The 141119-nt window shown below is 43.1% G+C and overlaps 11 protein-coding genes across 16 annotated transcripts in view; 7 read left to right on the top strand and 4 right to left on the bottom strand.

The window, feature by feature from the left end:
• The window catches only part of LOC133975110 (uncharacterized protein KIAA2026), a 10776-nt gene extending 10116 nt beyond the window's left edge, over window positions 1-660 (top strand). Inside the window, exon 10 of the mRNA XM_062412994.1 lies at window positions 1-660. This exon is cut by the window's left edge and continues 1880 nt beyond it. Within this exon, the coding sequence (XP_062268978.1) occupies window positions 1-33 (33 nt within the window). The 3' untranslated portion in view covers window positions 34-660.
• Window positions 661-694: 34 nt separating this feature from the next.
• mlana (melan-A) lies at window positions 695-3369 on the bottom strand. The gene is made up of 5 exons (XM_062412995.1): window positions 3188-3369; window positions 2258-2358; window positions 2002-2098; window positions 1612-1719; window positions 695-985 (listed from the first exon to the last, which is right to left on the bottom strand). The coding sequence occupies exons 2-5, from the start codon at window positions 2344-2346 to the stop codon at window positions 917-919; spliced, it is 363 nt and encodes a 120-aa protein (XP_062268979.1). The 5' UTR covers window positions 2347-2358; window positions 3188-3369; the 3' UTR covers window positions 695-916.
• A 2994-nt stretch (window positions 3370-6363) lies between these two features.
• LOC133974873 (nipped-B-like protein) lies at window positions 6364-24924 on the top strand. 4 transcript variants are annotated; one of them, XM_062412672.1, is made up of 47 exons: window positions 6364-6539; window positions 8084-8232; window positions 8639-8804; window positions 9044-9144; window positions 9437-9545; window positions 9638-9786; window positions 10665-10792; window positions 10878-10968; window positions 11106-11579; window positions 11689-13071; window positions 13241-13369; window positions 13616-13798; window positions 14034-14105; window positions 14192-14281; window positions 14364-14464; window positions 14557-14643; window positions 14775-15006; window positions 15290-15441; window positions 15530-15610; window positions 15745-15845; window positions 16262-16391; window positions 16476-16558; window positions 16724-16856; window positions 16952-17095; window positions 17193-17279; window positions 17541-17755; window positions 17859-17955; window positions 18042-18140; window positions 18267-18413; window positions 18582-18716; window positions 18808-18906; window positions 19012-19065; window positions 19161-19269; window positions 19384-19520; window positions 19665-19805; window positions 19919-20012; window positions 20221-20375; window positions 20459-20549; window positions 20704-20877; window positions 20969-21159; window positions 21286-21393; window positions 21867-22067; window positions 22290-22436; window positions 22550-22914; window positions 23005-23179; window positions 23333-23518; window positions 23942-24924. In XM_062412672.1, the coding sequence occupies exons 2-47, from the start codon at window positions 8169-8171 to the stop codon at window positions 24293-24295; spliced, it is 7944 nt and encodes a 2647-aa protein (XP_062268656.1). In that variant the 5' UTR covers window positions 6364-6539; window positions 8084-8168; the 3' UTR covers window positions 24296-24924. The 4 variants fall into 4 exon arrangements, with proteins under 4 accessions (XP_062268656.1, XP_062268657.1, XP_062268654.1 ...); XM_062412673.1 differs by having other exon boundaries at window positions 6364-6790; window positions 11109-11579; XM_062412670.1 differs by having other exon boundaries at window positions 6364-6790.
• Window positions 24925-26030: 1106 nt separating this feature from the next.
• On the top strand, window positions 26031-37844 carry nup155 (nucleoporin 155). Its single transcript, XM_062413111.1, has 34 exons — window positions 26031-26171; window positions 26416-26581; window positions 27071-27208; window positions 27345-27441; window positions 27590-27660; window positions 27741-27833; window positions 28312-28575; window positions 28662-28735; window positions 28851-28942; window positions 29040-29137; window positions 29242-29409; window positions 29528-29628; window positions 29760-29930; window positions 30042-30152; window positions 30337-30431; window positions 30522-30607; window positions 30795-30930; window positions 31060-31126; window positions 31212-31327; window positions 32065-32168; window positions 32362-32495; window positions 32682-32873; window positions 33146-33284; window positions 33375-33510; window positions 33594-33747; window positions 33840-33944; window positions 34065-34219; window positions 34375-34504; window positions 34601-34714; window positions 34864-34984; window positions 35082-35192; window positions 35696-35832; window positions 35935-36041; window positions 36918-37844. The coding sequence occupies exons 2-34, from the start codon at window positions 26440-26442 to the stop codon at window positions 37054-37056; spliced, it is 4098 nt and encodes a 1365-aa protein (XP_062269095.1). The 5' UTR covers window positions 26031-26171; window positions 26416-26439; the 3' UTR covers window positions 37057-37844.
• A 1280-nt stretch (window positions 37845-39124) lies between these two features.
• LOC133974601 (rhodopsin) lies at window positions 39125-40266 on the bottom strand. The gene has a single exon (XM_062412230.1). The coding sequence runs from the start codon at window positions 40264-40266 to the stop codon at window positions 39163-39165; it is 1104 nt and encodes a 367-aa protein (XP_062268214.1). The 3' UTR covers window positions 39125-39162.
• Window positions 40267-41579: 1313 nt separating this feature from the next.
• On the top strand, window positions 41580-53547 carry zdhhc8a (zinc finger DHHC-type palmitoyltransferase 8a). The gene is made up of 10 exons (XM_062412228.1): window positions 41580-42017; window positions 49502-49623; window positions 49751-49908; window positions 50490-50662; window positions 50785-50887; window positions 51016-51107; window positions 51210-51333; window positions 51437-51554; window positions 51691-51797; window positions 51912-53547. The coding sequence occupies exons 1-10, from the start codon at window positions 41911-41913 to the stop codon at window positions 53190-53192; spliced, it is 2385 nt and encodes a 794-aa protein (XP_062268212.1). The 5' UTR covers window positions 41580-41910; the 3' UTR covers window positions 53193-53547.
• Window positions 53548-63096: 9549 nt separating this feature from the next.
• Window positions 63097-78881, top strand: arvcfa (ARVCF delta catenin family member a). Of its 2 annotated transcripts, XM_062412198.1 has the most exons (16): window positions 63097-63205; window positions 67468-67641; window positions 68298-68908; window positions 71303-71781; window positions 71867-72050; window positions 72134-72251; window positions 72389-72554; window positions 73254-73271; window positions 73406-73477; window positions 74341-74468; window positions 75253-75403; window positions 75485-75677; window positions 75960-76071; window positions 76384-76471; window positions 77675-77751; window positions 77993-78881. In XM_062412198.1, exons 1-16 carry the CDS (start codon window positions 63185-63187, stop codon window positions 78083-78085), a joined length of 2685 nt encoding a protein of 894 aa, XP_062268182.1. In that variant the 5' UTR covers window positions 63097-63184; the 3' UTR covers window positions 78086-78881. The 2 variants fall into 2 exon arrangements, with proteins under 2 accessions (XP_062268182.1, XP_062268183.1); XM_062412199.1 differs by lacking the exon at window positions 73406-73477.
• A 1368-nt stretch (window positions 78882-80249) lies between these two features.
• Window positions 80250-83490, top strand: LOC133975136 (bone morphogenetic protein 10-like). The gene is made up of 2 exons (XM_062413024.1): window positions 80250-80835; window positions 81176-83490. Exons 1-2 carry the CDS (start codon window positions 80514-80516, stop codon window positions 82222-82224), a joined length of 1371 nt encoding a protein of 456 aa, XP_062269008.1. The 5' UTR covers window positions 80250-80513; the 3' UTR covers window positions 82225-83490.
• Window positions 83491-85228: 1738 nt separating this feature from the next.
• smad4a (SMAD family member 4a) lies at window positions 85229-91679 on the top strand. The gene is made up of 11 exons (XM_062412583.1): window positions 85229-85599; window positions 86178-86499; window positions 86608-86782; window positions 87018-87047; window positions 87136-87336; window positions 87537-87644; window positions 87790-87840; window positions 87945-88128; window positions 88249-88417; window positions 88760-88898; window positions 89632-91679. Exons 2-11 carry the CDS (start codon window positions 86260-86262, stop codon window positions 89841-89843), a joined length of 1509 nt encoding a protein of 502 aa, XP_062268567.1. The 5' UTR covers window positions 85229-85599; window positions 86178-86259; the 3' UTR covers window positions 89844-91679.
• Window positions 91680-91854: 175 nt separating this feature from the next.
• rfx3 (regulatory factor X, 3 (influences HLA class II expression)) lies at window positions 91855-108478 on the bottom strand. Its single transcript, XM_062412582.1, has 17 exons — window positions 108347-108478; window positions 103689-103801; window positions 103442-103530; window positions 102346-102604; window positions 101038-101112; window positions 100566-100747; window positions 100330-100449; window positions 100121-100245; window positions 99887-100002; window positions 99065-99180; window positions 98792-98946; window positions 98592-98689; window positions 98304-98453; window positions 97926-98134; window positions 97682-97835; window positions 97436-97478; window positions 91855-97270 (listed from the first exon to the last, which is right to left on the bottom strand). Exons 2-17 carry the CDS (start codon window positions 103794-103796, stop codon window positions 96990-96992), a joined length of 2280 nt encoding a protein of 759 aa, XP_062268566.1. The 5' UTR covers window positions 103797-103801; window positions 108347-108478; the 3' UTR covers window positions 91855-96989.
• Window positions 108479-111472: 2994 nt separating this feature from the next.
• On the bottom strand, window positions 111473-127609 carry glis3 (GLIS family zinc finger 3). Of its 2 annotated transcripts, XM_062412183.1 has the most exons (11): window positions 127316-127598; window positions 125965-126414; window positions 125282-125411; window positions 124082-125195; window positions 118929-119090; window positions 118688-118798; window positions 116379-116517; window positions 116124-116196; window positions 113475-113632; window positions 112764-112937; window positions 111473-112619 (listed from the first exon to the last, which is right to left on the bottom strand). In XM_062412183.1, exons 2-11 carry the CDS (start codon window positions 126329-126331, stop codon window positions 112498-112500), a joined length of 2550 nt encoding a protein of 849 aa, XP_062268167.1. In that variant the 5' UTR covers window positions 126332-126414; window positions 127316-127598; the 3' UTR covers window positions 111473-112497. The 2 variants fall into 2 exon arrangements, with proteins under 2 accessions (XP_062268167.1, XP_062268168.1); XM_062412184.1 differs by lacking the exon at window positions 111473-112619 and having other exon boundaries at window positions 112784-112937; window positions 113475-113607; window positions 127316-127609.
• Between the last annotated feature and the right edge of the window lie 13510 nt (window positions 127610-141119).

The following is a 141119-nucleotide window of genomic DNA, read 5'->3' as shown; positions in this document are numbered from 1 at the left end:
TCTTTTCTGCCTCCGCAGGCAGACACAAAGTGAATCAGTCATATCCATCGCTTGTATTAATCCTGGGATTAGTTAAATAACTGTTTTCCAGCTGTAGTTTGATTCATAATTTACATTTAGGACACAGTAGGTCTTACTCTGGTTAGATCATCTTCTAGGTAAACTGTATACTCAATTGAACTTACTGGAAATGTATACTGTGATGGTTTGCTTAAGTGGAAAAAGTTGATGTTGCCCTGATGAATGTTATAGACTATTGACTTTCCTCTTTTTCACCTCATGGCCAGTAATGACAACTGTTATAACAAAATGGGTAGAAAATGGGATGTTCACTAATTTCAACTCAAGTTTTTTAAAATACTTTTCGATGCAATTGGATACTGCTTCAGTAAGTCATATTTGGGATACTCTTCATTGGTTCATTCATTGGTATCCAGTCACGTTGTCCTTTTTTCAACTAGTTACAGTTCGAGAACTACATTTTACTTTTTAGAAATATAAATAAACTGATAGAGGACTTTGTACAACTTGTCTGCGCCCATATAAAGTCACATTTATTTATTTTTACCATATAGATTTTTCAAAAGACATTTACTAGATACACTTTCATTGAAAATTGTGGACGTTATTGCATGAAAATAAACAATGCGGTTGTCCCCAGCAAGTGTGTTGTATGGCTTCTTTACACAAAGACTTCTTCTTTTATTGTTTATTGAAAGCACCTTGACTATATTTACATTGTGTCTTCATACACAGGAGTGATTTTACAAAGTGAGAGATTGTTTTACCAATGGATATTTAACTATAAAGCATTAGGAACTATATTGACAGTGACATCAGGTTATACAGGAGAAATTATCAAACAACAGATGAAGTGTTCTCCGTTATTTTCCGTTCTTCATCAGACGTCTGTCCTTCAGGGGGAATAGGGAGGAGGCATTGGGCCCGTGGAAATCTTTTCATAGGCTGGAGGAGCATTAGGGACCTGGAGACGAGAAGGACGAGCACACTCAAATATAATGCGTGCAAGTTTAGAAAGAAGATCGTAACACTGTCTGGGTCGTGTTTTTCTACTTGATCGTGTTTTTCTACTTGATCTCCTGTTGTCTTCAGTAGCAGATCAGATACAAAATCTACAATTTTAAACTGTGAATTAAGTATCTCTGTATAACGGAGACACTATTTAAACAGTCTTGAACTTTCTATTGGTAGACTCTTATGACCCTGCTGCAGTGGAAAAAGAAAATAAAGGATGATCAGCACCATCTCATATGATCCCTCCACCCCACCCTCTTTCTTTTCTTGTGCACAGAACCGCATACCTCCCTTGGGAATGAAACATTTTAATACCTAACCCACGTCTGGTGACACAATAATCTCTCCTTCAGGCCTCCATTCCGTCAGCCTCACGTGCTGTACACTGTGTTCAGAGCCCCGAGGCTTTGTGTTGAACAAGTAACCTCAGTCATGGACTTTGGGTTGCACCCCCCCCCCCCCCCCCTTCCTTGAAGTCCATCGCTCTATTTATTATTCTACATAAATGTTTCCCCCTTGGCATTCAAAATACTTGTGTCACTTAAAAGGAGGATGTAACGGAGTAAAGTTCCTCACCGCAGGTCGGAGGCTGCCAAAGTCGGTGAGAGCCATCTTGTTATCTGCGGAAGGTCCTGCCTCGGAGTACTGGCCCCTTGTGACACCTGGTGACCTCGATCTGGGGCTCTGCAGGGGAGAGAAGGATGTGTTAAGAGTTTAGGGGAAAGAGGAGAAATTAACAGAGTGATTAAATAACAGAGAGAAAGTCAAAGTAACATTTTATACCAATCTGAGCAAAGATCAGATAAAGACATTTGACGAGTCAGTTAATTGTGTGTATCTGATTTAGTGTGGAAGTGTGGAAATCACTTTATAACATGTATGTCTGATTTTAATTTGTTAGAATGACAGAAAAGTCATCATTTGAAGCCTAAAATCTGAAGGACAATGTTTGTGTGATGGTCTCACCCTGATTAATCTGTAGCCGCTCCTCTTCTTAAAGTACCAGCAGCCCAGGATGAGCAGAGATGCCAGGATGACCACCAGCAGAGCTATTCCCACTGCCCTGGATTACCAAAAACACACAGAGTTTAAATTCATGGCTTAACCTCTATTACAATAACAACATCAATATAGTTATGACCAGAATTATCAGAATATAAAAATCTCTGGTTTCAATCAAAGCATTCTTCCTGATTTCAAGAAACAAAAACGAAGCACATACTCCTCAGCTCTCACAAATCCTCCTCTGCTGCTGGCAAAATAGATGTTGAAGTCTCCGCGAGGCATTCCGTCTGTACGATTGCAACGCATCAAGCTAGAAATCTGCAGAAAATCACATCACACATCTAATCAAATACAATGCAATAACACTGTGACAATTTCAAAGCCTTCGTATTCCTCCGGTGGGTCACATCATAATCATTTTCATTATGTAAATGGATATTCATATATAATCTGTTGTGTCGGGGGTGTGAAAACAGCCTGCTGTACTGGAGAATAAATAGGCATTTGTTAGGAACAGCGCTGTTAATTATTCCAACACCAGAAAGCATACACTGTACATCAGAAACCATCACACCTTACCACCATGGAGCTCTTAAAAGTATTTGTAATTGTTTTAATATAATGGAAAAATGCCAATTGATAAACAAAACATCATATATATCCATAGCCTATATAAAAAATGTATCTGTTATTGTATTTCTTTAAGATTGAAAAAGGAAAACCCACATATGAAAAAGTGGCAAATCAATTCATACCTATTGTGACAAATGAATGTTTTTTCATGTCTAAATAAGGTTCCTCGTGGGGTTTTTCATTGGTTAACATTGTGAAAACAGTAAATCTTCATTGTCAAGATTGCAAATCAACAGTTTGTGACAGAGACATAAAATACCAATCGGAACATAAGCCTTATCAATATTTCACTTGTGTCGTCTTGCGGCAGCAGATGTAAAATAAGTGATTCCTGCTGCAGACAAAATATATAACAGCATCAGTTTGTCCCATCTGGTCAGATAATATCAAGCTACTCAGAGCTCAGCTGACAATAATGTTTTTACAAGTGGGTTAATTCATTGCACAGTGCAAAAATATTCTAACCCCCCTGATTAAGTCCACTGCAGAAGAGAAAAGAAAAACAACATCTTACCAAATTGGATAATTAGATTGCAGAGAATAGTTCCTCTGATTGGGATGGCTTCTCCAGAACAACAAAAAGAAAGACTGCCTCCACCGAGCTCCGAGTTGTTTCAATCCTCAAATATGCTGCCTCGGTGTGCCGGAGAGCAGAGAGGGGCAGAAACCCCTCATGACCGTCACGGGTTAGAGGCTCATGGTTAAACCCATTGAAGCGCAGTAATTACCGTGAAACCCTGCGGTCCTGAAATGCAACAGCTCCTGACACAGACGTCAGCTGCTTGCTGGTCATATAAAAAAACAGTGTGTGTGTGTGTGTGACATTGTTATTCATGAACTACAGTAAAGGGCCAATATTACTTTAATTCAGTAAGCAAAGCATAAACTTTTTGTTAATTTTAAGAGCAAACACAAGCTACAAGGACATTTTATGGTTGTTTATTTATAATAGAGAAAAATAACATCAAATAATGTTTTATTCTCTTCTGATAGATACATTTCTTTTTAGTATTCTCCATATAGGAAAACAGAAATGTGCCATCTTTGCAAAGTATACATTATACTTTACAAAAGAAATAATCACCTTCAAAACCAATTTAATCTATTTAGATGGTCAGTAAGAATGTACTCCTCTGTGTAACATATGGAATAAAAGGTTTAAGAGAAATAAAAATTATATTTTTGTTGAGATTTTGACGAATGAATAAACATTACAAAGTAAATTTATAAATAAGGAGATACTTCAAAAACACGAATGAAGAAAGAGACATTGTTTGATTGTTAGTGTCACCAGTCAGGAAAATATAAAGACAAGATTTCTCTATGGAGCAGTTCAAGTTAAAGCTGCAGAACGTGAGAGCTGCTCTACTCCTCATTCAGCCCTTTTAACTTGGTAGGGATTAAAAATTGAGGTGCAAATGGGGATGTAAACTGTTACTTCATTTTCAGTAGAGGCTGGTGACGGCATCTTAATTGGCTCACGTGGGATTCACACTCTCCAATGCGGCCTTTGCTTCTGAATTAAGTCCAGCATTGGTTGATGTTGAGGTATTTCTATTTTTAAATAAACTTGACATCAACAAACGTCACTGGATAAACCTGTATTTTCCAAAAAGCGACTTATTCTCAGTTATACACGGTTGGTTCTTACTGTTCTGTTTCGGATATCATCACTGCTCCTGGGGCCAAACTGTTCATATTTTCCTAATATGATCAAAGTTTCAGCAGGACAAGATGGCAGTCAGACAAAAAATTGAAAAAGAGGCAAGATACAGCAAAACGTTTGTTTTCACCGCTACTAGGAATGTTTCACTTTTCTCCACTAGAGGGGGGCGAAGGCCTGCCCATGTAACTGATTTAACTTGTCCCTAGCTGATTCTTTGCACTTTTAAAGACTAAAGATGAAAGGTGAAGGTTTTTCATTGGTCTACCTACATGTGCACAGACTCCTACCTTCCTGAGTAACCTGGATCATGTGAGAAGGCCTAGGAGGAGGGTGACTTGCAGCCTCTGGCAACATTTGGTTTTGTAGGTCAGCTGATGTGATGGTGTGATGTCAGGACTCCAAGCACACCTCACATTAATGATACTTGACATGAAAAAAACTTTTTTGGAAGCTTAGGGGTTGCTGGTTAGAGCTTAAAGCACCAGATCTAAACACCACAGACACCTTAAGAGGAGATGATTTTTATTATTTGATTTGTTCATTTTCCCTTTTATTAGTAACTTTCCATTATCTATTTTCAACAAACACAAACAGAAGGAAAATTGACAGGCACTGACAGACAGTGAGGCCCTTTTGAAATTGTAATGATTATAATTATTATTTTGCAGGCGAATTAATTGGCTTTTCGAGGGCTTTAACAGGCACAAATTCTTACAAAAAGTTGCAGAAAAGTAGAAAGTGGTGAAAATGTATGTATTCTGGAGGAATAACCCAGTAGTTTCCAACTTTGGCTTCTGACGCCTTACAAGAATCACAGTGTGGGACATTTAATTTAATATAATTCAGAGAATTCATTCAAAACCCTCTAGTTTATATTCGGTGATCAAATAAATTACATATTGTTCCCATCAACTAGCATAAGGAGTAAGGGTCACTCATTACTCATTAATCAAATCAAACCTCAGGCCTCCTAAACTTTTACTTTGAAGGTGAGCTGTCTCTTTGTCCCCCTCTGGATGTCCTCATTCAAGTTTAGCTTCTCAGGTTGACTTCCAGTTCATGCACAGACCAGGTGAGGCCTCACTACTGCACGAATCTACAACAACAACGTATCCCTGGATCTTTGCTGCTTAATTTCCATGCAGTCTGCTGCTGCTTGTTTCCATGTGATGTCCATATGCTGCCCCCTGCTGGCTGCTCTTGCTTGGTTCGTGCAGCTTGTGATTAACTTAAATTGTCCATAAAAGATCATCTTTATTATCCTTCAGGGGTACAACCAGCAATCAGTGCACGAAAAAAATAAAGCAATGTAAATAAAACACAATATAAAAACCCTATAGACAAAGTAGCAGGGGGAAATTAGCTTTTATTTTTTGTTTTATAGTTCCTCTTGTTCGGTTCAACTCAACTCATATTTTTCAGTATGATGCCAAATCACGACATACGGTATCTCAAGGCACTTTGCATAGTGGGATCGAACTGCTCACCTTCTGGCTGAAGGATGACCGCTCTACCCCACAGCCACAAACATGAAAGAAAACCTGTGGAACCTACAGTTGTCATACAAACTCAAAAGGTGTTTAGTGTAAAACTGTAGAGATAAGACCCACTCCTGATGTAAATATAAAGTTTATAAATATAAAGGGTCCACTCTAGAGTAAAGAAAACAATTTAGATGAAACGCACTGTTATTATTTAATTTAATTTGATCTCAGATCTTACACACTGAACCTTTAAACGGGAGGAACCATGGGCAGAGCCAGACTGGATGTGTGCAGCCATGTGCCTCAACCGGTTGGTGTGAGTGGGGAGGGGGAAGACCCTCTTGATACTGGAGGTGGATAGTTTGTGTGGTGCCACCCCCTCCACCTCTCTCACATGTTTCCCTCAAAAAAGAATAAACCAGCACCGACTCCTTGGTGTGATGAGGCCGCTCCGGGGCAGCTGTGTCCGCCTGTGTGTGAGCCAGAGGAGCCCCCCTGCCTCCGGTCCTCCACACAGACAGGGATCACTCACTGACGCTGCCTGCTCCGAGGAGCTGTTTGGGCGCTGGGACGGAGAGGGAGCTAGAGGCTCTTCTCCAGCTGCCATCCTGCTCCTCCCCCTCCTCCACCTCCACCTCCACCAGAGCCACTTCTCTTTCTCATCACATCCCGAGAGGTAAATAAGCCGGATTCAACGACACCGACCGCTCATCTGGGTAATCACGCCACCGTCCCGGGGTGTTACCGATCGACCGGACACACCAGTCGGCCGCCGGCAGCCCGTACCCGGGATCAGACAAGGAGAAAAAAGGAGGGAGGGGGGGGTGGATCATTCTCATTTGTGATGGGGTCTTTGCTTTGTACCCTGCCTCCCTGGCGTCGGGTCGGGGTTACGCTTCCTTAGGCAAGTCCGAGGTCCACTTTGAGAGCCGGGGATGTATTCGAGGAAGGCCGTAGCAAGTGGGAGGTGAATATCCGAGTCCGTGCGCGACACATAACACCGAGGAAAGAGCCGCACAGAGTCGGCAGCTCACGGCTAAAACGGACTGGATGCTCTCCCGGTGGTGATGCTAGCTCGGGCAAGTTGCTGCACATATACCTAGCCAGCTAGCATACGTTAGCCGCATCTCCAGTTGTTGCTAGCCGGCTAACAACCCCGAGTTGACTGGAGTCACTCTCGCAAACGTCGTTTTCCCAGCTCGGCTTCTCAAATAAGTGTTTTCCAGGGCGGAAATAAGAGTAATTACCGAGTAATAACAGTCACTTCTGGTGTCAGGACGAGCTAACGTCGCTGTTGTGCTTGGGAGCAGCCACGCAAACCTGAATTGAAAACAAAAGGAAGAGTATAAGTAGATCTAAGTAGCTACACGGGTTTATCAATACCTTTGTGTGTTTACGTTTTTCTCTCTTTCAGTCGCTAGCATGAATTTCAACAAACCGAAAACAAGCTAACGTCACACACACACACACACGCAGAATTGTTTTAACTTTTTTCTTTTTTTTGCTCTTTTCTTTCATCGTTGATTATAACAAATATTCGTCCACCACCTGAATTACATTGTGATTCGCATCTGGAACCAGGAGCTAAACCTGCTAACTTCGTGCTTATGTAGCTATTTTGCATGTTCACCTTCAAGCAGCTTGCAAAATATCTCACAGATACAAACATTGTGCACACATTTGGAAGGTGTGTGTATTTACGGGCCCCGGGTGATCCGGATGGGGGGGGGGGGGGGGGGGGGGGGTCGGGCACCAGAAGCTGCAGCTCTGGCATCAGAAACTGCAACAGATCGATCATTTGTAAAGACATGTCCGGGCCTGCTATCTGGGACAAGATCTGCCCACATCAGAGGGGCAGTTACGTTGGCACTGTAATAATGCACACTCAAGAGATGACACAGGTTTAGCACTCACTGGTTACATGTAAAATATAGACCGGGGCAATGAAACTGTGTCAGTAATTGTCACAATTTACTGTGTTTTTTTTAATCATACGCAATATAACAAAGGTTAATTTTATCAATATTGTGCAAACATTGTGAGGAGGTTTACCACATCTGTGATTTACCTCAAACTGCAACCGTCATTCAGCAGGAAAACGTTAAAACTAAAAGAAATAACATTTATCGACCAATAAGGTCTTTTTCTATACTGATGCAATTTTACAATTTTCCCGGTTATAGATGCTAAGCGGTCTAATGGGAACAATACTTAACGTGATTGACGGGATTGATTGTTTAACATTTCTGTCTCTCTGCAGCGTGTCGGAGATGTGAGGAATAGGAAGAGTTCGGTGATATCGAGCAGCCCGTGCATTGACACGACCTCTTGACCTCATCTTCAGCATGAATGGTGATATGCCTCATGTCCCCATCACTACTCTCGCTGGAATTGCTAGCCTGACAGACTGTAAGTGCAAACCCCGTCTCTAATGCCGCTCACTGTAGCCTAAACACTAACATTAGAAACCGAGATGTGGCAAGACTTAAGGAATGCTGGACTTGGCTGTGGAGTTGTACCAGACATAACTGTAGCTGTGTGATTGAAAATGCTGTTGTTTCTTAATCCGGGTGATCTCAGGGCAGACAGAGGTGAAAGGGCTTGTGTTTCAGGACCCAAACTGTTAAAACAGCATAATACTGAACATTTCCCTAAGATAACATTCATTGCTGAAGTTAGGGATTGGCTCCTATTAGGTTATAAAAGTGTACCCAACAATGGGGAGACTTGTTAAATGTACAAACTGATGAGCCTTTCTTTGTGCTGACGTTACCATATATGAAAGTTCTCACCTGTCCTTCAATCTTCCTTTTAGTGTTGAACCAGCTGCCCTTGCCTTCTCCTCTCCCGGCCACCACTGCTAAGAGTCTGCTCTACAATGGAAGGATCTCTGAAGAGGTCAGCAGCCTCCTGGTGTGCCGGGACGAAAATCTGGTGACTCAGCTGGCACATAGCCTCACCCAGGTCTCCACTGAACACATGTAAGTACCAGGTCAACAGAGGAAAACTTGCCGGTAGCAGCAGAAATCTTTGTTACGCCAGTATAGTTGTCAGCAGTGGTAATGAAAGGGCCACAGCGAAGTCATCAACGCTTCAATTTCAGTGATAAGATTACCGAATAACAGACCGGTCAGCTCATGCTCACCCGGTTGTCAGAATCATGCTCTGAAATTGGATGTGGAATCATAATGCCATAATCATTTTTTTCTTGGCTTTGCAGAGAGTTGAAGGACAACTTGGGGAATGATGAACCCGAGGGTGACATGCCAATACTTCTACAAACGTTGCTTTCCAGGAACCCCAAAGTCTTTGGGGACAAAAGTATGTTATCCCAGTGTAAGGTTTGGGCTGGGAAGAGGATGAGGGACTGAGTGACTGCATTCTCTCTGTTCACTTTCACCACATTGCTAAACAGACTTTTTAGTCATTTTTGCTGCTGCATGAAGCCTTGGTGCTGTGTTGAGCAGCATTATGTAAAAAATCGCTTCTGATGTTTACAATTTAGAAACAGAGGAAGGAACATAGGTGAGGTTTGGTGCTGCAGACATGTGTATATCCGACTTCCTGTTTTATGTAACACTGATTATAGATCTTTTTAATCCTTATCTTTTAGGTGTGATGCAGCAGCCGATGATGCAACAGTACAAGATAGCCCAGAATCAAATGCATGGGAGTCCAGGATCGAATTATCAGCAGGCCGCTGTTCCTCAAAGCCCCCCTGGGTAAGATGGTGACATCACACTGTTTGATTACTATATATTTAGATGCATTTGTACTTCTACTAAGACAATTTTTTACCTTCCTCCTTTTGCAGATGTTTTGCGTCCCCGCAGTCTGGGTCAGGTTCTCGGTTTGTTACCCAGCAGAACAGCCCCATACCCAGTCCCTATACCCCCCAAAGTCCTGCAGACTACATGCAGTACAATCCACCCAGTTATTCCCAGCACCATCAGACTCAGCAAGGTGAGTACAAAGTGAAGTTTGGAGAAATGCGTGGGAGCATTGGCTGCACTATGACTTGCAGATCCCTCCTGATAAGTTCAGATAAACTCAGTTGGACACAATCAAATTAATTATCAACTCACCACTATGCCGACGGAGAGGTGGGTGAAGTGTTTGAGGCCACAACACTTTTGGAGTCTCAGGAGTTAACAGTGTTGCAGCCAAATCCAATTGATGTCAATAGTGACCAATTCTAAAGACAAAAAAACAAAGCATAACATACCTTCATACTGCTCCTGTGGTGTCATAAAAGTGTCCACTTCCACTTTCGTTCATATTCAAATTAAAAGGCTTCTTTTGCAGCATTTTCTTTACATAAACTTCCACTCACATACACGTGGTTCTCACGGACAAACCGGAAAATCATGCACACTCTGGCCCAAGGGCACATGCTGGTGTAACTTAGTATCGCTACATCCGTGAGCATCGCTACATCAAGTAGTGGACATGGTGTAAATTAAGTTGAATATGAATGTCTGGGCTTGCAGACACTTGGATGACACCACACAAGCAGTATGGAGGCATGTTATTTTTTTTATGTTGTTTAATTACATCTGAAGAAGGGGTCGCCTTGGCTGCAACACTGTTTACCCATTAGACTCATGACTCAAACACTTTCCCTACCCCTCCATCGGCATAGTAGTGAGTTGATGAATTAATTTTAATTTTCAGTGAACTATCCCTTTAAGCTAATCCTTTAACTTATTATAACGTAACCCTAACTCAATAAAACTACAACTATCCATAAAGATGGGAAGAGTATCTATCTCACACATAGATATGTTACACTGTCCATCACAAATAATCTAACAAGATGTTTCTTTTGCTTTCTGTTTCAGTTACTGGTGGTGTAAGAAATAGCCATGACAACAAGGTTTCTGGTCTCTCGAGTAGTTCTTCTAATCACAACGCAAGACTGGTCACCGATGAAGAATACATGAACATGGCTCACAGACTGGGAAATGAGGTAATGCAGAGATTCACGATATCCCGAGCTGGGAACCTGACATCAGCTTTTAAAAGTAAATGATAATTGTGTGGTGTTCCAACAGGACAACGACCCCTCTGTGAGGGCTGCTGCATATCGAGTCAAATCACCGCTGTCTGTGTGTTCCTCTGCTGGAAGTGAAGAAATGGCAAAAAGTAGGCTGCCTTGGCAACAAGTGGATTCTTCTACATTTTTTTTGTAGAATCAAAAATAAAACGCTACCATACAGTTTGTTATTTACCCAGACTTATTCCCTGGTGCTCACTTTTCTTTGAATTTATTTGTGTTTCAGCAGGATCCAGGCCCGACCTGCTCCTCACCTCTGCCAACCGCAAAAAGAAGCAGAGAGAGAGAAGTAAAGAGGAAACTGAGCAGATGGATAAAAATAGCTTGTACGACATTGTTGGTTCCCCAGAAAAAGACTCTGCCAAGCTGACGTTAAAGCTGTCCCGAGTGAAGAGTCCAGATGTCGATGAATCCAGAGAGTTTCCTCCGCGGGCACATATGGACTCAGACCATGCTATTGATTTGATGAATAATAATCAGTTGTCAAGGGACGCTCAGGACTTTTCACACAAGTTTGGTGCTGCGGAGCAGGTGAACTGTCAGCCGCCTCCTGTTCGGCCAAACACCAAGGAGATTGCAGTCGTCAGCAGCGGCCCCCCGTATGATGATGCAGAGATGGATGCAATTGCAGAAATTGAGAGAATAGAAAGTGAGACAGCCAATGAGAGAGAACGATGGTCTAAAGAAGTCCAGGATAAAGGTACGTTTCTGTCTCTTCCCTGTGCCTTCTTGTTTTTTTTTCTCCGACCCTGTATTTGCTATATTTTTTTTTAAGGGTAACTAAAATGATAAAGTGTTCTTTCTTGCAGACAAGCCACTGAAGAAACGAAAGCAAGACTCATATCCTCAGGAATCTGGAGCAGAGGCAGTTGACGGACCTGTTGTACAAGGGGGGAACACTGTCAGCAAGGTGACACCCAAGAAGACAAATCCTGCAAGTAACTGTGCCACTCGGCCGGCTTTGATGGTCAGTATTGACCTGCAGCAAGCTGGCAGAGTGATCGGACAACCTGTCGTGGTGTTGGAAGCAAATCCGTTGTGTGATGACCATCTGAAACACCTAAATTCAAAGGCTGATGGGAGGGTAGACAAAGTTGTTGAGAACAAACCTGTGATCAACAAAAAGCATTCTGACAATCCCAAAGAAAGAATTCAAAAAAAGTCGGCCTCAGATGGGCAACCAGAGAAGCAGGAAGCATCTCTGGTTGTTAAACAGAAGCAGGAACACCAGCGGGAACCCAAACACAAACATGATGGCAAGACGGAGAGTGGTAACGGACGCTCCGATGAAAGACGGACAGACACACCACGGCAAAAACATGACAAGCATTCAGAGTCGCGCAACAAAGAGGAAAAGAACCACAACAGTCACAGATCCCATGTAAACCAAGCAGAGACTCCAAAAAACATTAGTAAGATGGAGCGTAACTCCAAACATGGAGAGGACAAAGCCAAGGATAAAGAAAAGGATAAAGAAAAGGAAAAGGATAAAGACAAAGACAAAGACAAAGACAAAGATGGAACTAAAGAAAGAGAAAAAGATAGAGAGAAGGACAGGGCCAAACACAGAGAAAGGGATAAAGATAGAGATAAATGTAAAGATAGAAATAGCGATAGAGATAGGGACAGAGAGAAAGACAGGGAAAGGAAACACAAGACACAGTCAACAGAAAACAGCAACAGACCCTCTCCTGAACGTAATGTGAAATCCGACAGCCCGAGAGTGAAGCAAGACGGTAGCAGAAAGTCCGCTGACTTTAATGGTCGTCAGAAGACAGACACCTCCGGCCTTCAGAGCCCCCAAAATAAAAAAGAAGAAAGAGGCGGGGACGGCAGCGCCAGAGGCCAAACTGGAAACAAACAGCAGCCGTTGGAGACAAAACCGAGCGAGTTCCCCTCATTCCTGCTCGGTGGCAAGACGGGGAGTCTGAAGAACTTCGTCATTCCAAAATTGAAACGAGACGGGAAAGAAAAAGAGCCACTACCTCCAAACAAATTGAAAGAGGTCTGGAGCGAACCCGTCATCCGACTGGAGAGAATGTCTTTGGTAGAGAACCTAAACAAAGGAGCTAAGCCCGTTGTTGTGGTTCAGAAACTCAGTGTTGACGAGGTGAAAAAGATCATCAAGGAAAGCAGGAACGCACACGGCTCCAAATCCAGGAACTCGTCCTCCTTCGATAAATCAGGGAAAGGTATGAATTTGTTTATTAAATATACAAAGTGAACTGGGGGGGATCTTTGTTTCTGTGTTGTTTATTTACTTTACAACCACTGTCTCCGGAGTCACTCTTACCACAGTGTCTTCTCTTTAATTGTACATTTTGAATCTGCTGAAAGCTCACTCAGCTCTTGTGCTTACAGAGAAGTCACTTAGTGAGAAGACAAACAAGCGAAGGCACAGTGTCGTCAGCAAGAGATTAAAGTACGCCGAGTTGGACTCCAGTGATGAAGACAAAGATGATGATGAAGACGATGACTCTGAAATTAAGTGTAAGTATTCAATCTAAAAAAATCACAATGTCTGTACATGTGACAAAATCTGTCAAGATCACTCTCCCCTCCACTGAACATTTTAGCTATCTGTAATCCGTGAGATTAAACATTTGTGCCAACAAATATTTTCCAACTTTCCTTTCCTAAAATTCTGTAAATATTTCATAATTTTAGCTTAAACATCTTAAGAAACTTTCTTTCTCACTAATCCTAATCTTTATTCTCTCTTGTTTCTTATTCCAGCTGCAAAGAAACGGCACAAGAAAGACCATGACAAGACCTCGAAGCAGGAAGAGAGGAAAGGCTCTGGAGAGCACCGTCAAAGCGGAGGTGCTCAAAAAGTTCGCCGGGGTTCCGGTAACCGTCCTCGCGATAGGAGCCCGGCTGAATCGGATGAAGATTCTCCACCACCAATCCTAAGTGATGGTGAGTCTTTTTCACAGAAAAGTGAACGGAGAAGACTATCTCCGCGAAGACAATATATATATATATAAATATAATTGGATTTAGTTTATTCTTTGTCATTCAAATTATCACTATTTCAAATCTTAAATCAGGCTATCTCCCTACACAGTTGGATCCCTGCCCCCAAGTCTCTCTCTGTTAAATAGTTCCTATTTGCTGCTGTTGAGGATTTGACTAATGTTTTCCTTTTGTTCAGTTGCCAAAAAATTGAAGAAAAAAGAGAAACATAAAAACAAGAAGGCGTACGATCCCAAGATGACACTGGAGGGTACTGTTCCACCACTTTAAATTTGAACCTTTGTAATACGAACCAGTTTTATATCTTTATGAATTAACCCATCCTTTGTTAAACAGAAGTCATGGACTCCTCCACATTTAAGAGATTCGCAGCCAGTATGGATAGCATCCTCGAGAACCTTGATGACGTGGATCTTACTGCTGAAGGTAAACATCAAGCACTGCACCCTTTACATGGCGCTTGACATTTGTGGAATTGGCAAAGTTAAAATGTTGTACCCTCACACAGATGATGATGAAATACCTCAGGAGCTCTTGCTTGGAAAGCAGCAGTTGAACCAGCTCGGAAACGATTCTGCTAAGATTAAAGCTATGGGCATTTTTAACAAGGTAAGAGAAGTGTGTCCGGGCTCTGTCACATGGTTTCAACGTCATAGCTGCATTTCTGTGAGAGTATTGATCATCGTTTGTTTGATTTACAGTTCTCTTCGAGCAAACTGATGAAAATACTAAATGTCCTGGAGAAGAACATCCAGGACAGTGTCAAACTTTCCACGCTATTGGGTCATGTAAGTTCTCAGCAAAGAAAATATTTATTTTAACTGTAGAATGATGAGGATTCTCTCAAATACATTTTACTTATTTGTAGAGCTTCCGAGTTTTTTCATTATTCTTTACTTATTGTTTTTGGAATATGTAGGATAATGATTCCATGGACGAGGAGCGGTTGTGGCGCGACCTCATCATGGAGCGGGTGATCAAGTCTGCCGATGCCTGTCTGACTGCGCTCAACATCATGACGTCTCCACACATGCCCAAGGTTGTGTTCATGGAGGATGTGATCGAGAGGGTGTTGCAGTTCACCAAGTTCCATCTGCAGAGCTCTCTGTACCCTCAGTACGACCCGGCCTACAGGGGGGATCCCCACGGAGGTCAGCACTGTTTTCCTCTCTTCTCATAAATTGCAATCGTCTCCTAAAATAGTTTGCAGGAGTTATTTTTTATGTTGGAGAATGTACATATTAACAAGCTGATAAGGATAATCCATGTTGTTCTCTTTTTAGACCTGATTGTGCTCAAGTAACTCTGTAATTGAATATTGAAATGTCATTCTTGTGTCTGACACATTCAAACGCAAAGTTGTTGAGAACATTTTTAAAACAACCTGCTTCACATATCGTTGTTTTATTATCGTTGTTATCTTCTTCATTTAAGGTGGGATGAACACACCAAAGTCCAAGCGAGGAAAAGGCTCCAGCCATAAACAGAAGGTGGTGGTCGTGCTCTACAGCAAAGTGTGTGAAATCGTCAGCAGCGTCTCAGAGCTCCTGGAGTTACAGCTGCAAACTGATACCACGATTCTCCAGGTGAGACTCAAAATCTGATCGGATGTCATTCAAGTTCATGAACTCCAGAGCTCTAATGTACCTGATTGCTTCTGTGCCCGACATTTAGGTGTCCAATCTGGGTATTACTCCGTTTTTCGTGGAGAACGTCAACGAGCTGCAGTTATGCGCCATCACGCTGGTGACAGCAGTAAGTCTCTCATGGCATATTGTATTGCTTTAGCAGTTCATCTTGCTTAAGATTCTCAGTTTCTGATGATATTGCACAGCAACTTCTCTAATCTAATAGTTTGATTCAATCCTTTGCATCTTCCTCTCACTCAGGTCTTCTCTCGCTACGAGAAACACAGGCAGCTCATTCTTGAAGAGATCTTCACCTCCCTTGCCAGACTGCCTACTAATAAACGCAGCCTCAGGAACTTCAGGTAAGAACTTGTAAAAGTATATATTTGTTCACCGAAAAAAACAATAAAATAACATGTCTCCAGTGCTGCTCAGTAAACAATTCTAGTGATGAGCCAAATTCCCTCTTGACCACTATTAGATAACAAAATAAGACAAATGTATTATCTATCTTCCATTAGATTCCTTTCTAAAACATTTATTTTCGTTGAAGCTTTACAAATCAATGACATTGGCTCTTATTAACACTGACCAATCGCATTTATACATTTATGTAATGTTATCTAACTCATTATCTATTTTCTCTGCTGGTGTTCTGGTCATGTTCATTTTATCTGTTGTCTCTTCACTGTACAGCACTTTGTACCGTTGTTAAGAAAAGTGCTATAGAAATCAAGTTTATCATTATTATTATTATTAATGTTTCCTTCTTCCTCAGGCTGAACAACGGGGATTCGGATGGAGAGACCGTGTGCATCCAGATGGTCTCAGCTCTGGTTCTTCAGCTTATCCAGTGTGTGGTTCACCTTCCCTCTGTGAGAGAAGCAGAGGATGAACCTCACAAAAAGGTAAAGACGATGGATTTAAATTCTATTTAAATGAACCTGAAACACAATTTGATTCATTAATTAATTTACATATTGTGTGCCCAGGTGGATAAAGATGTTCTTATCACAAACACGTTTGAAACTGCCATGAGGACAGCGCAGAACTTCCTCTCAGTGTTTCTCAAGAAGTGAGTCTTTGCTCTGTCTCTAAATATTCATCATGGCGTAAGCCACTTAACTCTGAGTATCCTAAACACGTTGTACCTGCTCCTGCTGTGGAATACACTCTAATATTAATTGACTTAATGTTGAACAATATTTTCTAATAAAAGCTTGTATTCTCTGTGTGTCAGGTGTGGCAATAAGCAGGGAGAGGAGGACTACAGGCCCCTGTTTGAGAACTTTGTTCACGACCTCCTGTCCACGGTCAACAAGCCTGAGTGGCCTGCATCTGAACTGCTGCTCAGTTTACTGGGCCGGCTGTTGGTGAGTCACACTATTCACATCTGCCCAGTGGAAACTGCAGCTTGTGCGTTTTCCTTGTTGTTGAAACATGTCTCCTTCACCTCTTGTGCTCTCAGGTGCATCAGTTCAGTAACAAGCAGACAGAAATGGCTCTCAGGGTGGCGTCTCTGGACTACCTCGGCACTGTAGCTTCCCGACTGCGTAAAGATGCTATAGCCAGCAACATGGACCAAAAGGTTATTGACCGCATTCTCAGAGAGGTGGGCAAGATAATTACTGAATCCTTTGATCACCTATATATATCCAGTGCTGTTGAGCTACTGCTGAACTGACCCTTGTTTGTTTTTGTGCTTACAGTCGCCAGGATGTGATGAGATCCAGCAACTTCAGAAGGATTTATTAGATTACCTAGACGAGAGCAGTGACAAAGATTCATCTCTATTGGTGAGCGTTAAATACAATTATTAGGGTCACATTTAAAATTTCCCTAAGGAGTGGATGCTCATGGTTGGTGTAATATCTTGTGCACTTTAGTTACATGAAGCTCCTGTGTGGTTTGATACAGGTAAATTGCGGGTTGTTACGATTAGCATAAAAGACGTATGGATTAAAAGTGTTCCTTGGTCAGTGTTGGGTTTTTGTACTGTATAGTATGCCTTAGAATAATCAGTATTTTTAATATCACTTCTCATTTGTCTTATCCAGTTTGCCAGGAAATTTTATATTGCCCAGTGGTTCAGGGATGCAACAAGCGAGGCAGAGAAAGCAATGAAGTCTCAAAATGAGGACGAGAACTGGAAAGGTCACAGTCATTCCAAGGATGTCGACTCGACTGAGGAGATTATGCAGAAAGCCGATGCACGAAAAAAATTCCTACGCAAGGTCATGAAGACTTCACAATCACATTCCAGTGCTCTGAGGTAAATACTACTAATTCACTGTGGATCACTGGATTTATTTGCTGTGCTGTTGCACTTGGTCACCCGTCCTGGTAATGAACTATCCTCTTGACTTTCTTTTCAGGATGAACGCAATAGACTACAATGATTCGTGTGTAATCGTCAGATATCTGGCCTCTATGAGGCCTTTTGCCCAGAGCTTTGACATTTATTTATCACAGGTGAGAGATTCAATTTAATATGAAGAATGGGGGAGATTGGGTTAGGTTGTCTGTGCCTAACTATTCTTCTTTTGTGTCATATATAGATTCTGAGAGTTTTGGGTGAGAGTGCTATAGCAGTCAGAACTAAAGCCATGAAGTGTCTGTCTGAAGTAGTGGCTGTGGATCCAAGTATTCTGGCACGGGTAAGTCATCCTTCACAACTCTGATACTACTGGGTCTATGGGGTTATTTTATACACTTTAACACTATCAAACTTGCATCCATCATGTATATTCTTAACTGTTTATGCCAATGTGTTTATATTTCAGTTGGATATGCAGCGTGGGGTTCATTGTCGCCTCATGGACAACTCAACCAGTGTGCGAGAGGCAGCTGTGGAACTCCTGGGCCGTTTTGTGCTAAGTCGGCCTCAGCTCATTGAGCAGTACTACGACATGCTCATTGAGAGGATATTGGTAAATTCAATGTCACTCTTTGTACATCATCCATACATTTATTTTGCACAGTTCCACATTTTTTTTCCACAGTTATTTGCTGTAAATTGCAAATAAATCCAAGCAAATTCACAACTTTACATTAAGCTTCCACTGAGATGTCCTTGTACCCATTTTGTCTTCTTATAGGACACCGGTATCAGTGTAAGGAAGAGGGTCATTAAGATCCTGAGGGATATCTGCCTGGAGCAACCAGACTTCCACAAGATTACGGAGATGTGTGTGAAGATGATCCGAAGAGTCAATGACGAGGAGGGGATCAAGGTTTGTATTTAGCTACATGTTAAAGCTTGACAGTTGTTTTGATATATACAAAATATACTTTTAGATAACCCTCCTATCTCCGCCCATGCAGAAATTGGTGAATGAGACCTTCCAGAAACTCTGGTTCACGCCCACACCCGGCCACGACAAGGAGGCCATGACCAGAAAGATCTTGAACATCACAGATGTGGTGCGTACTATCTAGCATGTGACAAAAACATCTCTTGCACACTTTCAAATAAGAAACATTTGTATGTTTGACATTGTCACAATCTGGGTCTTGATTTCATCACAGGTATTGGCATGTAAAGACACAGGCTACGATTGGTTTGAGCAACTTCTGCAGAACGTGAGTTTTTTCACTGGTTAAACTGTTTCCATATCTCAACAGCAGCTTCTTTGTCTGTATCATAGTTGTTTAATTTGATCTGAACTCTGTTGCAGCTGCTGAAGTCGGAGAAGGACGCCTCGTACAAACCTGCCAGGAAGGCCTGTGTTCAGCTGGTGGACAATCTCGTGGAACACATACTGAAATATGAGGAGTCCCTTGCAGGTAACGGAAAGCAATTCAATACTTTGTTTGCTTACAGAATTCATATTTTTTAGTTTTATTTTGGTATACTTGTAGAAACAGTGTGGTGACAGATGTTTTCTGTTTGTTTTTCAGACTGTGAGGACAAAGGGGTCAACTCAGGTCGTCTTGTAGCATGCATCACCACTCTCTACCTGTTCAGCAAAATCAAAGCAGAGTTAATGGTCAAACATGCTATGACTATGCAGCCCTACCTGACCACAAAGTGCAATGTAATTATAACTTATTTTAATATATATAACATCATATGATAATGTCCTCTTCTATTTAGGCTTTAAGTCTAGTTACAAAAAAACAAATACCAAATTTTTAAACCTTTACCGTGGCTTTCATGTGTCTTCATCCTGACATTTTAGACTCAGAATGACTTCATGGTGATCTGCAACGTGGCCAAGATCTTGGAGCTGGTCATACCACTGATGGAACAACCGAGTGAGACTTTCCTCAATACCCTCGAAGAAGACCTGATGAAGCTCATCATGAAATACGGCATGACGGTCAGTCGCGTTTGCTTCTTGCAGCTTTGACAGAAAAAAACTAACTGAACCAAACTGTTGTGAAGCAACTATTCCAAAACATCGTGATATCATTTGTTGTGTTTGCTTCTCAGGTTGTACAACACAGTGTGAGCTGTCTCGGTGCGGTTGTGAACAAGGTCACACACAACTACAAGTTTGTTTGGGCTTGTTTTAATCGTTACTACGGTAAGAACTATGCACTTGTAGCACAATTCTAATAGAGCTTAAAATGGAAAAATCTCAAATAGACCACAAATTAAATTATTTACCTGTTCACCTTCTAAAAGTTACATTTATACGCTTCTGCTCATCATCTCACATCCAAGTAAATAAAGCATTGAATGCTCACTTGTTTTTCTTAAGTGTTTCACTGTCTGTTCGTATGATTTTACAGGAGCTCTGGCAAAACTGAAGACCCAGCACCAGGAGGACCCCAGCAGCTCCACTCTGGTAGCGAACAAACCGACTCTCCTGCGGTCTCTGTTCACAGTGGGGGCTCTCTGCCGACACTTTGATTATGACCAGGAGGATTTCAAGGGTGCCAGCAAGGTTAACATCAGCACTCTACTTTAACGTTGTATTGTTGTTCGCAGAATTGCTAAATAAATAAAATTAATCCTTGTGTCACTCAGATTATCATCAAGGACAAAGTGTTGGAGCTTCTGCTGTACTTCACCACGCATGAAGAGGAGGAAGTCCAGATCAAGGCCATCATTGGTCTAGGTATGGTGCACTTCATCACTGTTTAACATCAGATCCATTCACTGTACTCACAGTCATTTATTGTTGAAAGCTCTAATCTTCTACTTGAATGTATTTGTGACATTAGTTTCCTTAATAATGACATCTGTATTTACATTCTTTCCATGATCTAAAGGCTTCCAGTTCATAATGCACCCAGAGCTGATGTTTGTGCAGGATGTGAAGGTTCTTTACAACACTATCCTCTCAGATGAGACCACTGTGGTTAGTCGGAAGATCCAGGTTTTAAAAAACCTGCAGACTTACCTGCAGGAGGAGGACTCCCGCATGCAGGAGGCCGATCGCGGATGTGAGTTTTTAAAATCCACCTAGTGTGTCCTGTTCCTCCATCTGCCGACAACATCCCAGAGCTAATCAGGCTGATCGTGTTGTGTATTCAGGGAAGAGTCAAGCCAAGGAGGAGGACCTGAAGGAAATGGGGGACATCTCATCGGGCATGAGCAGCTCCATAATGCAGATTTACCTGAAGCAGGTGCTGGACTCCTTCTTCCACTCACAGTCCACTGTTCGACACTTTGCCCTGAGCGTCATCACACTGACTCTAAACCAGGGCCTCGTCCATCCGGTGCAGGTATGTTGACATTTTCACTGCAGCATATTGCTCTGTGGAAATTTATTTGAATCACAGAGAGACACTGTTATCTTAAATGAATCATGAGTTGTTCACAGATTTAGAAACTATGCTTCTTTTTTTTAGTGTGTGCCCTACTTGATTGCCATGGGAACCGACCCAGAGCCAACCATGAAGAACAAGGCCGATCAACAGCTGGTGGATATTGACAAGAAATATACAGGGTTCATCCATGTGAGTGACTTGCTGGTTTATAATGACCAGAAAAGGTGTGAAAGTGTAAATGATATTTTGCTTTAGATATTGATCACAAGATCTATAAAATGGGGGTAAAAAACTTTTCACTTCACCTGCATATTCACAGATTTACTAAGTTATGGTTAAAATGTTGACTTCACAACTACGGTTTATGGAGGTGGAAAATGTATAGATCTTTGTTGCGAAATGTTGCCTGGTGTCGTTACACATTTTTGTTTCAAAACTTTGATAAGTTACTCTACCATTGAGCAACAAAAGCTTTTCTAAAATGTTTAAAGAGACATAGGGCAATGTTACACATTATAGAAAGGTTAATGAGAGCAGAAACCACAAACAGAAATCTCAATTTAAACTTTAACTATTTTATCTGTAATTCAGCTTTTCGTCCCAGACTTTGTAGATCAAGTAAGAATGAAATACAGGCATCACAACAATTACTTCATCCACAGATGAAGGCCGTCGCAGGATTGAAGATGTCTTACCAGGTGCAACAGGCCATAAATGGACAAAAGAAAGCCCTGATCCGAGGTGTTCGTCCTGATGAGCCAGACACTGCCCTCTGCTCACATCTCTACACCTTGGTCCGTGGGAACAGGCAATATCGCCGGGCTTTCCTCATTTCCCTGCTCAACCTGTTTGATGACAGCTCTGTAAGTTCCCCTCTATCCCTTAGATTGCCAGTGTGTGTTTTTGAATGTGTGTGTATCTCCAACCACACATGCATGCATCTGCTAGTGCCACTGCATTTTCTATGGAATAAATGAATTGCAAAAAAAGAGGTTTTGCCTCTGGGATATATAAAATATTCTTGTGTGGTAAAGGGCTAATCATCAATAGGTCATTTTGTATGTTTCATTTTTTGTCCCCTTCAGAAAACAGAGCCGAACATGCTGCTTTTCATAGCAGACAACTTTGCCTGCTTCCCCTACCAGACCCAGGAGGAGCCTCTTTTCATCATGCACCACATAGATATCACTCTTTCTGTCTCTGGTAGCAACCTTCTTCAGTCTTTCAAGGAGGTGAGAAGCTTTTTTAGATCTTGTAAATAACTTATTGCTTTTAGTTGTTGAACGTGTGGCACATTCTCACTTTATATCAGGTTAGTGTTTGAGTGATTTTGTTGTCTTCGCAGTCGTTACGGAAAGAGCCCATACAGCGGGAAAAGAAGATGAAAAAGAAGAAGAAAAAGAAGAAGAAGAAGAAGAAGAAGCAGCACCGGAGGATGGAAAATAGCTCTGATGAAGATGAGGATGAAAAGCAGAGCAGCAGCAGCTCCAGCAGCAGTAGCTCTAGCAGCAGCGAGGAGGAGGAAGAGGTGGTCCATAAGAGTAAGAAATCAGCGGGTTCTGACTCTGACATGGAGGACGAGGAGGCAGTGATGGACCGTCTACCTGAGAACTCCAGCCCTCTGCTGGACTTCGCCAACGCTTCCCAGGGTATTCTGCTGCTGCTGGTGCTCAAACAACATCTGAAGAATCTGTATGGCTTCTCAGACAGGTAGGTCACACTAAAGACACTATCCTTGGACGAATCTTTAAGGTGTTTACAAGACACAAGCGCGGCTTAACGTGTTTGTTTGTGTTGCAGCAAAATCCAGAAGTATTCTCCGACTGAGTCTGCGAAAGTGTACGAAAAGGCAGTGAACAGGAAATCCAAAGTCCACTTCAACCCTCGCCAGACACTAGAGTACCTGAAGAGTGATCTTGCCATCACAGATCTCAGTCATGAGACCAAGAGGAACATTGTGAAACAGTATTTGGATGTAAGCATTCAGCACTATGTATTTTGTCACTCAGATTTTTTTGAATTGATTAATTAGTCATTTTAATCTCGACAATATGTAGCAGACAAAACGAGTGTCATGTATCAAGTTGTCAAGTAAACTAAAAGGCTCTGCTTTGCTGTTGTGCCCCAGTTCAAGGTACTCATGGAGCACTTGGATCGTGACGAAGAGGAGGAGGGGGAGGCCAGTGCAAACGCCAGAAACAAAGTCATTACTTCACTGTTGAAGGGCCCGAAACTCCAGAACCACAATCACAATAATCACACTGCCCCGGTGGACACAGAAGAAGAGGAGAGTGACGATGAAGATCAGCCTGGAGTAAGAATTTAAAACTCCCGAAATATGGGATAGAGAATTAGTGAGGTCACAACAAAAGCTACCTGATGCTCTGGGGAAATGGGAAAATCAGCACATTGCAAAGGGTATTTTTTGGAATGAAAACAAGAAATTAAAGAATAATTATAGGTGTCACAAAGCTGCACATTAAACTTTGGTTAGAAAACATTTAAACCTGTTTTAACGTGGTCATGGACAGAATGTCGATATTAAATGGCCTTCCGATGCCTCTCACCTCCAGGGATTTTCAATGAATTTGTATTTTCTCCTCATTGTTGCTGAGAGCAATCATGGCGCACATTTCTTCCTGTCCCCACTTTACCCCAATGTTAAAACATCTGTATAAGATTTCTGTATAAAAAGTTTCATGGTGGTCACTAACATTCTGCTATTTGTTATCCACAGAGGAAACCAAGGAAAGGCAAGGATGGCGTCGAGGATTCGGGTCACACGAATGAGGGGGTGGAGGCCATGGACGTCATCGCCATCTGCCGTCCCAAATACAAAGACCGACCACAGATTGCCAGGGTCATCCAGAAGACCAAAGCTGGCTACAGTATACATTGGATGACTGGGACTTACTCTGGGCCATGGGCTGTGGCCAAGAAACGGGACGGTCGCAAAAAGGTGCCTTGGGTCGACACTATCAAGGAGTCGGATATTATTTATAAGAAAATCTCTTTAACAAGTGGACACAAGCTCTCAAACAAAGTGGCACAGACGTTACGTGCGCTGTACGCTGCCAAGGAGGGCAACTGAAGTCTCTCAGACAGAGAACCCCTTCACAGTCCAAGTCTTTGTGGATCCAATATGTTACTCGCAGAAAGGAAGACGAAAACCTCTTGAGATTTAAGGACCCGTTGGAAGTGTTGTAAACACTGATCTGTTTTTGAGTACAGACATGTTTAAGTTAATCACAAGAAGGAAATGTTGGGAAAACATTGTGTGGGAGTTCCTTCGCTGTTGTGCAGCAACTCGGTTGTTTGATTTTTACTCCCACTGTATCATAGTTTAACTAAACACATGTTTATATCTGAACATACTTCTGTAAAAAAAAAAGTTAAGTGAATGTTGGAAATTAGTGTAGTGATGATGTTCTTAATAAAGTGTTTTTGGAGTTTAAACTAGCACCAGATGGATTTATTCACAACTTTAAGCTGCGTTCAGTTTTTTCTTGTTCCAGACATTTTATTGTTTACCCACACTGTGTACATATCTTTGATATGATTTATTTATGTTAAGATCAGTGCAGTATCTGTGCCTAAATGCGGGGAGAGGTTATTTTGTTTTTAATATAGATTTTGATGTAATAGAGCCCAAAAAAAAAAGGTGACCCCCTGCTCTTCCGGTGAAACAAATACTGCAATAAAATTTTCTTATGTCCTTGGTACTTGTTTGGGTTTGTTTTTGTGACTAGGTGACACTGAGTCTGTGGAATCAGGACTTGGTGTAACAGGAACACCACTCTGCTTCTACAACACTTGTATACCTGCTTTTCTTTTCTGTCCTGGTACCATATATTATGGACAGTGTTGTGCATGAACGAAGGCAAAAGAAAGCGTTCATTGAACACGTTCACTTTTATGAGAACAATGAACTGAACGCAACTCAATGACAAATAATGAATATGAACGGTGAACACGGCTTCTGCGCAGGATCACTTCTCGTTATACACACACTTTTAGCGTCTTTTCCCACAATACCTAGGTGCACTACGTCACACACTACAAACTTTCCTTAAAGGGACAGGCCATACCTGCAACACAACAGCTCTCGGTCTCATACACGGATGGCAAGAGAAAGCAGAGAGAGAGGTGTGAACTTGCTCAACACTGATGATGGACAACAAACCTTGAAGAGAAACAGAAATTTGAATATTTGTTAATATAGCACATTTAATAAATCTGTAGTCGACCAAAGTGCTACAATAAGACAACAATGTGAAATATTAGAAAATGGTCAAATCAAACATAGACTTGTATAAGATCTAATAAAGTGATATATAAAAGGAACTGAAGAAGCGCTATCATACATTTAAAATGAGGAAACATCAAAGGCCGCGGTGCAGGGAGATTACATTTCGGATTAAAAGATAGTGAAAGACATGATAATATGACAAAGATTAAATAGCAACACGCTGAACGAGATGATTCTCTAATATGTTCTCCAGAGATTCTACACGACTCAATCTCTTTTAAATTCAGCAACTGTTTTAAAATAAGGAGCAAAATACAAAGTAATAATCTCAGAACATTGACAAAGGCATGTAAAACCAATAAAACACCATATTCAATATTGATGTAGTAAAAACGTTTGAATGATAATTACCATGCTGCTAAAAGGTAATATTTGTAATATACTATTATAATACAAGTGTACACATATAATAAGCTGAAAAAAGTTGACCGATAGGTGACAGCACTGTGCTTCATGCGGCCCAGGAAAGTTGAGGAGACGAAGAAGAAAATGAATTGACCGGAAGAAAACCTAGCGCCAGCTCCTCCTGTGTTGTGCATGAGGTTGGCGGGTTAATGTCTCTGGTTGCTGGGTGTGTTATTTTAAATCCTGCTGCTGAGCTGGTGAATTAAACATCGCAGCTAAATAACCCGGCACCACGCGGAGCCTTCTCATTCGGGTAAATAACCGGGTTCGCTCCGAAACACCTTTAATTTCACTGTTAGCTAGCACTTAGCTTGTAGCTAGACATGTCGGCTGCAATGCTAGCAGTCGGCTAACTCGCCGGTGTTCCTCTACCTGGCACCGCTCGAGGACGTCAGCTAACCCACAGCGGAGTTCATTACGCTGGTGTCTCTGTCCGTGTCACACGCTCGACACCTCGGCTAACGTGGCTAACTCGAGCTCTGCGTTCCCATCTGCAGATCCGGTAGCAGCTCAGCGCAGTCATGCCGTCCGGCGCTGGACCCAGCAGCCCCGCAGCTGCGCTCGCCGAGGCGCTGGAGAACTCCTCCCGGCTGATCGATAGACACCTGCAGGAGGACCGCTGCTTCCCGGACCTGTCGGAGCTGCTCAGCGTCCCCTCACACAGTAAGTCCCATCGGGGAAGGGATGGAGGAGCAGAGGAGGAAGGGAATACCCCCAAAATGAGACCGCCTGACTCAAGTGGTTCTGTTTACCATTGGGCTGCGATGCTAAGATACCGGACGAAGCACATATCACAATGGATAGATATATACCTTATCGATCCCGTGGGAAATTTAGGCCTCCAGTTATAACACAACACAACAGTCAAGTACAAGACAAAAGGTCAGAATAGGTAAAGAGTGAGTTCACTGCAGTGAGATGAAAGTCCAGCCCCCAGATCTACTTCAAAGCTGTCACTGGAAAGAAGTATGTGCTAATGATATTGACAATGCAGTATGTTAAGTTTAAGGTGATTGAAAGACAAAAGTAAGGCAGAGGATTGTAGCCAAATATTAATATAATATGATTTGCATGTTTTGTTTTGAATGCATCACAGTGCTGAGTCCATGGACTGTCCCTGATCAGTCTTGTTTTTGTTGATTGTGTTAATAGATATGCCCTCCCTCTCTGGAGTGTCCGACATGGACTACCCCCTTCAAGGTCCGGGTTTAGTGACTGTGCCCAACCTCCCGGAGCTCAGCGCAGTCCGCCGGATCCCTCTGCCGCCGGAGCTGGTGGAGCAGTTCAGCCGTATCCTTTTGGTGCTTCAGCAAAAACTATTCCGGTGATCTCAGTTGCACCCAGAGGTTTCCATCAGATGAAGAAATGTAATGTTGTTTGATCCTTTGTCAAGACCTTTTGAGTTTCAACTTAACCGTTTTCATAGATATGCAATGCAACTGCATGATGGGAGTATTTCCGGAAATTTGTCGAGCGTGGCTTACTATTGATAATGATATCTTCATGTGGAACTATGAGGATGGGTGAGTAGCTTGATTTAAGATTGAAAAAGCTACATGATTTTATAAAAAAGATCATGTTAGCACAGGGTGTTAATAGATGCACTGCTCCAAATTTTACTGAATATGTTGAACTTCAGTTATTTATATTTTTCTGTTGTGCTCCTTGCAGAGGAGACGTGGCCTACTTTGATGGCCTTATTGAAACGATTCTCGCTGTGGGTCTTGTAAAACCAAAACAAGGTACGTATAGATGCATGAAGTCACCGTTTTCATTTGCTTTTTATGTGAGTAATGTTAATGATTTGTGTCTTTCTTCTCAGGGATTTTGCAGCCACACATTCACTACCTCCTTGTATTGGCCACTTCTGTTGATGTAGTAATCCTCGGGCTGAGTTTCCCAAAGGGCCAAGCTGGTGAGTCAACACAGTGACATTGCATTTCAGTCGCTCCCTTTAGCTTGAGATTTTGTAGATGTCAGAAGAGTCTGCTGAAGATTCTCAGTTATTAGATTAATGCCCATTTATTGATTAAGAATTTAACGTCTTTTCATGAGTCCTCAAGGGAATCTGGTTCTAGCCATGCAAAATATGGCAGCTTTTGGTTAATTAAATACATTGCCGCTTAGATACCTGCAAACAAGTGGCATATATTCATTGCCGTAAAAAGTTTGCATGATGAGGACATCTGCTGTATTCCAACTGTCCTATTGTAACTGTATTACACTCCTTATACACACAGTACTTAGATAAATGCTGTGCCTCTGTGTGCGGTACATGCTGAGACAACAGGGTAGCATACGGAGGGAACTGGGGTGTGGGCGTATAGCACATTCATCATATTATGTAACTAACGGTTTATCTGGGTCATGCTTGTGTCTCTGTTCTATTGTAGGTTTGAACGACAGCATGGCTGGTGGGATGCAGCTGCTCCCAGACCCCCTCTTCTCCATCCCCACAGACAACACCTACATCCTCTCCATCACCTCCACGGACCTGGGACGTATTTTTATGGCAGGAAAGGATGGGTGTCTGTATGAGATAGCTTACCAGGCCGAGGCCGGCTGGCTCAGCCAGCGCTGCAGAAAAATCAACCACTCCAAAAGCTCTCTGTCCTTCCTCGTCCCCTCTCTGCTCCAGTTCTCATTCTCTGAAGATGGTGAGAAAGAGACATTTCAATGTTGAGCTAAAAGATGATATAAATAAACTTTGCTTTTAACTTTTTGCTGCCCTATTGCTCAACAGACCCCATTGTGCAGATTGCTATCGACAACTCCCGGAACACATTATTCACACGGTCTGAGAAAGGTGTCCTGCAGGTATGTTTATTTACTGGTTAGCATAGCAGTTTTATCACATGTGAGGCTGTATGTGATTGGCAGGGAAGCTGGTGATTGTCAGTGGTCTACATAAATAACAATTCCACTTATTTAGGTGTACGACCTGGGTGCTGACGGGCAGGGGATGTGTCGTGTGGCCACCTTGTCACAAAACTCCATTGTTGGAGCTGCTGGAAACATAGCAAGGTATGTCTGGGTTGGATAAACCTAATTTTTTTTCTTTTACAACAGTTATTAAATCTGCTCAGAGGAAAGTCTCTTTAAAACTCTCTTTCCGTTGCAGGACAATTGATCGCTCTGTCTTCAAACCTATTGTCCAGATCTCTGTGATTGATAGATCTGAGTCCTCAGACTGTCACTTGCTCGCTGTCACTCATGCAGGTAAAAATTACAGAACACTAGTAAAGCTAAACTAGGAATAGTGGGCTAAGCATATGGTGTTGTGATAGTTTGTTTTTAACGTCTGCACACATTGTGTTTTATAGGTGTGCGCCTTTACTTCAGCACCGCACCGTTTGCCCATCCTCTCCAGAAGCATGTGGCGGATCGACCGAGCCTGCTTGCTTTGGTCCACGTCCGACTGCCGCCGGGGTTTTCTGCTTCTTCTACTCTGCAGAAACCTGCAAAGGTTCATAAGGCACTACACAGCAAAGGTCTGATATTTCTCAAGTTAAGATTTTTTCAAGTGCCATGTTCAGCACACTAGTATTCAGCGACATTGTGTGCAGGAATGTTATGATATAATTTTTTCGGTTTGTTTAAATATTGCAGGGGTTCTGCTAATGGCTGCTTCTGAGTCAGAGGACAATGACGTGCTTTGGTGCATCAATCATGACTCCTTTCCCTTCAAGAAACCCTTGATGGAAACCCAGGTTGGTACATGAGAAAGATACAGTAAATGGATTATACCCGTATTCCCTTAGTAGAGATGGCATCATTTTTTTTAGCTCATTGATTAATTTGTTTGGCTTTTAAAAACATACATCCTATTCTTCTCTTGCAGATGACGTCTAATGTGGATGGCCACTCCTGGGCTCTTTGTGCCCTTAACGAGGAGAAGCCAACCAAGATATTCACTCCTCTGAACAAGGATCAGATCCCCATCACTGATTCACCGGTGGTGGTCCAGCAGCACAATATCCCCCCGCAGAAGTTTGTCCTCCTCTCTGCAAAGGTGAAAATTCCTGTCATGACACGTCCTGTACTATATATTGTGCTCCATGTTGTTAAGGTGCGATAAAACTTGATCTTGCGTATTTAATGTCCGCTCTTTGCTGTTCTGCAGGGGAGTCATATCTTCCAAAAACTGCGGCCAGTAGATCAGCTCCGTCATCTTCTGGTGGGCTGCGCTGGAGGAGAAAGTGACGAGATCGAGCGCTTCTTCAAGCTGCACAGGGTACAAACCACAATGACTGTTTAATGTTTTTATAATCCCTTTATCAAGGATGTAAGCCTTCTTCAACATGTAAATGATCTGATTTCACACCAATGCCTGCATATGGATGTAGTCTTAGTTCAATATACAGGTGTATTTCTCATACACACACAAAATACTTAAATGGGTTGTATGTTTTTTGCAGGAGGAACAGGCTTGTGCCACAGCACTGATCCTGGCTTGTTCCATTTCTGCGTGTGACAGAGAGGTTTCACAATGGGCCACCAGATCTTTCTTTAGGTCAGATAACACTTTCTATACACAGATATATTTACATTTACTCACACTGAACAAAACAAAAAATGATAGCTCTTCTTTTGTCGTGATCAGATATGGAGGAGAAGCCCAGATGAGATTCCCAGCACCCATGACGTCTCCCAGCACTGTTGGACCTGTGATGAGTTCTCCAGCTCCTGGTAAACATATATGATGAGTAAATACTGTCAACTGGGCCTGATGGGGTTGTTTTAAATAAAGAAAAAGGATTTGTCTTATTGGGTGGGCAGGGCTGAATGCCATACAAAGACATTTCACTTGTGACGTTTGAGAAAACTCAATAAATCCATGTTTGAAGTGTTAAGATTTCTGTTACTCCCCATTCAGGAATCATTCCTCCACCTCTGGCCACACCTTTCGGACCGATGCACTCTGCCCCGATCACGCCCATGTCAGCTAGCCCAGAGGCGATTTTCTCAGGGAAGCACAATGGCATCTGCATCTATTTTGCTCGTATTCTTGGGTACGTAATACCTCTCTTCTGAGTGTGAGCTTAAGTTTATGGACTCATCTTAAACGAGAGTTGTGAATGCAGTGATTGTGTCCTCACTGAACGACACATCTTTCTCTTCTGTTCCTTCTAACCTCACAGAAACATTTGGGACGGGAGCCTTGCTTATGAGAAAGCCGTGAGCAAAGGAACCCAGACTGTCACTATTGTAAGTTGTATAATTACTTCAAGCATTAGATTTCATTGTTGTTATACTAGTTGTGTTTAGTAAACAGTTACCGTCGTCTGCACAGTTGGAAAGCAGCGTTGGACCATTCGATCTGGAGTCGGTCCTGCTGGAGCTCTGTGGTTTACGGGAGTTTCTTGATAAAAACTCTCAGTTCAGTCCGTCATCTCTCAATGCTGCAAGGTAAGAGCTCCTTCGCTGCCTGCTCAGTCTTGTTTAAAACAATTTGGTTGGTTGAAGTTAAAAAACATTTAATCATCTCGAGATACAGATGAAAGTTATTCAGAGTTAGAGAACAGACACCACTGAATTCAAAAGATCAGAGATTGCTGATCCAGTCAAATATGTCCAATTACCACACACTGGTCAGTTTTGACTTTAAGCCCAGTAAGTATATATGTCTTTTTTTTATAAATGTTAAAATACCTGAAAGACAATTGCTGTACATCATTCTTCCTTCTTGGCACCCCCTATTGGACAAGAATGGAACAACCAGTTGGCTGAGAAATTTTTGTGCATTAATACACCAAAATGTCTTCAGACATTACACACATCATTATGTTGTCTAAACATAAAAACTCTTAAGAGCTGTTTGCGCAAATGGCGTTTCTTAACGTTCTGTGCTTTGATCCAGTTTTAATATCTTTAGGTTCTCAAATTTGTGTCCCATTGACAGTGAAACTTTAAATTTCCTATAATTCTTACATGTTATTGAATCTGTCTATTTTGTGCTGCACTGAGAAATAAATCAAAACTGTATTTATATAAAGAAACCAAAGAGTATAAAAATGTTGACTCTTGTTTTATCGTATTCTTATTTGTACAAATGAAAGAGGACACAGATATGCTAAAACAAGGCTGTAACTGGGTGTCGTTATTTCCCATCCCTCTTGAATAACATCTGTTCTTCTGTCTGTCAGTTTTAGCTCCCCTGCCAACCTGCAGCAAAGGCTGCTGGGATTTATGCGTCCTGATGGAGCCAGCACTCAGCAGGTCCAGCAGGAGCTGCAGAGGAAATATCACAGTGAGTGCAGCTTCTTCCGAATATCTTTTGTGGACTTTATTTTATCAGTTATATTAGTGATATAAAAATACTCTATTGTCGTGAACTTGAAACACAGAAAACATAATTGCTTTCATCAATCCAGTGTTATGCCTGATGTTTTCATATCTTCATACCTCGTCTTGTCTCTCTGTGTTTCCCCCTCTGTATCCAGCAAAGGCACAGGTTTATGAGAAAGTGTCCCTGCAGAGCATTCAGCAGTTAGTGCATCGCTCCTATCAGACTCTGGCCCTCTGGAAACTTCTCTGTGATCATCAGTTCAGCCTCATTATGTCTGAGCTGCCAAAGGTAAATGTGTGCGCAAACCCTTCTGCTGCATTACAAGCAGATGCTCATGCATCATCACTATAGTGTTCACCCACATGCTTCCATGAATATGATGCTTTTTGTTTTCTGGTGCACAATTAACTCTTCATCATTTGTCCCCCCGGGGGCTATTTCTCTCTCCACTCTTATCTTTTTCTATGTTTGCAGGAGTTTCAAGAGCAGATGAAGGGAGCAAGTTTTAAGGACATAGTGATCCGGGGCAAAGAGTTGTCTGGAGCGCTCGTCACAGCTCTCATTAATGTCTACATCAAAGATAATGCCCCTGTGGATGCCATCAGCACTCACCTGCGGGACATCTGTCCACTGCTGTACAGCAGCGATGACAGCGTTTGCTCCAAGGTACACACACACACACACATCGTTTTTTTCTTTTTTTTGAAAGTTCTTACAATATAAAATTATTAAAAACCTTAAAAAGGTGATGATGTGGTCAAATTTGTCACATTTTATAGCAGCCTTGATTTTGTATTTATGTCTTGGCTTCCTGCATTCACATTTCCTGCAATGCTTGGGATAATTCTAAGAGCATCCGTGGGCATTTAGAGATATTGATTAATTCTCACTGATTCATTGTCTCAGTGTTTAAATTGTTGCTTTTGTCTCCCAATCAGGCTAATGAGTTGCTGCAGAGCTCCAAACAGGTCCAGAACAAAGTGGAAAAAGAGAGAACACTGAGAGAGTCCCTGCGTCTCTATCAGCAAATCAGCCAACACACAGACCTTCCGCTTGTTTGCTCCCAGTACAGACATGGTACAGACACAAAAACCCTCCCAGTGTTTGTTAAATGTTTTATTTATAGACCAGTGCCTCCAATATTAACTCTATTAACCTGTCTCCCAGTGCGTTTCTATGAGGGAGTCCTTGAGTTGTGCCTCACAGCAGCAGACAAGAAGGATCCACAGAGATTGGGACCCCACTTCTACAAGAACGGAGAGCCGGAGGACGACAGAGTGGGACAACAGGCCTTCCAGGAGAGGTAAGATTGGGAAAAAGTCAGTGTCATCAATTGCTGTTGTAGCTGTCACCAACATTTCTCTCCCATCCTCCCTCTCCCTCCAGACTTGGCTGTTATAAGTGCATCACAGACACAATGCAGGAGCTGGTGAACCAGAGCAAGGCTGCCCCTCAGTCCCCCAGTGTACCAAAGCAGCCCGGGCCACCGGTCATGACCTCTGACCCCAACATGCTCAGCAATGAAGAAGCCACAGCTCATGTGAGTAAGAAGGGGACATTTGATGCTCAGGTCTTGTCACGGCCTTGCACAGGATCTGGATTTCTAATGAAAATCATGTCTTTCCCTTGAAGTTCGAGCAGATGCTTGGTCTGGCCCAAAGGTCCCAGGACGAGCTGTTCCACATCGCTCTGTACAACTGGCTGATTCAGGCTGACCTGACTGACAAGCTGCTTGAGGTAGTGTGATCAAGCTGTAATTCTGTTTTCAATTGAGACTTGCATCTAAATGTTATTTCTGTTCATCACATATTTCTGTCTTTCTAAAAGCTGCCTTTTCCTTTTCCGTCTGTTGTCCAGGTGAACTCTCCATACCTGGAGGAACACCTATTGCATATGATCAAACAGGAGCAGAATAAAGTGCACAACATGGACCTGCTGTGGCGCTACTACGAGAAGAACCGAAACTTCAGCAAGGCAGCTAATGTGTTGTCCCGCCTCGCTGACATGCACAGGTTAGGATACACAACAACAGAATAACAACGAAGTCCAGAATTTTACCTGCAACACGTGTATATATATATATATATATATATATACACCGTTCATGCCCTTTTGAACTGTTACATGATTAAAAAGGTCCCTATTCTTCTATTCTCTGGTCGTGCAGCACTGAGATCTCTCTAAAGCAGCGTCTGGAGTACATCGCCCGAGCCATTCTGTCGGCCAAGAGCTCCTCCTGCATCTCAGCTCAGGCCTCCGACGGAGAATTCCTTCACGGGCTGGAAGAAAAGATGGAGGTACGTGTGTGGCGATTGTTTGTGAGAGGAGAATTAAACTTATTGCATTTATAAGTTAACACTATCAAATGTTTTGTTTTTGTTGTCTCTTCTTAGCTGGTGCGTATCCAAGTCCAAATTCAGGATACCCTGATCAGACAGTACTCTCATCATCCCTTAGTGAAAAATGTCATCTCTCAGTTGGACTCGGAGCTCATGGACATCACAAAGGTAACTTGCAGCATCAGAAGAATGGTGATCAGGAGTCAGGGATTTTAAATGGCTGCTTAGGGATGATTTATTAATATTAGTATACATCTATATATGTGTTGTTTTTGTTTACAATGAATGCAAATGTCTGTAATCCTTTTATTTTGCAGCTTTACGGGGAGTTTGCTGACCATTTCAAATTATCTGAGTGCAAACTGGCCATCATTCACTGCGCGGGACACTCTGATCCCATCCTGGTCACCTCACTGTGGCAGGAGATCATGGACAAAGGTACGTGTAACGTCCATGCAAACATTTACCATGTGCCCTACCTGTGCCATAGTGTGCATTAAATGTAAATTACAAATGTTTGAAACATGTCTTTCAGAGCTGGGAGACACCCTGGCCATGAGTCCAGCAGACAGGATGAGGTCTCTTAGTTTGAAACTGGTTTCTCTGGGAAAGATTTATGCTGGAACACCAAGATATTTTCCTCTGGGTGAGTCAATCATACTAACTCCTGCAATTATGTTCAGTTTTCCACTAGTTGGAATTTTCCAGCTTGCTCGTCGCTATTGAGCTAACGGTAATTGAATTAGACATCTACCCCTGCGTCATGTATGTCAGTATGTCTCTGTGGTACAAGTCTGTAGGGTTGTACAGGTGATTGGTTAATTATCCTCCCATTACATCAGACCTGTTCAAACATGTCTCCTCTGTGGAGACTGATTCATTTTATATTTATCCCCATCTACTTGAACGCATGCTCAGAATCAATTATGTCAGAGGCCAAACGCATTTTCTCCAGTAATGATATTGCTGAGTATGCAGCCCTGTGACAGACTGGCGACCTGTGCACGGTGCACCACGTGTCCTGCCTAATCTCAGCAGGGATTGGCCTCGGAAACCCTTTTACCGTTAAACGATGAGCAGTGTGGTGTATGAATAGATGAAATCTGAGTATGCAGTCGTAATATTAATGGATGTGGCCTCCGATTGTAGACTTCCTGGTTAAGTTTCTGGAGCAGGAGGTGTGTCGATTTCACTGGGACGTGGGATTTGTCGCCGCCACCATGCAGGAGATCGGAGTCCAGTTACCACGTCTTTTAGAGGTCTATGACCAACTCTTCAAAACACGGGTACATGCTCATGATTACATATTATTTCTCACAGTATCACCTCTCCACTCATGTTAACATTTTATTCTACATCATCCTCTCTCATTGTATTTTCACCTGTAGGATCCCTGCTGGCAGCGGCTGAAGAAACCTCTCCACTTGGTCGAGTGCATCCATGTGCTGCTCTCGGGATACGTGGATGATCCCAGCAGAGTGCCGACATACGACAGGTAATCATTGTCTGAGTGGGCGTTCTGCTGCTGGCCTGTAGTGGGCGTTGCAGTGCTGGCTTTGTTTTTAGATGGGCCCTTGATCAAAGAATAGACTCACAAAATGTACTCTGGAATATTGGAAGCTATAATGCTTCTCTTGTTCTTACCAGCTGGGATGAATTTCCCTTATAAATGTAGGTTATCAAGGACGAAATGCAAAATTTCCCTAAGTGTTAATGTCCCTCCACCTCAGCTCAGCCGGCCACTAGCTGGTGCTGCAGCGTGAGAGTCAGTGATTCCTGGATCCTTATAATAACCACTGTACAGTTACTCCTGAAATTATATGATATTATATATAATAAATATTATAATTATATTTAATTATGTTTACTTATTTCACCCTCACTGGATAATTGTAATACGCACACCTGCACTTCTTTTCTTAGACCGTCGCACTGTTCGGACTGTTTGTATTGTTTTGTTTTGTTGTTTGTTTTGTGATGTGTATTCTGTGTAATCAATTGAGAGCCACTTTAACGAGTCAAATTCCCTGTTTGTGCAAACTTACTTGGCCAATAAACCTGATTCTGATGAGGACAATGACCAGGCAAGAATAAGAAAAGAGATTCTATTATCTTACTTTCAGATTAGTCTACCTATTGAGATTTAAAATGTCTATTTAATTGATGTCATTCAGAACATCCTTGCACTGGTTTGTACATCATTTATACTGGGGTGGCTTTAGGAAGAGATCTCTTCACAGCCAATATAGAAACAGCAATCGATAGATTATCAATGAATACATTTAATTCACTGACGCTTGTGAACCCAGAACAAAGTGACTCTCTCAAAACCTGCAGTGAAGTTAAACACTTTGTTCTCCACTTCTTTCAGACGCCGATTCACTAACGTGTGTCTGGACAACATCTGTGGCTACCTGGTCGAGCTGCAGTCGCTGAGCCCGAACTCGCCTCTTCAACAAACCATCGGCAACTTCAAGTCGCTGCAGGCAAAGCTAGAGAAACTTCACTGACGTTACTATTAACCTCCTTCATCAGGACACGGGACAGGTGACCTCTGGATCGCACACTGTCGGCCTCAATCTAACACCTGATTTAAAGAAAACTAAAAAAGAAAGTGTGATCACATCATCGACACACAGAACGTGAAGATGTTTGTATTCCACTGTGGAGCTTCCTTCAGTCTGATGTGTTTGTCAACGGACAGTGGAGGCGGGTGGAGAACTGAGGAGACACATTTTATAACTTATTTAATGCATTTTGTTATACGGCTAAACATTAGGCTGAAATGCAAAAAAGGAGAGGGGCTTTGCATTGTGTGCAAATAGCTCGGGCAGATATTTCAGTTTTCCTTTGTTTATAGAACAAGAAATAATCATTCAGAATTTTATAGGTTCGTTTTCGTATATTGAGAATGCACTTAATGACAATTTGGGATATTTTCATATGAATACACAATATACCAGAGTAAAGCCTTTTCCCCACAGGGGTAAAATGTTGTTCTGCGTCAGCCTCCAAACAGTTCTGAATGTAATTATGTACATAACTCGGCCATAATCTTCTGCCAAAGGTCCTTCACCCCCACATTATTTCCAATGTGTATTATTTCCAGCGAGCGGTTTGTCTACTTGACTTGATACATTTACCAGTGCTGTTGTGTGCGAGTGGTTTTGTAATGAATGCAGAACGTTTTTTAACACAGTGCAGTTCACGGTGCCACACTGAAACCTGTTGGTCTGCGTTGAGAAACAAAATTGATAAAAACTTTTTTTTTTATGAAGAAATAAAACTTGTAATGGATTTTGTGTATGAGGTTGTTTGGGGGGGGGGGGGATGACACATCAACTACCTGTTACTTAGTTTAAACCAACAAACCCCTGTTCTCTGTTGTTTTGTGTTCAGCAGGAAGGAAGATGTATTTGCTGAGTGTTGATAATGTGACACTGGAGAGGGAGTCAAGTAGTGCACCTGTCACTGTTCATTTACATGATTACCTTTAATCTGAAAACAACACTCAGGGTTTTCTCAGTCATTACAACAATGCAGTAATTACTAAATATCCCTTTCACCAATTAGCTGTGCACTGTATTTTACAATTATGTTAAACTTTTAGCCTCGTTAAAAATAAAATAATTTTGACGTAATCCTGGGTGAATTTCTCTTTAATTTGAATACAGTGAGCTCATGGTTTAGTATGAGCCTCTGAACACATAGTCCTTCCTTATTTCCTATCATGAAATGCATTAAAATTCATGAAGCACGTCAATTAAAATGTGACTTAAGGCATCTTTGTAGAAAGAAAGAAAATGTAAGTGGAATAAATTTAGCGTTGGCACTGTTGTAATCCACAGTGAGAGCAGCAACATGACATTGCACCAGGCTCATAATCATCGTACCCTTTGTGCTTCATAAATTATAATGACCTTTATTTCACACTGACCCTCTCAATGTTTGGTTCAGGGGCTTTAATAGTGAACTCCTCCAAGGAGGTTCCGTTTGTTTGGGAATTAGCTGATTGCTCAAAAAAATACAGAACCGATATCAATGCAATTTTATGGAGGGATGGGACACGGCCAAAGCAAGAAGCCATTTCTTTTCCACAAAGATTTTATTTAATCTATGGCGGGTATAGCGAGGTTTCAGATGTACATGTTCGAAGGTCGTTATCAACCGCAACAGATTCAGATTTACGATTACAGACTAGAGAGTGAAGTTCTCGCGTAAGAGAAAACTGCATACCAGCTCACGGTCTGCCTGGACGGTAAAAACTTTATGAACTTTGGTTTAGTATGAAACTGTAGCAGGACACAGAAAAATATGGCACAAACTACATCATGTATGGAAAAAAGCCGTCCGAGGGTCGTTCTAGTTGAGAAGTTAAATACTGTGGAAAGGATAAAGACGACCATCTATTCTAAAATAACCCCAGATGACAATGTTTTCTGAGGATTAACAGATGATAGAAGAAAGCCCATTTCCAAGCTCTGACACGTTTAGTTTTCTTTTAGAACTTTGAGTGGATATCAGAGACGAACCGTAGAAGTTTTGAGAGCACTTTAATCATCGGATGAGGAGAAACATCACAGTGCGTTCATCGTGCAGAAGCCTGTCACACAGGTTTACCTTTTACATGAGCAACAAAGCTTCTTCACACCGTGCAGGAAGATATAGGGGATGATGCAGGTGTAGGAGGCTGCTATGTAGCTGGCCACCTCCACCACCATCGAGGACGTGTAGATGGTGTTGGTGATGCGCAGGAGCAGATGAGTCAGCCAGCAGACCAGGAACACGCTGGCAACCGCCACCACGCTCTTGGCTGCCCTCACCTGAGTGCCTGAGCTCGCAGCGGGCTTAGCCGGCTGGTTGGGCCTGGGAACATCCTTGTTCACAGGAGGGCTGTGGGAACTGTGGGAACTGGGACCAGGCGGTGCTCCATCTGGACAGGAAGTGGCAGGGACGCCGTTGTAAATGTTTACTGAATCCGAATCGTGTAGATCTTTTGAGGTTCCTGGTCCAGAGTCGGTTCCGTCACATCTCTCATCCTTTCGGTTTTCTGTACTCCTCTTTTCGTCTTTGGCGGCGTCAGAGTTATGACCCTGTATGCGTCGCCGGTTTTGAAGCAGAGTGATGACAATTCGGACGCTGGCAAATACCATCCCGGCCACAGGGAGAGCATTGGCCAGGGTCAGATAAAAGATCTCGTAGGTCTGCTGGGCGAGTGCACTAGGGAAGACCTCTACACAGTCATCATGGCTCCCGTTTGCTCCCTCGACTGCGACAAAGAAGAAATGTGGGATGCTGAAGATCATGGCCACCGTCCAGCTCCCGGCCAGCAGACTTCCCACCAGACACAGGCTGTCCAGCTGCACCGGCGCTCCTCCGCGTTTCAGGGACCCGACCAGCTTCTGGTACCAGTAGGCGCTGATGAAGAAGGTCGTGTAGATGCTGCTGGTTTGGGAGAGGTCGGCACAAAAAAGGAAAACGCTGCAGAAGGTTCCTCCGAGGAACCAGCGGCCGGCAAAATCTGCGATGGTGTCGGGCAGGTCCACCAGGTAGTTGGTGATGAGGTTGGACACGGCCAGGTTGATGAAAAGAAGCTCGTTGGTGCGGATGCTGGATTTCTGACCAGGCAGGGAGCGTATCGCCAGCCAGTTGTTTCCCAGGATCCCTGCTAGAAACATGAAAGCTCTGATGATGGACTCGATCAAGTGTTCTGCGTCCATGATATCACCCGCTTTCCCCAGCTCGCAATGTGGGATGCTTGGATCCTCTGACATTTATAGAGGAGGGTAAGAGGAAGCCCAACCCCGGTCCCAGTCATTGTCTTGTCATTTTCTTTTCCAGTGCAGCCTCAATTAGGTGATCCCACTGAGATGGAGCTGGTTTCTTCTCATCACAGCCCCAACAGCTGACCAAAGTGAGAGGCTTCATTCATTCTCCATTCAACAGCATTTGATTTTACATCTCGGCAGTAAACACAAACATCGTGATCGTCTTTCAGATCTAAGTCTTGTGGAAACTGGAGCGTATCTGACATCAGCAGAAGTTTTGGTGCTTCTTTCAGCAGTTTGATTTTTAAAAGTAATTGATAAGTGGATTTAGACCCAGATGCTGTGCAAACCTCCTGCAGGTGGTAAGTGGGCTAATAAAGCGTTGGTTTGTGATGAAGCAAAAGTGCATTTAAGAAAAAGAAAATGTCAACATGATGCTGCAGAATATTTTCTCCACAACCTTGCCACCTAATCTGTTCTTAGTAATATAACTGTGCAATAAATTATTTAGCTCATTAGAGGATCGGAGAGACCGGCCACAGTTGCAATAGGGGACAGAAGGGGGCAAATATAAACATAAACACAATGTGAAGTACAATTAGTTTTCTAAGTTGTAGTTTTATACAATAAATACTTAAAAGTTTAATGTGTTGCATATCCTTCCATTCTTCCTGTCTCAGACGATTGAATAGCATCTGTAACATCTGCACGTGACTCAAGGTAGTATAACGTATAAAGGAACAAACCTCCACCAATAACTGATATATATATATTGAAAAATAATACTATAATATATATTATCATAGTAATACTAGACACATTTTGAATTGATTGTGCTTATTGAGACAAAGTTTGTTGCAGTTAAATGTTTTTTTTTTACCACTCACATGCATATTGTGCATTAGTGACATGTCACGTGATCATCTGTGTGTGTTATTGACGGACAGATGTCAGTTGAATATATGAAAAGCTGGGTTGCTCTCATCCAAGCAGTCTTTAAGAAACAGTGAGAAACAGAAAATAAACCTCTCTTCTACTTAACAAGTGCAAAACACGTGACCAGATTGAAAAAAATATTACAGTTCATTAGACAGATAAAACAGATTCGATTTTTTCAGATTTGTGCACATTATTTAAAACCTCTTACTAACTTGGATCAATACTAATGGTGGAGGACCAAGCCTTTTTGAATCTATATATTTGAATGTAAATACGAACAGCGTGTGTTGTGTGGGGGCTCAGCAGGATCCCAGTCAGTCAGTGGAGCCCTGTGCTGGTGCCTCACGTCATTCCTGAGTCAAAGCTCCACCTTTGGGATAAACCAGAGGCGGCATCTGTGCGCTGCAGCCGCCCGGGACTCACAGGGACGAGCTGCGGGACCGCGCGCACACGGCTCCGGGCTTTTCTTTTGGCTCTTCAAATCCTCCCCTCCTCTACAGGACTATGGTTTTTCCTCTCCCGGCTCTCGGTGCTCTCTCTCGGCGACACTTCCCCGGTGTGTGTGCGGTGGCCCTCGTTGGAATGAGCCGGTGCTGCCGCTGCTGCTGCTGCTGGTGCCGCTGGTGGTGAGCGTGTGGAGGCAGAGGAGAGGTCAGGATGCCCGCCGGCGCCGCCGCCGACTCGCTGAAGCCCAGCGCCTTCATCCCGGTGTGCACGGCCGCCTGCCTCCTGGTCGGCTCCAGCTCCCTGTTCTTCGTCTTCACGTAAGTGGCGGGGGGAAAGGGAAAAGTTGATGTCGCTGCACTGTTGCTTGTTGTAGAATCCACAGCCAGCCATCGGGTCCTTGCAGACTCTCCATCACTCTCCCTCCATCAGCCTCCCTCCATGCAGATACAGGCTGTGCTTGGGATGTGTTGCATTTTACAGACTTCCATTTGTCTTTTGCATCATCTTCTATGAATTCAATAATACCCTAAAGTTGTATTCTCATTTTATAAATAGTTTTACTTCATCTCCCTTTGATCAATTTCAAGAAGTTGCACGTAAGAGCGGCCTTAAAGGGACAGTTCACCTCAAACTGAAAATTCTCATCTACTCACCACTATGCCGATGGCTGAGGGGATGAAGTGTCCACAAAATACTATGGGAGTTTCTGGGGTAAAACGTGTTGCAGCCAAATCCAATACAATTATTAAAACAGAAAAAAATATATAAAATGCCTCCATACTGCTCCAGTGTCTGTAAGAGCTGGCATCGAAACAATGTCATATACACAATGTTGTTAGCCTGGATGTCTGCTGTTGTCCTCTGGAGCCATGTTCTGGATCACAGCGGAGAATTAGGCTACACACGATGTGTAAATGACCTTGTTTCGAGTGAATTTTCATTTTTGGGTGAACTATCACTTTAAAACCTTTGGGCACCATTTCTTCTTCCTCCTCACCCACTGTTGAAGCCACCACAACTCACATCTGACCTGGTTGAGCCCTGCTCGGGCTGGTCCCAGTGCACTGCACCCTGAGGACTCGCACACACAGTCCCGGGGATAATCGGCGTGTACGAGCGCATCGCATTGACCTACATGTGTCACAAATTTAGCAGGAAATGAAATACACACTCTAAAAAAGGGTTTTTAAACTAGTTGCAAGATCTGAAAGAAATTGAGGTTACGATGGTACGTCCTGGTGAGGGGGTGTCCTTATTCTGACCTGTTCGTGGGGTTAATAAGTAAATACAACTACTTGTAATGCCTCGGAATCCAATTTAAACGATGAATATAGGTTTGTTTGATTGATTTATATACATCATTTTAAAGCCTTTACTTAAGAGCTGTAAAGAGATGGGGGGGGGGGGGGGGGGGACAAGCCATCCAGTGTCAGATATTATAGCAGCCTAATTTCTTCATGAAAACCCCCAACTATGGACTTACCGATTGAAGGCTCCCACCTCATCAGCTCTATTCCAGTCTGCTGACCCTTGACCCCGGCAGCCATATCTGTCCTAGTTTCTCCCCGTATCCTCCAGCCGTGCACCGTTTGCACTGGAACCTGACACCAGATTGGGACTATGGGATTAGGATCCTCTGGCTGATGCCATGTGATCCCCCCCATCTGCATGGGAAATGTACCATCAGCGGATATTTAACGTAACCTCCTTGGAGTGACTTTCACAGTGAAGCACACATTGATCTAATCGTTTTAGATGCTGGTGTGGAGTTTATATATCTAGCTCAGATTAAAGTTACTATATTAACACGTTTTATGACTGTTAGAGTTTCTCTTATGTCTACATGTGCTTGTGGGAAGCTGATGTATGAACATATGCATCATGAATTATACATATGTTATATATATATATATATATATATATATGCATATGTTATATTGCTTCATGAATTCTACATATATTCAATCTAGTAGCTTTTTTTTTAACCTTAACATGACGATGTATCAGGATAAAATCCATTTGACTACCTGCTGCAGTGGTGAAAAGGGGGTTAGCAATCAGAGAAATTCCCACAGGCCGGAAAAAAGGTTGACCAATCTCGATGAACTCCTCCTACACTCTGTATCAAATCAATGGCCTGCTGACGCGATGCATTGAAGAGAGATGACTTGATTGGAGCCGCAGTGCTAAACCAGCAAAATCAGGACGCTGCGCCTGATTGAAGGAACGATTCTGCGTTTTACGGGACGAGGGGTTGCTGGAATATGTCCGACCTCGTGGCTCTAAATGCACCTGGACCATTGTCCATTGATCTTTAAATAGTATATCTGAAAACCTCCCTGTCAAACCTCCAAGCAGTAGAATACTTTTCTCCAACATCCACAGGTTAACTTGTCTTGAATGTTCCTCAAACACACAACCCCTTTTAAGTTGGAAATGTTTCCTTCCAGAGGAAACTCTGTGACTGGTCGGCCGCCTGAGAATAAAACCCGTTTTCTGATACGAGTAATAATTAGTTTGATATCCTGCCGCTCTGCCAAGCCAGCAGCTGCAGCTGGAACGACCCCCTCCGCCCCCCCACCACCACCACCATGACCACCACCACGTGCATCGGCAAGAGATGGACAGGTGCCACGCTCGGCCACGTTCAGCCCCGCCTCGGTAACACTGAGTCAAGAGGACACCACTTGTCATCTGCCATAACATCACCCTCGCCTCCGCCCCGCTCGCTGTGAATCACTGGGAACACGCAGGGGTTGGAGGACGCCACCCAATGAGGCCCCTGCATACTCACGTGCATGCTGCTGCTGCTGTGTCAATATTAATGCTCCGAAAAGTGCACGTCTTCGTTTTTTTTTTTGTTGGTCTTTTTATATTCATGAACACTTTGATCCTTTATTTTTAACAAGGCCTCCTCTGCAGATTAAGTAAACCAGGGATTCTAAACCCTGAAGCCACATTTTATATTCAAAGTCTGAGCTTCTTTCATCTGGTAATGCAGTCATCAGTATTTGTGCATGTGGGCCCCGAGTGTGGGCATTAGCAGTGCGAGCGAGCACGTTTCCATTTCTGTTTCTGCTGCAGGTCGGGGAGAGTCAGAGAATGACCTTTAGAGCGGCGGAGGCTCTTTTGTCTTCCGCTGCCTGCGAAAATTCATCAGTTACCGGCTTCCTGCTTTTGTTCCCCCGACCGTGAACTTCTGTTTGGGTTGGTGCTTAAGATTTTTCGTGCATTGTTAAACTCAGACGCCCACACATACCACAGACTTCCGAGCCAGCACGAAATTTGTCCCTTGCTAATTCATATTTACTCAGGGAATCTTGCTTTTCTACCTAAGATACTGTGTGTTTAGAGGAATGGGATATAGAGATATTTACTGGAAATGAAATGTGCTCGCTTATGCTGCTCTCTAATCCTTATTGTGCGCTGGTGAATTTTAAGAGCATATTCCTCCACCGAGGCCCAGCAGTCCTCTATGAAAGCACATTTAAATTTACCAGATCCAGATTCTTATTTGGATCTGCAGCCAAATTCCAAACGCTCATAAATATCAGTCTCTTAAATAAGCTGGAGTCCATATCTATGAATTATTCTCTAAGAAGTCTTGTTATGTTAAAGATAGAGAAAAATTTGCCCCCTGACCCAGATCTGCAATTAAATCAAATGGGTCCTTCCTTTGGTCAGACCCCACCCATGAACAATACATCCTGGAAAGTGGTTTGCTAATTTTTGCAGAACACAAACAAACAGAGGAAAACATAAACCTCCTGAGGTAATTGTGGGAGTAGAAGCACAGATACTGTCATGTGAAGCAGTTTGAGCTGAACAAACTGTGTATTCACAAAACTAACATTTGAAATGTACAAACAATGTATATTTTCCAAAAATGTAAATAACTAGTTTAAATCTTAAATTCCTTGTCCTGCATGCATTGAAACATAATGTCCAGTTGAGGGCTAATCCCATTAATGAATTACCTCACCACACCTCTGTGGTTTTTGCTCGCTGACAGTTGAGCACATGTGCAGATGTCCTGTTCACCCAGTGGCTGTTCACTCACCACCAGTGTTTTCTGTGCTAATGTTGTGTCTAGAAATCGGACACATCACATGACAGTGATGTCACTTATGTAGCTGTGAGAATATTTCACTCGCACACACACACGGAAAGTGGAGCCCTGGCTTCCAGCCAGTAGTGAACTTGCTGCTTGAGCGACTGTGCGTTGTGTCTGCTGTGCCACTGACCCACTGTGGGACAGCAGAGTGCAGATTGGAGAGAGAGCAGCTTACTGCTGTGTGTGATTTAATACAGCTCTGCTCGGCCTGTTTCATTAGGTGGAAGCTTGTCCTGCCACGCTGCAGCGTAATGAACTGTCTCTGCCTGCACTCCAGATGGTCTCAGGCCAGTGAGGGTGACTCCCCATCCTCTATCTATCTGTCATTCTATCGTTCTATCGTTCTATCTATCCATCTATCCATCTATCCATCTATCCATCTCTCTATCTTTCCATCTGTCTATCTATCTAAGTCTCTATTTCTCCCACCATTTCTATCCATCTCTCATCTATCTCTCTATCTATCTTCTTTTCAATCTATCTATCTATCATGCATCTATCTATCTATCTCTCCATCTCTCCATGTCTCCATGTCTCCATCTCGCCATCTCTCCATTTCTCTATCTCTCTATCTATCTCTCCATCCATCTATCTCTCTGTCTATCTACTTCTCTCTCTCTCTCTCTCTCTCTCTCTCTCTCTCTCTCTCTCTGTCTCTCTCTCTCTCTCTCTCTCTAACATCCAATAATTTTGCATCAAATTTATTGATGAAAATCCCGTTGTTTCTCTCTCTCTCTCACTGTCGTGTGGTTCTCCTCTATGTCTTAGTATAATGAGAAGAGTATTTTTAACTGACCACCTCCAGGAGTTGAATGCGAGTGATCAGCTGTGACAGTTTAAGCACATGTCAAACACGACCATATCTAGTGAGAAGAATGGGGACACAAATCCTGAATAGGAGCCCTCAAGCAGAGAGGAGGGGGGGGGGGGGGAATCACGTTATGGTCCTTAATCTTTTTGTCACACATTCACGGCCTCTTAAAGGTTCTTATAATTTCATTGTGTCCAAGTTGTTGGGAGAAACTCTCGTACTGTTTCCAATTTTCTCCTCAACCCGCTGATCAGAGGGAGGCGTCGTGTGTTTTACGAGGGGGAGTGTTCAGCCGTTGCAGATGACCGGCGGCGAATCGATTGGATTTATCTCAGAATAAAACAGTGGCGTGCCGTGTTGCAGTGCACGGCGAGCCTCGGCTGCACGCTCTGTGTGTTTTCGCATCCAATGTGAGGAGTCCACAATGCCATCGGAGACGGGGCAGAGATGGTCTGTAATCCAGAGTTCATAATCCAAGGATTACTGGGTTTGCAGCTGGCACGGCATCAGCAGGCGTGCCTCTCTGGAGTGGGGTGGTGGCACCCCTCCCCCCCGCGGCCTAAAATCTCCCAGAGGGTTTTCCAGATTGGAGCTGATGTGGGATGAAGTGCATAACAGAGGCGGAGGCGTCTTGATTTGGTTTTCATCAAATTTGGTGTCTAATCACTTCTCGTGTGTCTTCATGGTTTGACGATGTTTCATCTGTGAAACATCGACAAACGTGCAAATCTGCATTTAAGGCCTCTGACACACAGAACACGTGATGTTTGATTATCCATTTTCCACCTGTGATAATAACAACTCACCAAACGTAACATTTGGTCGTTCACGTAGGAAAATTCCGATACAGTGAATATGTAGGTTAAACATGTGATGTTCAATCAAACACTGTTAATATAATCCAGTGAATCTTTTCCTCTCTGACTGCCACTGTAACCTGATTACACTGCCCCTCCCTCTAATCTCACACAGGAGAGATATAATCATACTCCCATTGAGTATAATTCATCACACACACACACACACACACACACACACACACACAAGGAAGACTGGAGCAGATAAGTGATGGTTCTCTAAGCTTTTACGGGATACAGAAGTTTGAACTGCTTCAAATCCTGACAGGAAGCAAAGATCGATACTGCATCAGTCATGTAACATTTTCTTTAACCGGTCAACTCCATTGTGGCAATTTCACTGATTATTATAGTCCTGCTCAAACCTTATTATTTGTATTTGTACATGAATCGTACGTGACATTTCTGGGCCAAAGTAAGCCGATAAATTCTCCCGGTTGATACTGTGTATTGGTATCTATGGTTTTATTATCATGCTATAATAAGTGATTGCATTAGAGAAACAAAAAACAAGGTCTGAGATGATTTAGAAACTGTGTCACCAACTTGCAGGAATTTACCCACCAGAGAGAAGGGAGACGTCCTTCAACATGGAAAATGTCCCAGTCACAATCCTTTAAAAACACTAAAATCCACAATACAGTTAATGTTATGTGCTTTTTGTGAGACTGAATTTACTTTCGCCTGAAATATACAAATCTCCTTAATAGTATCGGCCTAAAAACAGCATCATTCAAACTATAAATATTGATCACTCTATCAAAGGCTTTTTATTCGACATAACACAACAGTAATGTGTGACCACTGAACTAATGAGATCATATATAATCAATTTATAAAAATGAAGTTGAAAATGAATCCAATTAAAAAAAGTTATATATCGTTGCTCAGACACATATTCAAGTATCTAAACATATAAAATACACGTAATAATCATCGCATAATCTTTTTAATAACTGAACAAGAAATGTAAATATTTGCAGGTCCAAGGTTCTTGAATGTGATACTTTGCAGATTTTGTCTGTTTTATTTTGAAAATCTTAAGGTTTTTTAATTGTTAATTTGATAAAACACGATCTCAGGAACATGTGAAGGACATTTTCCACAGTTTTCTGACTGAATTCATAATCCATTGAATATTTAACAGATTAATGAACACTGAAACTACTCGTCCTTCAGGTGTCCTGCCCGGCTTCAGTGGGCAGGACACAGATACACTGAGTGTCTCCCTGCTGCTGCTGCAGAAACATTCAGCCAGGAGAAACCAGTCAAATAATCCCTTGTTGTGGGCACTGGTGAACACACACTAATACATGCTTATCCCTCACTGTAAACAATTACTTTTGGGATTCACCGCTCCCATCAGAATAAATGGGATGTAGATTATCCCTTAAAATCTCTGTTGTGGCACTGATTTGTGTTAACATTAACCTCTAAGGGATGGATACTTGCGAGGCTCAGAGACGCTGTTGAATCATTGTGAACTCTGCTTCGGATGAAAGTTTTTTTACTGCTGTACTATCCAGACTATAGTATATTCATATTTATATATTTTTATATATTTATCTTGCTCATACTTCTTATATCATACAATACCTGTTAATACTGTACTATTCCAAATATATTTCTTACTGCTCATAGGTATTATATCATACAATACCTGTTAATACTGTAATATTCCATATATATTTCTTTCTGTACATATCTATTTATTTACATTCCACTTTAAATATGCACAATACTCTGCACTTTACTGCCTTTTTTTGCACAAGTACTTGTACTGTGCAATGACAATACAGTTGAATTTAATCTAATCTAATCTAAAGTGCAGGAAACAGTTTTCCCATGTTTTCATTCTTTAATTTTTGCATGTGTGTGTGTGTGTGTGTGTGTGTGTGTGTGTGTGTGTGTGTGTGTGTGTGTGTGTGTGTGTGTGTGTGTGTGTGTGTGTGTGTGTGTGTGTGTGTGTGTGTGTGTGTGTGTGTGTGTGTGTGTGTGTGTGTGTGTGTGTGTGTTCAGATGCCCGTGGTTGGCTGTCGCCGTCAGCCCCGCTGTGCCGCCATGCTGCGCCATCCTCTTCCTCTTTGTGCTGGCCAACTTCACCATGGCAACCTTCATGGATGCTGGTGTCCTCCCAATGGGTCAGTAACCGAAGTGACATTATGCCTACAGCGGGGAAATATAACTACACATGACAAATTCAAACAAAGAGCAGAAGCCCACAGTTTGTGGACGTTGAACCTGACGTCTCCACACTCTGTTCCCCAGCTAACGAGGACGAGGACAAGGACGACGAGTTCCGCGCCCCGCTGTACAAGAACGTGGACGTGAGGGGCGTCCAGGTGCGGATGAAGTGGTGCGCCTCGTGCCACTTCTACAGACCTCCCCGCTGCTCGCACTGCAGCGTCTGCGACCACTGTGTGGAGGTGAGTGTGTGTGGAGAGATTTAAAGAAGCGAGGGGGAAGTGACAGGAGTTTTTTTTTTATTAAGTCGCACAGGACGCAGGGGGAGGGTGCTGACAAACATGGGGAGGGATTTAAACGAGAGAAACGAGTGGCGACGGTGATAAAAGATGAGGCATGGGAGGGAAGATCAGGGAGAAATGTGGCAGAGTGTGCGTGAGCTAGTGTGTGTGCGCGTGTGTGTGTGCGTGTGTGTGTGTGTGGACAGTCAATAAAGGGGGATTTCTGCAGTGAATGATGGACAGAGTGTGATGGAGGGGGAGAGAGTTCTCATTAATCAGGTTAATCCTTCTCTCCGATCCTTTGTAGTCGCTGCGGAAAATGCAATTTGAAAATCAGCTCAGGCAAACCTCTGTTAAACGAAATGTATTTAGAAAGCACAGGGGATATTCCAACGAACTCCCGAGCCAGCGATGAATCTGTGCAGCAAAACTGTTTCATTTATGAGTGAGTTATGTTTTATTTCCGGCTCTGGCTAATTACCTTTTTTTATTTTTATATTTTATCCCCCCCCCCCCCCCCCCCCCTCACCAACTCCTCCCAGGACTTTGATCATCACTGTCCCTGGGTGAACAACTGCATCGGGAGACGCAACTACCGCTACTTCTTCCTGTTTCTGTTGTCGCTGACAGTTCACATGATCTGCATCTTCACCTTTGGCCTCATATACGTCCTGCAACACATGGAGGAGTTATGGAAGCTGCACTGCACTGTCACGTATCCTTACTCACAGTATGGGCCTGTGTGTGTGTGTGTTTGTGTGCCTGTGTGTGTGTGTGTGCGCCTCCATATGTCAATGGTGAATAACACAAAGCAGTCTTCCTGATCTGTATCTCCAGTTTGGTCGTGATCAGTATATCAGGGCTGTTTCTGATCCCGGTCCTGGGTCTCTCCGGATTCCACCTGTACCTGGTTTCCAGAGGACGCACCACAAACGAACAAGTCCGTTTTTTACTATTAAGATTGTAAATTATATCAATAAAGTAGATATTTTGGACTGAACACTGAATACATTTTCATGGGCCGTAATAAAACTAACAGGTACATTTGACCTCTTAATGATCCCGCAGGTAACTGGGAAGTTTCAAGGTGGAGTAAATCCCTTCACCCGAGGTTGCTGTAACAACCTGGAGTATATGGTTTGCAGTCCTATCTCTCCAAAGTGAGGGCCATATTTTGATTTCTACATAATCTTCAGCGCTATATGAAACCATGAGGAACATGGTCTGACGCTCGGCTGTCTCTTTCCGCCCCCTGACACCAGGTACACAGCACGGCCTCGCATGAAAACAGTCGTCCACGTTCAGCCTCCGTTCCTGAGGCCGGGGGTCAACAGGCAGATGCCAGTGAAAGTCAGAGACAATGGGATACACAGTCTCCAAAATAAAGTATGGCTTGATCGTTTATATTTTCTCAGGCGTCATGTAAACTGATTTGTACCAGGACACAATGAGAGCTGTCCTGATTCCTCTGTTGTTTGTGTCCCGTCAGAAAACCTCAGAAGAAGCTGTTGAGCTATCAGACATCCAGCCCCAAGCATCAGGTCCACCACCGCTGCCCCCGAAACCAGAGCACGGCCTCCTGAAGAGCCAGCCAACCGCCATGGACGGTACAGTAGAACCTTAGCCTTATCTTCAAAATGTCTTCTTTATTGTGTCATTGCTGGATTGTTTTCGTGGATTTAAAAAAATAAATGTGTTGATTGCCTGTAATTAATCCCAATGTGACTTCTTTTGCCGATATAGGACATCACACCAAAACCATCATTCCTGTATCCATTCCCACAATCCCACAGCTACGGCCAGTCCTGGAGGCCATATCCAGAGGATCATCTCCCATTCCACCAGAGCAGGTGCTTCTCAGTCTGATATCACCTTGTGCGATTGTAGGATTCTTAATATACAGTTCATGGACTTTGATCCATATCTGACACATGTTGTTATCTGCTTCTTATTGTGTTGTTTAGCTGATGAAGACATCAGAGCAGCAGGAGAACAGCAGAAGTCCGGACCTCCGCTCTGCGTCCAGGGAAAGCCCAAGAGGCAGCCAAAGGGGGGGCGTCCCTGTCCACACCAGCGCCGCCTCCAGCTCGCTGCAGCTCAACTCGCTGACACTCAACTCCCGCTCTCTCACTCTCAGGCACAGCAGCCGCCACGGTGGCAAATCCCATCTACCTGACGGCTTGGGATCCAATCCTCCGCTGGGCCTCATCTCCTCCTCCAGCCTGCTGTCCGGCCACAGCAGCAGCAGCAACAGCAGCCTCTCCTATGATAACGTCATCAGCCCGGCGGACCCTCAGTTCCCGGCTCAGAGAGGGGCCCCTCCGGTTGGCTACCACGCTCACTTCATGACCCTGGGCGCAGACGGGACTGTGGTGCAGCGGCACTCTCCTCACGCCTACAGCCCCGTGTTTATGGGCGTCAACAGACAGTCTCCTCAGCCCCGAGACCCCTCACCTTCTCTGCAGGGTCTCGCCTCTCGGGACGCCTCCCCCTCCTTCCAGGGTTTCATACAGAGAGACCCCTCCCCTGGTTTTCAAGGGCTGATGCCAAGAGACCTTGCCTCCCAAAGCGTATCATCGCGAGACGTCCCCCCTCCAGGTCTGGCCATGCGAGATTTGACCTCTCACAGTCTTCGCGACAGCCTCCGTGACCTCGGCCCACAGGGCATGACACCTCAGAAGTCGGCTGCGCGCTATGACAGCTTCTCAAAAAGCATGATGGCGTCTATCCACGAGAGGCGGGAGATGGACGAGAGGGACAGGATGCTGCGCCTCCAAGCCAGATCTCAGGCGCTCTACGGCCAGGACATGGGGGTCTATGACATCCCCAGCCGGCGGAGTCTGCCACCTGAAAACATCCGGCCTCCAGGCTCCCGGGGGCCGACTCCTCCCGCTTACGGCTCCAGGGAGTTCCTGATGAGCACGGGCATTCTTGGCTACGGCATGAGGACCTCACCCCTCTCCAGCTCCTCCACGTCGTCTCTGACTCGAGGCCCCAAAACCTCCAGCTCTCCTCTGCAGAGCAGCAGCAGCAGCAGCCTGCAGAGCAAAGGCCGGTCGTCCTCTCCGGCCTACTGCCCCCATGACAGACAGACGCAAGGCCTCCCCTCCTCGACCGCCACCCTGCCCCGTCTACCCTCCTCCTCCGCCACCTCCTCCTACGCCTCGTATGCCACCGCAAAACGATCCTCGCTCACGTACTCCTCGGAGGGGAAGGACTCGGTCACCCTGGGAGCCCTGAAATAATAAAAAGAAACATGTGAATGAATCATCTATGCAGTCTCAGTGTTCACAGCTCCAGAATACTTTGTAAATAAGAGGCCAAGTGAGACGTTACTGTGTGGGAGGGCGTGTGAGAAGCAAGTGCACGGTGAAGGATAAACTTAGACTTGTAAGTTTGACCAAATGTGAAACATGGTGAATCTCAGGATAGTTGTGCCTCCTCTTACAAACAGAGCGAGCTCTATAAACCTCGGCAGCGGCAGAAGAGCTGTGCGAAGAATACAGATGAGCCTCATCTGTTTGTATGTGTTTTGATATCGCTTTTGTGAAATAATATAATACCACTTTATCAAATTGTCTCCTCCCCCCAAAAAACCTTATTTATTAGACTTTTGTAGTTGTTTATATGAATAAACCTATTTTGTAATTTTCATACCTGTTTTCATCTGTGTTTTCCTCTGTGTGTTTCTGTGTCTGTCAATTATTTTGAAAGATCACGCAAAAACTACTGGACGATTCTCAGGAAACTTAGATTATAATTTATGATTTAACATTGTGGGAAATTGGGTGTTTTTCAACATTTACGTTTATTTCTCCCAGCATAATTCATGGATCTCAATGAAAACAATCAGGCCTGTTTAGGGGATTGGTATGAGTGTCTGTAGTTCAGTGCAGATCCAAATCAAAATCCAGATCTACTGAATTAGAATGTGGTTTCATGAGGGGACTCGTCGGATGAGAGCACTAGATGAGTCCCCTTCTAGTTTCCTGATGTAAATGGCCGTCAATGAAAGCATCCACTCACAGCCGCCTAGGTGTAAATGACATATAACGTGTAAACAAGCTTAAACACATTGAAAGCACCTTCTGATCCGAGCTGCAAAAGACATGACACGTGCACTAAATGTTTTCTCCACTCACGACTCTCGTAAACAGATGCTTTATGGTGATAGAGACAGAATGTGTTTTACCATCCCTTCATTCATTTCCCCTTTAAAAACGCGCCGCATGCAATGAATGCACACATTTGCAGAGCAGTGGCAGCTGGGAAGAGGGAAATGATGGCTGTGGGTGTGATGGAGAGTTTAGTGGAATGCAGCCTTGCGGGGGGGGGGGGGGGGGGGGGGGGGGGGGGGGGGGGGGGGAATGATTTACCCTCTCCGCAGTGTCAGTGTCCATGTTGGATTTGTGTGTGGCACCCTCTAGTGAGGAGTGTGAGAAGTTGATGTGAGGCTGGTGAGGCCTTGACATCAATGTCAAGGGACAAAAGTGATGGAAAAGACCAGAGGAGGCTCTGAAGTGGGTTCTATATCTGAAAAGTTGTATTTTTACAAACACTCCATGTATTCCACGTTTGAAATACCGTTTAATAGTAAGGGGCCGCATGATAGGGCAGAATTGAGCACAGCAACAAGGATACACTTGGTGGTTGGTGCATAATATGTGCGATATGATTGGGTTAGCACGGTGATGCAGTTGTTGCATGTTGCATCCGGGTTATTTTTTGGATGTGAGAGTTAATGGTTGTTTGTCCCTGTGATACACTGGTGACCAGTACCACGCCTCTTGCCTAAAGTCAGCTGGGATTGCTGGGACTCTCGGGACATAAGTCATTCAGAAATATTTCTAACAAGAAATTATTAGTCTGAATCTTGATGAACCACTTATGCTTTTCTTTGGATGTTACCGTCGAATACAGGATTTGTATCTGAGGTGCAGAACTTTTCATGTGTGTTGTTATCGTTACGTTTGACCTTATAAAAGGTAGAAGTGCAGCCTTCACGACTGCGTTCTAAACCCAGACTGATTTAAAGTATTTGATGGAAATTTACTAAGTAGCTGAAAACTGACGGATCTCATACCAGTGCGGTAAGTACAGCGACGGGACGTAAGAACCCTTCACTCACTCCAGCTTATAGGCCAGAGACCTGACAACAGAAATACGATGTGGAGCATGAACACAAACAGCTTCTCTGTGTTAAATGTGAACAACTTTGTTCAGGAGTCATCTGAGCTGTTGTTCTTGTCAAAAGTGTCACAGATTATATTATTATCTTTCCACTGAAGACGACAGTGATTCAGAGGAAGGCGACGGAGCCTTTGAAACTTAATAAGGACCTAAGATTACATTTCTTCATTTGACTTTTAATCAATTTTTACAGAGAAATTGATTTAGCAATTACCAATAACCACAAACCACATCAATAGTAGCCAATGCTAGTTGTCATCACTGCTTCAGTTTACACACACGGCCCAACTCACAACCATAACCCATAAAAGATGTAGTGAGAGGAATCTGATCCATTTGAACTTGAATTTAAAACAATCCTATTTAGTAAATGATGCATCACACTTCTCCTGAAACTCAAAAGCCAACATGAGAACTGAAATGTTTCAACACAAAATCACATCACCCTCCTCGGCCATTTTCACCCCTAATCTGGACATTATTGGATTCAAAAACATGTTTTTCTCTCAGCCTCTGCATTTGTTCACACTTTCCTCCAGAATGAAGAAATCTTCAAAGCGTTGTCCTGCTGTTTTCCGCGGGTAAAAGAATCTGTACTGCTGTTTGTTGAATTTGCCCGACGATGTTGTGATCACAGAGTAATGATTCAATCTCAGCGGTGCAGCGGCTTGAGTTGGTCGCTATCTCACATCTGTTCTGTCTGAGAACAGAAACAGAAAAAAAGATGTGACTGAGAAAAACTGTATAGTGAACGTGGATTTGGAGCAGAGGGGGATGTAATGTTGGAGAACGAGGTAATCTCAGTGTTGTTTTGTCGACTTTTCCTACTGCAGGACATGCATTAGGATCATCTGATGATTTATATTCCATTACTCTTCCCTCTCTGTTGTTTTTATTTTTCTTCCCCCTAGTCTCCTTCTCTTCCATCCTAGTTTTTCTAACTGGGGTAAAATGATAATGATGGTAGAGACAAGGCTGCTGTGCAAAGAGGGATTGCAGGTTGTTGAGCAATATCCAAAGTATTCTGTGCATATATCCTGGTGTCTGAGATGCCCCCCTCCCCCACCCACCACCACCACCACCACTGAACATCATGCATTTTTAACAATGTGTCCTCGTGACAAATACGTCTCAGAGGAGACATCTGTCCTCTAAGCTGCAAGTTTGATGATATGACACCTTGAACCGCTGATTGATTAATTTGCCTTGTGAACATTAAATATTAGCTAAAGAGGAAAAACGTACTGTAATCATCGAAAATGTTAAGTCATATTCAGTCAAAAAACAAAACAAATTTGTGCGTCCATAGACAAAGTTTATTGTCTTTGATGCAGGGAGAGAAACACAAAGAAATGTCATATTGAAATACCCACTTAAATTTTTTTTTCTGAAACATATCCTTTATTTCTTTTGTGTGAAAAATAATTGTATTTAGACAGCCCTAAACAAACAAGGATACCAAAGCTATCAGCATGACACCACTGAGGGTAAAATGAGTATTAATATTTTTTTGGGTGACATGACCCTTTAATTCCACCTATGACATTACACAGAAGCCAAAATCATCCAAAACTAACCTTAACCCCCAATCCCTGCGTGTGTGTTCACTCATAATGAATCAAGGACAGCGGTGTTCCAATCCTCTTTAGTTGAGATGTGACTTCGCTAATGAACCCTAATAAAAAGTTAACAAACAGTCATTTCTGCTCACCGGCTCAGCAGCATTGTACCGAGGTTCCTCCAGAAGCCTGTGAGTCTTAATGTGAGGAATATGGATTCACGTTAACCTCTCGACATGAGCTGACTTTATTCTAATAAGTCTCCAAGTCACCCGAATCGTTTGTGATACATCTGACCTACATTAGTTGCTGCTCTGCTCTCACTTCAGCGGTGGTCTCTCTCTCTCTCTCTCTCTCTCCCCCCTCCCTCTCTCTCTCTCTCTCTCTCTGCCCCGGCCTCTTTCTCTCGCCCTCATTGATATGCTTGATCATCGGAGGCATCGCTGAACTGGCTGATTGTCATTTTCAGCTGCAGTGCCACTGATGCATTTCATTTCCTCTCCGGGCTCTCTCTCTCTCTCTCTCTCTCTCTCTCTCTCTCTCTCTCTTTCCTCTGTTGGCGTGATTAAGCACTTGCTGTAGAGACACTTGACAAAGACGAGTTGGATTAATAGCCGCCCCGGCTTTTTTCTGCCTCAAAAGGGGGGGTTATGTTTTATAATATTAACATTATCTATCACATCACTGTGAAGGGATGTGTTGCCGTGTTGTGGCAGCTTCCTACACGGGTGATCCGGCCCGACCGCTCTTCCCGCGGCTCGCCGAGCGGCTGCAGCAGCCAGTGTCGATGCGACGCTCAGTCGTTTAATAACCTGAGTGCAAACTCTCAGGTTCACCGAATGCAAATACAGCAACTCCCATGCACTTAAGTCAAATGTGTTTAAATGCTGGAATGTGAAAATGAGAGGTGACCTTTCTGCTCCGAGGCCGATTCGTTGACCTTCTCTGGCATTTCCAGTGTTTCTCTGCGCGGCCGCCTCCACAAGCAGCATCCAAAACCCTGCAGGCACCAGATTCCCATTCTTTAAAACGCTTCATAGATGTTTTGTCAATGCGATAAATTGAATTAGCCTCCGCTGCACTTGCCAGGGTGAGGAGGTGGGCAGTGCGTTTTTTTTTAATTGGGACAGAAATCTGCACTGACTGTGGCTCTGTGTGGCCACGGGAGAAAGCTGTGAGAAGAAATGTTCCCGCTGATCACCAAAAGACTATAATATTATAATGGGATGTGTCTGTGTGGCTTTGTGGGTCTGCCAACGCATCCTGTGTGTTACGCCGCACCGTGCAGACCCAGTTCGACCCCGGTGTGTGTAGATAATGGGCAGCGATAATGACATTCATCTCTGTCACATGGCAGAGGCAATTTACTGTCCAGTTACTGTGGTGATGACAAAGAGCTTCATCATCTGTACAGCAGCAACAAAACAAACCCCCCGTTTTTTTTGAAATACAGCTGAAGTGTGTGCATGCAGAAATGAGTGCCTGTGTTGCACAATCACATTCATCATACTCTCGGCAGAGCTGGGAATTATTATTTACGTGGTGAAATTGTGTGTGTGTGTGTGTGCGTATGTGCGTGAATGGTTTGAGGTCAGACGAGAGGAACAGGGAATAAATCACAGAGGGTGGCTTGTTTGTGCCCAAATGTTCGAGCTTCTGGTCTCTTACCTACAGTCGTGCTCTAATTCGAGCTGGAAAGCGTCTCTGTCATGTATGATTTACAGGTCACGTTGCCTCTGAGCAACAAAAGTACATTTGCTGTGTGACAAACCTTCAAATCTTCCATTTTCTTCATCATAAATATTCGTTCATTCGGGCACATGGAGACAAACAAAGGCAATAATGTACTGGAAGAGCGTCAGCGAGGTTATTTTTGAACATTACAGCGAGTGAACCAGGGGAAGGAGGGAGAGACGGCACATCCAAGGCTGCAGAAGGTTGCATGAGGTTATTTAAAAACAACATGGAGAATAAAATCATGCCTCTCTCTCTTAAGCTTAACTTATGGACCCAGTGATTCATATTTTGTGCCTGCATCCTCAATCAAAATCCTAAAAGTCCTTCAGGTTGTTTGTTAGGGAGTGAGACGTGTTCCGGTTCATGGTTTAAAGACCCTGTAGAGACAGGAGTGTATATATGGTTGGGGAATATATCGATTTTTTCCTATATGGTGATTCATTTTCTTTCCTGGTACAAGTGCAGTTCTCCTCCTTCATCCACCGACCTGAAGTGGTCCTTGAGCAGTTTGATTAGCATGTGGCTGTTTGTCCATTCAGCTGATCTGCATGAAACGATTTAAAATGCTTTGATTTGCAAAGAGAGAGAAAAAAGAAAGAGATGGAAAATAACGGAGTGCACCCTGAGCTATGGACCAATAGAATGAAGACAGGGTGTGATTTGGATGTAAACAAACATATTTCAGTCGTCTGCGGCTCGTTCATTATTCATAGCAGAAGTGCACTTGATTCGAAGGGATGGACAAGCAGCGATAAGGAAAGTATCAGACTATATGAGAATGGTAGGATTGTAAATCAACCGGAGATCACCATGGAAGCAGCAGGAACAGATCCACACAGTTATTTGAATCATAAACATCAGTCCCCTGAACACAAGTTCTCTGACTCTACACCGACAAAACTACAACAAAGCTGTTGCGGTGCGGCATGACAACACATGATGTGATTATTCTGTCTGTGTGCACAATGTGCTGCAGACACAGGGAGTGTGAGGTGGAGTCAGGTCATGTTAAGCAGCTCTGAAAGTCGGAAGGAGGCTCATAATGAATGAAACATTAATGGCGGCACACGGATCTATACAGCTGACATTTTAGAATATCAAGTGTAATAAAGTCAGAGTAATTGCTGTAAATTCAAGCCTTGGAACATGCCAATAAATCCGTTATAATTCATTTTTCGGGAATAGAAAGTTCTCATTAATTACCTGTAAAATTTTTAGCTCTTGCACTGAGGTGTGATCTCCTGAACTCACACTGACTCCAGAGCAGGTTTCTGTTTCCTTCGGCCCCACGTGTTGATTGTTAGGAGCCATGAAAAGATTGTGAGGAGAGGATGTGTAGATGTAAAAGTCTGGTCACCTCGGTTTATGGAACATTCCCAGCTCTCTCAGGCGATGAATCACTTTTCATGTTTTTTGGTTAAAAATCTGTGAGGATAAATCACATTTATTTGGTGATAATAATGTTTTATTCCGAGTAGAGATACTGCTTTTTACTGCTGGTGGTAAAAATATGAAAAAGACCAGAAATGTCTCTTTTTCATCGATGTTTGTGATTTCTACTTTAGATAGATTTTAGCACCTTTCCCTTTTACCTCTAAAGTAAAGTATATTCTGTCATCTAAATTAAGGTTATCTGCAAAAAAAAAACTACCCTCGATCAGAATATGAAACTTTGTAAAGTACCTTTTTCTCTCTCACTGACCCAACACCATTATGGCACTTGATGCCGGTGTTCTCCATTTGATGGAGCCAGAAATGTTTGGAGTGAGGCGCTGGAGCAGTGGGGGAGCAGCGAGCAGCCGAAATCTCCTCTGGAACAAATGGATCAGTTTCCGCGTGTCAGGAAATCTCTCTAATGTGAATACACGCTGATTCACTTTGATTTCACAATGGAAGCATCAAAGGTTTTTTTTCCCTTCTTTTTAATTAAAAGAGATGTCTCAAATGTTAACTCCACTGCGAGGGAGCTCCAACAGCTTCTTACTATGCAACTGATTCACTGATGAAATAGATTGTTTGATGTCCAGGACACAGAACTCAAGGTTCTCTGTTACTTCACCTGTATTGAAGGAGTTTCTTCTGAAATATATTGGCGCCAACACGGGATTCCATCAAATGAGAAAGAGTTTAATGAACCAGGCCTCACAAAAACGTCGATGTGTAACGTTAAAGATGACAAACTGCACCGCACTAACAAGCTGGAGACAAACTAATATGAAAGAAATACCACAGAGGCCAATAATGATTTTTAAATGTCTCAGGATCAATGATATTAAGAGCTGCCCCCTGAAATCGATAACACAGACAGCTGATCGAGCGCCCTGCTGTGAGGCTGATCGCAGAATCTTTTACTTTCAAATGGATTATTATTGTCTCTGTGCACAGAGGAGCATGTTTTAATGTTTGAGTCTTTTTTTTAAACAGAGAAAGTAAGTGAGAAGCCGGACTTCATGATGATCTGTGGATTTTGTCTCAGATCGACTGCGATTATCTCACCGACGCCTCGACCGATATTAGATGATGTAATCAAATGAGCCAAGACGTCTATGGGTTATTCATATATATTTTTATCCTATATTTGGAATCACACAGTAGCATTATTTGTCATTAGCTTATTTATTTTTAAATGGAAATTATAAAATATGTCCAAATAAAAATATGAACACGTGTGTTTTCCATTTGTGACTAAAAAGCATAAGGAAATAAGAAATAAAATAATTAAACAATACTACTGCTCCTACTAATTCTACTATTAACACTACTACTACTACAACTACTACTAATAATAGCTTTATCCAAAGAGAAATGTTAAGTGGTAAATGGTCTGTATTTACTTTGAGTATGTCTTGTCTTGATAATCACTCTAAGTGCTTTACAGTACAGTTTTGCCATTCATCCATTCACACAAACATACGTTGTGCATCTATGTGCAGCACTTCTTCTATGAGGGGCCATCAGGGGTTCAGTATCTTGCCCAAGGAAACTTCTGCATGCATATGGGGAAAATAGTTAAAATCGAGAAAGGAGTTAATATTAATAATGGTAATGGATGCACATTCATGAATATGTCTCCAGACAAAGTTTTAGCCGACACTTAAAAGAAGGCACTGTCTCAGGCAAACTTATTTCTTCAGGCAATTCATTCCTGAGCCTCAGGGCCCCCGATGGCAAACGGTCTGCCCCCCCACCTTGTTTCCACCCTAGATTTATATAAATAAACAAAATTAAACAAAAGAAGAATGTTTTAGGTAAATACACATTTTCCATTATGTCTAAAGTTGGAATTGCTAAAGTTTCATAGAAAAAGTGATTCATAGCAGGGGTTCGTCCTTGAGAGGTACCAGAGGGGTAGCCAGTAAAATGGGAAACTTTTATTTATGCTATAATTAAATTCATAAGTAACATACTGACACAATGTATCACTATTTTCATCCTTAATTTCCTACACCTCCTGTAAGAAAACATCTAAAAGCAAAACTCTTTTCCTAATGGGGGTCTGTGGTCTAGTTTGGGTCAGTTAAGGGTCCTTGAAGGACCAGAGTTTTAGATCCACTGCTCTATAGATTGGACATCTGGCTTAATGTCTGTGTCTGCCAATTTCCTCCTCAGCCATGCCCAGTATTCCAAATGGCTGTTTTGTTTTAACGCCTGTAGATGTTGAGCGTACAAGCCCCAGAATGAGTTTGTCCCAGTTAAATATAATGTCTGTCCAAATTACTTCACCAGTTCTGCACAAGTCCAACACCAGGAAGTATATTAACGTTGAAGTTACTCAAAATGTCCCGGTGATGACATCTATAAAAACAAGAGGAGCACTCACCAGACCTGCTTGCATGATCTTTTCAGCACCTTTGTATTTTTCGCACCTCAAACCAGTGACAACGTACTGGTGTCGTGTGGAGAAGACCTGTGTGCAGTCGGTGATGGGCGGTGGAGAAGCACTTTGATTGGTTTGGTACAGTTTGCAGAGGGTTGGTTCCAGCATGGAGTGTGTGGTGGTGCTGCTGCTGATGCTGCAGAGAGTGTGTATGCACCTTCCCTATCCCTCACCCCTTATTATGCTGCACATGGGTGACACAGGACTGAAGTAGAGTGGGCTGCTCTGTACTCCAGCTGCATCTGCTTGTGAGCCCACAGGGAATGGTGCATGTGTGTGTGCTAGTGTGTTTGTGTGCGTGTGTGTACCCTGCTTGCCTGCCTGCCTGCCTGCCAGAAAATATGGGTACAGAGCACAGGGATTGCAGGGCTCTGCACTTACCTAAGCCATTCACAGGCTCAGCATCACACAGTTGATTCAGCATCTTGCTTATAGCGCACACGCAGTGAACTGCAGCACACACCAGTGCAGAGGAAGAGGGCAGGGATGACAGAGAGCCCCTGCCCAGTGTTTGTAGGGGTGCATGAGGGTGTTTGTGGACGTGTTTGTGAGAACGTCTGTGTTGAGCAAACGTGTGCATAGGGTCTTTGTGGGAGAAAGAGAAATAGAAGCAGAGAGAGTGAGATAGAAAGAGAGAGAGAGAGATAGAGGGGAGGAGAGTGAGGGAGGGAGGCAGAGGGAGAGGGAGAGAGAGAGAGAGAGAGAGAGGGAGGGAGGGCTAGCGGACATGTGTTGGTGAGAGCTGGGAGGAAAGGATGGCTGCTCATGTTTGAACTGCCTCAAATGCTCAGAGGTAGAGTCAAGGCAAGAATTCATCCGAGGCAGGGGGACGCATCTTGTTCATCATTTGTGGGGAAGCAGAGAATATTTGGCAATGCCTGCTGAAGTGAAAGAGGTGAGTGTGTGGTGGAATGGCTCTATTTGCTCTGTACCCTCCCTCTTTTTCTTTTTTTTTCTTCTGCTATTGCCTATCAGTTTTTTTTTTCTTCCTGCGGAGAACTGAAGCCCACCACAGCTTTATGCATTCTGCCTCTGTCATGATGAAAGAAGGAGGTATCAGTCGCTTCACCTCCTTCCCTCTCACTGCTGTTCGGTGCAGTCTCCTTGTGTGCATGGGGGACATGATGCTAACATCTTCATTAAGTGTGTGTGTGTGTGTGTGTGTGTGTGTGTGTGCGTGTGTGTGTGTGTGTGCGTGCATGCACATGGCAGTGCGTGTGTGTGCAAATTGCATAGGCAAGCTTATAAAGGGGGATAATCTTTGATTGCATTATGAGGAGAGGTTGTCCCTCCAGGGGGAAAATGGTGCACACACTCTGGTAAGTGTATTGCCATGATGTATCAGAGACATATTAAATCTGACCATGCAGTATTTAACTATTTGAGGATCAGAGCATAATCAGGAGTAAAAGGAGGCTCCAAATGGAAACTTTGAGACTGAGTATCCTCCCTTCTTCTCCTCTGTGGCGTCATCTTGAACGAGTATTTACTAAATGGATCAGCCTGCTTAGAATAAGGGTGAACAGGATGTTATGCATGGCAGACAATGGTGTTTCTGCAGGAAACAAGCGTCAACTAAAAATGGTTTGAATGCATTTATGTCATTTCAGTGCCTTTTCCATTCACAATGCACAGCAACACATTCTGTATATTAACAGTGACCAGCACAAGCATCTCGGATTCAACAGATAGTGCACGGCAGATGAGTTGTGACAAAGTTGTGACTAATGTCTTCTGACATCAGTGGGCTGATGTCATGTTTTATTACCCCGTGGACGCGCCACTCTTTCAGCCCCACACACTGCAAAACTAACACACGCTCAAGTTTGATCCCCGCACACTCACTTCACCATCTTTGTGTCTCTCTGGCATGGATTTGTGACAAGTTGAATTTGTGGCTTGTGTCTGTCATGCCCTTGAGCTGGTCACCAACAAACCTGACCTCACTCAGCATTAGATCAGACTCGGTTGTCTCCCGAAATAATACCTTGGCTTCTGCTGGCCTCAATTCTGAGAGTTGACAGGCACAAGATGCTCATCATGTCATTCTGCCTCCTGCATCGCTGCACCATATACCATACCTCCACGTCTTTACAGCTGGGTCAGATTGAGCGTCATCGTCTTGACCTATTTGGCTCTGTGGGCACACTTAGTTAGTGATGGTGCAGTGAGTTATTTAAATGAGTTTTGACTCAGAGTGGCCTGGCCTTCCCTGGAGCTCGAATCAGACGGGGACAGCGTGCGGGCCCCTGTCCAGCCTATTATCGTCCTCCAAATCCTTAATCAAGCCGTCTGTGCTGGACAGTGGTACCCTGTCTGTCTCCGGGCCAGGCGTTCAGTTTGTGCCGCCGAACAATATCCAATCAACCTCCCCCAGAGATGTTCAAGCCGAGATCATCTCCTCGCTGCCAATTTCCCCTGGGTGACCCTTTCATCTCCGCGTCCCTCTGACACATTTTGTGCTCGGATATGAGGGCCACTTATGTTCGGTGGGGTGTCTGAAAAGCGAATCGAGCTCTCGCCCTGCACATTAGCTCCGCGGCTCGCTGCAGCCTGATTCAATGCAGTGGAGGTGAGTTCTCTGGAACTTGTTCGGTTTAATGTTAGGGCCTCAGATACACGAGAGCCAGGAGGTTTTAACAGTTTATTTGTTTTTGTCCTACACTTTCATTTCAGTGTATCATCCAGTGTATATATATATATCTATCCTGTGAGATCATGTACAATAATGTCCCAGTTCTGAATAGCCGAATGATTTTAGAGTGGATAAGCAATTCAGGTGGTAAAATGGCTCATAAATGATGCAGCAGAATTGATCTCCTCCATAATAGAAGCTTAATTAGACTCTGATGTTTTGATGGGGTTGTTTACATCAGTGTTTGTCCCAGATTTGAGTGAAATTCTCCCCCTGCGACCACCACGCCTTCAAAACTAAAACAGGTGTGTGAGATAATTCGATATTGACTAAAAACATGAGTGCTTTTGGAGACGCACACCGGAATGAATGAACATTTTGAAAGAAAATCTGCATAAAATGTGTTTACAGTAAAAAAAAAAAAAAAAAAGCCTCCGGTTTTCCCTCCGACCAAGATGCTGAATAATTAATCCGCTCTGGTTAATGAAGCACACTCGGCTGAAGAGAAAAGAGAGTTTAAGATCTGTTTGAGATAAGAAAGTGGAAATTACAGAGATATCAACACGTTGTATCAGAGCGGCAGCTGGATTATTGATTTAAGAGCCGCTGGTGGTAAATCAGGCCTCACAACAAAAACCTTGAATGACTGGATGCTCACATCCAGCCCCGTCACAGAGCTGCTGCACTTTGTCCAAGGGCCTTTTTTTTTTAAATCTCCACCCCACAAAAACACTGCTATCTGATCATACAGATGCAGCTACTTCTCGAAAACATTGCTTTGCTTGCTGGCTGTTAAATTATTACCAGGCCCTACACTGCTTGCTCTCGAGCAGACTAAAGCGAGCCACTTCAACTGAAATGCAGGAAACGTGTATCCTAGTACCCCTGCAAGATGTTTTTCTGTCAGTTTCTGTACATATCAAAGAAAAGGAAACTCTGCTCCCTGACATTATTATCAAAGTTTTAAGAAGTATGACGCAAGATAAGGGTAAACACTTTTTATTTTAAAGTGTATAAGTAGCAACATTGAGATCTTTAAATTTAAGGGATTTCCATAAAAATTGCACATGTAATTTGCAGATTTCAACTTATTCTCTTCCCAACAACTTAGACGAAAGTATTACATGATTGAAAAAGACAAATAATACATTTCACAGCTATAACCTCGTCTGTACACGAGGATATAAAACATAACACAAGAAAAACAACAGCATTAGCTAATTAAGTGTTAAATTGCGTCTATCACCCTATATTGTTTCCCCTCTATGTTTTTGCTGAGTAGCGTCTACACAATAATCACTGGCAGAATCCCTTCAGTTTGAAGTGACCATATTTCACACCTTTTTCCCCGTTTCAAATTCAAAGTTTTAATTTCCGTAAGAGGATACGGTGTATTTGTAAAACTAATCTCACTGCACTTCCACGTCTCCTCTCTGAGGCTGCTCTCCGGGGGCCTCGAGCGAGAGCGGGTTGGTCAGCCTCTGATGATTAACTGAGTGTTTTCTGAGTGACGCACAGCCAACCTCAGGTGACAGGCTGTAAGAGGCCAGTTTGCACGAAGGCCAGACAGGGGAGCGTGCACGGCTGCAGACTCAGGGAGGTGTGTGATCCGGCAAGTGGGACGACAATAGTGGAAGATTGCATTTACACAACACAATAGAATATGATTTGCCTGACCAGCAGCTATGGAGGCAAAGCTTATCAAGCAGCTTATCCCCTTTTTTGAGCTCTGAATACATCCCTTAACTGAGAGTAAGCAACTTTAGAATACACACGCATACACACTCACATAACACACACAAACACACACACACACACTCATACACACGCACGCACTTTAACAGCTTGTTCTCCCTCCAAGACCAAAACAAAACAATTGACGAAATGGGAATTGTAACAGAGGGTTGGAGGAAGATAACAGACTTAATACTAAACAGAATCCTTAATTGAAATCGAATGAAAAAGGAAAGTCAGATTTCAGAAGCCTGAGATCCTCAGAGACCAGAATGACTGGTCTGTTTGGGGACATAGTTGACGAGGAGGACTTTTTCTTTGTTGTTGTTGTCTTCGTGTTTTAAAGCACATTTTATTTCTTTTTAATATGGGCTGTGTACATTTCTCAGCATATAACTTATTTTCATACATCTATACATATATTCTCATATATTTTTGGGCACCTGACCCTGCTTTAGAATCAAAAACGACATGCTCATCTTATTATCTACAATATATGACTTTCCAGTTCATCTCTCTGATTTTCTATACACACTGTATATTAGTCTGATATAAATATACGTGTGCACATTATTCAGCGTGAACTCTGTAAGTCATGTGTGATGATTTGATAATGTTTCGACAGCCCTAACAACATGATGTGCCATCACCGTGTCGTCCATCCCATAATCTTCTCTCTATTTGTGTGTAATGCAGACGAGATTTCTCAATACCCACGATGGTGCATTTACACTGATTGCGTGCAGCATCCGTGTCCAACTCATTTGTGTGTGTGTTGTCTGGAGCAGAGTTCAGAGGGTCACCCTCCTCCTCTCTCTCTGGCCCAGGAGGGGAAAGAGCCCACTCTGGATAACCCGTCCGCCACCGACGAACTGGACACGCCCACCTCCGTCGCCTCCGTGATGACCTCGACCAATGAGAGCTCCTTGGAGACCGACACCCCGCACCAGACGGACACTGAGGTGTGCGACTCAATGTTCACTTTAGTTTTCAGAGTCAAAAACAATATTATTAGAAAAATCCATTAAAGCTGAGCTTCCTAAACTTGACACGACAACGACACCATGAAATTCAATGCGAATAAATGTTGTTGTTCGGTTTCTACAAATAGCAACGCAAAGCTTCACTCTCACTCTCCTGCGAAAGAGTTAAAATCAACAGACTCAACCAGGCGATTAAAGATCCGGCAATTTACTCGGCTTCTAAACAATGGCTGGACCTCAAGTTGTTTCATCAGAGTCCAATCTAAACTCATTTTCAACAAGGGGGATTCATTATTGTTTGGCTGGAAAGAAGAACTCATTATTCACTGATGGCCCACAAGGCCAGAGAAGCACTGCGATGATGATGATTGATCATCAGTATGAAAAAATGAGCTGTGATGGTGCGGAAGGGTTTTAAATGAGAAATAAACACACTGTAGGCAACGGAGACATGTTGGGTCTACTCCCGGCCGAATTAAGACCAAATAGTTCCTGCTCCGACTGTGAACAAACCAATTTGGTGGCGTTCAAAGGGGCAGAGGGAAATCTGTAGCTCTCACAAACCAATGGGATTTCATTGCCTTGTGATTAGACTGTTGTGGAGATATTTAGCTCTGATGCATTTATCCCTGCAGGAGTCCAAGGCTGTGGAACAAGAGGGTGAACAGGCCCTGAGTGAGAGCCAAGAATCATCAGACACACAACTGGAGAACTTCCAGACCTCACCTGATCTCACGTCGACCCCAGTGGTTAAAGAGAACGCTCCAGCTGAGCCACCCACTCCTGCAGCAAACACTGAACCCACTGAGTCCCTCACACCGATCGCAATGACCGGCGGCGCCGCCACAGCACCTCCACTGCCTCAGGCGGTCCTGCCACCCGGGGAGCCTCAGGCGGTGAATCCAGACAGCCAGAGCCGAGTGTACACCCTGCCTGATGCATACAGAGGCATCGGGGGCGACATGTGCGCAGGGTACGGCAGCCTATCCCGCGCCACCCTCCACGGATACTGGCCGGCCAAGAACTTCCAGCCTGGGGCCCACTACACCCTCCCCTTCCTCCGGGACAGCTACGCCCCTGCTGCACTCAGCGGCCAGGCAGAGGAGGAGGGCGGCGGCGAGCGGGGAGGGAATCCCCTGGACATGAAGAATGACCACCCGACCCACAGTTATCCGACACTGGGGGGGATGCCCCAGTTCAGGCCAATTACAACCATGGAGCTCCTCAGAGAGCCCTCGAGAACCAGGTACATAAGATCAAACTTTATTGATCCCACGGAGGGAAAGTGTGTGAATGGCTTTGGAGGACTCTTGTGGTTTTTATGGTGCAAATGATGTCGAGACAAATACCGATGAGTCTCTCTACAGACAGAAAATCTGTAATATTTCAGTCACTACTCCATAAACACATTAAAGAGAACATTTTAAATATGTATTTTCCAGTCACAATAATGACAGAGTTTGGAATGGAGTCCATTAACTTAAGGTCAATCTTTGATCCTATTATACGTTTGTGGTCAGACAACAGATGTGGGATCATTATTAATGTTGAATCTATGTTTAGTCAATATGGTCTTTTGAGTTTTCATCTCAACAAGGCTATTGAGACTGTTTCGAATGCATGGTGTAATGATGCATTAGTCTTTAAAGCTGTGGATGTTAAGGCTCATCAAGACAAACCAAAATGCTAAACAATCTAGATCACAGACTGTAAATAAAGATGGAAGACATGATAGCGCCCCCAAAATTGAAGTAAAATCAAATCAAATATACTTTGAATATCCCAGAGAGGAAAACAATTTTTGGGCCAAAGTGCTACAGCAGTTGCAGAACAGTACATACTACTACCGACAACAACAACAAACAGTACATAGGATATTGCACTTATTGCCCCTAAGCCAAAGCGTTTCGATCTCCCTCTAGTGGCTGGCTGCAGTATAGGTCATCAATAGTACCCTACCTAACTAAAAAGTGCAATTACAAGTTGAATACATTTTTCTTCACACTGATTCCAGTCATTGAAGGTAGGTCATTACACTGATGTGTGTTTGAGTGTTAATTTTGGTTTTGATTAGTAATTTGATGTTAAAAATGGGGTGATTGACAGCTGAGACTCACTTAGATTAGTGGAATGCTACTTGCTACTGTGGCTCAATCCTCTGATTGCTAATTTGCTCTCTGGCCAAAAATGCCCCCAAAATCCCAATTCTTCATACCTGGGATATTTTGTCATCCCTACTTGAAAGTGGGAGGAAGTGGAGATGCTCCATCGATCTTCATGTCTGGTCTATGATGTTTTCCCATGTGCCATTTTATGAGCAGCCATTTTGTTTAAAAATGTAGATGACATCGGAGATTCAGTTGCCACGACTGAGACTTCCTCGGGAAAAAAATTTGTAGCAGTAGTTAACATATCCAAACACAGTTCCAGTCAACGCTCAGTATAATTTTTATGGCAGTTGACTTGCTGTGATAATAACCCATATTAACCTGAGCAGTTGCACAGGCAGTGCAGTCGCCTTTATCCTGTTCCTGTGAGTGAGCTCGGACAACAGATAGACAGATGGACAGCAGTTAAGCAGCATCTGGTATCAATCAGGAAGCCGGCTGCAAAGTCAATAAATAAGGAGGTTTTACCTGTTATTCCCTGCCAGAAGCTTTTCCTTAGCCCATATAAAGTGACAGAGCTGTTTACTAAAGACACAACTCACTGTTGCCCGGTGTTAAACTCACCAAAGGTGCCTCTATTAGACCCTTTAATTCACCCTGTGGAAAATGAAATGAACAGGGTGACATTTTGGGGCGAGCATGCTCACTTTCTTGCTGAGGAAGAGACGAGAGGATCGATAGCTCTCTTAGTCGTCCGTTGAATCTAAGGCTGCAGCCAGGAGATGTTTGTATAGCTTAGCTTCTAATTAAATGCAGGAGAAAAAAGCTAGGCTGGCTCTGCCGAGAGAGCTCATAACGTTTGTGATATGAGTTTGCCAGATAACATGAAAAAAAATTGTCAAGAAATAGTCCTGTTAATAACCATCCTTCAAAATACATTTTCACATTTTTTAACTTTTTTGATTAAGTCCATTTCAAGTGTTGGATGGCCTATTTCTTTCTCTGAATAATTGGACAGAACCAGGGAAGTTTCCCCATGGTTTCAGTATTTATGCTAAGCTAGGGTAATCAACTACTAGGTCTCTGATTCAACTCCACGGAGAGACAACAAAAGACGAACCTGGATTGATCTGTCCAAAAATCCAAGAGTCTCCCTACCCTGTCTAGTGCCCCTTAGCAAGGCACCTTACTCCCCCAACACCTGCTCCCTGAGCGCCGTACATGGTCGCTCAATGCTCTGTGTGTCCTTCACCAGATGGGTCAAAAGCAGAAGTTAAATTTCCCTACCTGCATGAGTGTGCCTTTGCATGTCTGTGTATGGGTTTGGGACTAATAAATGCATCTTAATCTTAATGTTATAGCTTCATATTTAGTAGTATTGGTATCGACCCTCTCCTCTTATTCTCTGCAAGAAGATAAGCTAATTTCGTAAATTATTCAAAGTGATCCAAATTATTAAAATTGAATGATAAATTTGCATGTTTGTCCTCATCACAACATAAATGAATGCATGACTTCTTCTGTCCCCTCAGAGGTGGCTACGATGATGCCTTCATGGCCCAGCTAGAGGGGAACCTGAATCCCTTCTTCCAGGCCATGTGCCGAGCACAGACCCTGCAGTTCCCCCATAAGCGCAGCAGCATGGTCAGCCTGGACAGCATCCGTAGAGACCCACGCTGGAGGGACCCCAACCTGAACGAGGTCATCTCCATGCTCAGCCACCCGATGGACCCTGTCAAGTCCAACGCGGCCGCTTATTTGCAGCACCTGTGTTATGAGAACGACCTCATCAAGCAGGAAGTCCGCCAGCTGAACGGCGTGCCAATCCTGGTGGAACTACTGGACCACCCGAAACCTGAAGTTCACCGTAAGGCCTGCGGTGCTCTGCGCAACATTTCCTTTGGGAAGGACCATAATAACAAAATGGCCATCAAGAGCTGTGATGGCATACCAGCTTTGGTCAGACTGCTGAGGAAGACCAGCAGCATGGAGGTCAAAGAGCTGGTCACAGGTACTTTGAAAATCCTGAATTTTTCTCCAGCCATAACGAACCTTCATTTTATTTCTACAACTTTAGTATTTTTGTTACCCTGCAGGCACTTTGTGGAACCTCTCCTCACACGAGCCACTGAAGATGATGGTCATCAACCAAGGCCTTCAAACTCTGACTGACGAAATCATCATCCCACACTCGGGCTGGAGGAGAGACTCGGCCGATCCCCCCAAAATGCACAGCGCTGATTGGACCACAGTCTTCAAGAACACCTCTGGATGTCTGAGGTAATCTCTGCTGCTGCTGTCAAAGAGTGAAAGACAAATGTTCCTGCAAGCTGAGGTGTGATAGAGCCGAGTTGTTTCTGCAGGAACGTCAGCTCAGATGGGGCGGAGGCTCGACAGAGGTTGAGGGATTGTCAGGGGCTGGTGGACGCGCTCCTTCATGCCCTGCAGTCAGCTGTTGTCAACAAGGATACTGACAATAAGGTTGTTGGCGTCAACACAACTTATTAATATATGAATGAGTATACTTCAAATTTAGGTTAACAGCCTGTCTTTGACATTTCGTTAGTACCTTTATAGCATCTTTGATTGAATTCCTCTGTCATTGTTCGCTATTTTAGTCGGTGGAGAACTGCGTCTGTATTCTGCGCAACCTCTCGTATCACGTTCACAAAGAGATACCAGGAGCCGAGCGATTCCAGGAGCCCCACTCCAGTCTGATGAGGTCGGTCGGGCAGCAGAAGAAGAAGAACGAACCTGACTGTTTGGGTGGGAAAAGGCCCAAAGGTTAGTCGGCCATAACACATTACAGTTCATGAATGCCAACTAAGTCTATTCTTTGTTTTTCTTCTTTCCTCACCTAACTTTCCATTTTTAGGTTTTTAGTCCTTCATTATCCCTTAACAGTTGTAACATCTATTAGTATCTCCCCAAACCAACCCTTTTCTGTTTGAACAGCTTACCTTGAGCGTCTCCTGCCTTCGAGCAGGGCCTTCACATTCTTTGCCCCCTTGTATGCCAATGAGAGCCTGAATATTTCATCACCCTGTGCAGTAGCTGACAAGAGATTTCACTCAGTAAAAGTGCAAGGTCCCAAAAACATTTTTTTACAACTGATGCAACAATCAGAACGATTTTTACATAGTGAAAAACTCAGATAACACGTAACCTATGTAAGAAGCAGTTTCAATTATAACTGATCAACAGTAGTTAATGGACTGCAGCTGTTTGTGATGGAAGGGAATGACTTAATGGAGAAACAATAAAGTTGGAGTTAATTGTGATTTACAGTTTTATAGCATTTTACCAATGCTAACCTCCCGGAGCTAATTGCACAAAATTGACGAATGCAGCACTGAGTCAAACGTGACGCAGGATTGTCCTCCAGCACATTGAGGAGCTCTGTGCTTTGTCCCTTCTCCAGCATAATATATTCTTAGTCCCTGTTCTCTCTCTCTTCTTTTCCTTTCAAACCCTATTCACCAGAGGAGTGGTTCAATCAAGGTCAGTCCGCACGCCACTCCTGAATATTTCCGTGGCAGTATTATGGTGATTGGATATTTGCTGTCATTGTGTATCAGTGTACAATGAAAACCAGTGTTTGTGTTTGTGTGCATGTGTGTGTCTGTGGTGTACAGGTTGGAAAAACGGATTTATGGACAGAAAGTACGGTACATTGGATTTACCAAAACGTACAGATCAAATGAAAGGTATATGTTTTCTGAAAAGAGCATCTCAGATTTAACAAAATATTGATTGCAGTACGAAATATAGTAATGTTATAGGAGGCTGTAGATTAGAGGGTAAATATGTCATGTAGCGTTTTCATCATATGTCATCATCAAACTAATATGAAGCATTTGCATCTGCTCTCTGTGCTGTTATTTGTTTTGAAAGCATGATGCTGGCATGGCCTGAAAGGGAATTCATTTAAATTCAAAGCCACACATCAGCACCTGCACCACTTGATGAGAGTTTCATTACAAAAAACAAAAAAGACCCACCAACTGAAAGACATTTTTATCCGACAACACCTAGAAGAGTAACATTTACTCTGGTAGGAACAGGAATTTGCATTCACGTTTTTCTGCATGAGCTACAGCATGTGCGCATCTCAGAGATTTGTGCAGCTAAACTATCGTTAGGTTTTGTGTTTATAGCCTTGTGGCTGATTTTAATCATGGATTCATTCTGTGTGCAGAAAAACAATCCCTCAGTAGTAGTTTCGGACTGAACAGAGAGCAGAGCTACGCTGATGCCTCCCACGCCGCAGCCAGTGAATGCAAATCAGAATGACAAGCATGTAACGATCCTGGGTCAGCTTTATACCAATTGTCAGGTGTCCAGGTGCTGGCACACATGAAAAAAAACTCTGCAGGAGGCTGCTAGAGTAGTGATGTTCCTCCCTACATCTAAATGTTCTTATCTTATATTCTGACACAGAGATTCACTAACATATTTCCCATGTATACAACATGGAAACAAACACCATCCAACATGTAAACCCACTGATGCTGTTGAACTGCCCCTGCCTCCCAGTCCTTCCTGACTTTCTCTGCCTCTGCTGTTAAAGGGTTGGAGCTGCTGTACCAGCCGGAGGTGCTGAGGCTCTACCTCTCTCTTCTCACCTGCAGTCACAACAACAACACCCTGGAGGCGGCGGCGGGAGCAGTGCAGAACCTGGCAGCGGGACATTGGGCTGTGAGTGGTTGGAATAGTGACACTCGCTAGACCCATTCATAGTGGATTATTCTACCTTGAGGCTTAGACCTTGCATGAGTTTTATTTAAATCTATAACACTTACTGCTGAGAATCATTATATATCCAAAGAAGATACCATGGCTGCTCTCATTTTGTCCTGATGTTATACACTGTCCACTGATCATTTCCAGGGTTTGTCCGCGAAGCTGTATCAATATTAAAGTGTGAAATAAGACAAAGATTAGAATGGCACTCAATAGAGAGCATACCTCTGCCAAGGCCCAAAAGTCCCCTTATTAAACCACAATTAAACTTTCAATTATTTGGGGATCTGCACCACAATACAAACGCATCCGCACCAAAATCGTAAGGGTTCTTACTTGATCTTGGTTCGTGAAAATCAGGTTTATATGGCTTTGATTGTTTTAATCTAACTGGATTCTCTGGATTGACATTGTCACCATGATACATGATCAAAGAAATCTCTTTCACTGCGAGGAACTCCAGGTGGTTCCATCGCTGTGTCACTTTATTTTAGCATCAATGCTCTAGCACTGCTCAGATTAAAGCCTTAAAATACTGAGATTTTGACCCTGAATTGCATCACACACATCAAATAACTTGAGAGAATTGAACTTCTCATGGTTTAGTTTGTGCTTGGGATATTATGAGGGGTTTTGAAAAAAGGTGGAAAGATGACCAACCGAGCCCCTGAAGCAACTGTCACCAGATCCTTCCAAACAGGTTGCCATCACTCAGCTGTTATATCCGTTGTGTCTGCAGTGGTCCAGCTACATCCGGGCCACGGTGCGAAAAGAGAAAGGGCTGCCCATCCTGGTGGAGCTGCTGCGCTCCGATGTGGACAAAGTGGTGCGAGCGGTGGCCATTGCTCTCCGCAACCTGGCCATGGACAGGAGGAATAAAGACCTCATAGGTTCAGGCTTGTTACTCTCACTAGCACACCCCGGGCTCTGTGACATGTGCAAACTCACGCTAAGTTGGCCTGTCATTGCAGGGAACTACGCTCTGAGGGACCTTGTCGGCAATCTTCCTTGTGGGCAGCAGAACCCGGCGAAGAATCTGGAGGGAGATACGGTGGTCTCCATTCTGAATACTATCCATGAGATCATCACAGATAGCCCCGAGAACGCCAGAGCGCTCATACAGGGCCATGCTGTGCAGAAGCTGGTGGCAATCAACAAGTCCAGGTAGGTCATCTCTTTATAGAATAATAATAGAACAGCCAAAACCCCAAATTGAAAGTCTCAAACGTTATCCTTTTGTAAAAAATAAGGCAGAGAAACAAAGCAGAGTGCATTTGGTATTATTGGATTAGCTGCTGCATTTGCTTTGACATGTCCTTGATGCGATAGCTCATGATATTATGAGCATAGTATCCCAGGGCAACCAGAAAAGGATTTTAATCATCAGGACAGTATTGTCTCAGAGCTGTCCTCTGTTGTTTACCCTAATGTCTGGTGATCTGTCAGCCAATCAGCACGGGAGACCAAGGCAGCGTCCCACGTGCTGCAGACCATATGGGCCTACAAGGACCTGAGGAACACTTTAATCAAGGCCGGTTGGAACAAGAGTCACTTTAAGGTATTTGTTCCTATTAGCTTCTCATTTAAAACTCAGAATGCACAATGGAAGGAATTTGTTTGTGTTATTTAGGCCACATATTCACTGTTTAATAAAGGGGCCAATCGAGGTTCACATCTAGATGACACTTTGTCTATAGCACCTTATGTTTGCCAAAAAATTTCAAAGTATGTTTGTTTTAGGATATTGCTATTTTCACAAGTGGGCCACATGAAGGCCACAAGTGTTGCATCATCGCCTGAAGTGGCCCACATCCGTATGTTGTCTCTCTGCTGCCATCCTGTAACATAATTCATTTTGTCTTTTTCGAAGCCAACGACCACAGGAACGACTAAAAAGTCCAAGAGTGCAAAGCAAGGCGGCGATGACATCACTTTGCCTCTCATGGACAAAAACCAAGGTCAGTAAATCAGTGCATGAATTCCCTCAGCACAATGATATTAAAGCGTCATCTGAATGAGGATGTGTCCTCTAGCTCTGGGAACAGAAAGAGGTTTTTAAACATACTCTGAGTCTTGTCGTGTCAGGGACAAAGAAAATGTTCAGGCTCACACTATATTCTTCTGGAAAATAGCCCTGAACCAATGATGTGCTGCTGAGGTTATCAGTGCACAGACTTGGCTTATTAGCCTGAGCAGCTTCTCCCAGAGGCAGAGCAGGCTCACGCATCACCAGTCACATTTCATTTGAGCATTATTCCAAAAGGGCACTTTCTCACAGCGAGAGCGACCTCTAGCTTCCTGATAAAACAGATTTTTTTATGCACTACTTTCATTGTATTTGCCTGTTTCTCTTTTTGGTCTCTCGGCCTGAAATGAATAGATGAGCCCTTGCATTTCTTTAAAGGGCAATAGGTGCCCAGCTGGCTGGATCTGCAGTATTAACATTTAAAACAAGTGGGTCTATATCAAACCTTATTAACTTCTCAAAAGTCTCCCTCAGTTTCAAAGCCTGAAATTTATTTGACGTTAGAATTTTCATGAAGACAGACATAAGCGGTAGCAGCATAGATGGTGTTAAAGCTAACTGACATGAGCACATTGCTCTGGTAGTTGAAGAAACAAAGACTAAGATACACAGATGGACATTTGTTGACTGAAAACTTTGAGTTTTAAACAATTTAGTGTCACATTTTAATAACAACAGTTCATTTCACATTAATTTAAAAGAGGCAGAGTCAATGTAGCATTGGAGCTACTTTCTTGAAATAAAATAAATATATATATTTATATATATATATATAAAAAGAGAATTAGAGAAAGTATAATCATGTTGCTGCATTAATATACCATACACAGCTCTGTGACTCATCAAATTTATTTAATTCATGCATAAATACAGGGAACTTCAAATTTGACACTTAACTTTAGCTAAGTTACATATTTAGGCTAAATCGTTAAGCTAACTTGCATTTAACTGACTTCTAATTAACTGATATGCTATAATAATATATAATGTTGATTTAGGGGACAGAATCCTGAGGTTCCTTAATAAATCTTCTTTCAAGAGTGTATAATTTTCATTTTAAAGTGACTGAAGCTTCCTCGTTACAGGTGACCGTCACTTCTCAGTGTTCTATGTCTTTGTCTTTCTTTTCTTTCAGATGTATATTCCAGTTTGGAGCAAAACGACAGAGTTGGAGAGGGGAAAGGAGCTGTTGTGGAAAGAGATGCTCTACAGGTAATCTGCCGTTTGAACGCACTGAATGAAAACCTCAAAGACATCATGACAGAAGCACATACATAATCAAATTATACATAGTCTCATTTACTAATTACTGTATTTATCTATGCCTAGAAGGGAGGCTATGCTTTGAGGGATTTTATTTTCAAATTTATTCTTGTGACATGTGTTTGTAACTGTCAGGGGTTTTCAGGCCAATCCACTAACACCGGCCCTGTGCGTATTTCTCGACCTACAGGCCACAAGTGAAAGGAAACACTTCATCAGAGCTGGCAGACCTGCGGTGGGCCTCATGGATAACAAGCCTCCACCGCTGGACTCCTGGGTGTAAACATGACAACACGGCCGCTCGCGCCGGTAAAATCCTGCAGAGACACTTTCCAGTGGTGAGATACGGATTCGTGCCATTTGATTATTCGTGAGGGGACAGAGGAACAGATCCAGTTAGAAGTCATTTTCTTTGTTCATAGGAGATAATGTGCCAAACACTTACATGTATTTATTATGGAGATTATTTGGCAATCAGTTAGACGGATGATATGTTTGAAGCTCAAGATGGATCACTTGTGATATGTGAACTAGACTAAATATGCAAACTGGTGAATGGAGACTCCAAAGAATATGACATGTACAGTTTCAAGGTTTACTGCTACACGAGTATGAGATCATTTCTAGTATTTCGAGTTTGTCGAGCCACGGAGGCCTGAGGTGACACGTGGATCTGCTGTTGAGAAAGATTCTGATATGAAACGATTTTTAAAATACGTTTGGTCTGTGTTGGAGATCACTAGGGCTCTCGTCGGCGTAGTCATCAAAAACATGCAGATGATTTGGAATTCATTTTGATTCTTAACAGATAAATCATCGGACCAGACTGTGCAGTCATTCGCTAACTGTCTCCATTCCATTTGATTCACGATCGGCAAATAGAGATTGTAAATGTGTAACAAAGGACTGTTAATACTCCAAATGAAGGCATTTATATTGTAATATTTATTGTAATACCCATGTTATTAATTAAAGGTCATGTGTATTAGCTTATAGTAAGTAATCCTACATTCAATACAACTCTGCTTTGCAGTGGTCCTTTTTGCATTGCGATGTTGAATGAAAAAATAAAATAAATGACGTGCATAATTTTATATTTTGTTTTATACTCTTTTTTTCTTAATTATACACTGAGTGATACGTTTTTTTATCTTTTCCTCTGGGTGATTTTTTACTTTAAACATCACCGACTGACTGGCTCTGGTCAGACTGACACGAACAGATAAAAACCTTAGCTGGGTTTTTCGTACAGGCAGTGACTTTGAAAATTTTCATGCTACACAGGGTGAAAAATCATGAATATTATCTGTGTGAGGACTTCAAACACAGCCACAGAGGTGGGTTTAGGCTGGATGTCGATTGTCAAACTTAAAAGAGGTTTTCAAGTTTTCCAAACACAGCAGAGCTCCACAGAGGCCAGATGTGTGTCAATTATTCAAAGAGTCTGTGAAACCCCACATGTCCCTGCAGATACAAAATAAAGATAATAAATGTAAATATTCATACAGAAAGGCAGGTTTAACAAATGCGTAGTTATTTAGCTTGTGAGCCACTATAATACGACACAGCTCCTCAGCGGTTATTGCAATAATGTATTTTTCCAATTACTTCATCTACCCCGAACAAAGCCCTGTTCTTTGAAAAAACAACTAATATCACAATATATTGACATAAAAAGTGGATTCAATTGAACATTTGGATTTACTAACTGAATTTTTCATAACCTCTGCAAAATTATATAATCCAGAAAAATAATGCAATGGGATCTAGCAGTGACTCAGCAAGGGATTACCATGCATCAAGTTCCATATATAGCTACTAACAAAAAAAACAATGACGTTCTTGTGAACCTGGTTTATATTCACATTTTCTCCTCAAAAGTCACCTGGTGTCTTGGTGAAAATATCTTTATATTCAGTATACATATGTTCTCTAGCTAATTTTTAACAACCGGTTAGTATCTGTTTGCGAGCTTATATTCAGTTGATGGCAATGATCGCATGTGAGTTGTCAGAAGCAAAGTTTAAATCAACAATCTTCACCACCCAGTGAAAATGTTTAGTGCAGTCTTTTTTCCGAAGGCAGATGTACAGAGGTTAGATCGACACTGGCCTCTTGTGGAGATTGCGCTGCATGAATTATACAATATTATTAATTGATAACATAGCAAAGTTTTGAATCTTTACACATTTTAAAGGTACTGAAAATTAGATATCTTTATTTCTATCGTTTCTGCCTTTTATTCGGAAGGACACCATCGTTATTTTAATTATAGCATGGTGAAACATATATATTTATTGGGAGGCTGGAATAAAGGCGTTGCAATGGCAGGTTTACTCTTTGGTTTGTCAAGAGAAAGATGCAGATCCAAAATGAGCTAGAATATCAGTGGGAATTAATGTAATAAGTGAGTGGTGGGGAAAGAGAGAGAGGAGGGCCGAGTACACAGCCTTAGTGACATCTCGACACATGTCAGCGCAGCACATTGGACGGCACAGCCCTGCCCTCACGACCAGACCACAGGACCAACGAGGGCAAAGCTGTTTTCTCTTTGCCCCCAACACCAACCTGTTGTCCTATTTAACCAAGGTCAGCCCTCCCTCAAAAACCTACAACTGTTCGCAAAGGGTCCTCTCCCAGAAGGATCCCTCACATCTTCTCATCGGCTTCTCAGTCTCTGGATCTTAAACCCGTTCCTCCACTTCTCCACCATGGCCGCTGGCTTTATCCGCTCCCTGAATGTCCTCCTTCTGGCGTTGACTGGCCTGAGCTGGAGCAGTCCCATCAGGCCCCCCGAGACCCACCGCAGGCCGTCAGTTGGCAGGGACGTAGGTGATAATCCGCTCCTTGACGCGCAGGACTTCATGAGGCAGATTCTGTCCACACTGAACCTCACAGAGCTGAGGCCCCAGCCCAGGGCCCTCGCTGCCCGTAAGGAGCCGCCCGAGTACATGTTGGAGCTGTACAACCGCTTTGCCCACGACCGCACGTCTGTGCCCTCGGCCAACATCATGCGCAGCTTCAAGAATGAAGGTACAGACTTGTTTTGTTTAACACCACAAACAAACAAACGTGTAAAGATTGCTGCACTTTATGTTCATTAAAGAAACATACAAATAGGATGTCAACAAAACTGAAATGGTCAATGTAACCTTCTAAAAGGGATTGTGTGTTTAACTTAAAATAACAAAAACATTCCGCTTTTAACAATTTTTGAATTATGTGATTTAAACAAACTCAATACATTTGTTATGATAGCTGTGTTTTTTTTAAATAGGGGTACGTTCTAATATTTAACAGTGTAACGTGAGTTTTGACCATGTAAAAGCATGCAAAACGCATTGAGACACACTTATTGATATTTTAATTTCAGATTCCTCCCCCTACAGTTTAACGGCCGGGGGTGTGCGGATATTTCCCCTGATGTTCAACCTCTCCATGCCCCACCACGAGCACATAACCATAGCCGAGCTTCGCCTTTTCACCCTGGTCCGGCGGGCCCAACGACCACACTCTGGCCTTGACTGCAAGGTGACCATTTACAATATACACGAGGGCGTTGTTTGGACCAGAGAGGTGGGGAAAGAAGGCGGAAGGAGGGAGAAAGAAGAGGTGGTGGAGATGAAGGATCTGGAGGAACTGGTGACAAAGCATGTCCATGTCAGAGATAACAAGTGGGTGTCGTTTGACCTGACTCATGTGGTAACGCTCTGGCGGAAGTCGGGGTGTGCGGCTCACAGATTGGAGGTTCATATCACGACTCCAGAGGAGGACGGGGCCACGCGGGAGGTCACAGAGGAGGGTGAAGCCTCGATTGAGATTGATATCGACAGGAGCTCGGAGGGAAAACAAAACGCCGTGCTGATTGTGTTCTCAGATGATCAGAGCAGGGACCACAAACAGGATAAACAAGAGCTCAGTCAGATGATTGAGCACGAGAACGACCTCGCTGAGAGCACAGGCCGGAGCCAACAAGCTTTCCGGGGGCACGTCAATCACAACGCTGGCCTCGCAAACCAGGACGACCTGGACAAACAGTCTCTCCTGCAGCTGCAGTCCAACCTTATCTACGACACACCTCCCCGAATGCGTCGCAATGTTAAGAGCGAGCCGTGCAAGAGGACGCCGCTCTTTGTGGATTTTAAAGACATCGGCTGGGACGCGTGGATCATCCAGCCCCTGGGCTACGAGGCCTACGAGTGCAACGGGGTGTGCAACCCGCCGTTGACCTCCGAGGTCTCGCCCACCAAACACGCCATCGTGCAGAGCCTGCTGAGTCTGAAGAGTCCAGAGAGGGCCTCGCGTGCCTGCTGCGTGCCCACTAAACTGGAGCCCATATCGCTCCTTTATCACGATAACGGCGTGATCACTTTCAATCACAAGTACGAGGGGATGGTGGTGGCGGAGTGCGGATGCAGATAGTCCTGAAAACACAGAGAGATAGAGACTGCACGTTGCACACGTCTTCCCACATTTCAACTATATCTACTCGAGATCTCATACAGTGGCGTGTGACGAAACAAACAACACACAATTCTGGACTTAGTTGTACATTAGTGATGGACACAGATTTGTGCTGAATGTTGTAAATTTGCAATTGTATAAAGGAAAAGCAGTTATTATATTAGTGTAGAATATAAAGCTTTCAAAGCAGGTGTTATTCAGTCTGTCATGCTTTGTGACGATGTGGTGGGTTTTGTATATGAGAGTGTTTTTTGCATCATCAAGATAAAAAGTGGATTATCTTGATAAATCATTGCAACATCCCTGCGAAACATTTTTACGAATCTGAGGTTAATCATTTAGATCTTCTATTGATGAAAATGATATTGTGATAATTATAGATTTTTTCTTTTATTTTCCGTGCAGCCCTGGGCCACACATCAGACAAAATGATCATAAAAAGAATAAAGAAATTTCCAAACATCGTGGGAAAAATATCTGTTCAAGCTTTTTGGATCACTAGTCACTAGGTTAAATATTGCAGTAACACCATCTGATCAAGAAACAATGTGTATGTCAATAGATCAGTGTGTATGTAACCCTATGTGCAGTATTTCATGGTGCACAACCTGAATTTTGTAATATTTAAATGTGGATTCAGAAGCAGAATAGCCAATTTTAAACAGACTAAATTCATACTGCATCATTATGTGAAATGCCATCATGCATTTTCCTCAAAGGATTTCTCAGAGCTACATTTAGCTCAGGCAGAGATTCCTGACGCACAAGTTGAGCGGCTCCTGCTTATCCAAACTGAACTACTCTGTCATGACAAATACGTTATACCCACTATATCACAATGACTTGCACTACTGTTAGATTGCTATATGTTTGTTTTTTTTATATAAAAATTCAGTTGTGATTAAATGCCAAGATGCTTTATAAGTAGGAATATATATTGTTTCTGTGCCCTGTGGCATGTTTGAGCCATGGAGGTGATTTAAAAGCTGTGACATTTCTTCTTTTAATTCTGCTCTTCAGAAAATCTATCTATGGTGATGGCTTTTGATCACAGGAGGAGTCTCTGAGCTCTTTGTGACTTCTTGTCTGGATAAAATGTACAGTTTCTGTTCCCTAACGTCGCTGTCAGCTGCTGGAAATCTTGCTTCACACCAGCCATTCATATCCTGCTGTTTTGGTTCTCACGTCGAAAAACATTAATAAAATAAAATATCTGAAAGCAAATTTAGTGTACAACTCGTGTCATTGCCAGGTGATCGCAGCATTCCCCACCTAACAACCTTAATCCCCATCCCTCCCGCGTCACATGCCTGACGGGCCTCTCTCTACCCGCGTCCATGCCACGGCGATAAGGAGGTGTCAGAGCCTGGAGTCTCGTAGACCGTCACTCAGGATGAGACGCCACTCCAAGTGGGAGCATTTGTGAGAAGGTGGTGTCAGATTCCTGGTCTCCAACGCAGACTAGCTCTATTGACGATCCTGCCGGCAGGTCGCTCGCTGCCCTCTGAACCCTTCTCACTTCCTCTTTCTGACACGGGCATGCGGACACCCTTATCAAGGCCACGGCAACAGAACAATGGAAAAAAAAACATGTCACATCATCACCCAGCCTCTGCTGTTAACAGTTGGAAGCCGATAACAATAATGGCATAACACTGTGGAACTTTCTAAATGAACAGGATCCTCAAGTGCGCAGGGCAGGGATTTTAACCGACAGTGAACTTATTGATCTTCCAGCACAAAACAGAAATATAACTTCAATAAGTGGCCTTTTGCTGATTTAGTTTAAAGATGTATACCTATGTTAATCCAGTGACTTTAAGGATTCAATCACTCTTGATATTCGTCTTCACAAGTTTGCCATTAAGAACAACCCACTTAAATGACTCTGTGTGTTTTGATCCTCAGTTTGATTTGTTCTCCTGAGTAAATTCCTTTTTAATTTTTAAAATACTTAATTGGACAATTTGTTTTATGAACAACTACATGAACAAATTTAGCCTTAACTCAAAGTTCACATGAGGACATTTCCAAGTCATGTGTGCAAATGAAAGGATTCTCAATATTTTCATTGTACAAATGGCAGAGTCGTGGTGTCAGTTGATCAGATACCATAAAATGATTGATATTATATAGTTATACATTTTGACTGTGGAAGAGATCATTTCAGGATACTTCAAAGTACTGTAAAAACACTTTGCTTAATAAGTACAGAGAGAGACTGGTATGCCTGTGTTCAAGACCTCCCTGACTACCTACATATTGAATATCAAACATATTAACTGTTTAGATTAAGATATTTTTCAAAGTAAAATCCAACATTTTCACTGTGGAATAGATCATTTCAGGTAACTTCAAAGTACTGTTAAAACACTTTGCTCAATAAGTTCAGAGAGAGAGACTGATAAGCCTGTGTTCAGGACATCCCTGACTACCTACATACTGAATATCACAGATTTTTAATGTATATATTTGGAGATTTTTCAAAGTAAAATCCAACATTTTCACTGTTTACAATTTTTACAAAGTGAAGTCCAAAATTTTAACTGTGGAATAGATCATTCCAGGATACTTCAGAGTACTTTAAAAACACTTTGCTCAATAAGTTCAGAGACAGGCTGATGTGCTGTGTTCAAGAACTCTCTGACTACCTACATATATGAATATCAAACATATTTACTGTTTTTATTAAGATATTTTTACTGAATATCTTCTTCAAAGTAAAGTCCAACATGTGTACAATCAAATCAGTTCATTTCTGGATATTTCAAAGTACTATAAAACACTATAGTACTTGAAAAATCTCCAAATCTATACAGTAAAAATCTTATTATATATATAAGTTATATATAAATATAAGAACCATGTTTATATTCCAAGTGCATCGACGCAGATGTGTTGTGTATTTTGAAAAAAAGGAAAAACAAACAGCAGCGCCACGCCTGTCACATTTCACGCGTGCATGCGCAGTCGCAGCCGGGTGGGTGGAGATGCGTTTTTTTTGTTTATTTTCGTGGCCAGCTAACCAGCTAACCGGCTAAAGCTGTTTTCCAAGTTTCAGTTGAAGTATTACACAGATAAAGGCTGAACAAGTGTGCGTTTAGATAATATGATTCTGTAGCATTCCGCGTGGTAGCGAAATTGGGCCAGAAGAGCCAGCGTGCTAGCGAGGTGTTGAGGAACCTTAGCTGTTAGCTGCTAGCTGTTAGCTGTGGGTTATGTGCTAGCAAGCTAGTCGGGGCTGGGCAGCATATCGAAAACCAGGTCGCTGGAGCCACCCGCTTATAACCTGATAACATTTGGACTATCGCTGCTGCATCGACAAAAAACACAGTAAGTACAATAACCAGGGTGTGTCTGGTGTTCGCCATGTTATGAAACGACTTGGCTATAAATTAGCATTAGCCAGCTAACGCTACGATACCCAGCTGTATCTAAAGTCGACATTAGCAGGGCAATGTTAGCTAACTGCATGCTTTTTTTTTATTATACTGATAATAAATTTGTTTTACATTGGATATGTGATTTGTAGCAATCCATATATGTTTAATTGAGTTTAGTTTTGCACTACTGAAGCATTGCTCGGATTGGATAATGCTACATGTGTTTACTATCCTTCACACCCATCAAGGCTTGTTAGCTGCGAAAAGACTGTTTAAACCCTGACCCTTAACCCCCGTGGTCATTTAATCGTGAATACGTGATTCAGAAGTTACCATTGTTGTAAACACATGTATGAACATGGTTGTTAGATCGAAGATGCCCAGTCAACTAGTAAATCCCAGTATCCCAGGCTCGTGGCTGTTATTATCAAGCGTTATTTACCTGTCATCTAACCCTGAAGAGGCTTTAATTCATTGTACAGTGTGAACTTTTGTGTGAACAGGGCTGTACATCTCTCTCTGTCTTAGATCGCTGAAAAACATTGGATCGACAATCATTTCCCTCCATCCAACCGGACAGCCTCCCGTAGGTTGAAGCCTCAGGAGCAAGATGTCAATCACAAACACTCCCACGAGCAATGACGCCTGCCTGAGCATTGTGCACAGCCTGATGTGCCACAGGCAGGGAGGCGAGAGCGAGAGCTTCGCCAAACGGGCTATCGAGAGTCTCGTCAAGAAGCTGAAGGAGAAGAAAGATGAGCTGGATTCCCTCATCACAGCCATCACGACGAATGGAGCGCACCCGAGCAAGTGTGTAACCATACAGCGGACTTTGGATGGACGTCTACAGGTACAGTAGCAGATACACAGTACCCTGTTGATTTATATTCAGGTAAAATTGTGAGAGACACCACAGAACCACTGCCTTTCTCATTGGATGTCCATCTCTGTGCCCTAGGTTGCAGGACGCAAAGGTTTCCCCCATGTTGTCTATGCTCGACTGTGGCGGTGGCCTGATCTACACAAGAATGAACTGAAACATGTGAAATATTGCCAGTATGCCTTTGACCTGAAATGTGACAATGTTTGTGTCAACCCATACCACTACGAGAGGGTGGTCTCTCCAGGCATCGGTAAGTGAGAGTCACAGGTTTGTGACCAGAAAACATTATTGTAGGTTATGGACCAATATAAGATGATATCACAGGTAGACTGAAGGATTTTGAAGCTTGATACAAGTTATTATTAGAACCACACATGCAACTCTGCTACCGGATATTTTCATTGATAATGAAGTTATATGATTCAGTCATCTGTTTAAAGTGCAGTCCATGTTCTAATTCTGACTCTAATTATCATTTTCCACAGATTTATCAGGACTGACGCTTACAAGCTCAGGTCAGGAGTTGCCAGTCTTCCTGTGTACGTTGCTTCTAATTTTTGTAAATGTCCATCCGCCCTAATCATGTTTGTCATCCTGTGTTAGGTCCACTAATGGTAAAGGATGAATATGACTGTGATAACCAGCAATCTCACTCCAGCTCTGAGAGCCACCTGCAGACTATCCAGCATCCGCCGTCAAGGCCCGGTCTTCAGGAGACCTTCAGCAGCCCCGCTCTACTCCCCCCCGATTGCAGCGGCTCAGCCTCAACCTCTGCTTTCTCGACAATCAATGCTGGACCCTTACGTAAGACACCTGACAGGGAATACAGACATCAGCAAAATATAAAGAATAATCATGTTTTTACCAGTCAGAATTAAATAAATGAGATAAAGTCGACATAATTAAAAAAATGACAATAATTAAATTAAACAATATTTTTTAGTGTTAAGCTTTAAGATTAATTCTAAATCACAAACTCACTCTTTTGATTGTACGTTTGACAGATTCGACCCCCAACTGGGGCAGGAGCAGCAGCTTCCCCCCCGTGGTCCCTCCGCACCAGAATGGTCATCTACAGCATCACCAACCCATGCCTCACACAGGGCATTACTGTGAGTGGAAGGAGAACACGGACACATCTGCAATAGTCTCACATTATTTAGGACAACTGACAGAACATCTGTTAAGGTCACAGTCACACATCTTCTTTTTGTTACCTTATTCTGTTTATTAATTAAAATTGACATTATCTTGCAGGGCCTGTTACCAACGAAATAGCCTTCCAGCCCCCTATATCCAATCACCCTTGTGAGTATCAAGATGGAAAACAATTCACATATTTACTATTTACAAATCCTAAAACTGGAACTGTAAACAGTGTAAACCATTTTGTCTTTTTTTCTTTCTCCAAGCTCCAGAATACTGGTGCTCCATCGCTTACTTTGAGATGGATGTCCAGGTAGGGGAGACGTTTAAGGTGCCGTCCACTTGTCCAGTAGTGACTGTGGACGGCTATGTGGATCCATCGGGAGGGGATCGCTTCTGCTTGGGCCAACTGAGCAACGTTCACAGGACAGAGAACATAGAAAAAGCCAGGTACGCCCGGCTTCTATGTAATATTTATGATTCAAGCAGATAACAGGGATTATCCGTCTCTCGTGCGTGACGTAGTGTCTCTGTCCTCTCTGACTTACTTCTCCCCTCTTCTGACCACAGGCTCCACATTGGGAAAGGCGTGCAGCTGGAGTGCAAAGGGGAAGGAGATGTGTGGGTGCGCTGTTTGAGTGATCACGCAGTGTTTGTGCAGAGCTATTACCTGGATCGAGAGGCGGGTCGTGCCCCTGGAGATGCAGTTCACAAGATCTACCCAAGTGCTTACATCAAGGTGAGATTGCAGTGTCTTGCTTCTACAGTTAAGTAGTGTTATTAGAAAACACACTTGTAGTGTTCTTGGCAGCGGCTATTTTTGCATACACACCAGTAATTGAGCCACGGTGGAATGAAGGCTCTAATGTGAGTATGGTGGATTAACTGTTAATGCTGTAAAGCTTGAGGCTGTAGTGAAATATGTGGAGCATCCTCTTTCCTGTTGTTGTTTTCTCAAGGGACAGTTTATCAAAGTGGGAATCTGGCCCGTTCAGTTGACAGTCAAATGGTTGAGTGTTCATTTAATATCTTGGCTTGCTCTCAGTTGTGAATGTTTGTCTCGTTCTTCCCCCCCCACCAGGTGTTTGACTTGCGTCAGTGCCACAGGCAGATGCAGCAGCAGGCAGCGACAGCTCAAGCAGCAGCTTCAGCTCAGGCTGCGGCGGTGGCTGGAAACATTCCCGGACCCGGCTCAGTGGGAGGAATCGCTCCTGCCATCAGTGAGTGTTGTAACTGCTGCACTTTCCCCTCCAGCATGTGTATTACAATGATTGCTTCTCAGCATCGTCCTGTTTTAGGCGTTTTGCCTCCAGACTTTCATCAGGGACTCTTATGGCACTGCAGTGTGCTGTTAAAGTCTGTATTTTCTTAATGGATAACTTCTTTACTATACTAAACCAACTTGATTAATTTGTGTTTACCAAATATGCAGCTGGATTATGGAGGATAATATAAATATTTATTATTGTACCAACTTATTAGGTCTGAAAGGACTAAGCTAAAGTTACACTGCAAGATATGACTAAGGGGCTGAGTATTATCCCCAACAGACCCAGATGTGTACAAATTGGCCATTACACTGCATTTCTCTGTGGCATTAACGATTTTATTCCAGACATCTGTCAGATTTCATAATGAGTTGATGTTAAAATGTACATATTTACCCTTCAATGCCATGTAAGTGCAGATATACAGCTGAAGTGGGAGTGTTGTGACTATACTATGCAGGTTTTTGGATTTTCTCCTTTATCTTTGCATCAAGTAAAACTCGGTGGTCTGATCTGAGTGGGAGATGTGCTTCTAATAGCAGTCGTATGTTTTCTATTTAACATTGTGTCTGGTTTATGTTCCAACTTTTACTACAGCAGTCACTTCGCTGACATATCTCTCCGCTGTGTTTTGGCCTAGAGTGCCACATTGATCTGAAAGTTGCTGCTTGTACCTCCCCTGCAGGTCTGTCGGCTGCTGCAGGCATCGGGGTTGACGACCTGCGCAGGCTGTGCATCCTGCGGATGAGCTTTGTGAAAGGCTGGGGGCCCGACTACCCACGGCAGAGCATTAAAGAGACACCCTGCTGGATTGAAATCCATTTACACCGAGCGCTGCAGCTACTGGATGAAGTTCTGCACACCATGCCCATAGCTGACCCTCACCCGCTTGACTAAATTGAAAAGACATTAATTGTACAAAAGCAACACAAGAACAAAATCAGACTGTACTTTTAACAGACCACTCCACCTATAGGCCTGGAGCAGCGGCGGAGGGCCGCAACCACAGGGACAATGAGCAGGTTGTAGGAGTAAAGAACAAGGGCGGCAGTATACTCACACTGATTTCAAATGAAGTGCTGCGAGCAGTTGTCGGTTTACTGAGTTCCACTCCAGGCCTGTAAGTTCAGAGACTTCCTGGAGGAGCATGTGAGTCACATTGGGAGGAGTTGTAGTAGCACAGTGGAAACGAAGAGGATGAGCATGTTAAAGGTAGCCAGTATTCCGCCACTGTTCAACAATTGGAACTGCACACCAATACGAAGTGAACCCGTTTCTCAAATCACAAGTTTGATCATGATCATGTCCACACTGAGATTAAAAGATCCAAAAGCTCTTTGAATATTTAACAAACTGACAAAGACACTGTAAGAAACAGGGAACGATTCGTACTCTGGATTCTTCAGTCAGGACATTTTCTGTATTTTATTTTTTTAGATGTTTGGAGCCCCCAAATTCCTTTTTAATCTATTTATTAAAAAGAGCTAACTATTTAGCTCCCCACCATTTGAGCTGAGCACAATGTGGAGCCTTGTATTGGATGCAAACCTGTCGTATACCCTGTTTATGTAAATGTGATTTCAGCTGGTGGACACTGCCGGTCCAGTCCTCCCTCACTGGTCCTCCGGTGCTGATGTTGCTTCATGTAAGTGGAGATTTTTTCTTCCCAGTCGCAGATTAGTACATTTATGTGAGATCATGTTATTATTACTCATTTTCTTGTGAAATGTAATCTTGAATATTTTTCAAAGCTTTCAGCTTTGAAAAACATTCATACACCCCCTATTTGAATAGTTGTTTTTAATAAGGTAAAGAGCATTTAAAAAAAGGCCCATTTTAGTTGAGCTAGGCTTCTCTTTATTAAACTGTTCCATTATTCTAACAGCAATCGTGAGAAGTGATGGTTTTCTATTGAACTTTTGCAAACCACATTTTATTGAAACTATAAAAGAAAGGAGAGATTATTATACATCTATCTGCTTCATTTTATTTTTAACTTTAATTTTATTTTTTTTAACTAGATCCCCATATAGTGTCCATTAGCACTTTATTATTTTGCCTGCGTATGTTGTCTTGTTTCTTTTGTCGCCTGTGTGGTTACTTGTCGTATCCATATAATATCTTAGTATAGTATAAAATTAAATAATGTACACTGGGTTCCAAATGTCTGAGACTGTTTTTGGACCCCAAGGTAGTTCAAAGTGCTGCCTGCTCAAAATCTATGTTTTTAGTATCAAACATTCACTCTCAGCTGGTTTGAAAGAAACCATGATTATTAAAACTTACAGAGGTGTGGTTTTCCGAAATACGGAAAAAAAATTGAGCACCACCTTTCAAACCTGTGGGCAGCGAATCGTTTGTACTGAAGACACATTTGTTTGGGTGGAGCATCTCCTTGGATTATCTCACCTCCACCTGTTTTCATTTGAAAATAACACTTAACGTAGAAGACAGCTGAGAAAAGCAAGTTTGGACCGAACTGTGAGAGGAAGCGTAGCCATATTGAAGCCAAAAATAACCCTCTGGAAAGTGGAACCGGTTAATCAGCCTGCCGTCATTTCAGTGTTAACGTTGCTTCTGAAAGCTTTGTTTCATTTTCAACACTATTCGGGTATTTGGAGCTCTGTTTACAGCAGTTGCAGTATTTTGTACCTTTTTGCTACCGTTATAGTGACGAACCATTCTGGCCAAAATGGAAACGTTTAAAAAATAAACAAAAATAAAGTCAAAGAATGCTGTACAATTTTCAGGAAATGCAAGTTTGTGCTCATCGTAAACTGAGTTTGAATGACATTGGTGTTTACATGTATGAATATGGTTGAATAAAACGTAATGGGCTAATAACGCTACAATTTAGTCATTTGATTTCTGTGTGTTTGAGCCTTAAGTGAGAGAGAGGACGCTGAACTTTGAACAAGAGAACATTTATTACTGCAAAGACGTGTCACAAATTTTAAGAAAACAACACTAAGAAGCTAGCCTGAGCTGAGATCTGAAATATTCAGAAAACCAAACTACATGTGTCTTTAATAGTTTCTATATTCATCAATACGACACACTAAATGATAATATCTTTATAAATATAAAAGTTCCCCAATTGTCCTTGTTTTTTATGCAAAATACACAATACAAATCACCCTACACGCATTGGTTTTGCTCGCCAAATTTGAGAAGATATGAAGAAAACTTAACAGCGCACGAAAAGAAAGTCACATGAAATTTGTGTGTATATATTATATCAGATACTATACACTATCCCACCAAAAAAAGAGGGAAAAGAAATTATCACAAAAAAAGCACTTAAGCCAACATATCCGATAAAATGTTCACCAAAAGAACAAATCACATAAATATACCTTTTCAGTTTTTGATATATACATATTTTTGTCTAGGGTGAATCGAAAATAAAAACCTTCCCCAAATGCCACTGCCAAATGCTTGTGCTTGCATTAGAGCGTGCTACAGATGGCCACGACTCACTGGACTGTCAAATGGCACTTGAAAACATCCAGATACAAATCTCAAACAGGTCACAGCATTCAGAAAAGATCATTTGACAAGAAAAGAAAGAAGCCCCAACAGAAATCACGATCATGAGAAAAACAAGTCGTAAGAGGGAGCGTTTTTTTACTTTACAGCCGCTCTCCTTGTTCATTAACCAGTTCTATACAATTTTTAAAAAGCCGCGTGCGGGTCATCTACCACGTGTAAACCACTCGGTGCGCGTCACATCCAGTAAATAGACAGCCCCAAGTCTGAGGGCGGGTCTTTTTTTTTTCTTTTCGTCTTCCTCAGCTCCGGTGTCTTCTCAATGGCAGCACCTGTGCAAGGAAACGTCCGCTCTGATGAGCCTCTATCTGTAGCCCACCAGAGACCCAATAGTCACCCAGGCCATCTGCTCTGGCCGGGGCGAAAAGGAAAAGGCACTGGAGTCTGCTATGGGTCAGTGAAGCTGCCATGTTGTCCTGGTGAAGAGTCCGTTCTTAGCTAAAACTCCTATGACATAGCTTATGTTTTTCTTTTTTCTTTTTCTTTTTCCGTCTGGTCAAAAAACAGGCTCATTTGCACGCACACACTCACAAAAATAACAATTCTACTTCTCAAGTTCAAACACACTGAGAAATTAAGTACAATTGTGTTGGCAGCATTATCATCAGTCCAGTGTTTTACCAGGCAGGCTTTGAGATGCAGAAAAAGCACACAAAAAAAATCACTGTGGCACATCAGTCCATGTGTGAAAAGAAAACAATAGGGGGGGGGACATTGTGAAAGAAACAAAACCGGATTCTAGCAGCACATGGGAGCCGTGCAAGACCAGAAAGCACTTATGATCCTAAAGCACACAATTCAAGATTCAAAGAAAGAACATTTTTTAAGCCATTTCCACTTCAGGCACACAAAAAAAAAAATGCATCTACAGTGTTGTAGTTAATTCACATGATAACGGAGGTGAGACTCGTATATATTAAATAAAACTAATCATTCAATAAGAGGCAAGATAATATATCCTGCAGAACCTCCATTCCTAACCAGTACACACTACCCAGGTTTACAGCATACTTCAAAAGATTTCAGTCACAGAACGTCATTTTTTTTCTTTTTTTCTTTTACAATCGCATTTTTCAAATAAATTCAGCGAGTCATGTGGGGTTAGTTTATTACAGGAGCACAGATTTATGGTGAGTCTCCGGAGAAAGAGGAAGACGATCTAGGGGCTTTATGTCTATGTGTCTGTTCACCTTGTGTTTTCTCCTTGACTCAAATAGCAAGAGTCAGGGAGCCATCGCTCATACAAGGTCGCTGTAGCTGCAGTCGGATGTAAACAAAATACTCCGGGCCTCCAGCTCCCAGCTCCCTTAAGGTTCACTGACCTTTTCTTGCAGACTTTTCACAACTGTCCTTAAGGGGTGTGATGATAAAGCCTTTTTGTGTGTGTGTCCGCTCGGTTCCTGGATCTGGTGTGCCAGACATTTCAAGCCAATAGGATCAGGGTAAGCCACAGTATGAGATGTGTGGGCTTAATAAATATGGACTGTGTCTTTGTGGTGGGGGACAAAAAACGTTGTCGAATTTTTTTTTAAACAAAACTCAGATAAGAGAGTACAATAAGAGTATCAGGGCCATGCTGAAGACAGGAAAATCTGAGATTTTGAGAGTAAAGTTGCAATTTTACAAGAACAAAGCAGCAATGTAAGTTGATAAAGAAGATATTTTTAAGAAATAAGCTTCAAGGAGAACCTGTGCTGGATACAAAACCTCACACAAATATCATTGTTTCTTGAGAATCTGGAACACCTCTTTGAAAATCACATCACACGTACATCACATCAAAGATTTACAGTCGACCGCATTTCCATTATCAGGCAACAGACTGATCTTCTGATGTTTCCCCTAAATTCAGACTTTCTCCTGGTAAATTTATTAATTTACTCTCAATATCTCAGGTTTTTTCCCTGTAAGTGGCCCTGATACTCATTCATACTTTACAGAATAAGACCTAAATGACAACATTTGCACAACCCCGCCCTCTTTTACAGCTGAGCATGTTTTCTACACAGCAACACAACCTAGATTCAGACAAAAAGGGCACAGATCCAGTATAATGACAGTTTCTGAGGAAATTTTTGGACTAGAGATTCTAAAAGACTGATTACAACAAATAACAGTGCCAACCCTTCTTCATAATCCTTCATAAACCTACATAAATGACTTACGAGGGGAAAATAAAACAAAAAGACAACAAACAAACCTCCTGGTCCTTCTGTACAGTAGGTCTGCTCTTTGCAGTGGTATAAATCCCCATTATAACATATGCATAATGAAACCAATAAAGAACACAATAAATATCAATAAATAAAAAATGTCTTCCGCAGAGAAGCGGTGCAGGTCGTTTAACAGGCATGGAAAAAAAAAACTAAATTAATTTAGTAGTTAAACAGTTCCTATTTAGAGGATTAATCTCAATAATCTCCACAACATAGAAGGCTGTAACAGTTCAAGTATAGATGTAGTCTAATGAAGAAAAAAGTTAGTACCCATGCCTTTCCCACTTGAGTCTATAAACTAATTACAGAGGAGCTACCGAAAGAAGCACAGTCACGTAGAAACAATCCGATCAACCACATAAAAAGCAAACACGTATCTGTAGTGTGTCGTCATTTCATATACTATACATATATATCTATATATCTCTTTGAATATCAGAAAATATCTACTTTTGGTCCACTGTCCAAAGATGATCTTCAAACAGGGAACAAAGGATGATGCTTTTTTTTTTTTTATGGGCTAAGAACTGAAATCACAATGTGTCAGAGGTGAGAGAAAAGCAATGCAGACTTTCTCTATCGCGTTGAGATTTGTGCAGTACAGAGGTGTGTGTGCAATAAGTGTTTGGTGACTGTTCTGCACGCGTCAAAAGGGCTGGCACCACTGGTTTGAGGTAGGGTGACTGATGGATGTGTTCCAACACACACACACACACACACACACACACACAAGCACGCAGACATAGGCATATCTATATACATATACAAACACAGTGCAGACCTACGCATCCATGTATATACACACTCACACGCACTTCACCCAGTAACGAAGGCTAATGCAAGAATAGGCCTCAAGAGGGCAGAGTTAGGGCAGGAGCAAGGCTAAAGACCGCGATTCAGAGACGTAAAGAAGCTTAGTAGAGCTGATCCAGAGAAAACAACAGATGTGTCTGGGCCTGGGTTCCTTGGTCTCCACACTGATGACCCGGCCCAAATCCAGCCACAAGTCACCGGAAAGCCAAAAGGTGTGGCTGGGACAATGCAGAGGGGCCGCGGGCTCTCGACACCGCACAGTCAGGACAACAAGGACAGCTGCATTTAAAGATAAGGCACTATGATAAAGCCGAGGTACATTTAATCCCTGACATTCCTTCTGCTCTGCAAACATGGCACTGTGGGGGGACAGGAGACGGCTCTCGGGTGGCCCCTGAGGCCTCACTCCCAGCTTCCTCTTGTTGGTTTGTTTTTTGGTCCTTTATGAACTTAAAAGATTTCTTCAAGACACAAACTAAAAAAAGAGAAAGAAACCGGAGGAATGTGTCTAGTAAGGTGTTTTCAAGATTACTTATTGTCACATCAGCGGAACTACAGAGCATCTCGAATGAACAAAGGCAAGCGTTATGCACGAGTGCATAGAAAAGCTAGCATCGAGGAAACGGTTTTTGTACAGCCGTTCTTCTCAATCTCTCTACACGTGAGTAGCAGCACAGATATTTCTTCAGGGAGTTCCTTTTTCTGTGGCTAAAAGCTGTAAGTGGTTATCGGTGGGTGGCTACCAAATTAAGAGACAAAATTGCCCATTGATCCTTTTTTTTTTTTAAATGTCATACACACATAGAGAGTCATCCTTTTGTTTTGAGCTACAAACAACACTCACATATTTTGTTCAGCCAAAAGTTAGTCAGCAGTTGGAATGTAAATCATACTAAAATTAGGGGGATAATGGGAAGTTAAAGCAAAACAGAACGATAGCACCATGAGGTTTGGGTCATACCAATTCAAAGTCAGATCTATGTACAGTAGATGAAGGTCTTGAGTCAATCGATGACTTTGCTCCTCTGGGACTGGTGACGTGGATTTGAGCTCTGAGACATCAGTAGTATGAAGGAGTGTGATTTTCTTTCAAGCTTATGCTTGTCTGTACAAACACAGACAGGTTTGTTGTTGATTCATGAATAACCAGGAAATGTTTTAACAAATTAGTCCTTTTCCTCCGGGTCCCTTCCACTTCTGCCGCACTATGGTAGAGCACAGACTTATGGGATGACGGAACATCCACAATCTAAGCAGTCGGACACGGACAGCACAACTTGGCCAGAGTGTCAGCCATTGGCACTCCTCCACTGACCAGGCTGGAGAGGAGAGCAGGTCCATTCAGGTACAGACGGAGACAATGCATGAAAGAGACAGAAACATCACGACTGACAGAGAGAAAGATATGTGGTGAGAGTGAAACAGCGTAAATAGGCTGGACACTGTTGGCCGTGCCCTCTGACCCTCAAACAGAGGCGTAGGTGTTGCCTGTGCTGCTGCAGTGGCGGATGTTGGGAGTACCGGCTGAGGGGGTGAGGATGTGCTCCGTGTGATCCTGCTGGGGCTGAGGCAGCGAGTGGAGGACACCTGGCTGGACGACGCCCACCACAGGGTGGGACCCGTCCTCTAGCGCCCCCACCTGGATCACCTGGATCACGTCGTGCTCCGACTTCTCCCGCTTGGCAAGAGGTTCCCCGGACTCCTCCAAGTCGTCATCCAGGTCACTGTCCATCCCACTAGTTTCATCTGGACAAGAAAGAGCGACACGTATTGAAACAATTGTCTTTTAGATTGTAGAGTTTCAATGGATCATCACAACAATAGTATTAAACAAAAATTATATTTCTCAGTGGCCCCACTGCAGTTGGCAACAAAATGAATCTATTTTAGCATAAATATTGCACCACATACCTTTATCCATGTTACTGAGGGAGAAGGTGTTCAGGCTGTCGAACTGAAAACAGACAAAAATCATAATTAGAGGGTCCATTTGAAATTGCATTGCTTTCATGTATCTAAATCAGAGACTGGTTTGTAAACTTGTGCTTTGAGGTATATTTTTAAATCAGGCATATCTATCATATATTGTAGTGTGTCACAATTGCACCATAAATACGATGAAGCTGAAAACCAAAACGAGTGGTGGCAAAGTTGTACCTCCCCCATGACACCGATGGGCGTCTCTCCGGTAGCTTGGGCCACACGATGCTCCACTAAGTAAAACATGTACTCATCGTAGAGCAGGCGAATCAGGTGGAAGGAACCGAAGCTGGCAGCACTGCGCAGGGTCAGGTCCCTGATCACCATCGAACTGCACAGACATTAAAGAAAACATTAAGTGTTCAGTTGCACACACACACACGGTCATGTCTCAGTGAGGCTGTTTGTTTTTTTTGCCGACCTGTAGAAGGACCATTTGAGCAGGAACTGTCGAGCTGCCCTGGGAAAAGTGGGCCGGTGCTCATAGGGCTTGAGCACCTGAGTGACCACGTTCTCCAGCCAGGCTGCCCATTGCTCCAACGAGCTTTGCTGCTGTAGCGTGGCCTTGAAGTCCTGCTCCAAGTGCTGAACCACTCCTTCCTCACACTGGCACACCCACGATGCCTGCTCCTACTCAGCAACAGAGACAGAACGGGAGGTTCACACGTGTCCAGTGAAAGGAAAAGTAAGACATATGTATATGTAATCTTTTGACACACTGATAAGAGAGAAGTGATATTACTGTTGACATTACAAAAGCACCGCTGCTGCGTATTCAAACACAAAGACCTGTGCTGACCTGTACGTTGGCAAAGTCAACACGGTTGAGATCACTCAGCATCTGGTTGATCTGTGACGTGTTCTGCAGCACAGCACGTGCCGCCTGAGCCAGGTGGTTCAGAGATGTGTATCTGCGCAGTGTTTGAGCAAAGGCACTTACAGCGGCAATCTGTGAAAACAATGATAACAAAAGGACCAGGTGTCACGACAGCTAGTTAATCGTTCATACTAAATTACTGACGTATTAGTTGTATATTTAGAACAGGAAATTTTGAAGAAATGTCTTATGAATACTGCAATAGTGCACCTTGGTCTGGACCATTCTCTGTGGAATGGCGTTCATAGCATTATTGAGCCAACCTTCCAGGCTTTTGGCAAAGTTGCGAATGGCTTGAGTCAAGGCACCTGCGAAACCAAACAACATGTCAGAAACAGCCTGTTCATTACAACAATACAAGCAGCACAGCACACGGGGGAATACGAGAGGTGTCTGGGACTGGGACTCACTGGGAATGGGTCTCAGGACATCAGGGATGAGGATCTCCACAAGGGCCTGATACATTAGGTGGTCACAGGTGCTCATCCACTTGAGTACAGCTTCGCTTCTGCACAGCGCCAGTAGTTGTGATTGGGGGAGCCGCGCTTCGATCTCGCTAATGCTGCTGCAGAAGGACCACATCAAAACTTTAAAAGATGCCTTTGAAATCTGTTCATTCCAAAAATAATAATTTGCATTCAAACGGATATTTTTGGAAAACGTTAAATCAACATGGTAATCACCTGTTTTCTATTTCAGTGGCACCCTCTACCGAATCAGGGGGAGAGTAACGCCAGAATGTCTGCCACAGCTTCTCAATTAGACTGAACTGGAGGTTGACAACCACGTCCAAGATAGCCTGCAACAGAAAAAGAGATTACACAAAAGGAGTTAAAAGGTTTCCCTTGAATTACTTTCTAAGAGGGGAAGAAATAGTGCCTGTTGATAGCAAGGTTTGCGCTTTATCCAGAAGAACCAGGACATTGTCAAGATTAAGTTTATTGTCAGCGCTCTCAAGGGCACAGATAAAATTCTATTTAGCCCTTCGTACTGATGTGGCTGAAATCTCACATGAACATCCCAAAAAAGCTCTGGATGTGCGTGAGGAATGTGTGACTGGTTTTTCTTCCATTGGTCATTGTTTTCCAGACAGGAGAAGAGCTGTGATTGAAAACCTCAATAGATGAAGAGGAAATTCAGTTCCTAAATGCCAGCGGATGGCATTTTACGAATCTCCGTCACTGTAAACACACATGACCTTTCCCAAAGTTTCCACCCTCTGAATCCTGCCAAAGTTTACATGTAATCCTAGTAGATTAAACTACTAAATGTCTGTGATGATAGCAATGAGGGAAAGCATGGACGGTTTCCTCAGAGAGAGTGAGACTTTTAATAGAAAATAAGTGAAATAGATTTATGTGTTGCTAGTCCAGGCAGATCAATAGGGAAATGAACTGTCAGAATGCCTGCATAGTGAGACATGCTGGTATCTATGAATGCTGCGATATTGAATGGAGTTATGTGTGCTGTGGCGACTTTGTGGTGGAAATGAAAAGCCAGCTAACCTCACAGTGCTCTCTGTAAAGGGACTGGAGAGCTTTCACATCTTCCGGACTGATGTTCTCTGTATTGCTCGGTCCCAGGTCCAGCTCAACAAAGTCAGGGAGGGCCCGCGATGCATCTGTTGGGATGATGAGATATTCAATTCAACACTTTGAAATAATCTGGCAAACATAAAGCAGAAATCAATGCATTTCGGATGCTTCACAGACATCTAGAGAAAGGAAAAAGCTGCTAACCTAGGAACTGCTGGTGGTGCTGGCTCTGCGCGATGACCGTCTGCTCCTCTGCACAAGGTTGGTTTTGGCCTCCGGCTGAGTAATTCTCCCCAGCGCCGCTGTCAAACTTCTGCACCGGCTTGAACCTGAAACCAGAGGGCTCACCTCAGCACTGATATAAGGTGAGATAAGTATCGCATGTCTAGCTGCATATCTGGCTGCCTGTTTACCTCTGTTTCTGCTGAACAGGCTGCTGTCTGAGAGCCATATACTGCATGTCCTCTTGGAGTCTATTGAGTGGGGAGTCTGGTTTTACACGTATACCGTAGTAATGATATTTGGAGTTGCCTCTGCAAAACAAAGAAACAGAAGTGAGCGCATATCGACAGAATCTTAAGGAGAGGTGAAAAGTTCACATGGATGAAAAACTGTTTTGAGGAGAGAGGAGAAGTTAGAAAAAGCGAACCTCGTCCCTAGGCGCCGTGTACGGAGTCCCATGAAGATGGAGCGGATGAGTTTGCCAAACGAGGCTGCATTCACAGGGTCCAGTTTCTGCTCCTGGCAGTGCCGTAGGTAATGATTGTAGAGGGTGGATCGTGGTAGACTTACGCCCTCTGCTGTCTCATAATTGTCCAACAGCCACTGGAGCTACAAGGGGAACACACGCTGCATTACTCAAGAGATTCACACTGGTCCACGCAAACTGTCTGGAAGGGCCTCGGGCCGACAGTCAGTAGACTGCCACGCTGCAGCTCTGCAAAAAGCATCTCTAATGCAGCCAGGGAATTAAAATGAATAATAACAAGTAAAAGAAGCAACAGCAAGCACCACACCAAACTCATATGTACAGAGGGGTTGAGAGAGGCAGAACAGCAAGAGGGTTGAGTTTAGCAGAAGTCAAGGTAAGACGAGGGCAAGCGTTTATAAAAACAACTTACATGGCTGTTGAGCAGCGAGCTTCTCTGACTGGATAAACCCTCCGATTTTTGGAGTGTCTCAATCGCCATTTCAATCTGATAAACCACGAAGCACAGGAAAACAAAATGTAAGAGGAGGGAAATGAACAAAAAAAAAACAAATAAACAAAAGCAAGACAAATCATAGGTTGATGTAGACACATTAGTGGCTACTAGCAAAATAAATATATTTAGGAAAGATTCCAAAGCAAGCACCACTAAACCCAAGCGGAGCAGGACGACCTGCCATTTCACAATCATCTTTGCCTGTTCCATATCACAAGAGCAAACGCTTTACAGGATGAGTATATCAGTTTGAGTATGTATTAAAAAATGCTAAAGTCACTCTTATTAAAGGATTGTTAATTAAGCATGATGTGTTTCCTGTTGGCAGCGTGGTGTCTCAGTGTTTAGCTCATTTTCTATCGAAAGGATTATTGGATTCAGACAAGTCTTCTCCCTGGTATTTAATTTGTATTGAAAAAAATTAAATCATACTGCACGACCAATTCATCTAGTCAAGTAGCACATCACTTAGAAGCATTCTTCTGAAGCCTGCAAACATTTCTTAGACATAAAAAAACAATTCAACGTTGCCACTCATTATTAATGGTTTTAAACTCTCCCACGACTGACATCCACATCATAATCATCCACACGTAATGTCAGTTAACACATCTTTACCACGTTTCTGCCAGAAGGCACCATTAGAGTGGACTACACAAAAATTCTCAATGGGGCGTTCAGATTGTAGCTACAGTGCAACTCCTTTGTACGATACACAACTCGCGTGAGGAGGGGGGGCATCTGCGGAGCTGTGCTTCCCCTCCCTCGCTCAATACACCTGTCTCTCAGGTTTGAGCCCCTCCTTTCTTCCTCTTCACCAAAGAGTGCTAATAAACCAGCAGATGAAATGAGGGATGGAAACTGGCAGTAGTTGTATCACTACAGAGACTCGGGGGCAGCCTACGCAGTTCATCGCATGCATCAGCAAGGATCAACGCCAGAGATATACACAATCATGGAGGAGGTGAACACAAAAGTTCTCTCTCTATAATGTAACATAATGCGTGTACACTGAAAGTTTAGAAACACAAACACTCCACTTAGGAGAGTTGACAGCCCACATTTTGAATCAAATCAGTGCATGGATTATGCAGAGACAGAGCATCTACTCCAACTGGAAGAGTGTACCACTACACACTAGTCAGATGTTCGATCGACAAAACACACAACAGCGGTCAGGCGAAGGCGGGCGAGGAACCCAGTTCGTGGGCGCTATGCACTTACAGTCGCCGGGGAAGCTCGTGCGGTCTGGGTGACAGGGTGCGGTCCGGTGTTGTCCATGAGGTACGCCCCCGAACTGCTGCTGATGACCTGACCCCCCGCCAGACCCATGTTCATCCCTCCGCTGCCCCCTCCTCCGTTGTTGGTCATGCCATGAGATGTCACCACAGTGGACCCTTGTGATGAGCTGCCCTGCGTGTCAAAGTAGCTCCCTCCACTGTTCTGGCTGTACAGCTGCGGCTCCGAGTACGAGTAGGTTCTTCTGTACAGAGGAGAGGTGAGCAGTCACTCAGTGAGACAGTGCGCCGGGACGGAAAATAAAACTGAGAGATAATGATTGAAGTACCTTTAATGCAGATATTTTATTTGTTGGGTTAATTTGCATTTCTTTAGTTCAAATATGGTTTCTTAATTATGTGAGTCACCTGTTAAAGGTAGATGGTACAAATTAAACATTACACAACCTCTTTATTGTTTATGCACTAGACTGTTAAAGGCTGTCAAAAGTAATTATCATAAAAAGTGTTTATTGGCTTTGTGTTTCACATTTAATTTTGAGAAGTCTTTAAATATAACTTTCCCAATATGTTTTTACAAGCCTGATACTCGGGCCACGTGTGTAGTTGTTTGGTGCAGGATTAAATATTTCTAGGTAGTCTCTAGTATTTCCACTAGTAGCCGAGGTCAGACAGCTTCAGTGTGTTTGTTTCTGTACATACACGTGTGTGTGTGTGTGTGTGAGTGTGTGTGTGTGTGTGAGAATCACAGTAGAACAAACACAGCTTGGGCTTGTTAGTGGAGTGTGTATGTAACCCCCGCTCCACAGACCCAGGGGACCCTCACGTAGCGTCAGCACTTAGAGGACAGGCCTACTTCTCGTCATGTTCAGGTGACTGAGCACAATCAAACGCACGACTGCAGACCCCTCAGAAAAGAAAACAAACGCAAGGAGACCCAACGCTCTCCCACCGACATCATGTGCTTGTGACATGAATGATGGCGTGAAGAGACTTAAGAGGAGAAAGAACAGGCTGCGGAGACGTAGCGCTAATATTTGTTGAGTGGTGTAAGAGCAGAGCTGAGTAGCAGAGTGACTCACATGTTGCCGTTGGTGTAGACGCCACTGTTTTCCTCCACATACTGCACCTGTGCTGGGTAAACATGCTGAACCTGTTGAACAGTCTGGGCCTGGCAACACAAATTTCAAATGTTGCAAATAAATGGTTTAGTTTAGACAAAAAATCACATGTTAGCAGGGAGACATGCAGACATGCATGGTGCAGGTATGCACAGTTGTGCAGCAAGATTCAGACATAAATACACACACACAGATAGACTGGATGTACCTGTTGCTGGACAGGCACCTGCTGGGTGGAGCCGGTAGGCTGGACAGGCACGGTGGTCTGAAGAGGGACAGTGGAGGTGGAGTCAGCGCCTGCTTCAGGGGTCTGCATGGCGCCTGAATAAGACAGAGAATACTCACTCTTACTGTAGATAAATATGAGCCAAAATAAGTGAAAGAAAAGAGCACCCAGTTCGAACCTACCAGTCCAACTGGTACAGCAACTTTACCACTCAATAACAACAACATTATCATCTTAATGCAACCTTGAGCCAACGCCTGTGTGGCGTAAAAGATTAATAATTAACTTAAACAAAGAGGAAATTGCTAAACGCTCTACTAAATACTTGTATTGTTTTTAAGTTGAGTTAATAAAAGAAAAAGAACACAGATTATTTTTTTATTCTCTCTTCAAATCAGTGCCATGATCGTAAGCTAACGTATCCCAAAATAAATCTTATCCTTAACATGAGTCCAAAACATAGCATGAAATAACAAATAGACACATTCATCAAAAAACATATAGCTTATAGAGGAAAATACATCCAATGTTTATCCTCCTGATTCAGTTATACCAGGGCATAAAATATGCTTTATTGATATCCTAATCAAGGCAACAGTGAACACGAGGTTTCGTCACAGATCAAATCAATGCTTCTAAATCTGCTCTCGAGCAATTCTACCCAAGCACCTGTTTCTGCCTTGTGGTACTCAATGTACTAAAAGCCTCATGCATCAGTGACACATGGACATGTCTCCATGTTCACAGCCATAAAACAAGTTAATATTTAACAAACTCCAAATAGATGTTGCTTTTTGTTGCTGTGTCAGTCCTGCACTTTTACGGGTCTTATTTTACCTGAGATTAAAAGGTACAGAGAACAAAAAGAAGCAGGTTTGGTGTGACTTGAGCAGAAAGAATCCTTATAACTAATAAATAAAAAGCTGCAGTGTGCATGAGAGACCTTTTCTACAGTACTCGCTAACTAAGGGGAAAGTGATCTATTTTCAAGATAAGGAGAAAGGGAGAGGAGAGACCGTTGTTGAACCTGTGTTTGTGAGTTAATAATAGTACGGCTAACATCACTCATTCCTTCCAGGGGAAGGCCACCTCCTCCCCATCACAGTTTCCATGAACAAGCCTCTCTTGGTTAATTAAGCTGGGTCTCCAAACAGCTTCAACTCTCTCCAGGGACAAGCCTTGCCTTTCTCTTCGGTATCATACAGGCCCCTTTTCCTGTGATTATCACTTTATTTGAGATGGGGTGACGAACGTCAAAGTTGGGACTCGAAAGCTGAGTCAATTCTACCTGGTGCACTGAGATTGTGAGAAAAAGTGAAGCGGCAGAAAAAAATCTGTTATTTCCTTAAAGACCCAGGTGAACCAAGATTCATTAACGCAGAGCCATCTGCTTTCAGCATGCCTATTTTGAACACCGGGGAAGGGGGATGTATGCATATACTATCACTGTCAGACACGTAAGCAGACTGTTGATAGACGGGCTGCGGTCTGGCTGATGGAAGAAGGAACTACCATCAAGAGAGGCATATGTTTATATTCTGTGATTTTGTAAAGATCCTGGCAAATAGGAAAATTCACTAAAAAAGCACAACATGGCGAGCAGCTCCTTTATCTTGAGGTGTGACAGCCGTTGGTTGAAGTGATGAAGATGTCATTCTGCACAGTCAAACTTCAGCTTACTACTGTTTTGCTTTAATAAAAAAAGGACTTGAGGAGAGCGGGGAATGTAGACTCATGTTCCACATTGCTATTTGAAAGCCAAAGTACATGTGCCCAACTGAGCCCACCTAATCGAGGAAAAGTGCCCCTACATCACAACACACTCTTGTTGCCTCACCCCAACCCCCTCCACAAATACACACACACACACACCTCCTGCCTCACAATTCAGGCACTCCCTTGTGGCCCACTTAAATGCTTTGCTCCACCGAGCAAGTGCAAGCCCTACAAAGACACAGAGGAACAAAAGCCACAGAGGAGGGCAACATTTTGCCCTACGTTTTTAACCCCCCCACCCAGTTCCTCATGCTAACCTTACAAGCAACAAATAGCAAAGACCGCTATATTCACAGTCACAGCTCCCAGAAAACAACACAGAGCCACCGTTCTCTAATGATCATGTAGGATGACAGTGGATTCTGATGCACCGAGTAAAGAAATATGAGCTGGTGAACAAGCCTGAAAAGTACACCAAACACAAATATCTCCTCTTTTCACAGACACATTCAACCCCAGTCAGGAGCAGATTTAGGTGCTAGTGCAGCAGGCGAACAGGTGAAGGGACATGTAAGTGGGAGCTGAAGAGGGGGGGAGGCAAAGCACTATTTGTTTAGGAGTTGGGTTTTAAATTAGAAACTAAACAGGAAGAGACTTGCGTGTTTTTGCACTAATAAACTGGATATTGTTATTATTTCCAGTTAGAATCAAAGCAACAAAGCATCAGACATTTGACCTGATTTGATGTCAAGACCGGATCATGAGAAACGGAGAAAAAAACGCATCGTGACACTGGTTAAGAAAACGTCCAAATCTACACTGATGAGCCGAGTTGCCTCATTTGGGTTTTGGAAGTAGAAAACAAGGACCTTTACACCCCCCCCCCCCCCCCCCCCTTTCATCAGCATCATACATTATCTCTGGCCGGCCTTGGCTGATAACAAACCAAACATGTCCCATCCTGCTAATCCATGAAAATGGATGGCTGGATAATTGAATTAATCAGGCCCTCTTTAAGTGATTGGAAATGCAACAGGATCCAGGCGGCAGGTGGCATGGTACTATTTCTGCCCTACTGGACTACAGGTAAGTGGTAACATGATCTGATAACTAGCAGTTTCCAACATCCTGTTTGTTTGTGTGTGTGGGTGTGTGTCGGGAGGGGTGTCTGTGCATGACCCTCATTGTGTGGTGTATGCCAATTCATCATTAAATGTATATGATTTTGATCTTTTCCTTTAGTATTTGGAAATGTGGTTTCAATAGTGTTTGACCAAATTAGTTTGAACTGATTTGAGGCAGTCAAAGCCACGTTTGCTTATCAGTACCAGGTCTGTCTCATTCAAAGGCCTTCTACATCAGTAGTTACATACACACAGATGATGAATTACATACAATTACACAAAATAATTTTAAAGGACGGTGGTGGACAACTAAAGTTTATATCCTAACTGAATACCTTGTCCGTGATGGACACATACACACATAGGCCTTGATGGTCAGGAGTCCCATCACCGCTGAAAGTGCACCTGTCACACACACACACACACACACACACACACACATACACATATATATATCCAACAGGAATGGGGGGAGGAGGGGGGGGGGGGTCGCAGATGTGCAGGAGACCCAGTGGACCCAAGAATAATTGTGATGCAACATTAGGAAACCAAGTCTAAACCTATATGACCCTCACACAATATTAACCAGCCCAAAACAGCAAGTTTACTATTCTATAGTGAGGCTAGGGAATATGTACATTTGACTGAAATAGATTAGATCACTTTCACCGAATCAAAGTGAGCATAAATCAGTTCTTACACAATAACAAGCTTGTTAACTCAGGACCATACACCCCCCCCCCCCACACACACACACACAGTGTGATTCTAGACTGAATTAAGTCTGTCTTCTTCTTCTTCTATGATCTTTGCTCCCTGAAACACAGGCACACATGGAGTGCGGATCTTTCTATCCCAAAATACAGAATAGATAATTTCATTGGTTTTTAATACGGATATATTCTGCAGTGGGCGGCGGAGCCCTGACGTCCACCAGCCCAGATAAACAGACACACTGCAGGGCAGGATAAAGCCGCAATTCGGGATTAAAATGGGCACCGACATTAAAAAGGTGTTTTGGATGATAATGATGCATATTTGCTCCCCCCCACCCTCAAGGCTGCAGCCCTTCGCCTTATGTCAGGTGTTAGCTTGTCGTGGCCATCGGATGCCACAAAGAGGGCTAGCGAAAGGCTATCTGGCTTCCCCTAAGACAAAAGGGAAAGTAATGGCTTAGCTATTGTGAAAAGCACTTGGTGTGTGTGTGGAGAAGCTAGCTCACTGCTGGTCGACGCTGCTGGTTGTGTATCCCCGACACGGTTTGACCAAACTTTGCCATATCACTGCCACATTAGCTTAAAATACACGTAAGGGGGGTGTGAGGGGGGGCATTGTGAGAAGCCAACGCTGGCATTAGCAACCTAGCAACAACAGACACCTGCTCCAGCTGACCCAGCTAGCATCCGCGGCTAGCCCCCCCAGAACCGATGCTACCGCTCCGCCAGCATGGTAAGTTCAAACACACGGGTCCCCCCCCACGAAAACCATTAAACGCCAGGTGGACTACGTGAGGGCGAAGCTGTAGCCACACAATGAAGCGCTGCTAGCGAGCCGGACACCTCACATCGGTGGGTATCTCCCCGGGCAGAGCGTTAGCCGAGCATGCTAGCACGTTACAAAGAAACACCCTCCGCTAGCAAAGTACCCCGAGAGCTACCCACCGGGAGGAGAGCGTTCATTCACCGGCGGACAAAACACACACACACCGAGCATATCTTCCCCCCTCCCCGGGCGAGCAGCGACGCCTCGGAGTTGAATTTGCGGTGGCGAAGGTGGTAGTAAAAGGGATTGATTCCAAACCTGAGCCGTGGACTGGTGGATGAGGATGAGGATGGTGGTGGAGGAGGAGGAGGAGGTGGTGATGATGGAGCGAGAGGTTGTTGTCGGTGGGTTACAGTCGCCAGGACTACGGTGGCTATGGCGCTGCTTCACCGGGCAACAGTTGCTATAAAACTCCCCGGGAGCGCGCATCCTCGTCGGGCAGGTGGGAGGAGATTCACGCGCATTCAATACAAGAAGAAATAATAAATAAAAAAACACACATCACACCCATCAGATCGATTTATATGGAGACTTTTTTATGAATCATGTGAAGGAGGTTGAACCCGAGGTGCTGCGTCCTGTGGGTGCAGAGATAACACCCAGGTTGTTGGATCCGTGTGAAGGTGCGAGTGGTTCTGTTTGTTTTCTCCATTTAAAGTTTTATCATCAATAAACCAAGATCCACGACAAATTTTTATTTTTTTAACACTGTCACAATTAGGATTTTCCCTGTAGTGATGATGCGCAATGATCAGGGCCGTGCACAGATTTTTTTTTTTTTGGGGGGGGGGGTCAGGTGCCCAAGTGAAAAAAGAGAAACCCCTCTTGTAATAATTTATTGAAATTTAGTGGCATACAGTCGTGCATTTTAATCACTCGTTTATTTCCGTTGGTTCACCAGAGAAATGAAGATTCACTCATTATCTACTCGCCACTCAGCCGATGGAGAGGGGGGTTGAGTCCACAAAACACTTTTGGAGTTTAAGAGGTAAACAGAACAAAATCCAAAATTAAAACGGCGTCATTTACACCATATTTTGATCCCAAATCTCCTCTGTTGTTCTCCTGTGGAGCCGCGTTCACTTCAGGCACACACACATGGTGTTAATGAAGCCGAATAATTTGAATGTCGGAGCTCACAGACACTTGACACCACAGGGGCAGTTTTTCTTTCCAGTTGTATTTTTTTTTTTACGTCTGAGGATTTGTGGTCACCAGTTGATTAAATTGTGTTGGATAGTGCTGCAAAGCTGTGTACCCCTGACACTGAAAAAGGCTGTGGATTCAACCCACCCCTCCATCAGCATAGTTGTAAGTAGGTATTGATTGAATTTAGTTTTTTGGTGAGCTGTCACTTTTTGTACCCATATGCCCATGAGAAGGTGCATTAGTACACACACAGGGACAAACACAAATAGAGTATTTCAAACTCTATGTTTACCTGGTCTAGACCAATAGGCTCTTCAGGGTTAGGGTTAGTGGCTTGGATAAGAAAAGTGAAATTGGAAGGTGCAGGGATTTGTGTGGTCTAGCAAAAATTTGAGCTCAAATACAGTTGTCGGGCATTACATGTTTTTGTTTAGAAATAAAATTCTTTCCTGAGCACTATAACCTATTCCCATTTTGACCAAAGAGACAGTGATGGCTTTAGACCTGGTTAATAAGTCTGTAATAGAGATTACAGATCTGCTATCAAGTTTCAAGTGTCATTCTCAGCATCAACAACATCAGGGTGTCAGCTTTTCATTCATGTTTCTGTTGACAGTAGCTTTTTCGCTCACAAAATCCGGGAATAAAAGGAGCATTGGTTTACCATTGAGTTCCTTGTTCCCGTCTCCAAACCACACTTCTTTAATGTTTCTATTTCCACACAGTGTAAGAAGGGCTAGAGTAAAGGACCCGGAGGAGAAAACAGCCATTATATTACTTCAAATAAGTGCTGAGACTTAACTTAATCTGATACAGATGTAGATGATCTGTAGATGGCTTGTTCGGCCGAAGGTGAATCTCCGCTGTGTGTTTTAAGGCCATTCGTTTTATTAGTCTTGCCATTAATCTCACTGTCTTTAGCCTTAAAGTTAACAAAAGCTCTTTTCTCTCTGAAAGTTCACATTTGAGCTCATCTTAACGCTAGACCTTATTTTTGCACATTATGCAAAAGTGGTAGATATGACAAAACACAGGTCATATATATATATCTATGAAACATAACATTTGTAATATTAAATATAAATAAGCTATGAATGTGCTGCAAGTTGATATATTTTGCCAACTAGCATGAGCGGGGCTAAAACAGGATGCAGTGAGTAAAACAAAGGCAGCGTTTTTAAGAAGCTTGTCACTGGATCCAAAGCTTAACCAACCACCTGTGTCCACTGCGCAGCACTTTTTTTTGTTGGTTAGCTGTATTAGACAGATGCTTTTTGGAAAAGCTGTTGTTGTTGCTAAGCAACTGGTCAAACCCCGTCTGAAGACTGTCACTCTTTTGCTAAAGGATTTATTTTTAAGTAAAACAGTTTGTCCTTTAAATTAAAAAAAAAAAAAAAAAAAAGCAAAGAAAGAAAAACACTGCTGTCGAGACTGGAGCCTGCTGGACGTTCACTGATGGCTAATTAAATCTGTGATTTATGTGAAGTTATTGCACTCACAATTTGTATTGCTACCACAAAGTATCCCTCTGCTGTCACTGTAAACTTTGTCCTGTTTTGTTTAACACAAACAAAGATGGAGATAATGACTCTGTAGAGAGATAGCGACTTGGAGAATTAAACATTTTTGTTTTTGCCTGAGAAAATGTGCTTTGTAGTGTGGGGAATCGAGGCGGACCAATAAAGCAATATCACTTATTATCGTGATATAATTTTCATCTGTAGCATTATAAGTTAAGTCCCATATATATTGATATATTTTTTAAGAATTGTATAAATGGATCTACCTCAGATTTGTTAAATATTTAGCTATTTATCAAATGTGTAACACCACAATCTTCACGCAGGAGCAAAACTCTGTCCTCAAGCTTCAAATGAAGAGTAGTTATCTTAATAATGATCAATATCAATCGATATCAACATTTATCTCTTGATATAATTCTTGGACAGATCACCCAGGCTTAATAAAAATTGCTTTATAAAGATCAGTATCAGATAAAACTCACTTTTGCCTTCAATTTTTATTTTCCAGTGAAATCATTTCCTGTGGAGTGTCACGACTCTCTCAGTATGTAAAGGTGAGTGTGTGTCTTCTTTATTCACTGCACAGTGCTTTGCAGTATTGAAATGAACCTTGAACGTTTTCTGTATGGTAATGTTTGAAAAAATTGAATGTCCCAAAATGAATTTGGTGCAACTTCATATTACTGAAAGAAACAAGGTTATACAACTGACAAAAAATGAAAAATTATTTAATCCCTTTTCTTGATCTATTACAAATGTTAACAAAAGTGAAGGCCAAACAGCATTTCTTGCATATTTTGGTCAGTTTACCATAAAACATTTACCTCACATCGTATAAAACATATTGCTGTTGATCATCTTTCTTTTGTTTTGGGTTAATGGTGAACGTCAAGTCTCCTTTTTTTAAAACTTGTATGTGTGAAGGTTGCATGGTAATACAGCTGCAAGTATGGATGGGAAGTAAAAGTGCCCTGCAATGCAAAACAATGAAATAAAGGCAGATATAATCACCGTTACTGTTTCCTGATCTCAAGCAAGTTTTGCAGTCTACAAAAGTTCAATTACGTAACATTAATACAAGTGTCTGCAGAATGTACAGCACTTTGCTGCTTTCAAAAAGGGTCAGCTCTGAAAAGAAAGCAGTTCACAGCAAAAAAAATGAAATGCGGCCAATGATGGAGGCACAGCAGCCCTCATAGCACAGTGCTACTGTATATTCAGGTTGTGTCGATGAACGTTACAGCGAAATGGTAAGGCTATTCCTGTTACTATAGTTACAAAGCCTTGGTTCTAAGAAGAAAACTTGATAAATGATCCCTTGCATACTTTGCTGTGATTGCGGTGTTGAATATTTAGCAAAATGTCAGCAGAGGCACACACGAGCTGCACAAAAACCCGAAAAAGTAAACATTAAATTCTGGTCTTCTAAGTCGTTACTATACATCGATCCCGGAGCCAGAGTGTTGAGTCAGATGGTACATTTACAGAGATTTAAACAAAGAGGAGGTCACATAGAGGGAGACAAACTTATATTTAGAATGTGAGAGTCAATAACGTCAGTGCAATATAACCCAGGGAGCCGCATATTTGATTGTTTTTTATCATCAAATCTTTCTTTTTTTTTTCTCCGCTGAATGAAACTGCTGCTGTTCTCCTTATATTGACCGTTTTACATAAATGGAACAGGGACACAAAACGGTGCAAAGGAGCAAATACAAATCCCTCTATCGAGTGATATCATCCTTCTGTGTAGATGCAGGAGACCTGACTTGTGAAGTGGTCGGCCCCAGTGAAGAAATCTCCTCCCTGGAAGTCTTGATTAGGAGTCACATTGTGCACTTGGCTGGGGATATTAAACTCTGCACACGTGCACAGACAAACACACACACACACACACGCAGAAACCCCCACACACATATGAATAGACATGCACACCCACATATGCATGCTGGCAAATCCAATGGCAATAAGGGGCTATTTTGTTTAGATTGTATTTTCATTACCTGCAATGCACGGAAGAGTCGTTTGTGTGGTTGCCACCCCACAGGGATTATTGACTGCTGGAGCGAGGCTGTCACCAAAGGCATCAACTTGCATCAGCTGACTCGAGCCGGTCTCTGCTGTGATCCCGCCATATTGTGGAGGACAATAAAGCATCTTCATCTGCCCCGAGAGCTCTGCAGGGTAAATGAGAAATCCCCACTCTTTTATTCTTATACAGAGTAGTTCAATTGAAGGTCTATTGTCTCACTCCCTTAAATCATACATTGCGCGGCATCGGACCTCATAAAAGAAATAAATTGTGCATCCCGGCCTTTTTAAACCCCGTCTTTATCTCGCAGTTAAAACTGAACCTTGTGTTTCTGAGCACGTCGTCAACATCACTGTGGCTGTCAAGTCTTGGGGGAGGTGTAGAGGTGATGTCTATTTAAAGGTGCATAGAGTGAAGCTGCCTGATTCCGTCTAACTAGAAGATCACCAGCCACCTGCTTCACATCGTAAAGATATACTGCACAATTAATGTGCATGTGAGAAAATCTGTTCAAACAGATTGTCAAACCGCCCACACATTTGCTAATAGGCTCAGATGTGAAACTTGCACCATAAACCACTTTCAGATGACCCTCCCCCTCCAGCACAACTGTATTTACATCTTTGCAGCGGGTGTTTTGACAAATCTGGGAAATGCACGGATAATAAACTCATCCCAGTACCCGGATTGTGATCTGCGACATCAGGAGGCCTGCTCGGCTGCTCCAGATCCCGGCTGCTCTGCAGGGATGCCCCACTGGGAGGAAGGGGGAGGCAGGTGGAAGAGCAAGACCCATGCTGGTCCCCAGGGAAGAGCTGGTGAGGGGAAGGATCAACAAACCTGAAATATTTCAGACTGAATTAAGTACTCTGCTCCGCACGTTAAGAAAAAGAATAATGTATCTATTTAATCATTAACTAAATAATTATTAGGTAGTGTTTAACATACAGAATCATATAGTGCAAAAAAAACTTTAGAGAACAATAGATGATTTTTAGTTGTTTCATGATTTGGTTTATGGCACTTTTACGATGCAATTCATATATATAAATATAAAAAAATATATAAAATATATTTCACCAATATTAAAAATCATGACTCACTATATTGTGTAAATATATAAAATAATAAGGATTTTGTGCTGCAAGCCTTAAATACTGAGATATAACACATTCTAGAGGTGTTGTTATTGCCCCCGTTCTTACCCATCGATTAATAATGTCACCATCACATCCATTCATACTATTTTCAAAAAAAATGACTGAGATCAAAAACCTCCAAGATCCCGATTGTTCTCAGTGTTCGGCAAACAAATACCTTTATGAACCCAGCTCCGTACTTGCCACAGTTTCACACAAAAGCACAATGGCCAGTTGGACCACAAATAAATCATCAATCACGACCACAAGATTGATTGTCTGCGCTTGGAAATTGACAGAAGCGGCAAGGGAGGGACTCTAGCTGCACTTTATGATGCATTGTTGTCTATATGCACAACGTGGGCTGTGCAGTACAAGCTCATTCTTAACGTTTTCTAACACGCAAAGTCCTCTGCCTGCAATCTGTTATCTCATCACATTCTCATATAGATAATGGATCAAAGCTGCTCCTCCTGTCTTTAGTGTAATCAGAGAAAATCACTCTGAATAGACGAGCTAATTTAACATGTTATTCTCCCAAAGAAAAGTTAGAGACTTCTTCATGTAACTCATTGTTGAAGTAGTAGATTTAAATAGCGTTGACACCCCTGCTGGTAGGTCTGCCCATGTAACCCATTTGTACGTCTACTTGGCAACAACAGGAAAATTAAAGGAGCCAAAGTTAACTGTCAAAGTAGTGAACGACTGAACCCAAAGGAATCTCAGAAAAACGAAAATGGCTACGAGGATTTTACGATCGATTTAACATCTAAAAAAATAAATAATTACACTTCTTCTCCCACTGCTCCTTAAATGGCGTTTTTTTGGTTTCTTTTTTATGATTCACTTATTGAATTCCTCAGCCGCTCCTGTCGGTGGCTATAGCATCCATTAATACCGGCGGGTCGAGACCAATGAGGCAAGGCGAGGTCTGCTTTCACAGCCCAATTGTCTCCCCAGAATCCTGCGGTGAAAGCTCTGGCCTGCCGCTGATATGAGAACAATCGCAGCCAGTGAGGGAACCGCGAGCATCTGGCTGCTCCGAACGGCAGAAATCCTCTATCACATGCTTTGAAGTGTATAGATGAAGGGACGCCTTCCTATGGGTCGACCAGGGAAATGTGTTGCTGGCCATCCCGAAACTCAAATGCTTCTCACTCCCAGGCGCAGCACCCACCCACCCACACACACACATACACACACACACACACACACACACACACACACACACACACACACACACACACACACACACACACACACAACACACAAGAACAACAACAAAACACCAAATCCCAACCCTTTAGACTTTTTCTTTTTCCACCCAGGCTGCAAAAAAATAGCTTTTTTTTCCTTCTTGATGATTCTAATTATGAGCTTATAACCTTGAAACCATGACAACCGATGTTTAAATTGATTGTTTCAGTTCGTGAGGAAAGAAAAGAGAGAAAAGGAGATTTGTGAGGCATTTTAATCAGTCATGGTTTGAGGTTCTAACGGTGCCAATGGGAAAACAAAACGGAAACAAAAAAACAAGTTGGCTTTCAGAGTATAGCTAACTGCTCCAACTGTTGACTCTAATGTTGCTGCACATGTTCCCAGTATTTCAAATAGAAAAGGTTTTGTTTACTAATGGATTTGCATATGAATCCCAACAAAGTTTCTATTTTTACGTTGGCAAATAAACTATCTAGAATTTCCGCACATAATTTACTTTGTGCATAAATTGAAGATTAATAACAAAGTTTGAATGATTTATATTGGAGTGTATGATTTCCTCCACAGGTTGTTTTTCTCCTGTTTCTGTTTGTTTGTGTGTTGGTTTATTTGTTGGCAGGATCACACAAAAACTACTGAGCTGATTTACACTAAACTTGGTGGGTGGATGTAGCCCGGGATGAACCCAATACATTTTGAAGAAGCTGTGGATTTTTCAACATTTTCATTAATTTATCATAAACTAAGGCACAGATCTCTATTTCCACTTGTTTCGCAGTATATTTCATGATGGATAAATCCTTTTTACCATCACACCATTTCCTCTTTTCAATAGGATTTCTACTATAAGAACTAGACGATCACGTGTGCGACTGTTTGGCCTTGATGGAGGTTCGCACTCACTATATATGGATTATACGCTAAAGAATACAAACCACGACCGACTTAACCCGATCAAAAATAATCCTCAGTACCTGTAATTATCTTGTAAGGAGCCAAACAGAGTCAGGTGAGGATTGCCGGTGGAGTCGTGTCCCTGTGGAGCAGCTGAGGAGCAGGGATGACAGACACTTCACAAATCTAATAGATAAGCCTATTACGTGCACATGGTTGCAGGGGTGGGGGGTGGGGGGGGAGGGGTATTGTATCATACTATATGATTTATTCATCTAGTTCTTTTTATACATAAATAAAACGTATTAATGCAAAGAGTCCGACCAGAGACATACCGGAGTATGACTCATAGGATGCACCAGGGGACGGGTTTAAGTTGTCTGTCCTTGCCAGAGGAGAGAGGCTTGGTTGCAGAGCGTGGATGGTTAAACAGTCTGTCAACGGGTCCTGGGTCACACCAGCTGCAGATCTCATCTAGAGAAATGACATTGAAAACAAACAGCGCTGTCGTGCATGAACAGTTATTAGATTCGGGCATATTTTCCTTTTAATTATTCTAATGTAAAATATTACTTCACATTAGAATATTTTCAATTACCTATGTTTTTATATTATGCAGATTATTTCATTAATTTGTAAGATATCACAAAGTAAAGTCTTACACATCTGACTTCATTACCACACTTCCTCCAGCAAATCACCTCGGACACAAATTGTAAGATGTTAATAAATCTTCATTAGATCTGATCCTCGGACATAAAATTCAATGAGAAAGACATTCATTCTTATTGGATTAAGCAAAAAAAATATTAAATCTCGACAAAATCAAATCTAAATGAATCTGTGGCAGCGAGATTAGGCTTTTGAAGATGGGAATCTTGCAGGAAAACCAAACAGTTTTTTATCTCTCTTTCTACCTTCAATCAAACACAGACGGTGAAGACACAAGACGTCAAACACACCAATGTAAAGAATATCGCCAGGAGTTGGAGTTCATCTTACATTCACTCCACCTACAGAGTCACGAGTGGAATCACAATTACAATCAACATTTGTTACTTGAGTTTTTAATGAAAGAAGCTGTGTGTGTGGGAGGGACTTTGTAAAATGTCGCTTTTTTAGAAACTCCCACCTCTTTGTCTGTAGCTATGGTGAATTAACCCTCGGTAAGAGCTAAAGAGCATGAATCTCTCACTCACGTGTTGCTAATTTGTTACAGCGGCGACCAGAGTGATCTGAAAATCTGCGACACGTTGCGTGGCAAGTACAGCGAGTGACAATAATCTTAATTGTGTGTATTTCTGTGTGACCAAGCTCTTCCGTGTGTTGACCTCAGCTTGGTTGTACTGTATAAACTGACGAGACAGCTAGGTGGCTGTTTACATCTGACTGCACGCGCGCCGAGATGTTAGTTAATGAAAGTTAATTGCATTTTTTTCTGTGAGCAATTAAGTTGCCGAGCTCAGCAGAGTGGAATGAAGAGAGGATGTACACGGTATCACCGGCTGACAAATGAAAGCACAATGAAATGAAACGTTAACAGAGTGTCGATGCAGCTTTGAACATGAGCGTAATGTGGAAGCGACGCCGAGCACTTGAGAACATGGCTGCTGTGATCCGGCTCAAGGTCTCAAGTTAAAACTAATGAAACTAATCGGCTGTGTCTTCATGGTGTGAGCAGGGCTCTGACTATTTGAAAACCTTGGAATTCATTTTAACCCCCCCCCCCCGCTTTGATCAATACAAGGAGCCCACAGTGCGTCGAACGAGTCTGCACCCAACGGATTTCGGAAGTGCTGCGTCAGAGCACACTGAGCACAGCGGTCCGCCGTGTTCAACTTCATCAAGTCATGTGCAAATGACATCAGGCTGCCACAAAGTGAGCCCATTCAAATCTACACGCGTCAGGTCTGCTGCGCGATCGCTCTGTGCTCTGTTATTACAGATGTCAGATGACCGCACCGCATCATTCCTGTGTCACATTCTTTAAAAACCCTCACATGGCATTCTTAAGATGCAATGTTATGCCATTGGTAGAAGTAAAATGTAAAAAAGTCTGATGTGGTCATAGTAATGCTTTCATGAGCATTTGCAATCAATATTTTCCATCATTGTGCAATTTAAATTAAAACCCTCACTAAACATCTGCCTCTGGCCTCAGATTTGGGACCAGGATTAGCTCTCTGCAGGTGTTCACATCATGCAATTGTATAATTGCCTAGAAAAAAAGCCTTTTTCCATTTGTTAAGCTGTTGTTGACACGTGTTACTGTGATTGGCTCAGTTGTGATCAAAACAGTGATTTGACAAGCTCACAGTAAATGTATTAATCAACACAACCTCCAATCTGTATTCACCTGTACCAAACCCCTTTGTACTTCAAGCTTGTGCCTCAACATGAACCCACTTATAAATAATACACCTTTTACTCTCGTCTTTGTACTTTCTTTTTAGAACCGGACTCAATGCATTGTCTACATGTCTTTTACTATTTGTTACCTTTGTCCGTTACATTCAGCCCACTGTTTCCATAATCACCTGGGGTTTTTAAGTAGTTGAAGATACTCTCTGAAGAATGGAAATGTTTACTCTCAAAGAGTACTCCACCTGTAAAGATTGTGAGTTGTGTTGCAGAGATTGTGTACCTTCTTCCTTAAATGGCGCTCTTTAGAGGAGTGGGATTTCACGTGTTTCCTCAAGGAGCTGGGATCCGTGTAACGCTTGGCACAGCCAGGCACCTGGCACGCGTACGGCTTCTGCATACAACCACAGATATCATGAAAACTTAGGGACCACATAAAGACAAAGACACACACACACACACACATAGATGTACAACACCATCTTTATTTGCACGTGTGTCTGCCCAGCCGGGCTGCCACTCACTGTGTCCAGGTGGGTGCGCTGGTGTTTGGCTCGGTCACTGGAGTTGCTGAAGGCCTTGTGGCAGCCCGGGTGCTGACACGTGTAGGGTTTCTCCCCCGTGTGGCTGCGCAGGTGGATCTTCAGGTTCTCCAGCCGAGAGAAACCCTTCCTGCAGCCATCGAACTGTAACCACATGCAAACCCAGTCAAAGTCGATAGGAGCCCAACAAAAGCACTGGCAGAGCTGGGAACTTATTAGTTGGAATCGCTGCAGACAAAAAGGCTGCTGACCTCAGTGTGTGGGAGGGAGTGGAAGACGATGCAGCCTATAGATAGACATTACAATGGGAAACAAATTGGGTGATTTAATCTCAACTGAAACCCCAGCATGTGTTACATGATTTTAGTTTTAAGTTTGACAGGCAGCAGCTATTAGGAGCAAAGACGTGAGGGGGGTAAACATTTGGCAGGGACAGATGCATCTTTTGCTTTACACACTCGATTCAAGTCATGAGCAGAATGTATTGTATTGCATAGCGACATTGTTCTTAAACTTAAGAATTATTTTTTAGGATTTGTACTTTCCATGGTTCTTGAACCCTTTTGATTACAGTCCTGGTCTCTTCCAGGTAACTTCACTCTCATTTCAAGTGATAGAGAACCTAATGAACAGAGCCACATGCATGGCGGAAATCTGTCTTTTCTTCATCTAGTTTCCTAATTCCCTCTTATTTGTGTCCCCCTGCTACAAAATTTAAAACAATGTCAAAGCAAAACCTGCTGACACAGATAGAATCATGAGGCTTTGCACATTCATACTCAAAACTGTAGACTTTCCCAAAGGACAACACTGTCCTTTGGCCCGTTTTCTCGTCTCAAATACAAATGTTTACATCCACTATACTAAACGTCTTCTCAGCCTTTCAGGAACACCTCTCTGATGGTCATTGGTGTCACCAGCAGGGGTCAGTGTTCATACACACATCGACGTATTGTCATTTTCCGTTTTCAATCCTTTATCCTCGATCACCTTGACAGCAGTTGGTATCGGTTACAAAAGTAACTGTCACTTAAAGTGAGCTATTTTTAATGCATACACAACTAAGATTAAAGATTAACTGCATCCTACTGAAGACCTGGCACTCGCACTGTGTCGTGAGAACCAAGAAAACACAAATATCCCACTTTTCTTTTTTTATCCATGCGACTGCGATGACTTCACTGGAGAAACACATGAGTCATCCAAGCTTTTTTAAGGCCAGGACCTTACTCTCCCTCTTCCCGCTCTCAGGGGGGTTTGGAATTTCCTCACTAAATGTTGTGGAGGAAAAAACAAACACACAGAGCATGTCCAATTCTGTTATGTTTCCTTCAAGACTGGATTCCTCACATTCTCATACCTGCAGGTCATCACAGCCAGGGCCAAATTAAAAACTCTTCTCTCTCTTTCCCATTAATAATTCACTTATAACATTAATTTACATTCCACAATGAAGTGCCTATCATTCCTCCCTCACAACAGGGCTAATTTATCTATTCTCTGGGAAAAAAATTAAGATGTTTCTGAAATTGTACTCGCTGGTAAAGATTTTTCACTTTTAGCTGAGCCCTGTCTGCAGCCAAGCGATTGTTATGAGTCAATATCCTGGCAATCATCTTTTGAACAATGAATGGACTGCGGTTGTATTCTGGAAATGCCACAATAGCAGAGGGTCTCGGGTTGATCTGCAGTGAATATGAAGTGTTCTCGGCATTTTGTTGAAGCAAATGGACTAAATTGGAAACTGAGCGGTTGAGTAATGCAAACTGAGAAATGCTTCTCTTAACCTCTCAGCCTTTTTCCCCCCAAACACACGAGAGCAAATCTTCCATCTGAGCGCTCTTTTCCGATTCTGTTGAAGTCGATGCATTCGAAAAGTTCCGATCCTTGATATAAACAGAAGAAATAACAGAAAACCCTCTTGGCTGAAGTTTGGCAAGAAACCCCCCCAGCACAGGCCGAGATAAATGGCCTCTCGCAGCCAAAGTGGAAGCACAAGCGAGAACCAACATGAATCTAAAATACTGCCAGGACTCCGGGACCAGCCAAGGGTACGTAACTGTGTAACTCTCTCTCTCTCTCGTGCTCATAAAGCACGGAGGGCTCTTTAGTTGGTCGCAGGGGACGTTGGGGGCTGAAACAGAAGCAGCACGGCTCCTCAGTGTAGATCAGTGTTACAGCCAGCAGCTGACAGGCCCTGGCAGGTAGACTCACACCCTGGCTGCTGTGTGATGACAGGGACGGTCTGTGCCAGCAGCGTCCGTCCAGTGCCCAGTCTCACTCTGATGTCAGTTCACTCTGGACCACACTCCTCTCCGTTGCACCACTGATATCTCTCTTTTCTTTGGTCTATTTAGTTTCAGCTGTTTCCTCAAACTTTACGTTTTCAGATGGACTATGAGATAAAACAATAACAGTAATTACCGCTGCATAATTTCAATCAATAGCAAAAGTCTTTTGATCAACCTCAGATTTTTCAAATGTTTTGCTTTTTTTTCAAGAGTTTGTCATTCTTTGCTCATAAAGAAGAGTTTAGAACAACAACCTTCACTGAGGAGCATGAATCAGCCTTAAACTTAAAATAATTAATAATGTGAATACTTTTTATGTTGATATAATTTTTTTTCAAACTTTTTCCCTAATTGTTTTTAGCTATTACGTCCTTGTTATTAATCAGAAGGTATAGTTTTGAGACATCCTTAAATTACACAAAAAAACGTTTTAATAAATTAAAGCACAATGTAATTTAATGATACCGTGAACGAGCCTTTAGCAGTGCCTGCAATACTCCAATATAATAATGGACAATCGTGATTCAATCATGAACACTTAATGAAACACAATATAATTTAGATTCAATTTGGAACATATAACGATTTGTTTACTGAAGCTGAATAATAGTAAAAGTGAATTCCAGGTATTGGAGCAAAAGTTCCCAGAGGCGAAACCAAGCAAGCAACTAAATTGTTGTCAAACCTGAAATCTCAGGCTTGACATGAGTAGGGTTTGAATTACAAGCAGCTCAAATATGGACATATTGAGGATTAAGAAAGAACAAAGGGTTTTAATTCTCATTTTATGCAAATGCTCTTGTTGAACATGGCATTATTAATTAAGTATGAAGTAAATCGCGATTAGCACAGTAGTATTAGCACAGAGGGATTGGGTGTAAACTATTGAAAAAAATCACAAATGATAAGCTGACTCACAATGATGAATAGTGGAATTTTGCTTTGTTTGAGGTCTGAGTTCAAAAGAGGCTTTTAAAACCTTGTGTGTTTAAATCAGGACGTGTTATCGTGATGTTCAATCATCACTGAAACAGATTGTGAAATGACAAGTACAAGTCTGGGCCTGTCCTTTACGTTCCCTGTGTAACGAGAGCCGCCTCATTGTCCTGTTGCCGTCTCGCGCCCGTTTCTTCTATCGGGCGTCAGTTTGCTCACCTGCCAGTCGTTTCCCTATGGCTCTATATCTTTGTGCAGTTGTGTACTCTGAGCGGTGGGTTTTTTCTCTGTGTAAACTCAGAATCTCTAAAAATACACGATCGTGCTCGTGGTTATGAAATTAACCTCCGATGTGACCTAAAGAAAATCAGAAGTTTCTCATTTATTTTCTCTCTTTAGTGAAAATCAGCCTGTTGTCCACCGAAACACCGACTTTATTTGACTTCCATTTTTTGGCCACAGGTTGTTTCCACGGATACTTTTCGTCCTTTACTGAATGATGACATGCAACACAGACGCGCAGCCAACAAAATGTGGCCCCATGGCAACAGAGTGGGCTTCAGCTAATAAGTGAGTAGCGTGGTGCAAAAGGTTGACTGCAGGTATGCCTGGTGTTAATCATTGACTTGTTCAAAGCGCGTTTGGCAAGTGGTTTGTCAATTGCTCACCTGATTCTCAAGTATTTTCCCAGTGGGGGTTAGAAAAAGACCACTAAATGGACCAAAAGTTGTTAATTGTAAAAATGTCAACAGCTATTAAACGGATTTCCATGAAATTTAGAGCAGACATTCTTGTTTCCAGACAATAAATCCTGATCACTTTCATGTGTGGATTTCCATGAAATTTGATTTATAGATTACCCAGACAATGAATTTTATGATTTTATGATTTTCACTTATCTGGATGTATCAACTGCATGTATTGGATCAGAATATATATCATCCAGCCACACTGCCAATCAGATATATTGAGTTATCTAATTTTTCATTTAGTGAAATATTGCAGCAGCTAAAATTACTGTGAAATCAGGTGCAGATATCAATGGCTTGGTTTAGTAAGATTCCTAATCTCTACAGTGATCACCTGATATTGAATGTAACGTCACAAGTAGGTTGTAACTGCTGTTACCTCATCCAAAGAGTTTATGAATGATAACATTGCAAGAAGTGTCAGCAGGATTTCGCAAAACTAAAAAAACGTTCACATCACAGACAAAACCAACAAACAAACTAAAGAGATTTAATTAAGTTGCAACACATATGAAAGAATTAGACCGTTCCATCTTGGAGAGACAAAGCTAACAGTTCGTCAACAACAAGGCCCGTGGCTAAATGCCAACTGTTTGGCCAACAGACCTGTAGAGAGCCAGACTGTGGGGCATCACCTTCCTAGAACAACAGCCAAGTTCTTCAGACGGTGGCCGGGCGAGCCCCCTGCTGCGGCTGACAGGCTCAGTGGCTGCTAGAGAGCCACGGTGCCAGATCTAAAGTGCCGGGCCTCCTTTGTGCAGATTTAACAGCTACATAATTGACTCAACTCCCACGTCAATTATCACAGCGCTCGGCTAATTAATCCATGGCCGAACCTAAGAGAAAAGAGGGGCCATATTTCTGATCTAAACCTTGGTCATAGAAAGCGCATGAAGGTTTTCTTCCCCCCCGAGCTTTGGATATTGTGTCTCTGAATCGAAAACTTAGAATTGAACTCAGTGAGCTCCTCCGTGTTCCTGCTTTGACTGCATACACCCAGCCCTCTTACAAATGGCTAATGAAATTCATCTCATTGAGAAAACGTTGTGTGTTTAGAAGGTGAGATAGAATATGGAATATTTTTTCTGATATGTAGAGGTCAGGCGTTATAAAGAAATAAAGTTGCATGAAAAGAGACGGTTGTGATTGCATGCTGTACCGTGCACTTGTTGGGTTTCTCTCCTGAATGGACCCTCATGTGGATGAGAAGCTTGTATCGGGCGTTGAAGGGCTTGAAGCTGCGTGGGCAGCCCAGCCAATAGCAAGTGAAATCCTCGGCCTTCCGCTGATCCACATGCAGCTTCTCTATGTGCCTCACCAGCTCCTCCTTTCGGTCATACACTGCACTGCAGTCCAACCACTTGCAGCACAGGGCCTCATAGTCCTCCAGCTCTCCTTCTTCTTCCTCCAGCATTGGGACCTGGGGTAAAAAGCCCATCCCGTGCCTTGGAGGAAACATTGGGTCATGAGATGAGGGTTTTACTCTGCAGTGACGGCTGGAGAGGTGAACATGCTGGTGGGAATGGTAAGGTGGCGGAGGCCCCTGTGGAGCTGTGGTCAGCAGAGCTGGCAGTAACTGTGAAGGTGTCAGCAGGTTGTTGGAGGTTTGGCTGCAGCTCTCTAAAGTTCCCCCCCGTGCCCCACCGTCCTCCGGGAGGCACTGCTGCTCCACCACCATATTAGCCATCTGGCTCTCCAGACCCCCGGCCTCTTCGAGCACCTGCATACGGCCGCACACTGTCTGTGGGGCCGTGGCCCTGGAAAAGCCTGGCATGCCGTAGGGATGGGAGTGGGGGATACAGCGCCCTTTCACACCCAGGAAGTGACCATAACCCTCAGACTGGACAGGTGAGAGTGTGGAGTGGGAGGCTGGAGAGCAGCGGGAACCATTGATATAAGCCACGAGTGAGGTGGGGGACGTGCGTATGATTGAGTTGAAGTCAGTGCCCATGACGTCTGACAAAGGCGACATGGAGAGAGCTCTTTTCTTGGCATGAGACGCCCTGGGGCTTCCAGCGTCAGCTGCAAACAGGTACGAAGGCAGGGACGCGGAGGTGCTCGTGCCTCCCGATACGGTTTTGCCAGAGATGGCCGTGCCCGGTGAGACGCTGAGCTGCTCCCCTCCCTCGCTGGCCTGGGTGGAGCACTGAGGTGGTCCCAGCGGAGGGAGCACACGGTAGCCATATGGCCAGTCATGTCTTCCACTAAACACTGACTGTGTTTCACACAGACTGAGGGTAGTGGATGCCAGGGATTCTCTGGACAGTAAGGACCTGAAACACATTGTTGTTATCCACTTTAGTAACACTGTAAAGGTTTAGTGAGCTCATCATCGTATGCTGAAATTGATATAACCCACCTGGCGTCCGTGTGGGGAACTGTTACACCATGTAAACTGGGCGGAGGAAATGTCTGGCCTCTGACAGAAGTCCCTGTCGGGTTAGCAGCAGCCTCCATGGTGTGTTCAGACACGGGGCAACATGCTGGACCTAAACCCCAGAATTCAGAAAAAAACCGATCATCCACATGAGAAACACCATGAGGTTACAACTTACACAACTTTCATCCACATTCAACAAATCTCCACGAATCAGTTCAGAGTGTTAACAAACAAGTCACGGGAAAAGATATTAAATTCTCATTAAAATTAAAAGCATCACATTTATTCTGCTTTAATAAAAGTTTATACAGTAGATTGTGGAATTCCCCTCCCCCCCGGCCACCTCCTGCTCGGCCTGAGACTCTTTCTGCTCTGTTAATCACAAATGAGCTTTTCACCTCCTTCCACTTTTCCGCGGTAGAAATTTAAGGACAGCCTTTATGCTTGGTTAATTATCAATAAATAAGAGGCCGAGAAGTCGAGCGGGGAGCCGGCGAGGGTTGTGAGGAGCACCTTGGGAATGAGCTGAGTCTGCCCACCACATCGCTCGGCCAACCTTTATCATTTTATTAGATGAGTGCCCTGATTTTGCTGATTACGTGCAGACAAAGGGTGTGTTGAGTTACATGCTGAAAGCTGCAGTGTCAAAACTTGTTTTTTACCATTGAAGCTGCTGTTTGAGGAGCCCGGTTTCGTCCGAGTGGTATTTGTCACTGTTGTGGTGGGAGGAAGATGAGTAGGTACTTGCGGTTGTGGGGAAGCAGTGGGAACGTTTAGATGTTTCCCATAATTCAGCACCTGCCTGCGGAGGCTCAGAGTTGGCAGAACCACGAGGCTCCTGCTCTGGTTCCCAGAGGCCAGGGAGTGGACGTCTCCTTTTTTAGCAGTCTCCGCTCCCGAGGAGGGACTCTGACTGGGCCGCGGCGAGGGGGACATGGGGAACCTGATGGACTGGTGTCCCGCGATCATGCTCAGTGACGGGGACACGTTGCATGGAGACACCAGGAGCTGGCAGCCCTTTCCGCTCATGGCTGAAACGTTTTGTCAGTTGAACTGTAGTTGCATATCAAAAAAGTAGCTTTACTCAAGATCTGGTAGTACGCAGCTCATACCTGTTGATGATATAGAGACAAGAAATCTTAAAAGTATACAGGGCATTTATTAAGAGGTTCTACGCTCCTGAGGAAATCACAACTGAACTGTCGCAATTCATAAAATTAGTTTTATACAGGATAGTACACAGCTCTACCTGTGGGTGAATGAAAATCATAAAAATGCACAAACTGAACTTTCTTTTCTAATTACTATTAAACCCACAATGCACTTTCTTCATGCCTTGAAACTTCAGGAACCACTCAACCACAAACACTGTAACTCTGCATTGTACTTAACAAAGTCCTTTCAGGTTTAAAACATATCGATAACTATTAGTTGGTCATTAAATAGTAAAAAATGAAATAATATAGAAAAAACAAAAATACATAGAATTATGACAATTAAAATTGTATTAAAATTGTAGAAAAAACTATGATAATATAATAAAATACAAAAATTAAACAATAATAACAGTCTATTGGATAATAGTGAAAAATATGATATAATAAAATTGAAAATGTATTATGATAAAAAAGTGTATTCGAAAATAATGATACGTATAAGCGTATAGAAAATTATTACATTCAAGGAGTATCTCCACAAGAAAAATAATTGTATTATGTCTTAACTTGTTAACTTCTTCTTTAATAAACAACATGATAAACGTAAGCAGCTTTTTTCTACAAATCAAGTTTTGGCTGTAAAATTATGTTTTTAACTGAGGTCTGTAGATTCAATACTTCATTGCCATATCAATAAAGTTGGAATTTGTATTATATATAATACATATAAATAAGCAGGAATTAAATGTATTTAATTCAAAAACTTTCTACCACAGAACAGTCCACTTAATGAAACAATATATCATGACCTTTACAGTCAACTTTTTCATCCCAGGAAGACGCGTAAACTTCTTACCTGCTGTAGTTGTCAACACTTTCTCAAGAGTGGTGCGTCAGGTCGGGACGCGTGTGTGCGCGCCAGTGCGCGGAGCAGCGACTGGGACTTGGTCTCTGGCTGCAGGACATGAGCTGTGGTCTGGTTCCGAGCAGACTTGGTGATGGTTGTTCTCACTGAGCCTCAGAGGAGGAATGTTTGAGCGTCTCTCCTCCTCACCACCGCCACCAGCAGCACATCCACCTCCACCTCTCTGTCACCAGGAACTACTGTTCTCTACTCCCGGCGCCCTTTTGCCCTTCACACCGGCTTCGTGTGGACTTTCGCACTAAAAAGTAAATAATTGAAGACTTTTTATATTTTGAGTCGCAGGTTTGTTGCTTGCTCCTATTTTGCGAGTGCTTATTGGAGGCAGTCTTCAGGTGAGCGCGCGTGACATCACGTCACCATGTGAATTTGAACTAGTGGCATCAGAATCAATCAGCTGAATTTAGTTGTGACAAAGTTTAATGAAGTAGTATTAAGATTCTATATTAAAAATATAAAGCTTTTCAAACCCCTTTTTATTTATAAGAGCACATCCCACTTGTGTCAAAAGTTATAGGACAACAATTAAAGTCTCATTTTTTTAATTTGGCTTCAGACTATTTGTTTAAAGAAAGCTCTGTACTGACATGTGAAAGAGTTGTGGGTATAAAATAACAACTACAATCACCAGTACATTCAACATGTTCCACACACACCCAGTGGAGCAGCAGAGACCCAGTAGGGAATGAGTGGGACCCATCTGCATCACAGGGCCTCAGCTTGAGCCTGAGACACATGTTCATGTCTTCTCTGATTCATCTCATTCGTTAACTGATTTTCCTCTCAGAAAAACTGAAATTGTAAAAGTCTCTAAAATTCTACGCTGAAGAGGTAAAGAAATAATATCAAAACCTTTTTTTTTCAGGGCAATTTTGACAGCTCACATGCCATTTGTCCTCAGGTTACAGGACTGTTGACATTCTTTAACTCCTCTTTTGTGTGTTTTTTTTGTAAAAAGTCTCTACAGTGCATGATCTCTCTATCTTTGCACAATCCATTCCTCTCTATTCAAAATTTGAACCTTGCTTTGCATTGCATGAGTCTGCGTACCTGCTCTGCTCCCAGCGCTATGATCTCCTCCACTAACCGTCCACCAGCTCAGACCCTTTCTCTCTCCTGCCCTCTGGAGTGTTTGCTCTGCCGATCCTGCTCCAGGTTGGCATGGAAACCAGCCTGTTGACAGGAGCAGTGAAGGTAGCTGTTGGTCGGGCACATACATGAAGAAGAAGGAGGAGGAGGAGGAGGAGGAGGAGGAGGAGGAGGAGGAGGTGCTCTGCTCTGCCAGCTATAATAATAAACTTAGAGTTTGGCAGACAGCTGGTATAAAATGAGAATTAGTGTACAGAGACGATGGTTCATGTGCATCTATACTTCTCAATGTTTCCTCTAAAAATATGCATTGATTCCATTGCTCTAGCTCTCACTGTTTTTTACTTGTTGGTTTGGCAAATTCAAAAAAGACACTTGCCATGTTATTGATTTGCTCTGAACTTTTGTAACAGCAAAACTTTAAATATTAAGTGGTAGTGACCTCTGGTGGCTTTAGAGAGGCATCCATTAATCACCATGCTCCCAGGCCGGGGACGTTTGTGGGCCCACAGTGTTTTCAGTCCCCTGCGCTCGTCATAATATTACTTTTCACTTTCATATTCCTAATATGACATTTTTTTATATATACTTTATTGTGTTTTTTTTTTAAAAATAGTTATGTACTCCAGAACAGATGACTTTCCTACACCCATCTGTAGTTTTTTTTGGGGATGTTTGAGATATTCCCTCTTTTGCCAGCAGGGGATAGTATTAGTACACCAATGAAATGGCTTCACTCTGGATAATACAGAGTAGGGGGCATACATTTTTAAATACAGAGTAAGAAGAAGGAGAATGAGTCAGTAAATGTGTAAGAAAGAGGAAAAATAGTGCTCAACGGCTCCTCTGGAGCTCGCTGGCTTTGAGCAGCGATCCCCCGGCCCCACTGTGGCCATTCGGCGTCTCCTTCCCTTGACTGAGTGAGTCACAGTGTGCTTCCAAATGTCAGAGTGTAGCAGGACGGTGAGGCGTCTGAGCTCGAGGCTGAACAGCAGCACAGATGCAGCCACTTGCTCTTATTCTGTCTCACGCCACAATCGCTGGTCTCTCAGCAGTGTTTCCGCATGCACGCTTACACCAGATAACGTTTACACTAAAACATGTCACCTCAACTTCTCCTCCTCCTCCTCAGAGCACAGCATGTGTTAAGGGGAAATGCTTTCGAGTGTAATCGACGCAGCAGAGTGGAGAAGGCGACCAGACGAGATCTAAGTGTCGGCGGTTCGCGAAGAGCTCCGTTCGCCGTGGAATTAATGCTCTAATAGACTCTCCGGCACTTACAGAATCCATTTTCCCCCTGTTGATGACAGCATCAGCACTCCTGGAAGCAGAAGCGCCTTCGTCCTGGTGTCAGGATGAGGAATCGTGGGTGCTTTCTCTGCGTGTTATATTACAATAGTCACTTAAAGTAATGCACACCCCTCAGGACCTGTGATTAATTAATCTGCTTTTGATTTGCTAATGACAGTTCAAGTCAAACACAAGGTTAGTGGAGGCTGACTCAGTCCTTTTAACTGCAGCTGCATGGAGACGACTGTGGCGAGTGGAGGAGATATCAATTTATCGGTACCATCCCTCATTATAACGGCTGCTATTAGCCCGCGGCACCTCACATACATACTTTCAGCATATTGATAGATAAATACTGTGTCACGCACGCCCAGTATCCGACAGTGCATTCAAAGTTTCCCATTAACATTCAAATTACTCATGTTGTTTGTGGTAAATCATTGTTTTTGCAAAGGTGTCTCAGATGAAAAAACAAGGAAATAAGTATGTCGCTCCTGTGGAAATCGCAGCTCAGTTTAGAGTACAGTTAAGAGAGGAGACCCACCCATCCATCCATCACCTCCTCTGGCCCTCTCCTGTCAGAACCAGAACCCAGATGAAGATGAGTGCGAGAGAAATTGGATTCTGAGCGTGTTCTGCCCTCCATCCATCAATCTTAGTTGACTTCTCTAATAACCTTTACAGAGAAGTGGTGTCTTATGAAAAAAAAGAGAAAAAAGGAAAGGGACAGCAGCCCATGTCCTCTCTCCGGCAGGCTCTGTTCTCCTCCTCTTCCCTGCTGTGTTTTCGAACGGGATGACTCTAATAAAAGTTTGCTGAGACAACAGCCCCCGCGTTTAAATCCGCCGTTATAGGCCACAGGCTTGTTTTTAATTTGAGCGCGGACTCGGGGTGAAGCCTGAGGGCGTGCGTGCTGTGAGCTCCCTTTTTCCATTTTGGATATTATGAACACCGCGGCTCTGGAATCACATCGAGGAGGACGACGATGAGGCCTGAGCGCTGGAGCAGAATCACAGGACTTAACTCTGAGTCTGGCAAATCAACAGAAAAAAAAGAAGAAGAAAAAAAAGCATTTCCCAAGACTTCAGTGTACGAACACAAAGAGGGAAAAGGAGCTCGGGCAACAAAGGATGTGGACCAGGACTGAAAAGGAAATTTAATTTAAGAAACTGAAATCCAATTAAATCGGAGTTACTCAAGCGGAGCATGATGTGGCTCAATGACGAAGCATAAGGGAATAATAATGACCCGGGCTTAATATAGCGTTTGCGGAGGGGAGCATGTAAAACATTCATGCACACGACCGGGAAGCTCCTCACGTGGCCACTCCTCTGGTGAGCTCATAATGTGAAGGAGTTGATCCTGTATCTGCTTTGCTTTCAAGACTCAAGTTTTCAGGATGAAGATAGATAGATAGATAGATAGATAGATAGATAGATAGATAGATAGACAGATGTACTTTATTGATCTCAAATTGGGAAATGATTGTGTTACAGCAGCATGGCAAGGGCACTGCACATCGAGGGAACATAGAATAACTCAAACTGGAATGTGACAAACACAAAATGTACTAGAAACTGTACATACTAAGAGACAAGTGTGAAAAGTTGCAGTAGTTGTTTGCAGTTAAGGAAAGTTTAAGGAAGTAATATGACTAAAATTAAATATGAATATAATATGTGGAGTAATCTAAGTGCTTTAAGAGATGAAAACATTAATCATTGCAGTGGATTTTACTCGGGAATGCAGCTCATGCTTCATTGTGACAGTTTTATTTTTTTTGTCAAAAAGTGTGTTAGTGTGGTCTTATTTAACAAAACTTAAATACAGCTTAGGGTGGGTGTCGTCCTCATTTGCAGTCACACTTGTCTCGTGCAGGGTGCTTGTGAGTGTGGGTGAGAACCTAGATGCAACTTCCGGCGGCCTGTCTGAATGTCTTGGTGTCAGCTGAGGTGGTGAGGACGGCAGGCCGCGTGCAACAACCTCCAAGGTCCAGACATGGGAGGGTGTGTCATTAGACCCCCGCCTGAAACCTCCCCCGGTAAGATCCTCCAAACATCCGTCTTCATTAAAACGGTTGCTCTCCGAGCAGATGGTCATTAACAGCACCCCTGCTCTGCAGTCCTGACACCCTCCATGCACTAGGACATTACCTAGAGGACACCCGACGTCCCTCAGGAATCCCAGAAAACCTCGCCAGAGAAGAAGAAGTGGTGCCCGACAAGGCCTCCTGGTAATGATCACTCTGGGGTCTTCATAAATCTCTCTTTTGGAAATTCTTCAAAATAACAGCATGGAGTATGGAGATGGGCCACGTAGCAGAGTAATCAATATGTCAAACCCTGTGGCACGAGATAGGGACGGTCAAAGTGACACAACGGATACTAATAACCCCCCCCCATCCCAAAAGTGATCAATGTCACCAGTGCTTTCCTGCTCTGTTTCCTTCTCCAGCTAGGGGCTTTTGTTCCTGTGTCTCTCACGTGACCGAACTGTTAATTGTGTTTGAGCGCAGACTGTTGTTCAGACAGGTGTGGTCGGGGACACATGGGGACAGGGTCAGTCGTCAGCCGCGGTTGACAAACACAGGATGTCACTGTCGCTCATGTCCTGTTGCTTCGCATTACAGCGAGACTTTGTGAAGAGAGGAGCAAATCAAATGAGAGCCTTCGTGATCCTGAACCCGAACATGTCTCAACCCAGCATCCGGAGAGATCATCTCTTCTGTGTCTGGTCGCTAAAGTATAAAAATAATCACGCATCACAAATCCACGTCGAAACTCCACAGACTTGACTTTGAGCCTGTCAGGGGGGATTTGTGAAGTTGTAACTCCGGGGTCCATTATGAGTAATGTCATTGTTATCTACATTTCAGTCGAGGCGGCCTCGTGATCAGTATCTCCAGCGGCAGCCACCGTGGATCCCAATTACTGCGGTAATCACTCCCTAGCTGGAAGCACGGTTTCAGACGGGGTGGAGTATTATCCATCTTCATCATATTCATTATCAGGCAGCAGACGCAGGTGTCCTGGCCTTCCACTGCTCCACACCATTAGTGACTGATAGACAGTCCAACAAGAGCGACTTCTGACTCCACAGAACACGCCCACATACGGCTTTTTGAAGAAAAAAAAAACCCCGTCATTAAACAGCTGCAGAAATATGCATAACATCTTCTGATTCTATACTTTCTGCTTCTCATCTGTACAGTAGTTGTATCACGCCACCGACCTCCGGGAGGCACGGAATCCTGGGTACAGTGCGAACGTGGTCAAAGGTCGCACAGCGGGGGGGTTTGAAGCACATCATTTGTCCGCTCCTTATTATCCTCTGTGTCTCTCTAACAAGGAGGGTCAGCGTGACAGACATCCAGGATCTCTGTTTCAGGACAGAAAGGTTACATGGAGCCGCGGCAGTAATGGCACGTTTGTCACCCATCCGTCCGCCTCATACCCACACGCACAGGGGGTGAGAAGGCCACTTGCTCCCTGCTGGAGGCACCCTGCGCAGACCGACTCCCGAATGTGTATCGCGTAGGTTCTGTTGTGGGTGCTGCTGCGTAACTCGAATAAATCACCTCATTAGCCTGTTCTCTAATGGGTTATTGTAGCACCAGGCACACACCCGGCTCCCGGATAAGCTCATGAGATTTCAAAATTCACAAAAAACACTTTTGGGTGGGATCGTTTTCCTATCCTCTGGCACCCGGTCGAGGTCATTCCATTAGGCGGATTGATTAACATATAAATTGAACACGCCGTAATACGCACCTCCTTAAACTCATCTGTTTCATTACTGCATCTCATTATCTGTCTCGCATACTTCAACAAGCATTTAATTCCGTCTTTCACATTGTCTTATGTTTCATTATGTTTCAGTGTTATTTATTAAAATTCCATTTAGCTAATAACGCCCACATGCACGGCCCCTTTTCCTGCGACGCACCTGCTCTAATGTGCTCTGAGAGACTGTGTCCCGAGGTAAAATGTAAAAACGTTGAAAAATTCACTGGAATATGAAAAGCAATCATATTTTCTGTATCAGTAAGCAGGTCTGTGGTAGCTGGGGGTCATTCTTGCTCTATGCCGTTGCTTGGGGAGGCATTTTGCTCGAGCCCCTGGGGCTCACCTAGTTAATTAAGTTTTTTCTGCCATTAGAACGAGTTAACTTGTAATTTAACAGCTGCACTAAAAAGATTATCTGCCGCCACTGAGGGTTTGATAGACATTAGTCCTTCTTTACATGATGCCTCACTTATATGGAACACATCACCAACATTATACGTACACATCGGTGGTGTTTATTCATTTATTGGACTCTTACTTCAAAAGACAAGATGACGTGCCCTGAATAGAACATGGCCTCTCCACCGGAGATGAGTCTCTCAGTAAAAAGTTAAAGAAAAATAAAAGTCTCCTAAGAAAGTGAAAAGAAACTTTGCTGAGCACATGAACTTTGCAGTGGAGTTGTCTTGGTGATGTGGAGTTTGAATGCAATGAAGAGGTGGAAGGGAAGATCCAGATATCCAGATGTGTGGGTGGGACTTTATCCACTGCAAAATAAATAAATTAAACGATAACGTTTAGGACGAGAGAAAACACAAATTGACTCAAAACCCCATATGGAAAAAATGTAGCTGAATGGTTTTTCTACCGCAACAGAGGAGAATGGCTCAATGCTCGTGCTCCACAAGGTGAGAAGCATGGCCTTGCAAAGTGTTTTCTGGCATGTGGGAGCCCTAAGTTTGCAGGGAGTTGAGTTTTTCATATGTGGAAGATATTAAACGAACGAGGAAGGTCCAGAATTATATTCGTCTTGAAAGGAGGCAGACAAATTCACAGAGACAAATTGCATGCTGGTGAAATGTGCAAGAGCTTGTGCATTGTTTTTTTTTTAAAGCATATTCAAACGACATGGATACATTTGCATACTGAATTATCACTGACCTCTGCAGCGCTATGGAGCCATTCAGCCTCTTTTCCCCCCCCATCATGACTGAATGGTTTTACTGCACCCATCAACTCCTTTATCGTCGGCAGCAAGCAACCATTTCCGGAAAATAAGCTCTGATAAATCTCCTGTATGCTACCTGCTTAGCAGCTAATGACACACAAAACGACCCGCTGCCGAGGAGAGCTGAACGTCTTGAGCGGGCTAAAGACCCGAACGTGAACTCCACACAACTCGGATAATCGTAAGTCATCAGGGTTGTGTGTCTGTCGGCTTATTTTTAATGTCCCCCTCGTCGCCATGAATCAATTAATGCAGCCTTAATGCAGCGCAAATAGTCAGGCTCGAAATCGATACGGCACGCTGGGTGTGGATTTTTGTTGAAATGAAAATTCTGTCCGTGAAAATCATAAACAGAGAAGCTGAAAAAGCACAAGCTTGGCCAACATCCAACACGAGCCTCCCTTAGGTATGGACGCAGCCTTTATGCTCTAGTTAGACGGACACAAAAGTGCGATAGTGTCCGCAGTCCTCCTGAAACAGATCCCCCAAAGGACACCGACATAAGGACCTGATGTTAAATGTGACAATGGACAGTGTCAGTGAGTGCACATGGTCCGAATCTAAATGGAAACTGTGTGTTCCATGAATATTCTCTGCAATTTTACACCGATTTACATCACAAATTTCTAATTTCTGTCACATCTATTGTCTATACCCTGTTCATAATGGGTAGGATGCTTGTATATACCTTCGCTAGGCCTATAAGATGTACGATTGGACGTGGTCCTTTGTGCCTAAGAAAGTAGAGCCATGACTTATCTGCTTCCCCCAGCATCAGTTGCATCATTTTTCAAATCTGTCTCTTCTTTCCTCTGTGGAAAAATCACTGATAAGGCATCATCCATTTTTACTGCACGCAGCAGATGCTTGTCAAGGAGACTGAGGTCGATGTCTCACCTCTGCCACGCTGCCGTTGAACATCTCCAGTCAACCCCACACCTGTGATCGTGTATTTTTTTCATTCAGCCCATTTAGCTTTTACTTCTGCAAACGCCTCCATTAAAGTCGGTCGAGTTGGTGTTCTTACATTACAAGTAACTGCTCGACATGTATTTGTTTTACCTATATAAATATTAGGCGTAATAATTTGCACATATTGAGAGTGGAGGCTGGATCCCATTACGGAAATGAGGCTACAAATCTTATACTTAGCTTATACTTAACTAAAGGTCCGGAGCGGACCACCCATCAGCCAGACAGGAAGTGAGCCTCCTCCCGTCTGTTTTACTTTCTCGGCAGCGACAGTAACACTATACCAACAGTGACTTGTTATTCTTTGTAATTTTTTTCCTCAAACCAAGTTCAGTCTCCCCCCTCCTCCCATTATATATCAGTGTGCCACTCAGGTTCAAGACCTCGCCATGTTGGATTTGACAGACAGGATAATGTTGTTTTTTTTCCTGCTTGATATTTAGTGTAACAACTGTGGGGGAAACATATTCCCTCAGTGCATGAAATGTGAAAATGAGACATGACACACGCGGTGTTTATCAGAGAAGCAGCCTGAGAACATTGAGGATTATTCCATTCTTTCAAGAATTCAGAGCACATTTCCACTGTATTAAAATAAGAAAAACCGGTGGCGGACAGCTAACCTTTTTTTCATGTATGTTATTGATGAGTCACACACGGATTCTGGCCTGTAATAAAGAGTGCACAGATTTCAGATGGGGACCTCAGACCCGGGGTTAAAGAAAACCACGACAAATTATGCTCATACAATAGAGTCGGTTGCATAACATCACCTCTGTGGTCCTGGCGGTGCGCTGCAGATCCTGTGAACTGTGAATGTTAATGTAAGCTGTGTTATATGTCAAACGTGTTGACATACTCCTCCACTGGAGGACATCGCTCATCATCCCATCTATTTCGCCTCAACACAGGAGCGATCCATAACGCTCTGTCAGCAGAATAATGAGCAGCCACATCCAAAAGGTAGTTTCGCTCCCCTGCAGCAAAACAGATTTAAACTCCTCCGCAAAACCAAATCTCTAATGTTCGGCTAAAATGGAAGGTGCCAGCTGAAGCATATGACAAGTGATAGAAGGACATGTTGTCCCGCTATCATATATTTTTTAGAGATGTTTTGATATAATTTGTTCATTCCTGACACAGATTCTTATAACGGATGATCCTGAGTACCGATCTAATACAGTGCATTCATTAAAAACAACAGTGCATGTGCTGCTAACCCTGTTAGGAAGTGATAATAGCTTTTATTGTTCTATTAGGGTTTTGATTGGCAACACGAGTGCCCCCCCCCCTCATAATTGAAGTCTTGCACACTTTACTCACTGTTGTTTAACCTTTCAGAATGAAATATCACTATCACAATTGCTGACATTTTGCGCGGCACCGCCAGAAATCACGTCTTCTTCGCTGCTCTAAAAACAGTTCTCACCAGTGGCAGTACAGGACAACTGCTGTTTTGGAGCGGCAAAGAAGGAGAAGGGATTTCCAGGTAGATATTGTTGTTTTTATCTGGGTGAAACTAATATACTTTATAGATCTGATATCGGATCGATACATAGATTTGAGGACGATGCCTGACACAAATAACTCATACATTACAGATTAAAACCCGTTGCTGATTTGATTAATAAGCATTAACAGGTGGAAACACAAAATAATCCCAACATCCTCGAGCATCCGGATATCAAACTCTGTTGATCTGCAACCTAGTTAACGTGAGACACATTTGCATGAATAGAAATACAGTAGGTGCCCCCCCCTGAAACCAGTGTTGGAGAAGTGGCAGGTAGAACTGTTGATCAGAACCCCCGGATGAGAGTAATAGATCCGTTTAGCGTTAATCAATGTCACTCACGGGCTCATTGAGCAGTGCACTCAGCATCCTGCTTTTGTGTCAGAGAGCCTTTTAATCTAATTGGACACTAAACTCCTGTCATTATTCCTCATGCTCCGAGACTTATTTATGGCTCTCCTGCTTGCTTGTCTTTACCTTTTCATTACAGCATGCCAGTCTACATCAGCAAACTCATTAAAGGGAATGAATCAAAGGGGGAAAGCTGATGTGTGGCGGAAAAGTGTAATTTAATAAATGTGTGTTAGGCTGCGGCGCTCGGCACATCATTCATGTTGTTTACGGGCTGTAATGTGTTAGCAGGTGAGGGCACTTTAATAATAAGGGCCTCTCACAGAGGCAAGCAACGGCACTGCATTTTAATACATGGACCTCAAGGGAGTGACAGGATTATCAATGCTGGATGCAGTCAGCAGGATGTTTAGGTGAATGAGGATGTTGACTCCAAGATGTCATATTTGTCATTGTGCCCACGTGAATGGGAATTTGGCTGCAGTTCATGTTTCTGTATTTATGTCTTTAAGGCAGTATGCTTATGCATACAAAGTTAAATACACAAACTACAAAATACATAAATAAAAGCTGTGCTTGCTCGAATGAATACACCTGTCAGCCATACAGCAGCAGCAGCACGGGGGTGCAGTGGTTTGCACACATAGCAACACTGGTTCAACCGAGGCCTTTCTATGTGGAGTTTGCATGTTCACCCCGTGTCTGTGTTGGTTTGCTCCAGACACTCCTGATAGACATGCAGGTTAGATTGATTGGAGACTGGTAGGTGTGAATGGCTGTTTGTCTCAGTATATCAGCCCTGTGAGGGACTGGTGATGTACCCCACCTCTATCGAGTCAGCCTGGATTGACTCCAGCTCCCTGAGACTGTCAGATACTAAGTGGTATAGATAATGCAATGGCTGCAGCTTCAGTAGCTTCCTATGATCAACTAGTGTTAGCAAACTTAAGAGGGATGTTGCTATGTACCCAATAGAATCAAAGTCAGTTCAATGGCTTTTCATCTTTACTGTATTTGTGCTGCCATTCTAAAATGTAGGATTTGTCATTATCCGGTAATCATCCCTGTCGCTAAGCACAGTTCAACATTGCTCTTCATGACCTCACAACTTAACTGTTCATTTACATTCTCGGTGCTCTCGTCAATAAGTCACTGAAACTTAGCTGGTGAACCAACTGGAGCAGCTACAGAGCCAGAGTCGGAGAAGACCAAATAAGAGATACAAGGGTGACAATTGAGTTGATCCTTATTGACATAAAGTGAAGTTAATTAAGTTTAAATTTAATTCCACTGGCCCCAAGTAGCCACAGTCAATTATTGCTGCTTCTACATGACTGCAGCATCTTGCGAAGTATTCTGAAACCATCTATTTTGAATAATGCTGCTGGAAAATAGTTGTGGTCCGTGTAACATCCGCCCATTCACGTCGGTGTCCTCCCGTCGTGCGCTGCTGCCCACCACAGTGTAGTGCAGTAGTAAATTCAAAGATGGGGCTGATGATCCAATGCACTGAGGAACAAAGTGACAATTGCACGGCTTGAGGGTCTTAGGAGACTCCCCAGTCATTACTGTGTGCATAGCAGCCGCAGAACACCTCTTCATGGGTGTTTAAGCAAGCACTTTAAATGGAAATGTACTTGACACGTTAAGAGATGTAATCATTGGGTATTTGAATCCGACTCAGTTCTCCCGTTAATGTCTCTCTGTAACTCCCTCTCTCGGCTCTTGTCATCCTTGGATGTGTTCTCACCTTTCCCGTGTTTCTCCCCTGTTCACTTTATTTCTCCCTCTCCCGCCGCCCACTCGTTCCCCTTTTGAATTATTTGCCGTCTTTGCCGCATCCTCGCCTTTTATGATGTGATAGTGTTGTTCTTGATCTGTGTTCATTTCTGAAAATACGCTGTCGTCAGTATACGTGGGTGGCACCTCTTATAGTTGAAAGGATTGAGGCTATTTATCGAAAATTACCCAAACTGCAGCTTCTACTGGCCAAACCTGGCTATTTATCTATTTTATGAAAAGAGGTATGGAGTGTTTTTGGTTCAAAGCTAGAGTCTTTCTTGCTTCCACAAAGTATGTGGGGTATGTTTGGAATTCAGATGAAAGTGAATATAAAAAGCAAAAAACAGCCTTGTGGTTGAATGGCTTTTGATATGACCACAAAAACATTACAAAACGCTGAACAAGGTGATTCTCCTGAAAACGTCTGTGAGATCACAGTTATCTCTCGCGGGTGCGCGTCCTCCCTCTGACGTCTTCTCTACGCTGCTTGATTGCTGCCGTATCACTCGCGTCCTTCCGCAGAGTCCATCCACTCATTACCACAATTACAGCCTGTGAACATTTCATTAGGCTAATATGTCTTGGCTGGGACATATGCTGTTGTTGTGCTGAGCCCACTGTTTTCATCACACTCCCATTGCACACACCCCCACCCCCCTCCTCGATAACCTCACTCCCTGTTGTTGACTGAAAATGAATCGTGTGTTTGTCTTATGCTTCTTTCACAAATTAACCTATGAGGGCTGGGTCCTTTCCTGATTTGGATCTTTGCGTATTCACATTTTCATTTTTTCTCATTTTGGGATTGATGCCCTGAGGTTAGTCATCCTTTTTTGCTGTTTTGATTTATATAAAAACTAGCAGGAACAGATATGACACGGTTATTGGACAAGTCGTCTCTCTGATCATGTGTGATAGTTACACAAAGCTTTGAAACGTCTATATAACAGAACGGCTCTCACTTCCTGTATGAGTCTAAAGCCGAGTCAGATACGCTCATAACAGGAAAATGTCTGCAGTGGGCGGGACATGATTTATCCCTCTTGCTTATTGCCAAATGCTATTGGTTCCTGTCTTTCCAATCAAGTTGACACCATTGTTGGCATCTTCCACACATGTATATGAACTGTTCCCTGAGATATTTGTATTGTTCTAGTCAACACAGCCTCTCGCTTGTTGTGAATGTCCCATAATTCTATCATTTTCTGACATTTTCCTATTAGGTTTGTGGGAAGGTTTAAGAAAATGTGTTGAGCCGCTGAGTCCGACATTTGCCTTCTCACTCAGTTTCACCAGAACTCTAAGGAAATGCCCGGACCTAAGTGCATGTCTGAGCGCAGCTGGAAAGAAGTTTCTTTAAGCGCCGGGCATATGCGTCCCTGCTCTGCTGCCCTTTATTCACTGCCCTCATAAAACATGGTGAGTGCTGTTCTTGTGAGAGCCTTTGTTCTTTCCCTGTGATGTCCTGTGATCTGATGTCATCTGGACTCGGGTTGCCAGGAGCAGTCTGTTCAGCATTAACTGCATGAGAGGTGAAAGCGGCTTGATCATTGGCTCAGTCTCCCTCCCACCTTTAAAGGGCTCTTTGCATACTTCTGTGCCCGCCCTCCCAATCCCCACAACGACGTTTACACCCTCCTAGAATTCATGGCGGCCGTATTGTAATGTGTTGAAGAAATGGTCACACGTGCTGTCTTTGCTATAATAACAGTTTATTGCATTGAAGAA

The sequence above is a fragment of the Platichthys flesus genome, chromosome 19 (assembly GCF_949316205.1).
Source record: "Platichthys flesus chromosome 19, fPlaFle2.1, whole genome shotgun sequence".
NCBI lineage: Eukaryota > Metazoa > Chordata > Actinopteri > Pleuronectiformes > Pleuronectidae > Platichthys > Platichthys flesus.
The sequence above is the reverse complement of the archived record's forward strand: the minus strand, read 5'-3'. Positions and strand labels throughout refer to the sequence as shown.

Coding starts and splice junctions, on each gene's coding strand:
- mlana (XM_062412995.1), bottom strand. CDS start 2,346: ATGCGTTGCAATCGTACAGACGGAATGCCTCGCGGAGACTTCAACATC. Junction 2,099..2,257: donor GGATTTGTGAGAGCTGAGGA/GTATGTGCTTCG, acceptor TTGGTAATCCAG/GGCAGTGGGAATAGCTCTGC. Junction 1,720..2,001: donor GCGGCTACAGATTAATCAGG/GTGAGACCATCA, acceptor TCTCCCCTGCAG/AGCCCCAGATCGAGGTCACC.
- LOC133975136 (XM_062413024.1), top strand. CDS start 80,514: ATGGCCGCTGGCTTTATCCGCTCCCTGAATGTCCTCCTTCTGGCGTTG. Junction 80,836..81,175: donor GCGCAGCTTCAAGAATGAAG/GTACAGACTTGT, acceptor TTTTAATTTCAG/ATTCCTCCCCCTACAGTTTA.
- smad4a (XM_062412583.1), top strand. CDS start 86,260: ATGTCAATCACAAACACTCCCACGAGCAATGACGCCTGCCTGAGCATT. Junction 88,129..88,248: donor GAGAACATAGAAAAAGCCAG/GTACGCCCGGCT, acceptor TTCTGACCACAG/GCTCCACATTGGGAAAGGCG. Junction 88,899..89,631: donor AGGAATCGCTCCTGCCATCA/GTGAGTGTTGTA, acceptor CCTCCCCTGCAG/GTCTGTCGGCTGCTGCAGGC.
- rfx3 (XM_062412582.1), bottom strand. CDS start 103,796: ATGCAGACCCCTGAAGCAGGCGCTGACTCCACCTCCACTGTCCCTCTT. Junction 100,450..100,565: donor ACACGGCGCCTAGGGACGAG/GTTCGCTTTTTC, acceptor TTTGTTTTGCAG/AGGCAACTCCAAATATCATT. Junction 99,181..99,886: donor TTTACAGAGAGCACTGTGAG/GTTAGCTGGCTT, acceptor TTTCTGTTGCAG/GCTATCTTGGACGTGGTTGT.
- LOC133974601 (XM_062412230.1), bottom strand. CDS start 40,266: ATGGACGCAGAACACTTGATCGAGTCCATCATCAGAGCTTTCATGTTT.
- LOC133974873 (XM_062412672.1), top strand. CDS start 8,169: ATGAATGGTGATATGCCTCATGTCCCCATCACTACTCTCGCTGGAATT. Junction 15,846..16,261: donor CGCAGCCTCAGGAACTTCAG/GTAAGAACTTGT, acceptor CTTCTTCCTCAG/GCTGAACAACGGGGATTCGG. Junction 20,013..20,220: donor TTGTTTTAATCGTTACTACG/GTAAGAACTATG, acceptor ATGATTTTACAG/GAGCTCTGGCAAAACTGAAG.
- arvcfa (XM_062412198.1), top strand. CDS start 63,185: ATGCCTGCTGAAGTGAAAGAG. Junction 67,642..68,297: donor CGCACCAGACGGACACTGAG/GTGTGCGACTCA, acceptor TTATCCCTGCAG/GAGTCCAAGGCTGTGGAACA. Junction 68,909..71,302: donor AGAGAGCCCTCGAGAACCAG/GTACATAAGATC, acceptor CTGTCCCCTCAG/AGGTGGCTACGATGATGCCT.
- nup155 (XM_062413111.1), top strand. CDS start 26,440: ATGCCGTCCGGCGCTGGACCCAGCAGCCCCGCAGCTGCGCTCGCCGAG. Junction 33,511..33,593: donor CAACAGGCCTTCCAGGAGAG/GTAAGATTGGGA, acceptor CTCTCCCTCCAG/ACTTGGCTGTTATAAGTGCA. Junction 33,945..34,064: donor TGACTGACAAGCTGCTTGAG/GTAGTGTGATCA, acceptor TCTGTTGTCCAG/GTGAACTCTCCATACCTGGA.
- zdhhc8a (XM_062412228.1), top strand. CDS start 41,911: ATGCCCGCCGGCGCCGCCGCCGACTCGCTGAAGCCCAGCGCCTTCATC. Junction 49,624..49,750: donor TGCTGGTGTCCTCCCAATGG/GTCAGTAACCGA, acceptor TCTGTTCCCCAG/CTAACGAGGACGAGGACAAG. Junction 51,798..51,911: donor CTCCCATTCCACCAGAGCAG/GTGCTTCTCAGT, acceptor TGTGTTGTTTAG/CTGATGAAGACATCAGAGCA.
- glis3 (XM_062412183.1), bottom strand. CDS start 126,331: ATGAGCGGAAAGGGCTGCCAGCTCCTGGTGTCTCCATGCAACGTGTCC. Junction 112,938..113,474: donor TGTCGCAGATCACAATCCGG/GTACTGGGATGA, acceptor TTTACCCTGCAG/AGCTCTCGGGGCAGATGAAG. Junction 112,620..112,763: donor GACTCTTCCGTGCATTGCAG/GTAATGAAAATA, acceptor GCACGTGTGCAG/AGTTTAATATCCCCAGCCAA.